Raw genomic sequence first — 144,179 nt, 5'->3', positions numbered from 1 at the left:
ACTGCGCTGCTATCAATCTATCAAATCAACGCCAAGACTCCATGGAGAAGAGGAAGCCGGGGGACATGCACAGCAGGTGAACAAGCTCAAGTAAGTAAAATGGGGGCCCGTGACAGCAGGATGTTTTTTCACCTTAATGCATAGGATGCATTAAGGTGAAAAAACACAAACCTTAACAACCCCTTTAAGTCAGGGTTATTCTTGGCTGGCTGCTCTGCTGTAAATAAGTACTCCTCATTATTTACTACCTGAGCATCTGATTGGCTACCCACAGCCTTTTATTTTTGGCTGATAATGAGAATATATCTCTTTGACTACTGTAGTCAAAGTGATATATCAGATCTAAACAATAATAAAAGACTGCAGGCAGCCAATCAGAGGCTCAGGCTGTGAGTGGAGGAACCCTTTTGCATTTTGACAGCCACAGCACGTAAGCAACAGCAGAGAAGTCCCTGGGCCCCCATTCCTAGGTGCTAAAAGTTCACAGGTTAGGGGGCACAGGTTACTTTCCCTGGGTGCTGACAACCCACGCTACGCCACTGTGTCAACCACTCCTATTTTGTTTCACAGATGCATGTATTGTATAAGTTCTGAGACTAGATACTCATTGTGAGTAACAGTCTATTCTTTCATTGCCGTCTAATTCACATACAAACGTGTATTTTAGTTTATTGTAAAACAATAAAAACGATTGAGAAAGAAAATAACAGTATATGGTTGACAACATCAGAATGTGCTTTAAAAATGCAAGATCCAATTCATGCTATCTGGTTTGTCGGACTTCCAACATGCCTGTAATATATTTTGTAAAATACAAATTATGTGCAAAATATAACATAGCATGGCTGACATTTCAGTTTTATTTTTATATCTTGACACATTGATAAAATTACATGTAAAAGGTCAGGTTTGATTGCTTGAAAGACTGGAAAGGTAGCTACCTCATCATTATTACAGACGTTTATACATTTAGATCATTAAGTCTCTAGAGATACACTCAGCTACTAAAAATTGTAGAGACATTTTGGAAAATGTTTCCACAACATATTATTAGAAAAGAGCAGATAGCAGCAGATGTGTCAGATCTGTTATTTTGTAGAATTGACAATAATGCCTTGTGTTGTTCGAACTCATCCATGAAGTCAATAGTGACGGAATTTAGGTGGGCTGGTCAATTGCCAATTTTGGTCAATGATGGTTGTAAATTTCCTTCATGGTTGTAAATTTCAATTACTGCAGATGGGAGTCTGTCATTTATTGGAAGGAGTGTACAGATCAGTGAAAAGTCATTGTGATTGACATAGAATACCTTGTAATGCCCCGTTGACATGATCGGAAATTCCGACAGCAAAACTCCGATGTGAGCTTTTGAACAGAAATTCCGACCGTGTGTATGCTCCATCGGACTTTTGCTGTCGAAATTTCCACCAAGATTGAAAGCTGATTCTCAAATTTTTCGACGGAGAATCCGATCTTCTGTAGCAATTTCGACAAGCGAAATTCCGACGCATGCTCGGAAACATTGAACTTAATTTTCTCGGCTCGTCGTAGTGTTGTACGTCTGTATGTTGTTCTTGACGGACGAAAGTTCAGAGAACTTTTGTGTGACCATGTGTATGCAAGCCAAGCTTAAGTGGAATTCTGTCGTAAAAACCATCCAAAGTTTTTCCGACAGAAAATCCGATCGTGTGTACAGGGCCGGCCTTAGGTGTTCAGGCGCCCTGTGCGACCTAATCCTGTGGCCCACCCCCATCTTCACCCCTCGCCCCCTGGCCACCTAAACATACACAAAGAGGAAAAAAAATATTTGTAACAAATAATTTGTTTTAATTTAACTTTACATTACACATCACCCTGCACCCCTTTTACATTACACAGAACCAGCGCCTCTGGACCCCTTTGCATTACACAGCCCCCTGCTCCCCTTTACATTACACAACACCCTGCACCCCTTTACATTACACAGCACCTGTGCCTCTGGACCCCTTTACATTACACAGCCCCCTGCATCTCTGGACCCCTTTACATTACACAGCACCCTGCACCCCTTTTACATTACACAGAACCAGCACCTCTGGACCCCTTTGCATTACACAGCCCCCTGCATCTCTGGACCCCTTTACATTACACAGCACCCTGCACCCCTTTACATTACACAGCACCCTGTGCCTCTGGACCCCTTTACATTACACAGCACCCTGCGCCCCCCCTTAGTACGCCTCTGGATGGCCGCACAGCACCCCTGTTGCCCATGGCTCCCTGTGCGGCCGCACAGCTCGCACACCCCAAAGGCCGGCCCTTCGTGTGTATGCAGCATTCCAAAAGGGGGTAAGCTTTTGTGGGGAGGAGCCGCCATGGGGCCCCAGAAGAGGATGATCAGGGCCACTCTGTGCAACACGAACTGCACAGTGGAGGTAAGTATGATATGTTTGTTATTTGAAAAAAAACCACAGCTTTAGTACCACTTTAAGGCTATTCGTTCAGCATTTTTAATACTTATCCACATTATATCTGGGTTAAGTATATGTTTTTTTTTTTGCGTGGAACCATACAAGAGATCACTTCTTGTATCTTTAATTTTAACAGCAAATAAACACATGCTATTACATTTCTGTCTTTGATAGTTGTTTACTTTCCAAGAATTGCAAAATGTTGATCTTTCTCCTACTATTCCCAGTGGTATTAAACCTATAGCTGGTGTTTCTTAAAGGGGTTGCAGGGGCATCGTTAGGCCCGGGCTAGGGGGGCTGGAGCCCTGAATGTGACCCCGAAAAGCCCCGAGTCTCAAAAAGGCACCATACAATATTTAGCCCCGAACGCCGCCGAGCAGGGAGCGATCTGATCTGCCGAGTGTGGCCGAATCACAGGTCCCGCCTTCCGGAGCCTGCTGAACATATGATGGACGTCTACTTACCATTTTAGAGATAGATCTTCTCCGCCGCTTCCGGGTATGGTCTTCGGGACTGGGCGTTCCAATTTGATTGACAGGCTTCCGACAGTCACATACATCGCGTCACGAGTAGACGAAAGAAGCCGAACGTAAGTGCGGCTCTATACGGCGCCTGCGCACAGACGTTCGGCTACTTTCGGAAAATCGTGACGCGCTGTATGCGACCGTCGGAAGCCTGTCGGAAGCCTGTCAATCAAATAGGAACGCTTGGTCCCGAAGCCCATACCCGGAAGCGGCGGAGAACATCTCTCTCTAAAACGGTAAGTACTGCTTCGATTTAAAAAAAAACACCCGATTCTGCTTCCCAAAATGAGCCTCAATCTAATGTTAAAAATTGAGTTTTTGGGTGAACCTCCACTTTAAGTAAAATGTGACCAACAGCAGGGCAGTTTTTTGAGCAGAATAAAAATAAGAAAGGCTTAGACAAAAGGCATTTTTCTCTTGCACTCCAGCAAAAAACTTTGTATGGGAAGGTTTTTACTGGAGACAGTGAGGTGGGTGTTGGAGAAGGCTGCTTTGAGTTCCAAGGTTTCACTACGGGGAAAGGAAGACAGCCTATGGTAGCCTATAGTATTGGCAAACAGAAATATAAAACTTGGTCTTGTGCTAAAATCACACCTATTAGGACAGTCCTCATAAGAAGTCCAAAAAAGTCACAGTAAAGGCATAACAGCAGTGGATAAGGCACATATTTTGAATCTTCCAATAGTTCATGGGTCAAAGACAAGCTGTGAGAACAACCCAGATTACAAGGATAACTTTCCAGAAATTTGAGGCAATGTTGAATTGTAAGTCTTGTTAACTTGCTGCACATTTTCACTGGCAAGTTGTACACTTGCAGAGCACTTGTGGTGGGGTGACTATTGCTCAACATAACTGAACCAGAACTTGCAGAATGTTTGCAAAGAAAGTTGATCTAAAGTCATGCAATGTGGACTTACTGCATAGGTGTTTGCAGCCTATTGCATTAGGGTGTGCACCCCAAAGCTCAAACACACACATATATATATGTATATATATATATATGTATATATATATATATATATATATATATATATATATATATATATATATATATACACTTTTACTATTACTTAACATTTAATTATTTTACCATATTTTTTACAATATTATTTTTAATTTCTACTACATTTTATGGGAGTGTATATAAGGGTATCAGGTTTTTGGTCCCCAAACCAAAAAACCAGGGGGCAGGGGCAATAAGACTATTACGGTACATGTAAGTAAGTAGAATCTAATGTAGAAACACATACGGTATATATAAAGAAAATTAAATAGGGTTTTAATGAATACAAAATCAATAAAACACACAAAATCATGTACAATTTAAAAGCATAGTGACAAACCATACATATCACCAGTATAATGGTCCCCAAAGGGGGAAAATCACAGTGAGATTAAGGGTCACAAGGAGCATCTAAACTAGCTTCACGGTCTAATGCCGCTTCGTCAGGGGAATCTCTGAAATGTTATTGACAATTGATTAATAACTATACATTTAACAAGATAAAGGTACAGTCACATATAACAATGATAAGAATATATGCTTGGGGATGGGACAAGGCTGCTTACGTAAAGGACCCGCTGGTATCGAGCGCCAGGTGTCACCAGAAAAGGCCCCCTGCGGCGACCAATGGGGGTGGGGAAATAAATGAACATATAAAATTAAAATTGGTTGATATATATAGCCAATGAAATTAAGGTGAATTGGGAGTTCAAGGACAAGTGCTATATATATAAATAAACCCTATTTAATTTTCTTTATATATATGTGTTCCTACATTTGATTCTACTTACTTACCTGTACCCTAATAGTCCTATTGCCCCTGCCCCTTGGCTTTTTGGTTTGGGGACTGAAAACCTGATACCCTTATATCTAAATCTTCAGGATGATGGTACTATAACTTATAGTAAAATATCATACTTATATCTCTGTAGAGGCTACACTCTAATTTTACATTTTAAGGGAGGGTTTGCAGAGCAAACAGCTGAGACAAAGTGAGACTACCAAATTTGTGGGCATTTAGAGAGTAGCTTTATTTTGCATCTCTCAGACAGCACACTGGCTGCAGGGCAAGCTAGAAGCTCCAGGGCATACTGTGAAAGCCCTGGCCAATGATCAAGAAACAAGAAAGACGGTCAAACACATTGACCATCTAGGCTCTGAGGAAAATGGTATGCCCTTGAAACACATAAGCCATTTGGGGTACTATCTGATCCCCTCAACATCAGGTTCTGTCTTCGGGTGTCAAGGGATGCAGTCCGATTGACAAGCCTTTTTTCATGCTCGTTTGTGAGTATAAATATTGCTTTTATGTTTTTAAAGCGGAGCTCCACCCTCCACCTCCACTCCCGCTCATCGGAACCCTCCCCCCCTCCGGTGTCACATTTGACACCTTTCAAGGGGGAGGGTGGTGCAGATACCTGTCTAAAGACAGGTATTTGCACCCACTTCCGGCCACACAGTCTGCGGGTAGACTGCGGGCAGGACGTCAGATCCCGTCCCCCCCGTTGTGTTCTGGGAACCGGGCAGTGAAGCGCTTCACTTCTTGGGATGGCGGTAGGGGCAGCAGAGTGACGAGCGATCGCTCGTCCTCTGCTGCGGACGGCACTGGACTCCAGGACAGGTAAGTGTCCTAATATTAAAAGTCAGCAGCTGCAGTATTTGTAGCTGCTGGCTTTTAATAATTTTTTTTTCAGGGGACATCCGCTCTAAGAAAATATTTTACCGTTGGTAATGCACAAGGTTGGCGCGCTCTCCTTTTTTCCTTTTTATTAATCCTTTTTTAACATAATTCTCAAAGCTAAGTACTAAACCCAAAACATATAGATGTTTTTTAACTTCTTGACACCATGAATATTAGCATTCATCGCCATAAAAATTTTCTACGATTCTTTAATAACCATCTACTGTGTCACTCAACAATGTTCAGTTAATGTGTGTAAGTATGCATGGCACAGGACATTATTGTATTTCTGGTATAATGAGTTCAAGACATTTTACATGCCTTCTTACACCTCCTTTTGTATCATAATTGAGTGAATCTCCCCTTTCATTCAGCTTAATAGTGCATTCACTTGGATCAAACTACATGGTATACATTCTCTAATTGACCCCACAGCTCATACAGGTAAGTTGAACGCGAATTGAAGTAATTACAAATCTTAAAGCTCACCCCCCCGGTGCCCACGTCATTGAATTTTATTGACAGCTAATGGCTGCGCTGCTATCAATCTATCCAATCAGGACATGAGACGCCGGCCGGAGCTGGTGTGCTCATTCTCGTTGTGGGAATTTCAAGTCTCAAGTAAGTATAAGCACATTCGTTTTTTCAGCTTAATGCATATAATGCATTAAGATGAAAACCGGTGAGGGTTTACAACCCCTTTAAAATTTCAAATGAGCTTTTAATAGTCTTACACGTAATACTAATATAAACGATTTACTTTTAATCAGGGCATTTTTTCAGCTGGAACTGAGTTTCTTCACTTTAGACTCAGGATCTCTGCCTACCACTATCATATGTAAACACAGAAGTCACTTGCAGTAGAGGTACTAGAGCCAGCTGGGTGCTTCAGCTTAATACAGCAACAAAAGTAAGATATGTGGACGACGGTGGAGCTTTTAAGGAAAGGGGGGCTGCATGGAGAGGTCAGAGCTGAAGATGGGTGAAAGTGAGATGTGGATGGGGGATGCAGAATTAGGCAGCTGTGGAAGAAGGCTGAACTCTGCACTCTCTTTGTAGTGCACCCCTAAACTCTGCACTCTGTATATAATGCACTCCTAGTGTTTAATGCCCTTTAAGACCCTTCCACTGTTAGTGAAATGTAACCACTCTATTAACCCAGGGTATGTGTGTGAGGGGGTTTTAAGGGGATTATGATTAAGTTCCTGCACCTATTTCCTTAGAAAAAAAGCCCTGCTTTTAATCTTTGAATATAGTCTCCTTGTTGCCTGTGAATGTATTTGTAAGGGTAAAGTTATTTTATTTTAGTAAAGTTTCTGTAAGATTGTGTTCACTGCACTGTGTACCATGTAGTGGAGTAATGGTTACTAATCATTCTGTCTAGCTGACAACACTCTTAGTCATTTCTCCAATTGAAACTACAGGTTGGAATGACATAACTTACTTTCAGCTGACAGATGAGTTTCTTATTGGACTTTTAAGACTTGCTCAATCTAGTCTGACATTCCAAGAGCTAAAGTCACATAATGGGTCTGAGATGTCTGAACTGAAAGATTAAATACAACTTTTATTAAGTCTTTCATAAAAGTGGGAGGCTCGATAAAGTTATTTTCTTGAGGAAAGTTACTTCCAGATTGTTAGGCCTCATGCACACTGGACATTTTTTTACGTTTTTACCTCAGCTGTTTTTGGCAGTAGATGTTTTTTTCTACAGTCATTAAACTCTCCATCATGTTATCCTATGTGTCCATGCACATATAGGCTGTTATCAGCTGTTTTGTACAGAGGTGTTTATGAGCAGTAAAAAAACGAACAAAAAAATAGTTCTTCTGAGAGACGTTTTTCAGCTGTAAAAACGCTCTAACGCTGATAAACGCTGATAAACGTTGTTAAACACAGATAAATGCTCACAAAATTAGTTTTTTAACGTCTTTGATCCATTGAATTTTTTTTATTATTTTCTTCAAAATTAAAAACGCAAAAAACGCAAAAAATGCTAATAAACGCTAAAAAACGCTATTGCAAAAACTTTGAAAAAAGTTCAAAAACTCACTGCAAAGCTACTGGTGTTTTTATAACGTTATTTTAACGTCCAGTGAGCATGAGGCATTTGGCTTGGTTGAAGTTTAAAGCAGAACAGTTTAAAGCAAAAAATCATTATTCCCATGAGGTGTATGCCACCTCCAGGGTTACTGCCTTTTCTTTATTATTTAGTTTACAATTTCATTGGTGATGTATAATACAGCACCGGCTATTTTTTCATGCCTACTGTGGCTACAAGAGTTATAGCTCTCATACTTTCCTTACTGCACATAAAGTTGTGGCTATCCACATTTAGTCACTTTCGTTGCTGAATGGTCTTCAGGTTGTTCTTTGTGTTCTGATCTGTACCCTGCATATGTTTCCTTTTACCGACCCTTCTCTCTCATGACCTGACTTTGGATCCAGCTCTGTACTGCCGTCTACTAATTCCTGACCTTGGCTTCATCCACAACCTGGATTCTGCTTATGATTTGATTCTGTGCTGCCCACTACTTGCTGACATTGGCTTTCTCTGTGATGCTGCTATTGTCTGTGATTTTGCTCCATGCTATCACCTGGTGCCTGGTCAGGAATAATCCAAGTATCAGCTGCAGTCATCTAAGTGTACTTCTGCCACCTGTCATGCAGTGTCACTAGTTCACTCTACCATCCTGCACATGGGTCTAGTCAGTCTTCCCCTTCAACCCCTGCTGGTTCTCCTCTTGGTTTTGCTGATCACTCGGCTGACACTACTGGCTGCACACTTGGCTAAATGTATTTGGCCATAAAGCCTCTATTTGCAACAAATACCAAGAGATTTCTTACAAATTGGTGACCAGATGGTTTCAGACTCCAGTAGCCCTAGCTAAACTTTTTCCACATAGTAGCCCACTCTGTTGGCGCTTTAGCACTCAATGTATTTTGGGACTGCCTTGTCTTGCACCCATTCTGGCACTCAGTCCTAGAGATCATCCAACAAGTGAAGCCGTCTTACTTCACCTTACTTCTATGTGACATAAATGGTACAGTATTAAAAAAATTGCTAGTAATCCACCTCCTGAACACTGCCAAGGCTTGTACCCAGTGCTGAATATATAAGGGGAAAAAAAGGGGCAGCTGCCATGGGCCCCTTTGCCAGAGGGACCCCACAGACTTCCTGTATAAAATAAATTATGATAAAATTTGTTTTATTATTAAAAAATTAACAAAGTGTGAATGAGTGTTAGTATACAGAACAGAAGCAAAGAAAGGGATGAGGCCTTCTGGCAGATGAATAAAAAAATAGTGCTGCGCTGTAGGGATAGGAAATAATAATATAAATCTCATAAAAACATCTGGCAGATGTTTTACATTTAAGCTTCTCATATTATTTTACTATTCAAGATGTTTGTTTTGACATGACTGTGTCATGGAATGTGTTGTCTTGTTTACGAGAGACAAGTGGGTGGGACAAGGGAAAAGTAAAAAAAAAAATTATAAAGTGCCAGACAACAGCCCCCGAGAAACTTGAGAGAGAATCTCACTCGCTGCTTGATCCTGATTAGGTAAAGTGGCGAACCTGACACTCTGCGATCTCAAATAGGGTAAAACTTTGTTGGCAAGTTTTACCCAAAGTTACAGGTTTGGTTGAATTTGGGACAGGTGTGGTCCTAGATCAGATTATAGCATAGTAATGGCATAGCCATGTATGACATAGCAGAGTGTCGGATGAAATCAGCAGTGTAGAGGACCTTCCTTATGTGTCTTGTACCAAGTGTAGTAGTGAAGTAGACTCCTAACCAGTGTTTTTTTTTTGTCCCGAATCCTTAAACCAGACTTCTCACAAGTTATTTTCCGTTTCCTGAATAAATTCTTATACACAACCTCATGTGCGGCTGTCAACGCTGTCCACTCAGCAAAAAGAGAGAGAACTTGCCATAATACTCAAAAAGATTTTACAAAAATGTACCTATGCTCGATGAAGCTCGATCTCTCATCTCTGGAACACCATATATTGTCAACTCTCTCTCTGCGGACTCGCAAACACGTGGCGTAAACTCTAATCCTTAGGAATAAATGTATATTATTTTCTCAGTCCTCAGTCTCAGGCCCCATACACACCATAGAATCTATCCGCAGATAAATCCCATCAAATGGGTTTCTGCGGATAGATCCTATGGTGTGTACACTCCGTCGGATATCTATCCGCAGATAAATCTCCCCTGGAATGGATTTCCAGCAGATAAATATTTGTCGACATGCACAGAATATCTATCTGCTGGAATCCATTCCAACGGATGGATCCGCTCGTCTGTACAGACTTACCGGATCCATCCGTCCAAAGGGATTCCCCGCACGCGCCGTAATGAATAGACGCATGCGTGGAATTCCTTATATGACAGTGTCGCGCCCGTCGCCGCGTCATAATAGCGGCGACGGCGCGACACGTCATCGGCAGAGGATTTCAGCGCGGATTTCAATGCGATGGTGTGTACACGCCATCGCATTGAAATCCTCTGAAATCTTAGAGAGGATTTATCCGCGGATACGGTCCGCTGAACCGTATCTGCGGATAAATTCTATCGTGTGTATGGGGCCTCAGTCCTTCAGAGGGAAGGCCATTGGCAATTCCTTCCCATCAGATCGACATTAAACATTGTTCAATCATTGAGATGGTGTAGACCATTTAAGCACACCATCTCCATCTCAACCTCTAGTTTTATTACATGATGAAGGGCTGGCTGATACCTTTTCCAGAAGTTAATGTAGCTCTTAGAATATTTTATTTAAGCAGATGGTCACTAGCTGTCCGGGAGAAAGGTCATTCAGCAAATTGGCACTGATAATGAATTATCTGAGAACCACGATAACCCATGAAAGACCAAGTGCTCTGTACATACTGGCTGTCGAGACTAGTGTCCTCAAGATGATACAGTTTGATGAGTTAGGTAAAGATTTGCAGATGCTAAGTGCAGGAAGAAATACTTTTTGTAAATTTTGCAGTGTGATGCATAACAGTAATGTATGGCTTGCCAGTTCCAATTACCTGTGTAATGTGTATTCTTATAGTCAATAACATTTTGAAAAAAATAAAATGTCAGACAAGTGTCTTCTTTGAAACCTAACTTATACAGTTTTGGAACAAATGTGGTTCATTATTCATTTAATTTCCCTTTTTTATTTGTATTGTAATTTAATTTCTATGTTGAGGGGCCCCCTGAACTTGAAAAGCCCAGGGCCCCCTAAGGTCTAAATCCAGCACTGCTTGTATCTCCAGCTTCTGGAAACATACTTGCCACCCACCTTAAAGCATTGGTTTTCCAGAGTGAATGAGATCCAAGAAATGGAAGGCCTCACTGCGGCCCTCGGGGACAATAGCTCTGGCTAAACCCTGAAATGGTTTTAATTCAAATGTGCATCCAAATACAAACAAAAACTTTGACTTTTCACTACAGCTTTCGAGTTCTAGGACAGCATCTTGACTGCCATGTAGAACATTTAATTTGAGACCCTGCAATTATTAGATTGCAGGCGAGTGGGGAGGAGGAGAGAGGGTACACCCCTTCCCAGACTTCCTTCATCCCCCCCCTCCGAGCACCCCCCTTTTCTTACACTTAGCCATTCTTTATGTCTATTGGCTCCCACCTCCCCTGACCCATCATTCTCTCTAAGTCCTGAATCTCCCCAAGGACGACCTCCAATACTGGATTAAAAATAAAACTTGGGAGAGGAATCCTGGAAACGTATTACCAACTCATTTTTTTTTTACCCCTAGAGGGAGCATTCATGTTGTTGATTGCCAAATTGCCATACTGTACATGTTGTTTGTGAAGAATATTCCTGTATTTGTAGGATTTTCATTTAGTTGTGACTAAATACCTTTCGGTTTTCATTGTCTCTGCCGTATGCCTTTGTTGCATCTGATGTATATACAATATTTATATACATATATATACAATATTTATATATATTGTGACAGGAAATCAGGTAAATCTGGGGGTGTTGTCACAGACGGGAGATACATTTCTGCCTTGTTTAGAAAATTCACCAATTACTATCAGGTGTCGGCTGAAGAGGTAGCCAGAAAGGTTTAAGGACGTTGGATAGCTTCAGCTGTTCAGAATGAGAAAATTAAGGCCTCTATAAGTTGTCCAGAGGATTACTACTGAATGCTGCATCCTGAGGCTTGTTGAGTTAATGAGTGCAGTGAGCGAAGGAAGACATCTGACTGTTGTTTTCTGCTGGAAGACCAGCAGCGTCTGCCCAGCAGTAGGCTGTGCCAGACTCCATAGGTAGGTTCCTGTGTTGTGAAGGTAGACGGCCCAAGTGGCCAGGGTTTATTTTATGTTTTGTTTATGCTGTTTGGATGCTTGCACTTGTTTCCAGCAATATGGAAGATTAAACCATAACCCTTGTTTTTTCAACCACCCACGGCTGCCTCTCTGTATAATTCAGTGTGTAAATAACCCACTCAGGAGATCACACACCCCCGCTACCGAGCTAACCCCTTACACAATATATATATATATATATATATATATATATATATATACAAAGAAAGGGAGGAGAATTGCACACGGTATATAATGAGTGCCAGCAAACAGGTCTTCCCACCGACCATATATATATATATATATATATATATATATATATATATATATATATACACACAGTATCTCACAAAAGTGAGTACACCCCTCACATTTTTGTAAATATATTATTATTTCTTTTCATGTGGCAACAATTCTTTTTTTTCAAATCCTTAGGGAGTTCTTTGCCATGAGGTGCCATGTTGAACTTCCAGTGACCAGTATAAGAGAGCGATAACACCAAATGTAACACACCTGCTCCAAATTCACACATGAGAGCTTGTAACACTAACAAGTCACATGACACTGGGGAGGGAAAATGGCTAAATGGACCCAATTTGGAAATTTCCACTTAGGGGTAAACCCTTTGTTGCCAGCGGTTTAGACATTATGGGCTGTGTGCAATGCTGTATCTTGACCTAGGCCAACAAGGCCTAGGCAAAAATGCTGCCCCCCTGCATTAAAAAAAAAACCAGCCTCCTCCCAACTCCCGCATAAAAAGAGTCCCCACCGGCTTATGCTACACTTATAGTGTACTTTTTTCACAACCTGCTGATTTGTCTTCGGTCTTTCTATTTTTTTTTTAAAGATATTTTTATTAGGTTTAAGACAAACCAACAAACAGAAAAACATAAAAAAAAAACACCAGACAACCTGGTCATAAACGTTAGGCAATACACTCAAACACAGAAAAATAAACTGACATCGGTGCAAAATATAAAGTAGGCACAGTGGTAGTCTTCGGTCTTTCTCTATAGGAAAATCTTTATGCCAGTTACTCCTGTTTTATTTAGCAAAATGTATTGTAATTAAACATACACAGGTTAAAGATCTTTCAGTCTGTGTTGACATATTTTGGGGTTATTTTTGGCCTGATTGAATCCTAATTCTTTGACTATGAAATTAGTTTATGAATTTTACATGACCACCATCAAATGGAACATTAGTGTTCCCCCTGGGATAAGTGGCACTGACAGCCAAGAGCAGTACCTGTGTGGTCAGATCACCATTGTATGTCCAATAATCCACAAATATGGATTTAGCCAAACTCTATCTGCTGGCCCAATGTGATATCATTTAGAGGTATTTTAGCAGGTGAATATGAGCACTTCCACCACTGGAAGTGTCTTTGTTATCACTTAGCACTGGCATTTGTTCTGACATCAGTTTGAGATGTTTTAGTGATAATTCAGAATCCATTGACAGGTGCACGTGACCTCCTTCTGACTTGCATTTACCTATGCTTCTGTCAGAAACCATGAATCAGAATGAGGCAGAAGTACAGTTAAATCACACTTGTTTAATAATAATAATAATAAAAAGATAAACAGAGTAAGTGTAGTCAAAACATAGCCAGAGTTCAGGAACCGGATCGGCTATTCAGACAAGCCAAAGGTCAGGGAGCCAGAGATGAACGTAGTAGAACAGCAAGCAGGATCAGGAGCCAGAAGGGATGTCATCCAAGCAAAGTCTTCAACAGGAACGCAGGAGAAAGTCTCTGTGATGTTGACCAAGGCGAAGTCAGAGAGCAAGTGAACTGGAAGGCTTTAGTAGGCAGGACTGACGAGCCGGATCATCATCAGGTAAGTCACTGTGGAGAGATAGGAGCTGGCAATTAGCCAACAGCCAGCTCAGAGAAGGAAGGGCTGAGCACATCCCTAACAGCTTCATGCAGTTTGCATTCCAATAGACTGGAGGTGGAGCTGTAAGAGGAAAAGGTAGGGCCTAAAGAGCAAGGGGTGTGGTTTATAGATGACAGGAGGGGTGTGGCCTTGACATAAAGGGGTGTGCCATATTTAAATTAGGGGGTGCACAGATTTAAGTCCCATACACACCATCAGATTTTCTGCAGATTTTTGTCTTCGGATTTACCAAAACCATTAAATTTTAGGTCAAATCTTAAGAGTTAAACGCTTGTTAAACAGATGTCCTCGGAATGTTTGCACAAGTTGTCCTTTCTGCTTTCATTGTTTTTACAGGTGTTCTGGTCAGCTGTATAAGTATTAGTCAAACATAGCTTGACCTTTTGATATGTATGACCTATGGCATGTATGATACAATAGTGCCATCTAGAGGTTAAATTGCACAATGTTTACATCCGTGTAATTGTTAGAAAAAGGATACGCCCATGTGGGATTGGCTACCTATTCTTTCTAAATAAAAAGCCAACACCAGATATTGAAAGGAGGACTCTATGAGGACCTAATGCCAAGGAAGATCTCTGACAATAGAAGAAACTTCACCTGAAAATGCTTTTATCTGATCTCCTGCAACCGCTTATACAGTAAGCCTGCGTCCTCCTTGTCTGCTGAGTTTGCAAAGCCACAATAACCTCAGCTATGTAACTTATTTCATGTTTTTTCATTAGGAAGTGTGTAGCATTTTGCTTTTTGTATGTAATTGTAGTAGTTTTGTATGTATGTATAGCATTTTCATTTAGTAAAGCACATTAATACACTGCAGAGAATTTGTTCTAAGCTTCCTTGCTTCATTGCAACGTGCCCTTACTAGACACCAAGAAAAACAATTGGGAGCTCGCTTGGGATTTGTGCTAAAGTTCAACTGAAGCAGATCTGTTTTCTATGGTGTCTGCTGTTGCTTGTTCTGAGGAAAAATGTTACTTACCCTGTTTAGGAAAACTAAGGCTTTAGAGGTTTTTGGTGTCTAGGAGGAGAAGGCATGCACCCTGCCTACCTGGGCCAGAGACAGTCAGTAGATGTCTGTTACAGACAGAAATGTTTCTCCTTTAAACAGAGCTTGGGGTGATGGAGTTTCGGATTTTTGCTCAGATTTTAGTTTAGCAAGGTCCCAGGCCTCTTTAGTCTAATGAGAACCTCCAGAGCCAGGAACTGCTGGCATCCTTCTGTATAGAGTGGGTTGCAATGCATAGTGGGTGTGATGTAAGGTAGATTCATGGGCGCCAGACACTACTTGAATGCAAAGAGATTTATTTTCTCTTGAACAGAGCTGTGGGAGAGAGGGTTTAGGTAGTTGCAATGTCAATTGGCAAACTCAGACTTCTACAGGTAGACAGCCATACAGGGAAAAGCACCCAGCATGGCACCACATCTGAATGTGTAGGAACAGTTCCTAACACGAATTGTAACAAACTCCTTTACTTTTATACAATCACTTCTTGTAGATTCTCAGCCCACTGAGCTCCCAGTCTCTCTCACTAGACTTGCTGATTCACTGCAACTGAATCCCGTGAGCTCTTCCAATCTTCTTACTTTAGTATCTGCCTCAAACGTTACCCCTGCTTCCCTGCTGGGTCCCTGGCTTGGCACTCCAGATACTCCTAAAGCATCACCCCATGGCTGGGTCCCTGGCTTGGCACCTGCAGAAGTTTCCAGATTTTTCACCGTCTCTGGTTGATGAGAATACTGCTCTGATACTTGCTTCAGCTATTCACTGAGGTCCATGTTAACAAGGTGGATGGTACCTTAGTGGCGACAGCTTGCCCTCTACCTTCAAACACGACAGGTTCTCTGGCCGGCAGAACCGTCACTTCTGGTTGGGCTGCAAGCCGCAATTCCAATCCTACGCTGCTTTTTTGTTTCTGCATAGGCCCTCAGATAACCAAGCAGCCAGATGTGCCCGGCATAGGTCCAAACTCCGGCCTAGTATCCCGGGGAGCACAACAAACGTCCACCCAGACAGCCATTCAGGTGGCACAGCACCCTGATCACCTGACTCCACCTAAATATATAGGTTCTCCTAGCAGGCCAAGGGGCCAACAAAAAAACATATACTCCTAATCTCAAGACACCCCATATACTCCTAATCTGTCCTTGCATCACCCTTGTCTTATCCAATGTCACCAGGTACCCGGCCACTTAGCGGCAGAAGAGAGAAGTGCAGCAATCCCAGGCTTAGGGTGAAATAAATTGATCCCTAACAATTGGCCAACTATACCTGGCAGGTACATTTAGGAATTCAGGGTGCGACATTAGTCTTAAAAGGGAGAGATGCGGGCAGTTGCTGTGCTTGGTTTGTACTTCCTGCATGCTCTACATATTGAATATGAAAAGAGGAAAAAAGCAGACTTAGAAAGAGACTTACTGAGGGAACAGCTTGAAGTAGCAACCAAGTGTTTGTTAGACACTGTAGGAAAAGAAAGGGATTTAGAAAGTAGAGCACTCAAAGTCAAACCTGCAGTGGCAAAGCTAAAGATTTGAATGAACAGTGTGCAGCCCCCATGATTAAGTCTAATGATGTCCTAACAAAGGTTGGGGCAAACTGAAGCAATGGCACGTACAGCTTTTCATCGCGACTCCGGTCAATCACAGTGCCGAAGCTGCGATACCTGAAAGTAACCTCCGGGAGAGATGTCGGCCTCCAGAGCGGCGTACGAGGACAGCTGCAAGGCTTTTCGATCCGCCGTAAGTAATACATAATGAGCTAGTATGCTATTTTCGGGGCAGCGTGGGCTCAACGCTTGGGGAACGCTTGGGGAAAGTGCAGGGACCCCACATGCAGCTGGGGCCCCTGGGCAGTGCCCAGGTGTGTCCTCTCATTAAGACAGCCCTGGCCATATGGGATTAGGCAGACCAGAAGAGGAAATAAGAGCATGAGGAAGATGAGGATGATTTCCTGATTACTGCTGAATTGAAGCAGACTTTCATCTGAGCATTTCCTTATGACCAGGAGGACAATGGACTTTATATAAAAAAACAAAAGATGATCATTGTAACCACACCTATCAGTAAATAGGCTGTCTCAACCCTCTAACTGCTGAATCTGCTTGTTCTGTTGAAAAACAATATGCTTACTAGCCAGTTCACCAGGTGAAAATAAAGCAAAGGAAGCATTAAAAGGAAAACCAATGCAGCCATCACATATAAGGCCTTGTACACACGGTCGGACCAAACCGATGAGAATGAACTGAAGTTCAGTTTCATCGGACCAAACCGACCGTGTGTATAGGCCATTGGTCTGTTTTACTTCGGTCCAAAATTTTAAAACATGCTTCAAAACCGAACCGATGGACCGCTGCCCCATCGGACCAAACCGATGGTTAGTACAGAAAAGCATCGGTTCAAAACCTGCGCATGCTCAGAATCAAGTCAACGCATGCTTGGAAGCATTGAACTTCGTTTTATTCAGCACGTCGTGTGTTTAACGTCACCGCGTTCTGACCCGATTCGATTTTGGACTGACGGTGTGTACACATATCAGGCCGTACGGCCACTTCAGAGGTGAACTGATGAAAACGGTCCGACGGGCCAGTCTCATCGGTTTGGTCCGACCGTGTGTACAAGGCCTAAGAATTGGTAAGCTGCAATATAATAAATGTTTGCTTTAGGGTTTAATACCACTTTAACAATTTTTTACACAGCACAATTCATAAACAAAATGCATGAAATATTGCTTTCAAATAGGCTAAAATAAAACATCTAAATATACTGAAGCCATTAATAAAACACGAAGACCCAACAATGCAATACGTTGTTGGAAACAATGAATGCAAGGTTATAAGTGTCTGCTTTACAAGGTTTTCATAAACATGATACAGGGATGTATTCTTCAATGCAAATAAGTACTATAGTGAATAACTGTATAATGTTCTGTATAATTAAATAAGCCTTTCCAATTATAAATTGCTTGTAACCAATACAACGCTCCTCCACTAAATTCCCTTTGTCATGACTTTCAGCCTCCTCCATACATACTTTAATCACTCCCAAGTTTCAGGCTTCTTTTCCATGCTGTGAATGTTTTTGTTGCATCCATCCAAGTACAATTTGCTTGCGTGCCATAAATAAAGTTTCTTGTAGACAGATCTTAGCGTATTTATTCCACCTCTAAATCTTGACTAGTCCCAAAAGGCATACTTCCAAGGTGAGGGGAACACTTCCTCCCATCACCTCCGATAGTATATCCAGGACCTGCCTCCAATATCTATTAACACTCAGACTCAGACAAGACCACATTACATGCTCAAAATCAGCCCGTGGGAGGTGACATCTTGCACAGTCCGCATTTGGTACTCGCCCCATCAGACTTAATTTATACGGTGTAAGGTAGACCTGGTGTATTATATAAAACTGTATCAATCTATTATTACTTGCAGGTGAGACTGTCAAATGTGATTTACACGCTTCCCTCCAAATCTCATCTGTCATAGATGTACATATTGTTTGCCACATCCTCTTGTCCTGGAGCAGATTCTCCCGTATCTTAGCCTGCATCAAGTATGTGTACAGCTTAGATACTAATCCCTTTGGTCCCTGTGTTCTCAATATCGATTCCCTATATTATATTGTGCCTTTAAATAATCAAATAAACATATGCTCCCAGTTTGGTATACCTGTTCCAGAGTTGCTATTCCTTTTTGCTTCCAAAATATACTATCCTCAAATGCATACAATTCTTCAAACAAGGGGTTATCCCACATAGATAGTTCCGCCGGAATATCCCTAAAGCCCGTACATTTTTTAACCTCCCCATACTGATCGTGCCAGTAAAAACATAGGGATTTTGACCCTTGGTATATGTGTACGCTTTACCTCTAGTGCTACCAAAAACTTCTCAACCTGTAATATATTTAACAAATACTTCTCTACTCCCAAGCTTTGTTCCTATACAATCCAATTTCGCAGATGTCTCATTTGTTCTGCCAAGTAATACAAATGAACATCTGGCAGCGCCAACCCTGCCACTTCCTTTGGGTGCTGTAATGTTGTAAGTTTTACTTTACATCTACCTTTAGCCCATATAAATTTTATAAATTGTGAGTTACATTTTTTAGAGAGATTTTTAGGCACTGCCACTGGGGAGTGTGAGAAGATATACATACACTTTGGAAGTAGAATCATTTTAATTAAGTTTATTATTCCCACCACTGACAAAGGTAATTTACTTCAGATCCTCAATTTAACATTAATATACTCCATCAGTGGGTATACGTTGCCCGCCAATGCAGCCTGGGGTTGTCTTGTATATGGATCCCCAAATACTTAAATGAATCCACTATTTTGAGTGGGGTGTCCGTCATCCCATCCTCTTCCAACTCCTGATGCAATGGCATAAGAAAGGATTTTTGCCAATTAATCTTGAGTCCGGAATACTGGCCAAACAAATCTATTATACTCATAGTCTTCCTCAGAGTACCATGTGTATCTCGCATTTACAATATAACATCGTCTGCATACAGTCCAAGCTGTTCTATACTATCTCCCATCTCTATGCCCAAATATTCTTCTGACTGCCGGAATCTTAAAGCCAATGACTCAATGGTAATAGCAAATAAGAGAGGAGATAACGGACACCCCTGCCTCATACCTCTAAATAAGTTAATTGACGGGGTCAGTATGCCATTAATCAAAAACTTAGATCGCGGGGCTGCATATAATATTTTTACCCACTGCTTGAATCTATTTCCGAACCCAAACTTTCCTAGTGTTGCCTGCAGAAATCTCCACTCTACAGAGTCAAAGGCCCTGGTTGTGCCAAGAGATGCCAAAGCCCCTGTCTCTGGGATATACTCCTCCATCTGTACTACCAGTTGTGTTCTGCGAATATTTATCGATGTTGATTTACCGGTTATAAACCCTGTCTGATTTTCCTGTACTATAGAAGTTATTACAGTATTTCATCTTTTGGCCAGTACCCTGGCAAAAATTTTATAGTCGCAGTTCAGCAAGGATATTGGTCTATATGAGGTGCATTCACATGGGTCGTTATCTGTTTTTAACAATAAATTTACCGTTGCTTCATACATTGAATACGGGAGTTCCCCTCTATCAAAAGCCTCTCTATATACCTTAGTTAATATTGGGGCTATCAGGTCTACATACCGGCTATACACCTCCAAAGGTAGACCATCTGGACCTGGGGATTTACCATTTGCCAATGAACTAATCGCTTCCTTTACTTCTTCCTCAGTAATCTCCTCATCCATTAATTTTCGCATTTTCTCTTGTTAATTTTGGGTATTCTACTTCCTCCAAGTACCCCACTATATTTTCCTCTGTACATGTTAATGAAGTGGCATACATTCTAACATAGTATTCTTGGAAGCATTTCAAAATTTCATCCAGCGTACACACTAAAGATCCCTGTCCGTTTTGTATCTTAGAGATAACCGACTGTTGTTTGGCTTTAAATGCCAATGTCTACTAGCCTGGTTCCCCTGTTCAAAACATTTCTGTTTTGCAAAAAACTGTTTCCGTTTCGCTTTTATTTCTATTTGGCTTTTATATAACCTGAGTAGGCTATCCCATTTTGCCTGATTTTCACTCGAGGGGTTAGATATAAACACTTCCTCTGCTTTTATACACTGCTTACCCAATTCCTCCTCCCCTTGCCTACTAATACATTTAACATGTGATATAGTTGATTTCAGGACCCCCCGTAAATATGCCTTAAATGCATCCCATACATTACCATCCATTACATAGGTCTTGTGTGCCTCAATAAAAATATTTAATTGTTCTGGAAAACGATCATTGGGCCCAATCTGTGCTAGCCAATATATGTGCATTTTCCAAGTTGGACGATTACCCCTAGGGACAATATTTAGTCCAAACATTAATGGGGAGTAGTCGGATACCCCCAGAGGAAGGTATCCAACTGATTGTACCAATGGTTGAACTTTATCAAGTCTGGAGTCGCCACTCACATGCGGTGCATCGGGTGCAGAGAGCCCAGGCTGGATCACACAGAGCTCTGCTACTCACATCTGACCGTGACTGCGGAAGCCACGCCTCCGAGGCTACAGCATGAAAACACACCTTTCTATGAATTTGCAGCTGGTTATAAATCAAGTTTTATAGAAAAAAAATTCAAAGTCCTATAAAAACTGTTACATAACCAAAATTGTATGTATAGCCATTTTTACTTTTTATTTTTCTGCTGTCTCTGTTCCACTGGGGAGATTTTCTTTAATCAAAAAAATAGGAAACAAGCAGGGAAATGACAAGTAGTTGAAAGGAGGACTAAACCATGGTATTTATTGGCTGAATAAATCTTTAATGGTACAAAAATCTAATAATGGACAAAACCCAAATTTATTAGACAGGGGCAATGTAAACCACCCCCTGGACACCATAAAATTGGTTAAAATAAAGACAAGGTTGTCACTTTTAAAATGGACACACAGGATGCCACTGCAATGGTGCAAGGTGGCCGCACTACACACTGAACATAAACACCTCCGTATATCAAGGCCTTGATGGTCTGTGGGTGAGTGATTAAGACACAAAGCAATACTTGTCACTTGTGAGGCTTATTGTAAGCTAATTGTGTCATACATCCCCTTTTGACAGAGACCAAATCATGGACAGTGTCTGTCTTATATAGAGGGAAGCATGTTGCACTGCTGAACAATACATTTGCCAAGGGCAGTAATAGGATACTTGTATTAATGCACTATTTAGCCGCAGTTGTGGAGGTACCCCGTCCACATGGACAAATTGGTCTTTTTTGCTTGACATTGTCAGTAGTCCGAGATCTATATTTTATGCTCTTTTTTGTAGATTTTCTTTAACTCCATGTCCTGGGAATTTAATAGGAAATGAGAGTTCTTCCAAAGGTGAGAGTAATCCCCTCTAATACTAGCCATACATGGCTAAAATGTAATCATCATCAATTTAAAAATATAAAGTGAGCCTGACAGAAAATTCTTGGCCTGTCATTGACTGCAGCCCAATGGCTGGCAGAAAACAAAACTATATATGAAATAGAAACGACACACATATGAGAAGTGAAGAGCGCTGCGCACCCCGATATAATAGAGCATTGAAGTTTTTCTCCGGGTGGGGTTTTTATGCAGCGTAAATTTCAACAAGTACAGAAATATATATTAAAACTATATATTTGCCCAGAAAACAAAGCCAGCTGGGAAGATTCCTCCATCCACGCTATTTAGCTTTGATGGGGGTGATTTCTCTCATTTGACCTTTCACGGGCTGAACTAAAGAAATCTACACGTGTATGGCTAGCCTTAAACAATTGTCTACTAATTATTTGTCTCAATTAGGTGAATTAGCCTTACCTCTTGCTTTGGTGACAACAATAACATTTTGGATTCTTCTTCATTTTCTTTCTTACTTACAATAGTCAATAGGAATAACAGAGGAGGAATTACCCCAGCTGGGGAATTAATGTCAATAAAAAGAAAATTTCTTGACAGTTACCTACCACAATTTTCCTTTTCTGCTGGGCTCCATGGCGGAACAGCTGGGCAAGGCCCTGACCTAACTCATAAATATGAGCCCACCTACAGCCTTGGCGTTTTCTGTAACTAATCCTACCAAGCATTGTGCTCCCATGGAGCTCATCAGGAAATGAAAAATTGCAGTAACAATCTGTGCATCAATTTACCATTTTCCCTGGCAGCTCCATGTCAGCACAGTTGGGAATTAGCTAGCCACACAAGGGAGGATAATGCTTAACCAATTTAATTTTGAATGGAATCAGAAGTCAGAAAAGCCCTGCCAAAATCACCAGTAGCTAGAGTCGGCTATATGCAATAATGTCAGATTTTTTCTGGAGATAACCAGACTGCTTTCACCCATGAAGTTGAGACACCTCTGGTGGAATGTGCTGTGGCCCCTCAGGCGCAGGCAAACCTCTTGATCTGTAAGCCAAGGGGACGATCCTCACCAACAATGAGGCGCTGGACTCTACTAGAAGCCTTCAGGCCTTTCTGTGCTCTTTTCGGAATGATGAAGAGATGATCTGATTTCCTGAGACCAGCTGTTGCATCCACATAGGCCTTCAGAGTATGCCTGATGTCCAGCGAACTTACTTCCTGAGAATTTTCCATGAGGAACATAGGCAGCAAAATTTCCTGGTTTTGTGGAACCTGGAGGCCACCTTGGTTACAAATCCAAGTATTGGTCTAAGCACCACTCTATCTGGAAAAATTTGAGAAAGGGCTCGGCTCAAGGCTGCCAACGCTGATATGTATCTGAATGTAGTTCCCAGGAAGCAGCCTCTCACAGTCAGCTCACCTTTTGCATGGTACAAAAATGCTGCAGCCTCCTCAGACATGTGACCTGTCCCAGGAGGTTGTGGGCCTGGGCCAAGCTGACGTAACTTTCCTAGATGAGAATTGTGGAAGTAGGAGGGGGTACCTGTCACAAAAAGATGGCCTCTCCCAGAATAAAAGAACACTTAATTTGTTGGGTGGGGGAAGTGGGGAGGGGAGAGGGATGAGCGTTACTTTAATTTTTAAGTGAAGGTCCGTTATAATAGTAAGATATATTAGTGATAAATGGATGCAATGATCAATTCAATGATTTAATTATAAAATGTGTTCGTTTTTAATATAGGTGTGCGCACAGGGTGTTCCCGGTGTACCTGGGCACATCCTAATCACCCCATGCAGTGAAGCTTCCCGTTCACTCTCTGCAGTGCTGCAAGCTTCCCTCCTCTCCTCTCAGGATTGGGGAAGGGGCTGGTAAATGTTTCATTAACCGGCGCCTTCCTTTTCTGAATGAACACAGAGCGTGATCTGTACTGATCACTTCTGTCTTCATTCTTATCTAAAACATAGTAAACAATGTTTACTGCAGGCTGTAGAGAAAGGGAATGGAAAATCTCTGTCCTCAGTTTCTGTCTCAAAAGTAAGACTTTAGGGGTCTGTTTAGACCCTTGGGGCCAGATCCACAAAGATCTGCCTATCTTTAGGCAGGCGTAGCGTATCTCAGATACACTACGCCGCCATAACTTAGAGCGTACTTTCCGTATCCAGAAAGAATTTGCGCCGTAAGTTACGGCGGCATAGTGTAAATGTGTCGGCGTAAGGGCGCGCAATTCAAATGACTAAGATGTGGGCGTGTTTTATGTTAATTCAACTTGACCCCACGTAAATTACGTTTTTTTTAACGGCACATGCGCCGTCCGTGGGGGTATCACAGTGCGCATGCTCGAAATCACGTTGCAAATAGTCGATGCTTTCGACGTGAACGTAATTTGCGCAAAGCCCTATTCGCGAACGTTTTGCGCAAACGACAGAAAATTTGACGCTGTCCTGACGTCCATACTTAACATTGCGTACGCCTCATAGACCCAGGGGTAACGTTACACCGAAAATAGCCTTACGTAAACGACGTAAAAAAATGCGCCGGGCGGACGTACGTTTGAGGATCGGCGTATCTAGCTAATTTGCATACTCTACGCGGAAATCAACTGAAGCGCTACCTAGCGGCCTGCGTAAATATGCACCTAAGATCCGACGGCGTACTAAGACGTACGTCAGTCGGATCGAGCCCACATTCAGTCGTATCTTGTTTTGTGGATACAAAACAAAGACACGACGGGGCATCGTAGAACTTACGCGGCGTATCAATAGATACGCCAGCGTAAGTTCTTTGTGGATCTGGCCCTTGATGTTTTAGCAAAGCCCCTCAACAGGGCTCCAAAAAATGTTTCTTTAATTAATAAAAACATTGTAAAAAATTATTTAATAATAATAAAAATAAAAATCTACTGACACTGTCCATCCACTGCTCTGCTGACACCAATCTTTACTCTAATGCCACTGTCCACTGATCTGCTAATATACATGCATGTGTGTTTGTGCTCTGGACTGCACACCCTAATGCGATAGGCTGCGCACACCAATGGTTTTTAATGTATTATAAAAAGACAAAACTTTTCATATATATACAATAATACTCCTAGTGCATTATACAGAGTTCCAATATTGTCATTTATGCTAAAGGCTTTAAGTCTCTTTGTAAGGAAATAAAATGTTGTGTTAATCCACCTCTTTAATTCATCCAACGGTTTGTGGTGTGCATCAGTGGCAGTGAACCACTATTGCAATTTAATGGCAACAATGATAGCATGCACAAGTACAATATCAGAGCAACAAAACTAGTCTTCATGTTAGGGGAAGAGCGGGATTGCACTACTTATCCTATTATCATTGTTGTCTGTGTGCAATAGCGGCATACTTGTATACACAATACAATACATTACAGACTGCTAGCTTTCATAATTGTTAAATCAAATTGATCATTGGATACAGGATACACTCCCTTTTACAGTAAATACAAAGATTTTCAGCACACTTACCTTTTCTCTGGTGTCTTCTGTCTGGTCTCATGAAGATTGAGGTCCTTCTCCCCTTCTTTTTGCTGGTGGTTGGCCTCATTGGCGCAGAGAGTAGTGCCGATCGTCTCGCAATTAGTATGGAGCACATAATTACAAAAACAAATATTTATAATGATGTCCTGTTCTTGTTTCTATATTGAAATTACCATTTACTTGAAGTGCAAAAGATTAGTCCTCAACTCCAATTATTCTATTTTCAGAAACATACAGTGTTTATAGTGAAAATCAATATTTAGACAAGAGTTCATTTATAATGAAGCCATAAAAATATTCAGCTTAAGAATCTGTTTAGTGCTATTGTATACCCACTCACCACTTTATTACAGTCGGATTGCTGTGGCATAATGTATATTTTGAAATAAATGATAGCATGCTGAACTTAGTATCAGAGGACTGGGATTCTGAAAGCCAGGCACTTAATGCACAACCATAATTTGTAAATACAATTATCTAGAGGAAACGTAGATTCAGCTCACTGCGAGCTATTTGACAAGAGACATCAAACGCTTTGCTCAGGTCCATCACTATCTAATTCCATATAATTCCACATATCAAAACACACACTCTACAGAACCCAGAGGGCTACAGCCAATGTTCAGGTTCAAATTACACTAGAAAGCTAATGCAACATACATTTCAGCAAAATAACTACGGCAAGGGAATCACAGAGTTCAAATCTCAGCTATATCCTAGGGAAGAGTTGATGCAGCAAGTTCAGAGGTCTGGATATAAAGGTTGATTTTATATCTTGCCGTAAAGAATCTTTTCTATTATGTGCAACTAGCAACCTATAATACTCCTGCTGGAACTACCCATACAAATATGTATTACTACTCCATATTCTACACATTAAAGTAGTAGCAAAGCATCAAATAGAAGTAAGATAATACACCTTTTTCTGTTGTGTTATGGTAAGCACTTGCATAAGGACAAAATAAATAAAAAAATTAACATTATGGTAAAATATGATTTTTGTAGGTTACACAGAACATAATAAACAAAAGTCGAATTAAACCCTAAACCAAAAATATATTATTTTGAAGCTTACCAATCATTAGATGTAGTGGCTTTTTTTTAGTTTTCTTTTTTTTTGGGGGGGCTTTTTCTTCTCTGTTTTTACCTGATGATCTGGCCAGTAACACACCTCCTGTATTATACAGACACCACTCTGGATCAATGGACACAGGGGGGCAGACTTGGACAGCAGCATTGTCAACCTGGGGGGAGGGGGTGTTAAAAGTACTAGCAGATTTAAATACAGATTTAAATACAATAACAAATTGAAGCTGACCTCCAGTTAATACTTTATAATCAATTACAGCTGTTTACATAAAACATAAAAATAAAAGCTGATCATTTTAAGCACTCCTACCAGTGTTAAATGAGACCCTTTTTGTTGAAAAACAACAGACTTGTAGCCAGATTCAGGTAGAGTTACGCCGGCGTATCAGTAGATACGCCGTCGTAACTCTGAATCTGCGCCGTCGTATATTTAAGTGTATTCTCAAATTGAGATACACTTAAATCTAGCTAAGATACGACCGCCGGCGCCGTCGTATCTTAGCTGTCTATTTACGCCGGTCGCTAGGGGCGTGTACGCTGATTTACGCCTAGAATGCGTAAATCAGCGAGATACGCCTATTCACGAACGTACTCTTGCCCGTCGCAGTAAAGATACACCGTTTACGTAAGGCGTTTTCAGGTCTAAAGATATTCCACCAAAAAGATGGCACAGCCAATCTTAAGTATGGACGTCGGAACCGCGTCGAATTTTAATTTTTTTACGTGGTTTGCGTAAGTCGTCTGTGAATGGGGCTGGCGGTAATTTACGTACACGTCGAAAGCAATGAGTCTTTGCGGCGTAAGTTGGAGCATGCGCACTGGGTTACGTCCACAGACGGCGCATGCGCCGTTCGTTAAAATTTTTATTTACAAGGGGGCATGCTTTATTTACATAAAACACGCTCACCTCTTCACAATTTGAATTAGGCACGCTTACGCAGGCACATTTACGCTACGCCGCCGTAACTTAGGACGCAATTGCTTTGTGAATACAGCACTTGCCTCTCTAACTTACGGCGGCGTATCGTATATGAGCTACGCCTGCCTAACGTTAGGCACGTCTACGTGAATCCAGCTATTGAACATCAGTTAAAATTGAAGAAATAAAGACTAAAAAAGGAAATGAATACAGCCATCACAAAAATTGGTAGGCTGCATTATAATAAATGTTTGCTTTTTGGGTATAATACTGCTTTAACCACTTCACCTCTCTGGAAGATTTACCCCCCTTCACGACCAGGCAATTTTTCGTGATACAGCACTGCGTTACTTTAACTGATAATTGCGCGGTCATGCAACGCTGTACCCAAATAAAATTCATGGCCTTTTTTTCCTACAAATATAGCTTTATTTTGGTGGTATTTGATCACTGCTGCGGTTTTATTTTTTTTGCTCTCTAAACAAAAAAAGACTGACAATTTTAAAAGAAAAACAATATTTCTTACTTTCTGCTTTTTTAAAAAAATTGAATTTCTTCATACATTTAGGCCAATATGTATTCTGCTACATATTTTTGGTAAACAAAATCCCAATAAGTGCATATTGATTAGACATATGCACACTGAAATATTTCATTTCGGAATTTCGTATTCGTCCAAAAAATAAATTTATTTAGTTACTCCCGAAATTCGTTTTTATTTATTTTGTTTTGTTAAAAAATGCATTCGTCTGAAAATCCAAATTAATTAAGGTCGAATCTGTCATTGAAGGCTCATGGTGTCTATCGAATGTTCTAAGAAGATTCGACAAAGCAGCTAAACTGTATAACGCCCCAATCATACATTTCCGGTCGAATGTTCCGCCCACAAGCTATGGTAGAATTCTAATGTTGTATGACTAGTCATAATTATGTTTATGGGCAGAGCATTTGACCATAATTGTCAGTTTGTGGCGACCGTATGTTTTTAGCTGCTTCGTCGAATCTTCATGTCTGTATAATGTCGAAGCTTTTCTCTCTCTGTCGAATAATCTTGAACTAATAGAGTTAGGTTAGGCACATTCGACTGCATGTTCGATAGACACAGATCGCTATTGTCACCGTCATGTTGAATCCTCTATCGATATCGAACTGCTGTCGCAACTAAAGGAAAATAAATAATTTTTTATGTCGAATCTTTCGGATTTCGGATTCTGTACATTCGTTATCGTTTGTCAAAACAAACGCGAAATCCCTGAAATTCGGACGAAAATGCATCCAGACGAAAACAAATGCACATGTCTAATATTGAATGGTTTGTGCAAAAGTTATAGGGCCAAATCCTCAGCCAGGCGGCGTAACTTAACTTTCAGCAGTTAAGTTACACTGACTTAAAGTTTTTACCTAAGTGCCTGATCCACAAAGCACTTACGTAAAAATTTCAAGCCGTGTAAGTTAAGTGCCGCCGTCGTAAGGCGTTCCTCCTCTCCGGGGGGCGTTTACAATTTAAATGAGGCGCGCTCCCACGCCGGCCGTACTGCGCATGCGTGTGACGTCATTTTCCCGACGTGCATCGCGCGAACGTAATTGACGCCGGGCGGCTTTGTGGATTGCGACGGGACACTAAAGTTGCGACGGGTGAAAAAAAGACGCGCTGGGAAAACAAATAATTAAACAAAAAAATGACAGCGTCGCTCAGCATGCATTCCTGAGAGGGAGAACTCCATGCCAATTTTCAAAGAAAAAACCGGCATGGGTTCCCCCCCCCAGGAGCATACCAGGCCTTTGGGTCTGTTATGGGTTGTAAGGAGACCCCCCCTCCGCCGAAAAATCGACGTAGGGGGTCCCCCTACAATCCATACCAGACCCGTATCCAAAGCACGCTACCCGGCCGGCCAGGAAGGGAGTGGGGACGAGCGAGCGCCCCCCCCCCCCTCCTGAGCCGTGCCAGGCCGCGTGCCCTCAACATGGGGGGGTTGGGTGCTCTGGGGCAGGGGGGCGCACTGCGGGCCCCCCCACCCCAGAGCACCCTGTCCCCATGTTGATGAGGACAGGACCTCTTCCCGACAACCCTTGCCGTTGGTTGTCGGGGTCTGCGGGAGGGGGCTTATCGGAATCTGGGAGTCCCCTTTAATAAGGGGGCCCCCAGATACCGGCCCCCCACCCTAAGTGAATGGATATGGGGTACATCGTACCCCTATCCATTCACCTGGAGGCAAAAAGTTAAAGGTAGTAAACACACAACACAAGGCTTTTTAAAATAATTTATTATTCTGCTCCGGATGCCCCCCCTGTCTTCGTTATTAGCTCAATTTCCAGGGGGGGCTTCTTCTTCCACTCTCCGGGGGTCTTCTCCGCTCTCCGGGGGGGGGGTTTCTTCTTTCGCTCTCCGAGGGGGGCTTCTCCGGACTCCGGGGGGCTTCTTCCATCTTCTCCCCTCTTCCGCTGTTGACTCGGCGAACCCCGGTTCTTCTGGAGATGTCCGGTGCCTTCTTCTTCAGCGCTGGCTGCCTGCTATCTGTGTGTGTTAGCTCAATTAGTAACAGGCAGCCAGCGCGGTCTTCTGTGACATCATCTTCTTCTCTTCTGTTCTTCCGATCTTGCCTCGTCGCCTGTTGTCGCTGTAATGATGGAAGCGCGCCTTGCATCACATTTATATAGGCATCACCGTCCCATCATGCTCCGGCAGGTACCCACGTGGTGGGTGCACGTGGGTAGGCACCCACCACGTGGGTACCTGCCGGAGCATGCGCCCCCCTGCCCCAGAGCACCCAACCCCCCCATGTTGAGATGAGGGCTTTTTTTTCTGCCGGGACTTGCCGGAATACAGTTCCGCCACCTCAGGCAGCCCTCTCCTCTGCAGTCTGTCACATAAAACAGAAGCCGGTAGAGGAAGTTTTCTATACCATTTACTTATTCCACCAGCTTCTGTATACTAGGCATCCAGAGAATGTGCTCCAGTTAACAGCTGACTGATCGGTGCCCGCAACTATCTGCATTAATGGGGGGATTTCAGAGGCAGCTATCCATTTGGGGCCCGGAATTTCGGAGGCTCTAAAGTGCTATTCAGGTGGGAAAGAGCCTCCACTGGAAGTCAGCACACAGGGAGTTAACACTTCCAGAGAACAGCTCATAAAACAGGAAGTGGTGCTAGAGGTGTGTGGAGGAGTATGGGTTTTGCACCTGTGAAGATGAGCTGGGAGTCTGCTGGGAGCTGTTAAGAATACAGTGAGGACTTTTGAAATTCGGGGGGCGCAAACTGTGTGTGCTTTTGCTTTGACTTATTTTTGTGCTGAAGACAAGCAGACTTTTATTTGATGCTGAAGCTAAGCGGACTTTTGTGTTATAGTTTCCCTGTGTGCTGAGCAAAGCCTTATTTTGGTTTGTCTGTGAATAAAAGCCTCCCCCCCAAACGGTTTATGCACTTAATCCCGCTGAGCTATAGCCCCCAAACTTTACAATATATATATATATATATATATATATATATATACAGTATATATATATATGTGATTCGGCACACAGGTGCCACCCTGTAGCAGTAAAGCTGCTATAGGGTGGTCCGAAGGCGGTTAAAACACAATTTTGTTCCACTTATGAATTCTTAATCATAATACTGGGAGTAGTAGAGGTGATTATTTAAAACTGGAGAAAAGAAAATGTGAAAATTAATTTGGAGATAATCAACATTGCAGCCAATTAGAATTGTTGTTTTATATTTTTACAAAATGAAACAATAACCTGACCTATTGCCCATTTTTTTTTCAACAGATTTAATGATAACACCATTATGCACTTTAGCGACAGGATTAATCAGCTCCATTATGACCAGAGGATATGTTAATACAAAATCTCTGTGAACTAAATACAATTGCTAGGTAAAATATAACAGCGTTTCGAAAGCAGTTCAAGAGCAACCGTAGTTGCATGCTAAAGAAAAATCCCTGCTGCGGCTAAGATGCAGGATTGGCTCTGAGAAATGGCTCATAAACAAATTCCACTGTTTACCACTAGTAATAAATGAACTGGCCTGTGCTTAAAGTGATACTAACGTTTTTTTTTTTTTTTAAATACCAAACATGTCATACTTACCTCCACTGTGCAGCTCGTTTTGCACAGAGAGGCCCTGAACATCCTTTTCTGGGGTCCCTCCGTGGTTCACACGGCTCCTCCTTACATTAGATAATCCCCTAGGAGAATCGCTCTCCCGAGGGGGTTGCCTTGCGGACACACTCCTGAGTCATTCATTCGGCGTACATGGATGCCGAGTGTATGACTCGCCCCACCCCCCGACGCCCGCGTCATTGAATTTGAATGACAGCAGCGGAACCCAATGGCTGTGCTGCTATATATCTATCCAATCAAAGCCAGGACTCCATGGAGAGGAGGGCGGTGGGGACGCGCCAAGGAGATGAAAGGGGCTCAGGTAAGTAAAATGAGGGGGCTGCATTCAGGTGAAAAACATGAGCCTTTACAACCCCTTTAATTTATGTGAGGATTCACAAACCCAGTCTGAAATCTGTAAAAACTGAACATAGTGCCCAAAGTCTATGAAAGTCTTGTATTCTTTCTTAGGCCTGCAAACTTTTGGTAAAAAGGGCAATGGTATACTGCCATGGAGGCTATGCACCTATATATATATATATACATATACTGTATATATATATATATATATATTTTTTAAGTATAGCTCATTGGGGAGAAAGTCATTTATTGCAGCTTAACCACTTCCCGCCCGGCCTATAGCCGATTTACGTCCGGGAAGTGGTTATGAAATCCTGACAGGACGTTCTAGAACGTCCTGCAGGATTTCATGCCGCGCGCGCCCGTGGGGGCGCGCATCGCGACGATCGGTGATGCAGGGTGTGAGTCTGACACCCTGCATCTCCGATCTCGGTAAAGAGCCTCCAGCGGAGACTCTTTACCACGTGATCAGCCGTGTCCAATCACGGCTGATCACGATGTAAACAGGAAGAGCCGTTGATGGCTCTTCCTCACTCGCGTCTGACAGACGCGAGTAGAGGAGAGCCGATCGGCAGATCTCCTGACAGGGGGGGTTCGCGCTGATTGTTTACCAGCGCAGCCCCCCCTCGGATCGCCACACTGGACCACCAGGGATGCCCACCCTGGAGCACCAGGATCGGCAAAAAAAAAAAAAAGCCTGCAAAAAAAAAAAAAAGTCTAAAAAAAAAAAACATTAAAAAAAAGATGCCAGTCAGTGCCCACAAATGGGCACTGACTGGCAACCTGGCAAAAATCAGTGCTGCCACCCCAGTGTCCATCAGCGCCACCCCAGTGTCCATCAGTGCCACCCCACAGTGCCCATCCATGCCCAGTGCCCACCTATCAGTGCCCATCTGTGCCACCCATAAGTATCCATCAGTGCCACCCATAAGTGCCGCCCATGAGTGCCCATCTGTGCCGCCTATGAGTGCCCAGTGCCGCCCATGAGTGCCCATCAGTGCCGCCTATGTGTGCCCATCAGTGCCGCCTATGTGTGCCCATCAGTGCCGCCTATGTGTGCCCATCAGTGCCGCCTATGTGTGCCCATCAGTGTCGCATACCAGCGCCGCCAATCAGTGCCACCTCATCTGTGCCCATCAGTACTACCTCATCGATGTCCATCAGTGCCATCTCATCGGTGCCCATTAGTGCCGCCATATCAGTGCCCGTAATTGAAAGAGAAAACTTATTTACAAAAAAATTAACAGAAAAAAATAAAAACGTAATTTTTTTTTCAAATTTTCAGCCTTTTTTTAGTTGTTGCGCAAAAAAAAAAAATCGCAGAGGTGATCAAATACCACCAAAAGAAAGCTCTATTTGTGGGGAAAAAAGGACGCCAATTTTGTTTGGGTACAGTGTAGCATGACCGCGCAATTGCCATTCAAAGTGCGACAGTGCTGAAAGCTGAAAATTGGCTTGGGCGGGAAGCTGCGTAAGTGCCTGGTATGGAAGTGGTTAAAGAACAACATAAAATAAAACAATAAGACAAAAATATGAAAATTCCTATAAATAATATGCTTGGGAGATGCCCCAAAATGCCAGCATATGAGGTGGTACAGTTAAAGGATTAGCCAAAGTGACATTTACTTCACCAAAAGAAAAAACCTGCCAACATGTTTGATCACGTTGCTCACTGGCTGCAAATGACAGCTCTTGAGCCCCACAGAGAAAAGTAAACAAAGGGGAGGACGGGGGTGATTTAAGATTTTTAAAATTGTATTATTTATTTTATTTAAATAAAAATGTATTTAAAAAAATGACACTGTATCTTTACTTTCATTTTTTTAAATCTTTTTTATTGCTACCAATAGGAATGAACAACATCCCTTGTGATAGTACGGGCTGTGAAAGGGCCTATTTATGGTGAAAACTGGGGTGAAAACCTTCCGGTTTCTGATGTCACATAATGGGAGGAACAACATCAGTTCCTCTCACTGTGTCTCAGGAACCAGATGCTGCAGGGCGCATCCTGCCTGGGACCCCCTTTCCGCTGCCTGTAAAAGTAATTTACCGGGAATTGCCAGCCCTAAAATGAGTAGGGGAACGAGATAGAGAGCAAATTAAGGTCTCATATGGGTTTGGTTGGACCTCACACTTTTTTTCATATTTTTTTTGCATGAGGTTACCCCTTAAAAGCCATACCAGACCCTAAGGGTCTGAAATGGAATTGGGGGGCCCTATGCATTATTTTATTCTTTGGGTGGTGCTTGACATCCATACCAGACCCTCATCTTGGACAAGGGTCTGGCATTCATTTTTAGAGGGAATCCCATAGTGCTTTTTGTGTGGGTTCCCCCATTCATTTTTATACAAGACCTTCATCTAGGCTAAGGATCTGGTATAGATTAAGGGAACCCCATTTCCAGCAGCCAGGAACTGTCATTTACAAGCAATTTAAACAGTATTTTTCTTTGTAAATGTCAGTTTTCTTGTATTAGCCTGTATCCATTGTACAGGTAGGTCATAGGCAAGTTAGGGCTTCCCTCAAACATCGACATGTTGCACTTTAAAATTGCTGCTCTCTGCCAAACTTAAGCCTTGTACACGCAATGAGAATATCGGATGAATGATTTTGCATGCTAGTCTCATATCAAAAATGAAGGAGTTACTAAAATTGCGAAAATTTTCGTATGACAGAATACAACTTCAGTAATGTAATGTGTTGTATTGTAATTTCCAAGCAGGCATGGTCTTGGTTTTCCATTTTTTTTGGACGAAAACTGTACTGATTAAACAAAAATCGTACAATCTGGTATCATATGAGAATTGTTTTTGGTTGACCCTTCAGGTAATTTCACATGAATTGTTGTGATACTGTACTAATCAGATTATCGTACGAACACTTTGTAATCTGTATTTTTCATCCGATTTTCTGATCATCTGCTTTGGTACATATCCCCAAGAGCAGTACCCAGCTCTCTATGTCATTTGTTTGACAATCCCTTGCCTATTAGCCTAGAAATTGGCTATTGCTGATTCCTAAGATTCTGCTCCTGTTGACTTCAATTGTGTTTATACTTGGCACCCACATTCTGTAAAGTTCTCCAAGCCACCCTGAACCAAGCCCAGGTTCATCTGGCTCATTACTATTTACCACCCTTGGTCATATGGGTTATTCTTGCATTGATATTCTTGTGGAGGCTTCCACTAACCTGTGCCATGTGCTGAGGCCTCTCCAATAACCAACTACACCAACAATGACATCACAGTTAAACCAAACACCAGAACAATGAGAAGGTTAGACAACCAAAAAATCAGTTAACTCAAACTCAACCATACATAACAAGTTGCATACATTGATAACAGTAACACATCTTAGCAGAACTTGAAAGATGACATTTCATTTTGTCCATCTAAACTACTGCTTGTCAAAAGGACTAATTGTCAGATAGGAAGTAGCATTTTATAAGCTAGGCATATTTTAAAATGATAAGTGCTCTGGAAAAATAGGCTCAGTACTGGGTCAGGATATCTAGATAAAATAAAATGGTTATCAATGCAACCTTATCAACACAGCAATTTTATGAGAATCAGTGCTCTTGAAAATCTTTGCATGATAGAATTGCTTAGTGGGATCTGGTCCTTGAGTATTTATAGCCGATAACATATGGCAGGTGGACTATTTCATGACACATTTGAGTAGTACGTCATCCCTGTTTTAATTTCTTTAAAGCGTGAAGCAGAAAAACATGTCTTTATTGGCATTCACTTTAATTCCACACATGCTATGATTTTGTCGTTTGTGCTTTTCTTACAAGACAAACTGTTTTACAGGTTTCATGTCAATTAATTTTTCATATGGTGAAAAGTGTTAGGGACATTTTTAGCAAGGTAAATAATAGCACTGAAATGCATAGCACATGACAATCTCCGTCTTCGGTTTAATGAGATACATGCAGGAAAAGTCACTGCAAGCCTTTCTCGAGCAGGAAAGTATCCCCATGGAAACAGCTATTTCTTCTAAATCCAATATTCTTTCAGACACGCACATTCCTGGCAGATTTGTTAGCATGTTATGCCTGTTTTGATTCTGTTTCAAATTGCATTAATGTTTATTAAGCTTTCTGGTACCAAAATTCTACCAAATAGTAAAAAGATTTACATCACAATTCCAGCATAATGCTAGCTAATTCTTTTAATTTTTAAGCCACCATACTTGCTATATTTTCTTGTTGTGTGCAAATGAACTCTCTATAATACTCTATCTAGATAACCTAACTTTTGGTAATGTGATATTTCCCCATATTTTGCAAATACATTTATGATCAATATTAAAATGTAGCAATATTTCCCCAAAACATAATTAGGAGCATAAGCCTAGAGACGGGCAACTAAAATGGTGAAAGGTTTGTGGGATAAAACATATCAGGAGGACTTCAGAAACTTAGTATGTCGGAAAGAGGGGAAAGAGAAGACATAATTGAAAACTTTAAATACATCAAGGGGGTTCAGGAGGGCAGTATTTTACTATGCAGGTAAGATCAAGAGCACAGGGACTTGACCTTAAACTTGCAGGAGGAAAATTCAAAACTAATCTTATACAGTAGTATTTTACTGAAAGAGTAGTTGATGCTTGGAACAGACTTCCGGCAGAAGTAGTAAGTGTGACAACAGTAAGTGAATTTAAAGCGGGGGTTCACCCTATTAATAAAAAAAAAAAAAATGTTTTTTCTTCTAGCATAACATGAGGCATAGTAGCGCGAGCTACAGTATGCCTGTCTTTATTTTTTTAGTCCGGTACTCACAGTGTAATCGTAGCGACAAGATTCCGACCCCCCTCGGGGAATGGGCGTTCCTATGGAGAGGCAGCATGATTGATGGCCGGCTCTGGCACGTCACGCTTCTCCGGAAATACCCGAAATAGGACTTGGCGCTTCACGGCGCCTGCGCATAGTCTGTGCGCAGGCGCCGTATAGCGCCGTGAAGAGCCGAGACCTGTTCCGGCTGTCTTCGGGGAGCGTGACGTGCCAGAGCCGGCCGTCAATCACCTTCCCTCTCCATAGGAACGCCCATTCCCCGCGGGGAGTCGAAATCTTGTGTCTACGATTACACTGTGAGTACGGGACTAAAAAAATTAAGACAGGCATACTGTAGCTCGCGCTACTCTGCCGAATTTTATGCTAAAAACATGTTAATAAGGGTGAACCACCGCTTTAAACATACTTGGGGCAAGCATAGATCTACCCTCAAAATAACTCAACACACAGCCATTAATGTCTAAACCGCTGGCAACAAAAGAGAGTACACCCCTAAGTGAAAAATGTCCAAATTGGGCCTAAAGTGTCAATATTTTGTGCGGCCACCATTATTTTCCAGCACTGCCTTAAACCTTTTGGGCCAGAGCTTCACAGGTTGCCACTGGTGTCCTCTTCCACTCCTCCTTGATGACATCACAGAGCTGGTGGATGTTAGAGACCTTTGCTCCTCCACCTTACATTTGAGGATGCCCCACATATGCTCAATAGGGTTTAGGTCTGGAGACATGCTTGGCCAGTCCATCACCTTTACCCTCAACTTCTTTAGCAAGGCAGGGGTTGTCTTGGAGGTGTGTTTGGGGTCATTATCATGATGGAATACTGTCCTACGGCCCAGTCTCCAAAGGGAGGGGATCATGCTCTGCTTCAGTATGTCACAATACATGTTGGCATTCATGGTTCCCTCAATGAACTGTAGCACCCCAGTGCTGGCAGCACTCATGCAGCCCCATACCATGACACTCCCACTACCATGCTTGACTGTAGGCAAGACACACTTGTCTTTGTACGTCTCACCTGGTTGCTGCCACACACGCTTGACACCATCTGAACCAAATACGTTTTTCTTGGTCTCATCAGACCACAGGACATGGTTCCAGTAATCAATATCCTTAGTCTGCTTGTCTTCAGCAAACCGCTTTCTTGTGCATCAACTTTAGAAGAGGCTTCCTTCTGGAACAACAGCCATACAGACCAATTTAATGCAGTGTGCAGCGTATGTGCAGGCCAGTCAAGTTCCTCCACCCCAAACTCGCTCATCCATTTTTTTATGGACCTTGCTTTGTGTACTGGTCCAAATCATTTGGTGGAGGGGGATTATGGTGTGGGGTTGTTTTTCAAGGACTGGGCTTGGCCCCTTAATTCCAGTAAAGGGAACTCTTGAGGTGTCAGCATACCAAGACATTTTGGACAATTTCATGCTTCCAACTTTGTGGGAACAGTTTGGGGATGGCCCCTTCCTGTTCCAACATGACTGTGCACCAATTCACAAAGCAAGGTCCTTAAAGTGGAGTTTCCATCCCAAAATTTGTTTTTCATTATTGTGCTTTTTTTACTCATCTGGAGATGCCTGTTGCTATGCGGTCCCACGAAATATGCCTTTGGAATCACCTAGGATTCTGACATCATCTCCCTCTAATGCTCCTGTGAAATGTGTGTCATCATTTCTCAAGTTGCAGTGTGCAACCCAATTATCACTCCCCATCCAAGACTTCCAGGAAGTAAGTGCCCACAAGCAAAATGACAATGGTGTGGACATAGTTGTATAAACTATCTATTTTGAATAACTATGCGGAGCGGCGGCAGATTGTAAAATAGTAAGTGGCCGGATTTATTTTATAAAAATGCATGATGAAAGGACATACATTAAAAAAATGCTAATTGTGGTTGGAACCCCGCTTTAAAGACATGGATGAGTGAGTTTGGGGTGGAGGAACTTCACCGGCCTGCACAGAGTCATGACCTCAAACCGATGGAACGCCTTTGGATGAATTAGAGCAGAGACTGCGAGCTAGGTCTTCTCGTCCACATCAGTGCCTGACCTCACAAATGCGCTTCTGGTAAAATGGTCAAACATTCCCATAGACACACTCCTAAAGATTGTGGACAGCCTTCCCAGAAAAGTTAAAGCTGTTATAGCTGGCAAGGATGGGCCAACTTAATATTGAACACTAAACCTTGTGGACAGCCTACCCAGAAAAGTTAAAGCTGTTATAGCTTGTAAGGGTGGGCCAACTTAATATTGAACACTACAGACTAATAGCTGGATTCAGGTACGGTGGCGCATAGTTGCGGCGGCGTAGCGTATCGTATTTACACTACGCCGCCGTAAGTTTGCAAGGCAAGTACTGTATTCACAAAGTACTTGCCTGCTAAGTTACGGCGGCGTAGCATAAATGCAGCGGGCGTAAGCGTGCCTAATTCAAATTCGGCTGAGGGGGCGTGTTTTATGTTAATATGGGTTGACCTGACGTGATTGACGTTTTTTAGGGACGGCGTATGCGCCGTCCGTGTACATATCCCAGTGTGCATTGCGGCTAAGTATGCTGCACGGACCTATTGGTTTCGACGTGGACGTAAATTACGTCCAGTCCTATTTACAGACGACTTACACAAATGACGTAAAATTTTCACATTTCGACGCGGGAACGACGGCCATACTTAACATTACTAGTCCAGCTATTTGATTGAATAACTATACGCCTGAAAATGCCTTACGTAAATGGCGTATCTGTACTGCGTCGGCCGGGCGTACGTTTGTGAATCGGCGTATCTAGTGATTTACATATTCTACGCCGACCGCAATGGAAGCGCCACCTAGCGGCCAGCCTAAAAATTACACTTTAAGATACGACGGTGTAAGACACTTACGCCGCTCGTATCTTAGCCTATCTTAAGCGTATCTGGTTACCAGAATACGCTTAAATTTGCATCGGCGCAGATTCAGACTTAGGCTGGCGTATCTACTGATACGCCAGCCTAAGTCTTTCTGAATCTGCCTATATGACTGGGATGCCATTAAATTTCATGTGCGTGTAAAGACAGCTGTCACAATATTTTTGGTAATATAGTGTATATATCAGAAAAAAGGGGCAGACTCGATGGACCTCTGGGTCTTTTTTCTTCCCCCGCTCTTCTGTGTTTTTATGTTTCTATGTAAATCAAAGAACTGCAACGATTACAAATTTTTCCAACTAAGATATATTTTTTACACTAAACTTATAAATGCTGATTTGTGATCATTAACTAGCACTGTTCTAAACATTTGAAGAACATATTAAAAAGAAAAATACTAAATTGTGTTCCAATCTAACATTGTTTTTCTGGTATGCATGCAGTAGTGTAAATGAGCAAATGGATAAAGAACTAATTTTGGGGTTGATTGCAAAGTGAACAACTCTCTTTAATCAAAGTACATTTTCATTTAGCTTAGTAAATAAGATAAAGCTATGTGGAAAGAATAGCCAATCATAAAAAAGGAAATAAAAGAAAAAGGATATTTGCTCACACATGATTGGATGATTGAAGCCAGCAATGATTAACCTTATTTACTAAGCTAAGTGAACATTTACTTTGCAAAGTAAACATACTTGATTTGTTTAATAAATCAACACCAATGTCTTGCCGATAAGCGACCTTGTATAGGAATTTCCCAGTTTCCCACAGGACTATTTAGAGTGCATTTCTAATATATTTCTTTGTTTTTACTTTTAAGGAGAGTAGTGAAGGATTTGAACCCATGTGTAGTTACTACTGCTATCTGTGCCTATGTTTGGGAGATTCATCCTCTCTAACTGTCCTGATGACCATTATCACTGAGACAGAAAGTGACAAGAAATGCAATTTTTTTAATATATACAGTGGATATAAAAAGTCTACATGCCCCTGTTAAAATGTCAGGTTTCTGTGATGTAAAAAAAATTAGACAAAGGTAAATCATTTCAGAACTTTTTTCCTCCTTTATTGTGACCTATAAACTATACAACTCAGTTGAACAACAAACTGAAACATTTTAGGTAGAGGGAAGTAAAAACTAAAATAATATGGTTGCATAAGTGTGCACACCCTTAAACTAATACTTTGTTGAAGCACCTTTTGATTTTATTACAGCACTCAGTCTCTTTAGGTATGAGTCTATCAGCATGATACATCTTGACTTGGCAACATTCGCCCACTCTTCTTTTGCAAAAACACTTCAAATCTGTCGGATTGCAATCATATTCAGGTCTGGGCTTTGGCAGGGCCATATCAAAACTTTAATCTTCTTCTGGTGAAGCCATTCCTTTCTTGATTTGGATGTATGCTTTGGGTCATTGTCATGCTGAAAGTAGTTCCTCTTCATGTTTAGCTTTCTAGCAGAAGCCTGAAGGTTTTGTGCCAATATTGACTGGTATTTTGAACTGTTCAAAATTCTCTCTACCTTGACTAAGGCCCCTGTTTCAGCTGAAGAAAAACAGCCCCAAAGCATGATGCTGCCACCACCATGCTTCACTGTGGGTATGGTGTTCTTTTGGTGATATTCAGTGTTGTTTTTGCGCCAAACATATCTTTTGGAATTATGGCCAAAAAGTTCCACCTTGGTTTCATTAGACTATAACATATTTTCCCACATGCTTTTAGGAGACTTCAGATGTATTTTTTCCAAATCTATCCATGCTTGGATGTTTTTGTTTGTAAGAAAAGGCTTCCGTCTTGCCACTCTACCCCATAGCCCAGACATATGAAGAATATGGGGTCACATGTACCACACAGCCAGTAGCTGCCAGATATTCCTGTAGCTCCTTTAACCTCTTTACTACCACCCGCCGTCAATTGATGGCGGCACGATAATGCTCTCGTTCTGAGAGGACGTCATATGACGTCCTCGCCTTGCCGAGCCACCAGGGGGCGCGCGCGCACCCACCACGTTACTGGGAACCTGATGCGTGTGCCCAGCGGCTGCCGTGTCCGCCGGGCACCCGCGATTGCCCAGTAACTGAGCAGGAACGTGGATCTCTGTGTGTAAACACAGAGATCCACATCCTGTCAGGGAGAGGAGACCGATGCTGTGTCCCTTTTACATAGGGACACAGATTGGTCACCTCCCCCAGTCAGTCCTCTCCCCCTACAGTTAGAATCACTCACTAGGGTACACATTTAACCCCTTGATTGCCCCCTAGTGTTAACCCCTTCTCTGCCAGTCACATTTACACAGTAATCAGTGCATAATTATAGCACTGTTCGCTGTATAAATGTGAATGGTTCCAAAATAGTGTCAAAAGTGTCCGGTGTGTCCGCCGCAATATTGCAATCACGATAAAAATCACTGATCGCTGTCATTACTAGTAGAAAAAAAATGCTATAAATCTATACCCTATTTTGTAGCCGCTATAACTTTTGGGCAAACCAATCAATATACGCTTATTGCAATTTGTCTTACCAAAAATAAGTAGAAGAATACGTATCGGCCAAAACTAAGGAAATTTATTTTTTTATATATATTTTTGGGGATATTTATTAGAGCAAAAAGTAAAAAATATTGCTTTTTTTCAAAATTGTCGCACTTCTTTTGTTTATAGCGAAAAAAATAAAAACCGCAGAGGTAATCAAATACCACCAAAAGAAATCTCTATTTGTGGGGAAAAAATTATTACAATTTCATTTGGGTAAAGTGTTGCATGACCGCGCAATTGTCATTCAAATTGTAACAGCGCTGAAAGCTGAAAAAGAGCTTGGGCAGGAAGGGGGTGAAAATTCCCAGTATTGAGGTGGTTAATGTTGCTGTAGGCCTCTTGGCAGCCTCCCTGACCAGTTTTCTTCTCCTCTTTTCATCAATTTTGGAGGGACATCCAGTTATTGGTAATGTCACTGTTCCATATTCTCTCCACTTGATGATGACTGTCTTCATTGTGTTCCATGGTATATCTAATGCCTTGGAAATTCTTTTGTACCCTTCTCCTGACTGCTACCTTTTAACACTGAGATCCCTTTAGCAATGAGATCCCCCTTTGGAAGCTCTCTGTGGACTATGGCTTTTGCTGTAGGATGCGACTAAGAAAATGTCAAGAAAGACCTACTAGAACAGTTGAACTTTATTTGGGGTTAATCAGAGACACTTTAAATGATTGCAGGTGTGTACTGACTCCTATTTAACATACGTTTCATTGTGATTGATTAAGTCTGAACACCCCCAGTTATAAGAGGGTGTGCACACCTATGCAACCACATTTTTTTATTATTTTTACTTCCCACTCCTAAAAGATTTCAGTTTGTTTTTCAATTGAGTTGTACAGTTTAAAGGTCTAATTTTTTTACATCACAGAAACCTGACATTTTAACAGGTGTGTGTAGACTTTTTATATCCACTGTAGTTTCATTCACAGTGTTAGGTTTGTTTACCCACATGGTTAGTTTAGGCTTTATGCCTGATTTATAGGAGACTCCCAGCTCTAAACAACCTACTAAACAACCTATTCTTATTAATTTTAGTCCTGAATGGAATGTTACATTTACTTTTGGTTTTACATTATTGAATATTGACACTGTAAACTACATGTAAATTAACAAAAAGTAATATGTTACAATTAGAGATTAAGAAAGTAAGAAATTAAAGCAATTAATAGCTGGAATTTTAATTATATTTCCAACGCAATTAGAAAAACGTGTGGTATTTCCAAGCTATTGTATTGGGAACCCTATCATTTTATGTGTATAACCATTATAAAAAAAAAAACAATTATGAAAATAAAGCCCACCAGAACATTGAGCCGTATCTCAAAATAGATTGAGAATTAGTTTACTACCAGTTCTTCAAACTGAAACCATATAAGAAATTAAATGAATGTAAATGGTGTATACGATTTTATATAATAAGCAAATCAATAGCAAACATTCACATTAAGTCAATAGGTATTTTTTTCTAAAAGAAATAATTCTAACTCACGATCAATAGTTAATATAAATAATAACACAAACATAAAAAGCCAAAATTATTATGACAAACTCAAATTAAACCTAAAAGGAAATTGAAGTAGCAGCCATATAACTGGCTTATTAATATATTAATACATGAATTCAATTGTTTTCATTCTGCTCAATAGCATGCTATTATAATTTCATTTAATAAATATTGTCGTACTGTATACAAAATAGGTAATTATTCCAGAACTGAACATAAACTAACCTACAAAAAGTAATGTGTAGTGTTTTGTATGGATATTTTTCTTTATTTATCTAAAAAAATGTTTTTATTATTTACAAAACCCTTGTTTACAAAGTTTAGGGGAGTTGCAGTAGAACATGTTGACTTTGCTTAACCACTTGCTTACCGGGCACATATACCCCCCTCCTGCCCAGGTGAAATTTCAGCTTCCGGCACTGCGTCGCTTTAACTGACAATTGCGCTGTCGTGCGACATGGCTCCCAAACAAAATTGGCGTCCTTTTTTCCCCACAAATAGAGCTTTCTTTTGGTGGTATTTGATCGCCTGTGCGGTTTTTATTTTTTGCGCTTTAAACAAAAAAGAGCGACAATTTTGAAAAAAAATACAATATTTTTTACTTGCTGCTATAATAAATATCCCAGTTTTAAAAAAAAAAACACATTTTTTTTCTCAGTTTAGGGCGATACGTATTCTTCTACATATTTTTGGTAAAAAAAAAAAAAATCGCAATAAGCGACTGGTTTGCGCAAAAGTTATAGCGCCTACAATATAGGGGACAGAATTATTATTTTTTTATTTTATTTTTTTTACTAGAAATGGCGGTCGATCTGCGATTTTTATTGCGACTGCGACGTTATGGCGGACACATCGGACACTTTTGAAACATTTTTGGCGCCATTCACATTTATACTGCGATCAGTGCTATAAATATGCACTAATTACTGTATAAATGTGACTGGCAGGGAAGGGGTTAACACTAGGGGGTGAGGAAGGGGTTAAATGTGTATACTGCTTAGTGTTCTAACTGTGGGGGAGGGGGGGTGACTGGGGGGGTGACCGATCTATGTCCCTATGTACAAGGGACACAGATCGGTCTCCTCTCCAGAGACAGCACCGCTGTCTCTGTGTGAGCCGGCAATGAGAAATGATCTCATGTGTTTACATATGAGATCATCTCTCATTGGCCGCACAGATCGCATCGCAAACAGCCACTCTGATTGGCCGTTCGCGGCGATCTGTGATTGGCTGTGTCCAAGTGACACGGCCAACACAGACTTTCCCCGCAGCGCGCTCTGGAGCGCGCGCGGGGAACGCCCAAAGGGGCGGCCGTCAATTGACGGCCTGTTGGATATTCAGATCCGCGCTGAAGCCGTCATTCGGCTATAGCGCGGGTCTGAAGTGGTTAAGCTGGCCATACATGAATCAAAATTCCCTGCTGAACCGGCCAAATTCAAATCTATATATGGGAATTGTGGTTGTACAGAAGTCGATCCACCCATCGACATCTATACCACCACCCTGTTGGATTTTCCCCATTTAACCAGTGTCTCAGGCTACAGATTGCAGCACTGATCAGTGTAATCTGGCAGCAGGGAAGTCTCTCCACTGTAAGAATACATTAGCTCAGTGGAAGGATTCCCCAATCCATACATTCGAGGTAGATGGAGGAATGGGGTCAGTTTTTTTCATTAAATCTGCTGGTGGAATGAAAAACCTGGCTAATTTATATAGGCAGTTCTAATGAATGAGATGAAGTTGTGTTAAAGAGGTTGTAAACCTCGGGACAAAAAATCCCCCACAAAAAACAAACCCTGCAAGACAAAGGCATAATGAGCTAGTTTGCATCGCACACTAGCTCATTATGAAATACTTACCTTAGAATGATGCCCTGGATCAAGTAAAATAACTCACTATAAATAATATAGCATAAAACTATAAACATAAAATCAATTGCCAAATAAATGGAAAATATCCAAACAGTGTAAAAACATCATAATCATTTTGAATTAGACACATACTAGAGTCCTGGGTGATAATGTTGACAAAATATAAAGAGGGGTGAATACAGTGATGAGGTCCCTCTACCACTTTTGTGCGAAATAGAAGAATAAAGTGGGTGTATTTTTCTTTCTTGTGCAGTGACACCTAAGTAGAGGGTGGCCGCTCACCTTACAGCTAGATGGTATAATCTATCTTGCTGTGAACTTCTACGGATGGATACCAGCGAATTCCGCTAGTAGGCCCTTTTCTCCTGATAATTCATACCAGGATAGGTGGCAAAATTACTTCTGGTGTGCCTGTCTGTCTCAACGCGTAGCCTCATGCCCACACGTCACTTCACCTGATGAAGTCATGTGGGCTAGATGCTACGCGTTGGGACAGACAGACACACCGGAAGTGACGTCAACATATGAGCTTGCCGATCATGGATTTTATGTTTTTTTATGCTGCATGTTTATGTACCACAGCTGTTAGCTGAATAAAGCACCACTTGTTTTACAATATTACACTATCTGGAATTTCTATTCTTCTATATTTTGTACGTGTAAGCCAAGGTGGGACACCAAGAATATACATTTGTTTCAAAGAAGTATATCAAACACACTTATCCCGGTGGGAATTACCTATCAGGTGAGAAAGGCCCCCTGGTGCAATTCACTGTTATCCATCCATAGAAGTTCACAGCAAGACTGATAATACCATCCAGGACCTCCAATATTTTCTTCTTGTGCTGTTATCTTACAGCTGTAAGGTGAGCGGTCACCCTGCACAAGAAAAAAAAAGACTCACACTTGATTCTTCTATTTTGCACAAAAGTGGTAGAGAGATCTCATTACTGTATTCACCCTCTTTATATTTTGTCAGCATTATCACCCAACACTCTAGTATATGTCTAATTCAATATTATTATGATGTTATTACACTATTTGTCTGTTCTTTGCCACAACTCCAAAAACTGCTTTGTCCCCTCTGACACACCTTGTTAGGTAATGAGATGCTGAAAACATTTATGAGCTCAAGTATTGGTATGCTACCCACAACTATATTAATATATAGGAACTATTCACCAGACTACTTACCGTAGTTGTCAATAAAGTATGTATATTATAACAAGGAAAAATCAATGGCAATACATAAAAATCAGTGAACAGGTATATCAGTTTGTTTGATGCAATAAACAAACGGACATGAATGCTAGGCTATAATATGGCAATCAATATAGATCACTATGGTATTAAACAAAATTAACCTAGTTTAAGCAGCACTGGTAAAGAACATTATAAACAATGAATAGCATAAACTGTGAGGAAAAGTCTTGCAGTACCCATCTGCAACAAATGATCAAAAAGTGTCCCAGAATGTACTCTGTGTGTATCCTCCAAGTGTAAGTATAGGTATATTTTATGAAAAGGGAACCCCTGGGAGGCAATTGTACAGTATCTGGCAGCTGAATTGCAAAACTTCAGCTGGCTAACAATGGGGCCCAATCTGTACAGTGATGCACTTTTGATTGTTGTTCCTTTAAGGCTAAATGCAGTAATCAGCTTTAGAGCTATAGGCAAAAAAAGCAGTCTCCTCTGGTAATGAACTACTAAACAGTGGTGCACTTTGTAAAGCCAAAACCACTCACCAGTCCTTGTACCCAGGGAACTTGTCCTGGACACTCCGCTGACTCGGGTCTTCAGAACCCCAAACCCTTGTGTCTCAGTCCTTCAGTCAGTGGCTCAGTCCCAGCATTTCATTCCTCACCTGTTTAATTCCCAGACCTCTGGTCCTCAGTAACTGTCTCTGCACCCACAGCAACAGGTCTGTACCGCTCCAATCCCTGCACTGCAATTCTTTCTCTGTGTCTCAAATCCCAGAAAAACTCTATGCTTTCCCCTCCTATCACTACAAGTGTGGTAACTGTTCATTGTTGACTGATAATGAGTAAGCTAAGCTCTATAGGCATTGAAAAGTCAATCTGTAAGTGGATAGAAAAAAGTTGCATCCAGAGAGTAATGATGAAAGTAGAATTGTAGGCAAAACTTTTTTCATTTTAGAGTAAGAAAGGGTTGTAACATGACAGATTTTTTTTGCCATCGGTAGATTTACCTTTACTTCCTGTCACATAACCAAAACAGGAAGTGAACGGATACCCGGCAATCCTTAGAACTACCCCCCCCCCCATCCCCACCTCATTGGAAGTTTTTGGGCTTGTCATTTGCTTTCACTTTTAATGATAATGGTAAACAGGACAAATCAGGTGAATCTCCCTAATGGGCGTGCAGACAGAAATAACAACCCAGGAGGTGTTCCAATGCTTCTCTAAAACTAAAATAAAGTTTTGCCTTTAGTTATACTTTAACAATTTGTACTTTGGATGGGCTAAAGTTGTGATGTACCCCAAGGTCCAATTTTGAAACAATTCATTTTATATCACTTATATAAATATATATGTAATATAACATTTTAAATGAACAATTATTGTATTTGCCATGTACCATAGGGTTCAGTTTTAGGTGTGTTACTTTTGAACCTATGTAAAAAGAAAAAAAGTTTGAGATTAAAAGTACAATTTCTGTATTTGCAGATGCTAACAAGGTATGTAGTAGAATACCACCTCTTTGATCTTCTGACTGTCTTTAATTGACCAACATGAAGAGGATACTGTATCCCACTGATAAGAGGACCTCCGCTCTTCTCTACTCTAAACTGAGGAAGGTCAAAATGCTTCTGCACAAACATCAATTGGTCGATATTTGTATTGTCTACTTATCGCACAGAATGGACTTCCTTTTCTTATCTTGGCCTATATTGTCTCCTGTATGCTCTAGGGTCACATCCCTATCACATTCTCCGCACATGGTGCTGGAAATTAAATTAATGGCTCCTACATGAGCCAATATACAAAAATAGAATTGCCCAAGATTTTGATACCTAATGACATGGTAGACACCTCACCTTTCACTTTATGAGAGTTGCATGAATGCGTAATTCACAGCATGCTCATCAGGCTAGGGACAAAGGAACAGAAACTTCTCTCAACTAAAATTGATACCCTGCTTTCGGATTTCCAACAGTTGAAATGGGCTCACAAGGAATCACAGGTTCAACAGGTAGCTGAATGGCTTTTAGAACTGAGAAGCAGTTCCGAGAAAGCTAAGGCAAAGCTGTTCTGCTGCAGAAGGGCTTTCTACAAATTCAGCAAAAGAAAATGTAAAATCCTCGCCAATGCCCTACGCTCCACTAAGGTGAAAAACGTAATTTCTCAAATTGTGATTAAAGATGACAAATTGTTCAGAACATCCCCTGCTATCGCTCAGGCTTTCCAAGACTATTACTTGACCCTATATGACCTAGGCGCACAACCCTCTGCACAACCGCAAGATCATAGACAGCTTGACAGTACTTAGCATCCTCAGAATTGCCAGAATTAATATCAGCGTTGTGTTGCAATTAGACCAACCGATTTTGACTGATGAATTCTTAGGTGCCTTGAAATCCATGAAACCGGGGAAGGCCCTGGGCCCAGACCCTTGTCCTACTATAAGATGTTCTCTATATTGTTAGCGCCCAGGTTTGTGGCAGCCTACAACTTGTTGAAAGGTGGTCATGCTATTTCTGATGTAACACTTCAAGCGCATATGACAGTATTCCCTAAGGAGGGGGAAAGACCCTGACCAGCTATCGGCCTATCTCATTACTCAATGTCGCCCTGAACATTTTCCTGAAAATCTTGGCCACCAGGCTATTTCCTTATGTCCCTTCTCTTATGCATCCTAATCAATCTGGCTTCACTCCAGACATAGAAGGACATGAAAACACATAACGAATGTTGAATGCAATGCATCACTTGCCTCTGGTACTTGTATCTGCAGATGCAGGAAAAGCATTTGATAGAGTAGCCTGGACTTTTCTTCAGGCTACCCTGGAACATATTGGCTTTGGGGAAGGAATAAGAGCTTTGAAATTATGGCAACCTGTCACATTTTAAAATTCATAATACTTAATCAGAGGCAATAGGTGTGGGTTTCATTCCTATGACACAAAGCCAATTAAACTACAACTTTCATTTTAAATGTACGAACTTTCACATCCACTACCTGGGGACAAACTTTCCCTGTAACTTTCACAGGATTTTCCAGCTTAATTTCCCACCCCTACCCTAAAATTAAACACATGATTTGGTCAAACCAACATTCTAAAACTGAACATGATACCAAGACTCATTTTTCTATTTCAAATGCTACAAATTAAGTTTCCACAGTGTTTTTTATGAGACTTACGTGCTAGATTTCAAAATGTTATGTAGCCCGGCAAGCTGGCAAGAATCCACAAGTAATCGCTTGCCCGCGGCACGTCGTAAACTAATTATGTAAAGAGAAATTAATAAAAATAAAAAAAAAGCATTTTTGCTTGCACATGAATGATGAATGTCAACAGAGCTTCACCTCATTCTTTAATGCACAGTGCAACTTCCCTTGCAAAGTGAACAGTCTCTTTGCATTTAGCAAATCAACCTTAGAGATAATCTTGCCCTTATACAAAGCAATAGTAAGACCCATCTTGAAAATGCAGTTCAGCTTTGGACATCCATTCACATGAATGATGTTGTAGAACTATAAGGAATGCAGAGAAGGGCAACTAAAACAAATAAAGGTCATGGGGACCTTAGCTATGGGGGAACATTATTTGAATTAAATGTAATGAAGAAGAGATTAAGGTGGAATTGAGTTCCATAATTATAAATGGTACATTGAGTAAAAAGTTGTTTGCTTTAAGGTTACTGCAAAGTTAACCAGATTCTCTGTGGCTGAGTCAAGGAGGGTTCCCCTTTCTATACAGAAAAGGTTACTTCGAAAAAAGGGCTGTATTCATTTCTAAATGTAAAAAATATAAACAGCAACTGTACTAATATTTTTAATAAATGACATTATTATTATTATTGACCAAGGCGGCGACAAGCAAAACCCTAGACATTACCGAGCGAGTGTAACAAATGCTACAACGTGATTGGCAAATGACTCTATGATTGATGGCGGAGGAATTGGACATTAGCAAGGTCATGGTATGCCTCATTGTCTGCAAAGATTTGGGTAAGCAAAAGATCTGATCTCGGTTTGTGCCACCCAAGCTGACAAGTCTGCTTGGGTGGTCAAGAGAAAGCAAAATGAATGGAAACCTCTGGAGATTTGTTTTACCGATGGGAAGGAAGCAATTGAGGATAAGCCAGGTTCAGGTTGGCCGGCGACAAGCAGAACCCCAGACATTACCAAGCAAGAGTGACAAATGCTAGAACGAGATTGGCAAATGCCTCAAACACACGGGCCAGAATCTCGTCAGGAAAAAACATTGTTTTTCCTGATGAGATTCTTGGCAAGAATCTCTTGCCACCCGAGTGTACGCACAGTCCTTTCAAAAGAACCGTGGTTCTTTTGAAAGGCAAGAACGCAGTGACGTCATCGCATACGACGAGCATGCACACATTCGATGCCGTCACTCCCATCTTGCTTCACCCTACCTATGCCGTGGAAGCTACCGCGCACGCGTCAAAGTCATTTCGAGCATGCGCGGGTTTCCACGGTGACAGGTAAGTATACACATTCTCGGGTTTCTTGTCTGGACAAGAATCTCAACGAGAAAATAGAGAGCAGGATCTCTATTTTTCTCGTCGAGATTCTGGCCAGATTTCCAGGTGAGAAACCTGAAAGCCTCGTACACACGCTCGATTTACTTGGCAAGAAAGCTCTGCTAGCAGTTTTCTTGCTGGTTCTTGCTGAGAAAACCAAATGGCAATCGATGGAATGTCGTTCACCGTCTTCCCCATGACCCAAAAAGAGTCATCTGCAAAAGTCCAAGGTCAAGAAAATGACTATGATTAAGCACCAGCAATAGTGGTGTGAAACACTTCAGCCGTCATACATTTTATTCAGATTTTTGTATGGACTTTGTCACAATAAAGATATTTGTTTGGAGTGCGGCCATCCGGAAAATGTTTGCTCATATGTGTCTTGCATACTGAGCCAGCAGTTTCCAGAAGCTTTGTGAACGTTGCCAAAAGTGTGTTGTGAAGGATGGTGATTATTTTAAAGGCCAATAAAGGTAATTTGTTTGTATGTTCTGTTTTGTTTGTTTTCAGATACAAGTCACCAAACTTTTTAGACCCACCTAGTACTGTATATGTTCAGAAAAAAAAGTATAGTGTATTTTCAGTAAGGACATATTTTATCATGGTTTACCCTAAAGAAATATTGTTACCTTGCCCAAGTGTCAATATCTTGGCAAAAAATCAGGCTTAACAATTGTCTGCCTACAACCTGAGTACTGTTACTTGGGAAAAGGCCACATGCTTGACCATTTTCAGAAACACCAGGTATTGTTAGCGCCTATGATGAAGGAAGGAGCAGTGGAAGAGTGCTATAAGAGGATAGGTGGCAGTGACTCTTTAAATTCCTTTTTATATAATATTAAATGTAGAGATCTGTAAACTAGCTGCTAGATACAGAGTAGATTAGCCACTATAATGACTCAACTTTGAGAAAGCATTGTTTCAATCAGTCAGCTGGCCAAATGACTTGGATTGTATACAGTAAAGCACAACCACTGCGTAGCACTGTGAATCAAGAAGTAGAGTAAGGATGGGCCGAACACCCCGCAGTTCAGTTTGCACCAGAACATCTCGAACATGCAAAAAATTCTAGCGAACATGCAAACCCTATTAAAGTCTATGTGACTTGAAAATGGAAAAGTCCTAATTTTAAAGGCTTATATGCAAGTTATTGCCATAAAAATACTGCCCCAAGGGACACGTATCAACGCAAAAAATAGATTTTAAAACGATTGTTGAAGGGTTAACAATGTTTCTTCAGGCTTTGCTCTGTAAATTTCCATGTTATCCCTCATATTCCTATTATTAAAATTGATTTAGAATGTGTGTTCTTGCTAAAATATTTTTAGACTAATAGATTAGAGTGGCTGTAAATGGCTATTGTTTAAGAACATTTAAGAACACTCTGGCATGACATTTCAATATATGACTTTCTCATTTAAAATATGATAAAACTGCATATTGTGTGGCGATAAACTCCTTTTCCTGGAATTACCCTCCTCTTTCTTGTAAACAAAACCCTGAATGTATTGTAATACAGCCTATTTCTATATTTTATAAAACAAGGAACAATGTTCCCAGTACCTTGGTGAGAGATATCCAGCTGTTCAGTATGGTCCCCTACAGGCTGGTGGTAGCGGTGGGATTGCAAGATTATCTAAGGTGAGTGAATTGTACCTGATTTTTGGCGCATTCTATCACCTCAGCTCTGGTTAGTTTGCAATAAAAGGTAATAAGTAGGTTGGCTAAAAGGAGCCAGGATTCATTTGGTACGGATCGGAGATCTGTTATAGATTTTTTAGCACAGATCAGATATTTGTAAGACTTGTTAACGGATCAAGTCGCTGACCTGTTAACGGGTCAGGTCAGTTAAAAAAATTTGGTTGCACTCTGCATTAAGACTTATTAACATAACAGGTTAAGTCGGGTTGACCATTGCAGGAGGTTGCACCAGGTGCCGCGTTTGGTATGTGGCTGATGGCTGGATAGTTCCCAATATAACTGTACATATTGCTTGTGTTATATGCTGCATGCTTAAAGTCATTTTAAGATTTGTATATATGTATGATATTCAAATGGGCTCCTAAAATTGTAAATATGCTCCTTCAGTTTATGGAGAAAACTTTAGGGGTTATGTGAGCAGAGTGTCATCCACAAATTATTATAATGTGGACACTTGGGTTTCAAATTTGGCGGACTGGACGCTGGCTATGGGGAGTCATGATTGTTTTCTCCAGGAGGGGTCAAATGAGGAGTTCCATATGAACATGATAAAGGGTTTATGTTTTGGTGACAAAACTGCTTTTTCATCTTTTGGACCCGATCCTGGATGGAATATGACATACACGAGAGGAGGTTTAAACTGGTTGGTTGTTTCTCCTTGGTGGAAATCTATGCCTCCACCAGAGGATACTAACAAGGGAAAGGAGAAAAATGGTACAAAGGAAGGTAGAGTGAGTGCATAGCCACCACCCAGCCCACAGGTTGAGAGAACGGTTTTGCCTTTTTCTCATACTAATCCCTTTTGTACTCCATCACTAGTATATCTTAATGGATATAGTCAGATTTATCCTAGTCTAAAGGGGTGGGGGGTCTAGACCTCCCAGACATACGACTGTACTATAGGGCCATAGTACTCCAACGTATTCTAAACTGGCGCTTTTATACCCGTTCCAAACTGTGGGTCTCTCTGGAGAAAAGTCTGGTGGGCTGTAACCTATTGTTTGCCCCTTCGCAGCATCAGTTTCTATACTGACTACCCATATCTTACGTGTATGGGACCGCGCTAATGCCTTGTATTCTTTGGTTCCCCCCGGATCCCCGCTGACACTAATATAAGGCTTCCTGTGGTTCCCTCCTGGGGATTGCATGGCCTTTTTTGGATCTTGGGTAGACAATGGTAATCTTAGTTGTGGCAAGTTCTTAGAGAATGGTAGTCTGATCTCCCTGTAGACCCTCAGAGATAGATTTGGATGCTTCCCTATAGACTGGTGGCAATATAAACAGTTACAACATTTTTTCGCGGCCCATTGAGGTTCTATTAGGGCGCTCTCTACTCTAACTCCGTATGAGTGGCTGTTCATTGAAAAGGAGCCTACACCTCATATGATCTCTGAACTCTACAAGCTTCTGGGCTCTGCCCTCACTATGCTAAAGCTGGTCTTTATCCGGGAGTGGGAGCGTGACTTGGAGTTGGATTTCTCAGTTGAACAAATAGCACATATGTTTAAACTCACACATACTAGCTCCAAAGAATCCAAGACACAGGAGACTACCTATAAACTGTTGATACGCTGGTACCGGGTACCTGCAGCCCGGTCACGTATTTACCCCTCAGTCACTGATCATTGCTGGCGCAAATGCAGTCAGAGAGGCACACTCCTTCACCTTTAGTGGAAATGCCCTGCGTTTCGTCCATTCTAGTTAGACATCAAAACTCAGATAAAGGATGCTCTAGGGGTTAATTTCCCGATGTCCTCGGCTCGCTTCCTCCTGCACGTCCCTGCCTTCCCATTGAGCCACTACAAGAAAAGTGCGTTTCCACACCACCAGAATTCTGCTAATCGACTTATACCTATCTACTGGAAATGTCCACAGTTGCCCACTAGAGATGAGTGATTTACGAAAGTGCATGAGATTAAGGGGCTGAGGAGTGGTTGATGACGTGTAATGATAGACGCAAGCATTTTACTAGTATTTGGGCATCTTGGCAGAAGTACTCCGCGGATCCTGACACAGTGCCGTCCAGCCTGGAGGTTGCATTTTTGGAGTTGGCAGACTATCGCTGAGAGTACTTACTTGAACTGTAATGCTAATACCCGAACCCAATCTTTACACCTCTTTCCAATGTTTTAGTTTTCCTATGATCCAGATCATTGTGGGTGAATAGATTATATTATTTTCTAATTTATTTTTATTTTATATGATGTGTTTTTCTTTAAGTTCTTGTTCTCGTTGTGCATTGTATGTAGCACTGGGTGAAATACCTGAGCTATAATTTCATGATATTAGCGGGGTTTCCGGCTTGGGGGGTCCTGGGATGGGCCTGGGCGGCTGTGCCCCTGGATGGAGGTATGATGGAGGTCTCGTTGCCCCTCTTCTCCGGTAGTGGAGCTAGTGGGGTCCCCTGTGGCCAATTCACAGCGGGACATCTTGAGACCCTCAGCGTAGGTCTCGTGTTTTATACAGTCAGAATGCTTGCCCAGGGTAATCCCTGAGGTCACAGAAATGTTGCTTTATATTTTCCCTTATTTTCCTGGTTTCCCTTCCCCCTTTATACCCAATGTTTTTGTCGATGCACTAACCTCTGTTATCTTGTTCGCAAACCCTCATAATTAGGGCATTGTTGGCTACGCTGTAATTTCTGTGTTACAAATAAAGATTACATAAAAAATAAATAACAAATCTGGCTGTAATATAGTATCCTATGGTAATGTTTCCTTACTGATTAGACTAATTATATTCAGTGTAGTGCTTATGAATTTAAAATTCTATTTAAACACAAATAAACTTTATTTACATCTGTGCTAATGACATTTCACTAGAATGTTAATGCTGGATAAAACTATTTATGATTATATTTATAGTATTGGGTTACCATTTTAAAGCTAAGCAATATTATATTCGATTTTTTAATATCAATTTTATGTTAATTAAAGATGTTTCAGTAACAGCAAATGAGTAAAAAAAAAAAAAAAACAATCTTATTTATATTGTCCCCAAACAACTGCCAATTTTGTTACACGGATAGAGTGAACTGCATTGTTGAATTTCTCTTGCAATAGATGCAAGTTGTTTTTTATCATTAAAGTAAAACTCTGGGCAAATATAAAAATATTTCTTACTCCAGCTTATTTAACATACTGTTTAATTTCAGCCTAGCTACAGCCAATCAACATTTTATTGACTTACAGTACCCCACGTTCATACCTATGCATTTGTTAGTGAGTTTTGAAGTTTTCAGAAACACACTACAGTCCATTTAACATGATTTCCTATGGTACGAGTTCACATCTGTGCGTTTCGCGGTGCTGTGTTTTTTGGAAAGGGTTTTTTTCCCTACTGCAGTTTGCATTTTGCATGTAATAGACTTTAATGGAGCTGCACCAGAAACGCACATGGTGCATTTTTGATGTGATTTTTTTTTATATGTTTTGTGGTTCTTATTTTACCACTGTATATAGCTGGTTGCTAAGCAGGGGGCCGCCACGTCCTTGAAAACCGATGAGTCATCAGCTGTCAGCGGGGTTACCTGCTGAAAACTAAATGTAAAAAAATGAACAATAAGAAATGTCAATTATTTCTTCTTCTTCTCATCCTTCTGTATTGATACTCTGTGAAAATTTCAATTAAAACTATTTAAAAAAAAATTGTATTATTGCAAAAAATACGGTGTGGGGTTCCCACCAAGTCCATACCAGGCCCTTCAGGTCTAGAATTGATTTGGAGGGAAGCCCCCCACACCAACATAAAAAAAATAAATGGTGTGGGGTCCCCCAAGATTCATACCAGACCCTTAGTCGAGCATGCTGCCCAGCAGGTCAGGAAAGGGAGGGAATGTGAGAGCACCCCCCTCCTGAACAATACCAGACCACATGCCCTCAATATGGGGGGAAGGTGCAAGGCCCCCCTATGTAAATGGGTATCGGGTACATCGTACCCCTAACCATTCACCAAAAAAGTAGTGAAATGTAATAAAAACACAAGTGACGATATTTGACAATTCCTTTATTAATAGCTCTGTCTTCTCTAGCCGTCTCTTTTCACCGTCTCCTCCTTCCTGCTGTCTCTTCCTGCCATCTTCTCCTCGAGCCGCTCGAGGAGAAGGCGGCGGGAAGAAATGGTGGGAAGGAGAAGAAGGTGGGAAGGAGGAGACGGTGGGAAGAGACGGCTAGAGAAGACAGAGCTATTAACCTCTTCAATACAGAGCATTTTCACCCCCAGACCAATTTTTTATTTTCAGCGCTGTCACACTTTGAATGAAAATTGCGCGGTCATGCAACACTGTACCTTTTTTTTTTGCGCTATAAACAAAAGAAGAGCGACAATTTTGAAAAAAACACAATATTTTTTACTTTTTGATTTAATAAATATCACAATTCTTTTTAAAAGAAAAACAATCTTTTTCCTCATTTTAGACCGATACATATTCTACATATGTTTGGTAAAAAAATTACAATAATCGTTTATTGATTGGTTTGCGCAAATGTTATAGCATCTACAAAATAAGGGAGATAGAAAATAGATTTATGGCATTTTTATTTATTCGTATTTTTTTACTAGAAATGACGGCGATCTGCGATTTTTATTGTGACTTTGACATTGCGACGGACACATCGGACACTTTTGATATGTTTTTGGGACCATTCACATTTATACAGCGATTAGTGCTATAAAACTGCACTGATTACTGTGTAAATGTGACTGGCAGGGAAGGGGTTAACACTAGGGAGCGATCAAGGGGTTAATATGTTCCCTAGTGATTCTAACTGTAGGGGGAGGGGACTCACAAGGGGAGGAGACCGATGTGTGTTCCTCTGTATTGGGAACACACATCGGTCTTCTCTCATCTGACAGGACATGGATCCGTGTGTTTACACACACAGATCCATGGCCCTGCCGTGATTGCGGGCAATCTTGGGTGCCCGGCGGACATCGCGGCCGCTGGGCACACGCACTGGGTCCCGAGTGATGCAGCGGTGTGCGCACGCCCCCTAGCCGCCCGGGAAGCCCAGGACGTCAATGACTCAGCTAGGGAAGTGGTTAATAAAGGAATTGTCAAAAACTGGCTTTTTTTTTTATTACATTTCACTGCCTTTTTGGTGAATAGGTAGGGGTACGATGTACCCGACGCCCATTCGCATAGGGGGGCCAGGATCTGGGAGCCCCCTTCTTTAAGGGTGCTTACAGATTCTGATAAGCCCCCGTCTGCAGACCCCTTGTCCTCACCAACATGGGGGGCAAGGTGCTTTGGGGTGGAGGTCGTAGAGCTAAAGACAGCTAATGAATCATCGGTTGCTAAGGACGTGGCGGCCGGCTTCCCGGCTCCCTCCTTAGCAACCAGCTATATACAGTGGGCCAGATTCAGAAACAAGATACGACGGCGTATCTCCTGATACGCCGTCGTATCTCTGAGTGCGGGAGGTCGTATCTATGCGCCTGATTCAGAGAATCAGTTACGCATAGATATCCCTAAGATCCGACAGGTGTAAGTGTCTTACACCGTCGTGTTAGGCTGCATTTTCAGGCTAGCCGCTAGGTGGCGCTTCCGTATGTTTACGTGAGGAATATGCTAATTAGGTAGATACGGCGATTCAGAAACGTACGTTCAGCCGGCGCAATTTTTTACGTCGTTTACGTTAGGCTTTTTTCCGCGTATAGTTACCCCTGCTATATGAGGCGTAGCTAATGTTAAGTATGGCCGTCGTTCCCGCGCCGAGTTTTGAAATTTTACGTTGTTTGCGTAAGTCGTTCGCGAATAGGGCTGTACGTCATTTACGTCGAATCCAATACGTCCTTGCGGTGTACTTTAGAGCAATGCACACTGGGATATTTTACGGACGGCTCATGCGCCTTTCAAGAAAAACGTCAAAAACACGGGGTCGAGTAAAATTTTAATAAAACACGCCCCCAACATCCCCATTTGAATTAGGCGGGCTTACGCCGCCACACATACGTTACACCGCCGTAACTAAGGGCGTAAGTTCTTTCTGAATACAGAACTTGCGCCCAAAGTTACAGCGGCATAACGGAGATACGTTACACCAGCAGAAAGATCCGCTGATCTTTCTGAATCTGGCCCAGTGTGTTTTACAGTGTGTTTAAAGAGAAAAAATGTAAAATGCAAAATGCATGAAAAAATAAATGGTTTAAAAATGCACTAAAAAACTTGCCTGAAAAATGCATCAAGCGCAGTCGCATAGATGTGAACCTAGACTTAGTGAGAATAAACACTTCTGTCAGGCTTTGATTGGCAATTTTGTGGAGATTGCACACCACTCCTGTCTTTATGACAACAAGACAAGAAATGGATGAAGCAGTTGTCCCTGGCACAAGAAAACACAGATTATTATTATTATTATACAGGTTTTAGATAGCGCCAACAGTTTGCGCCGCGCTTAACAAAATTAAGGCAGACACAGATAATGACAATTTGAAAGTAACATAGGATCTTATCCCCCCCCCCCCCCCCAAAAAAAAAAAATTGTTGCAGTCCGTGTCTCCACTGTAGATATTTTTTCTCACTTTTCTCACTGTCTAAACAGGAATATAGGGTAATTCTCCCCAATGGGAACACAGACCACAAACAAAAACCTGAGTTTCTATCCTTTTCCCATTCTATTCAAACTAAAAAAAAGATATCATTGCCCTAAAACTTTCTCTTCATGGATTTTCCTATAATACCTGCACTCTAGAAGTCAAACTGAGAATTAGAACTATAAATAGTTAGAGTATTTACTAGCATAATAGATTGTACTCAGTAGTCAGCACTGGTATGATTATATTTAAAATATACATAAAAAGTCAGGTTCTTGGTTGACCTACACTACCTTTATTCACAAGTCAATATCCCAAATGTAAACTTTATGTAGCTTTTACCTTGCTAACATTTCTTAAACCAAACATTAAAGGCAAATAGACTGTGCAATTTTCAAATGCAGTTGTACCCTGCAAATGCAGTTGTGCCAGAGTTTAGCAAATGAGGCAAAGCTTCACTTTGCAAAAAATACTCAAAATTGCCTTTTTGCTTGCACATGATTGTATGATGGAAGTCAGCAGAGCTTCCTCTCATTTATTAAGCTCTGAAGCAGCTGCACTTTTCATTTATGTTGATCTTTCCAACAATGACTAGTCTATGTAACTATATGGACATTGGGGGTTATTTACTAAAGGCAAATCCACTTTGCACTACAAGTGCAAACTACAAGTGCAAAGTGCACTTGGAAGTGCAGTCGCTGTAGATCTGAGAGGACATGCAAGGAAAATAAAAAACAGCATTTTAGCTTGCACATGATTGGATATCAAAATCAGCACAGCTTGCCCCTCATTTCAGATCTACCCCTCAGATTTATAGCGACTGCACTTCCAAGTGCACTTTCAGTGCAATTTCAAGTGCACTTTGCACTTGTAGTTTGCACTTGCAGTGCAAAGTGGATTTGACATTTCGTAAATAACCCCCATTGTCTTTTGCAAGTGTTAGTTAAACAACAAAAAAACATGTAGATGCATTTGGTCATGGACCTTTGAACATTTCGGTGCACATAAATGCAATAAAGTAAAATAGAGTGCTGCCTTTTTTGTGGGTATATAACCAGGCATACATACGTGTGTGCATAAGTTAAAGTGACTATAAAGCTAAATTTTTTTTTAAATAACAAACATGTCATACTTACCTCCACTGTGCAGCTTGTTTTGCACAGAGTGGCCCCGATCCTTGACTTCTGGGGTCCCCCGGCGGCTCTCGCGGCTCCTCCACGCATCAGATAACCCCCTAGGAGGAGCGCTCTCCCGGAGGGTTACCTTGCGGGCATGCTCCAGAGTCCAGAATTTGCGTCCATAGACACAAAACCTGGACTCGCCCCCCCCCCCCCCCGGCGCCCGCGTCATTGGATTTGATTGACAGCAGCGGGAGCCAATGGCTGCGCTGCTATCAATCTATCCAAGCAAGAGCCGGGACCCCGTGGAGAGAGGTACAGCTTGTCCCCACTGAGGGAAATACGGAGCTCAGGTAAGTAAAACAGGGGGGGGGCCTAGGAGGCCAGTCACTGCCAGGTGTTTTTTCATAGGATGCATTAAGGTGAAAAAACACAAGGGTTTACAACCTCTTTAATTGTGTCTTTGGTGCAGTATTCATAGCAGTTAAGGACGAGCTCCCAGTTTGGTCCAAACACAGATTGAACTTTGTTATTTCAGGTATTTATCCAAATGCCAGTTTTATAGCATGTTCAGCAAAAGTCGTACTTCATATTTAGTAGCAGGGTTTTCTCCGGCTACCATATGTGACAGCTTAATTTAACCGCTGTCAGGGTTGTTAGGAAGCTTTGGGTGTTTGCACCTGCCACATCCTTAGCAACTTTTGACATTATCCAGTCCCATTCATTTTCTGAGCGGGAATTTAATGGCAAGTAACAAAGTGGCCAGGATAGTATAAAAAAAATTGTGTGGTTTCCCACCATAAATCATACCAGGGCCTTCAGATGTAAGAATCTGCATTTTTTGCTAGAAAATTACTTAGAACTCCCATAAATATAGATTTTCTGAAAAGATTTATGTCATATAATTTGTGCAGCGGTTTATCAAATGCAAATTTTCGGGGGATAAAAACACTTTGATGACTTTTATTGCACACAAACACAATACAAAAACACAGTTTTTTGTAAGGTTTAAAAGATGATGTTATGCCAAGTAAATAGATACCTAACAAGTCATGCATTATAATTGTGTATGTGTACCTAAAAATCTCCATAGGTGATGGTTTAAAAGTCTTTACAGGTTACCAATTTAGAGTTGTACAGGAGATCTGGCATTAGAATTATTTCTCTCACACTGACATTATTATTATACAGGATGTACCGTATTTATCGCGGTATAACGCGCTCCCGCGTATACCGCGCACCCCTAAAGTTGCCCCGAATCCTGTGAAAAAAAAGTTTTTTTTGTACTTACAGTTTTGGTGTCTTGCGCGGCGTCCATCGGCGGCCTCGTCGGGTCTGGCGTCCGTCTGCGGCTTCGGGTGTCCTCTTCGTCGGGTACGGGTCCTTCTGTGGCTTCCGGGGGTCCTCTTCGTCGGGTTCGGGGTCCGTCTGCGGCTTCGCGTGTCCTCTTCGTCGGGTCCGGCGTCCTTCTGCGGCGTCCTCGCGGCGTCCTCGCGTCCTCCCCGCTCGTTTCCCGTGCCGAGTTTGAATACTGCGCCGACATATACCGAGCGCAGTACACTCATGTATCGTCGGGCAGGCTCGGCAACTCTCGCGCTGACGTCCTGTACGCTCAGGACGTCAGCGCGAGAAGCGCCGAGACTGCCCGAAGATACACGAGTGTACTGCGCTCGGTATATGCCGGCGCAGTATTCAAACTCGCGGCGGGAAAGCGGGTATCGGCGTATACCGCGCACCCACGATTTTGCCCTGATTTTCAGGGCAAAATAGTGCGCGGTATACGCCTATAAATACGGTATATAGCGCCAACAGTTTGCACAGCACTTTACAACATTATGGCAGACAGTACAGTTACAATACAATTATAATACAGGAGGAATCAAAGGGCCATGCTTGTTAGTGCTTACAATGTAGAAGGGAGGGTCAAGTGAAACAAAAGGTAATAACTGTGGGGGATGAACTGATGGAGAAAATGAAAATACAGTTGTTAGGTATGAGTAGGATAGGCTTCCCTGAAGAGGAGGGTTTTCAGGGATCATCTAAAAGCTAATAGAGTAGGAGATAATCAGACAGGTTGAGGTAAGGAGTTCCATAGGATTGGAGAGGCTCTGGAAATGTCCTGGAGGTAAGCAAAAGGAGGAGGTGACGAGGGAGATAGAGAGCAGAAGGTCTTGAGAGGAACGAAGAGAACGATTAGGTTGGTATTTTGAGACAAGGCTAGGCTAAATTGTGGATGACTTTGTAAGCTGTTGTTAGTATTTTTAATTTAATTTGTTGGGTGATCGGGAGCCAGTGGAGTGATTGACAGAGAGACGTAGCAGACACAGAGCGATTGGTAAGGTGGATTAGTCTGGCAGCAGCATTCATGATGGATTGAAGAGGGAATAGCCTATGTAAGGGTAAGCTAATGAGTAGGGAGTTGCAGTAGTTGAGGCGAAAAATTACCAGGGAGTGAATTAAGAGCTCTGTTGGGTAATTGGTTGGAAAGGGGCGTATTTTGGAGATATTGCGGAGGTTAAGGCGGCAAGTAATTGGAAGTGGGGCTTAAAGGAGAGTTCAGAGTCCGGGACTACACCTAGGACCTTGGCATGTGGGGATGGGCTGATAGTTGTGCCATTGATTTTGACAAGGAAATCAGGGGAAGGGGCTTGGGGTGGAGGACAAATTGTAAGTTCGGTTTTGGATAGATTGAGTTTGAGGAAGTGGGGTGACATTCAGACTGATATATCTGTTAGTAAATTAGTAATATGTGAGGAGATGAAGGGAGTTCTTGACCGATTCGAGTTCTGTGTGAAGAATAGCTGGTTGTTATCCTTAAAGTGGATGTAAACCCTCACATATACCCAGTGAAGTGAACAGCCTCAGGTGATAAACAGGGATGAAGCAAATCTCGCTACATAATTTTTACATGTTTTTCTGCTGTCTTCAACTTTATATACTGTTTAGAAAGTGCACATGTTAGTGCAGGAGATTTTCTCTTCCTGGTTAAGCACTGCAGTGAAGCCTGGGCATACAGTCAAGACAGCTGATTGGAGGAAAGGCACACACCTCAGGCCTCGTACACACGACCGGTTTTCTCGGCAAGAACCAGCAAGAAAACTGCTGGCAGAGCTTTTTTGCAGAGAAAACCAGTCGTGTGTACGAGGCTTTCAGGCTTCTCGTCAGTAAATCTGGCCAGAATCTCGACCAGAAAAATAGAGAACCTGCGCTATATTTTCTCGTCGAGATTCTTGTCGGCCTGTTTCCCAGACAAGTGTGTATACTTACCTGTCGCCGTGGAAACCTGCGCATGCTCGAAATTACTTTGACGCATGCACGGTAGCTTCCACGGCATAGGTAGGGTGAAGGAAGATGGCGGTGACGGCATCGAATGTGACAAGCACATGCTCGTCGTACGCGATGATGTCACCGCGTTCTTGCCTTTCAAGAGAACCGCGGTTCTTTTTAAAAAGTCAGCGTGTACACTCGGGCGACAAGAGATTCTTGCCAAGAATCTCGTTGGGAAAAACAACGTTTTTTTCCTGACGAAATTCTTGCCCGTGTGTACAAGACCTCATAAGTAGAGACTTTCAGCACTATTTGTTGAATAGTTCAGGGCTCTGCTAATCTATTTACAGCATCCTCCCCAACTCTGGCTGTGTTTATCACATGTGACAGAGAATTTGTCAGGAGGCAGGAGAAAGCTACGGGACATAGTGCTTTAAAGAGAGATAAGAAAACACTGCAGATATATGTGCCCAGCTAAAATTTCATGAACCGGATGGCATGATTGACAAGGGACATTTTTTTTTTTTTTTTAAGGAATTGTCAAAAACCAGTGTAAGATCTTTATTCACGGGGTGTGGCCGGATGTAGGAGCGCGGAGAGTGAGTGAGGCAGAGTGAGGCAGAGATGTGAGAAGCGGAGAGGTGTGTGCCTGACCTCCCACGGATCTCCCCCCCCCATTGGGTCATGCTGGGAGTGCTGATTAAACAGCTTAAAATCCCCGTTGCTGGAGTCTGCTGCCTGCTGATCGCATCCTGGCTGTAAACCTTATCAGCACTTACAAGAGGCGGTTACCTGCTATCGGATCGGGAGCGTTTTGTGTCCTGTGGGGGCTCTTGTTTGCCTGTCCGCCCCGTCCGTCCCGACTGGGGAGCTTCTGGAGCCGGGGAGAGAGCGGAGGAGACCCGGGGGTGGAGGCTTAACTGCAGCAGGCGAGCGGAGCACGCGATTGGAGGACGCCGGTCAGCTGACCAGCCCATGTGATCGGCCCTGTCAGTCCCGGCGTGGAGCGGCGCTCTCAGGCCTTGGGAAGCACGGGACATAGCCAGGGGGTTCCCCCCACTCTCCTATGCTGAGCCGGGTCGGTGAGGAGGATTCAGCCACTCTCCACATGAATGAACTGAAGCCCTGCAGCGCTGCCTAAAGGAGGAGAAGCTGGGGAAAAAACCTCACCACTAAGCCTCATAAAGCTGCACAAAAGTGAGTAAAATCCTTTATAACAGTGGCAATAGAATACATGATGCCTTGAACTGAGCCGAGCTATGGTATACTGTTTGGACTGATCATAGGCCAAATGAATTAATAGTGCTGTAATGTGCTGGGCTGCGCTGTGCATTGAGAACATGGACTGATTATATGCCTAATGAATCTAATTATCCAGTGAAGTAAAGTGAAGTAGGAGTATGTACATTGCACATTGCATCGAGGACAACTGAGACTTCTGTACTTTACATCTGTGAAGTAGGGACTATTGATTGCTACCATCATTTACTACCCATGGTCCCTGATGTACATCTGGGGTTATATCCTGCCTCCAGATTTGTTGTCCAAACAATTGCTAGCACCTAAATACGGCACTATTGACTTGTCCCCTGCTAATTATGGGCTCCACATGAGCTGGGGAGCTTTTGATTCTGATCCTGAGATAGAGCCTCAGTAGAGCCTTAACAGAGGACAGAAAAGAAAAGGAAGACCTCCCTTTTTTTTTTTTTTTTTTTTTTTTTTTTGCTTTGCTCGCTCCAGGCAGTTTTGGCCTGCTCTGATTATAAAGGATAAAAGGATAAAGAGGACACACTGGTTTCAAACGAATCGATGGTGACTATACTGCGCTGTGCTGTGCATTGATGTATGGACTGACTATAGGCCTAAATGAACAAATTGAGCATTAGTGGTTAACTCATTATCTTCCTCTAAACAGAAGTTTTTTTTTTTTTTTTTTTTTTTATATTTTTTTTTTTTTTTGTCCATACAATGTCAGGACCGCAAGCATTGAGGTCAGCAAAAGACAAGGTTGGGGTAGCTGCTGCAGCAGCAGCCAAATCAGAAAAATGTGTTCCTTCAACAGAGCAAACCCCAAATAAAAATGGCTCAATTCCCCAGGCCTTTGCCAAAATAAACGCAGATAGACGAAGCCAAGGCCAAACAGCGGCAGTGGAAGCAAGTAAAACCTCTACTAAAAAGAATACAGCTACCACAGTTATGGACCCAAAAGTAATTCCCAGGCCAGAAGATGTCCCCACAATAAAAGACGTATTCTTAGCGGTGAATGAATGCAAAAAGGCGCTAGGTGAACTGTGCGATCAAATGAAAGGCGTTAAGGAGGAATTGGTCTCAGTAAGACAGGAACTGCGGAAAACTAACGAAAGGATATCAGAGGCGGAGGGGAGGATTTCACAAATGGAGGACGAAATGCACCCCCTCAAACAAGATGTTAAACACATGAGGTCCCAAGTGGATATATTAGAAGACAAAATGGACGAAATGGAAAATAGATTCCGGAGGGATAATGTCAGGCTAGTGGGGCTACCGGAGAGGTGTGAGGGGGCTAGACCAATAGAATTTTTGGAAAACTGGTTTGTAAAATTATTTGGTAAAGAAAGCTTCTCACAAATATTTACAATAGAAAGAGCGCATAGAGTCCCCTTTAAGCCCCCCCCGCCGGAGGGCGCCCAAGATCAATGCTATTAAAATTTTTAAACTACCGTGATAAAGAGGCCCTATTGAGAAAGAGTAGAGAAATGGGAGAGGTTTTTTTTGAAGGCTCTAAAGTCTCATTTTATCCTGATTTTTCCCCCCAATTACAGAAAAGGAGGGCGGGCTTTCTGGAGATCAAACGGAAAATGCAGAAAGCTAAAGTTTCATACGCTTTATTATACCCGGCGCGGCTACGGGTGGTTGCGCTGGGAAAGACATTATTTTTTGATAAACCTGAAGATGCAGCATTATGGATGGAATCGCAATTAAAGGAAGGAGAGGGGAGTCAGGAGTAAGGGGATTAATCTGTAACTTGTAAAGATGGGGGGGGAGGGGGTGGGGGGAAGGGTGCACATTTAAATGAATGAGAGGAATCGGTCAAGAGTCGTACAGAGAAGGGAGAGATGTGAAGGGTGTTGGGAGGGAGGGATGGGGAGTGGGGCGGGGGGGGGGGGGATGAATGAGGGTGTGTCAAGAGAGGTTAGGATGATGTGGGTAACGGCCATAGGAAGCCCCCTAGGGGAACACCTGGGTAGGTGCAGAGGGAGGGCGGAGGGAGGGAGGGGTGGGGGTGGGGGTGGGAGGGAGGGCGGGAGGGGAAAGGAAGATAAGTACACGATACACAGGGAAAGAATGCTCACTGTAATAAGTAAAATGTATGTAAAACACGAATTAAAGAAGAGTATAGAAACTAGCGATAATGCACAAAGGAATGTGAAAGGGGGAAAATGGCAAAGTAATGCACTAGGGGTACAAATCCTATATGGGAAAGTAAAGTTTGAAGATATACGGGAATAATACTAAATAACACATATATTTTTGGGGGATGTTGGATCACAAGTTCTAATAGATACAGTAAATTAGTAGATACTACTCACACAAAAAAAATTTTTTTTTTGGTAAAGAATAGTTATATAAATTATGATTTGGGAGGGGCATTCCCGACCCTTTATGGTATATCCTAGGCTACTGTATGTAAAGTAAAATGTTAAAATTGAGCTCATGGAACGTTAGGGGCCTGGGAACTGCAGCTAAAAGGGCGGCAGTCTTTACCACGTTGGAAAAGCACGGGATAGGGCTGATCTGTCTGCAGGAAACCCATTTAATGAAACATACAAGTTATTTATTACAGAGTAAAAAATACCCTACCCAGTACCACTCAGTGCACTCCACATATTCTAGAGGAGTGAGTATTTTAGTGAGAGCTGGGGTTGGATTTTCCTGCAGACAGATCAGCATAGATGAGTATGGTCGATTTATTTTTTTGCACTGTATAATAGATAACAAAATGTATATAATAGCGAATATGTATGTCCCCCCACCCTTTAAGATTGATATTATGCTCAGATTAAACGAATTTATATTGGGTAAGGAAGAGATACCGGTGTTGGTGTTAGGAGACTTTAATGAGGTCCTGGACCTAGGGGTCGATAGATTTCCTGCACCATTTGCCCCAGACCTCTTGAAGATTAGCCGCCTGGGTCAATTTATGGAAGAAGTGGGGTTGATAGATTTATGGAGAGTGAGGAATCCGGGGATTCAACAATATTCTTGTTACTCAAGTACGCATTCTACACTCTCCAGGATTGATATGGCCCTGGGTAATCAGTTAGCATTTCAGACTGTGGGAAAAGTGATATATCTGCCAAGAGGAGTGTCTGACCACTCTCCTATGGTTTTAACCTTAAATCGAGACAGACAAAAAACTCAGAGGGAATGGAAAATTAATGCACACTGGTTCGAGTTAATAAAGAAGTCGGAAGAAGTTCTGCCTAAACTGAAGGAATTTGTAGAGATTAATGAAGGTACCACGGGCACTGGGATACTATGGGACACCCTGAAGGCGTACCTTCGAGGTGTCCTGATCCAGCAGATAGCAAAATTTAATAAAAAATCAAGAGAGGTGGAGGAGAAATCCCGTAGAGAGGTTTTAGAGGCAGAAAGTGACTACGTGAGGGACCCAACGCCGAAGGGGAGGAAAATATGGCTTGAAAAACAACAAGCATATAAGTCGGTAATTACAGGGGAAGTAGAGATTAGACGACTTTTTCTGCGACAATCGTCATTTGCAGACGGGGAGGGGGTTGGAAGGATGCTAGCACAGGTAGTAAAGTCTAACTCCTCTCCCTCCGACGTTCGGTCCATCAGACTAATAACGGGCGCAATAACCTCGGACACCTCAGAGATAGTGCAGACTTTCTGGACATTCTATCAAAAACTATACTCTACACAAAAGGGGGGAATGGAGAAAGAAATGGAGGACTTCCTGGAGAGACTAGAAATCCCGCTTATAACACAACTAGAAAGGGAAGAACTAGAAACCCCAATAACACTTGGGGAGATACAAGTGGCAGTAGCAGGTATGGCGAATCAGAAGTCGCCAGGACCAGATGGGCTCCCAGTGGAAATATACAAATATTATGGAGATATATTGTTACCGGAGCTCTTAAAAACATTAAATGGAGCAACTATAGAAGGTAAACTTCCTGTCTCAATGTTGGAAGCAACTGTTATAATTATACCAAAAGATGGGAAAGATCCCTTGGACCCTGGGGCATACAGACCTATATCCCTTTTGTGCTCTGACGCTAAAATTATAGCAAAGATCCTGGCAACAAGGCTTAATAGGGTTATGTCAAAAATAATCCACCCAGACCAGACGGGATTTATAGCCAATAGATCCACTAGCATGAACATCAGGAGGACATTTCTAAACCTACAAACCCCAACAGAGAATGAGGGAGCAAGGGCCATACTGTCATTGGATGTGACCAAAGCCTTTGACAGCGTAGAATGGGGGTATATATGGAGGGTGCTGGATAAATTTGGGTTCGGCCCGACATTTTCGGGGTGGATAAAAATGCTTTATAACAACCCTAGTGCTAAGTTAAAGATAAATAATGAATTCTCAAAAAAAAATTTCCTCGAGAGGGGGACGAGACAGGGGTGTCCCTTGTCACCCCTGCTCTTCGCCCTAGCGATGGAACCCTTGGCAATTGCTATCCGGTCAAACATCGAGATATCCGGATTCCAGAGAAGGACGGGAGAAGAAAAAATCGCGCTTTATGCAGACGACATCCTGCTCTTCCTGGGAGACACGGAAAAATCTCTGTCAAAAGCAATGAGCCTGGTGGAGGAGTTCGGGAGCTTTTCGGGACTAGAAATAAACTGGGGGAAATCCGAGTTACTGCCGGTAGACCCACTTGGAGAAACGGCAATACGAGGATTACCACAGTTAACAGTGGTAGATACAATGAGATATCTGGGGGTATCGGTGACGAAAAATCCCAATCAATACATCAATAATAATAATACATCTCATCCCCTTACTCGCTAAGTTCAAACAAAAAATCTACATTTGGAAACGTCTTCATTTGTCAGTGGCGGGTAGATGTAGTTTAATCAAAATGATTTGGCAACCACAACTCTTATATGTAATGCACAATTCCCCAGTATGGATTTGTAAAAAATGGTTCAATAAAATCGAATCCCTCTTTAGGGAGCTAATCTGGAAAGGGGGACAGGCCAGGATACGTCTTCGCACACTGCAACTCCCGGTGGGAGAGGGAGGACTGGCAGTACCCCAACCCGAGATTTATTATTTTTCTGCACAACTGCAACAATTGGGGGGAGGTAATATTCCAGGAGGAGGTACCCCCAACGGGATGATAATGATGAATGGGGTCTCTCATGACACTATTTTTGAAGCACTAGAGGCTGATTCCTTTATCCATAGAAACCCCACAATAAAGATGATAACCAAAATATGGAAATCGGTTAAAAAGCTGATGGGCTATAGCGGGTTCTCTGAATTCTCCCCATTGTGGAATAATAATAAATTGAAGGAAATCCTTCAGATAGGTAAGGTCAGAGCATGGGAAATAAATGGTATTAAAAGGTTGAAACAACTGTATAAAGAGGATAAATATAGAAAATTTCAGGATTTAAGAGAGGAATTTAAGATACCTCAATATTCATTTTTTACGTATATACAGATGGGACATGCCCTTGAAGCCCAATTTAGGACACAAACCCTAATGTGGTGTGAAATGCCCCTTTTCCAAAATCTAGGTAAGGAAGGACCAACCAAGGGACTTATCTCTGAACTATATAAACAGATAGGTAAAAAGGCTAATACGGGCCTGCATCTCCTAAAAATAAAAGAGAAATGGGAGGAGGATCTGGGGGAAGTGACACAGGATCAATGGCGGAGGATATTGGAGATGGGGCCGAAAGTTTCGGTCTCACCCCCACAAAGGGTCTCCCATTTGATGCTGGTGAATCGGGCTTATTATACACCTAAACGCCTGTTTAACTTCGGAAGAAGAACAGACGACAAATGCCCTAGATGCCAGGGGACTGGAGACCTGGTACACATGGTGTGGCGATGCCCAAAGTTGTTTCGCTATTGGGAAGGGGTGATAAATGTCATAGGGGAGACATTTGGTGTACCTTTGGAGGCGGAAGCCACACTATGTGTACTAGGATATAGAAGGGAACGGAGGGAGAAGAAAACCACCACAGCTGTATTACTGAGATGCCTGTTCCAAGCCAGGAAATTAATAATGTCAAGATGGCAGGCGATAACACCTCCTACAACAAGAGAATGGATTGGAGCAGTAAATGATACGATAAGTAAAGAGAGAGCAGTTTATACAAAAAGAGGTAATCTTAGGGAGTTTGAGGAGATGTGGAGACCTTGGCTGGAAGAGAAGGACTTGCCCCTCTAGTGGGAAAGAAATACAACTGGGATGAGGCAGAAATAAAAATAACACCCAAAAAAAAATAAAGGCATATAGGCGGCAAGCTAGGAAAACCGGGGCTGGCCTTGAAACCTCAATAGGGGTGAGAGGAAAAGAGAGGGAAGGTCCAGACATATTAATTTAAGGGCAAAGATATTAGGTATTAACACCGCGAACAGGAATAAGAATAGTCCACCTGATTGAATGAGGTGATCTGAGCATTCTATCTCTTTCTTTTTTCTGTTTTCCTTTTTTTTTCTTTTTTTTTTTTTTTTTTTTCTCCTCTCCCTTTTCCTGCCTTCTACATAAATAAGATATTTAATGTGTGTACTTAACTTTTATATCACCTGTGTTTTATACTGAGAGTAAGTCACATATAAGGAATGATGTCGATTCCTGGAACTTTTTTTAAATGATTGAATGTGTATAAGAAAAAATAAAATAAAGAATGAAATTTAAAAAAAAAAAAGATCTTTATTCACATTTTACAGGACACACCACTTCCCTCCATCAGTACAGACCCCCCTTCAGTACAAACCACCCCATCCTCCATCAGTACAGACCCCCCCTCAGTACAAACCACCCCCTCCTCCATCAGTACAAATCCCCCCTCAGTACAAACTAGATATGTGCATTCCCGTTCGTACGAATGTCATTTTCGTACGAAAATGTTCATTTTCGTACCCGCAGAATAATGTGTACATACGAAAAAATTAAAGCACCAAAATACGAAAACGACGGGATTACGAATGAGCCGCATAACGAACAACCGCAAATACGAACGAACGATCCGACGAAAATACGACAAAACGAAAACGGCAAAAGAACGAAAAGAACATCTATAGCAAAAGATTTGCATTCTGTATTTTGTTTGAATCCTTTTTCTGTTCGTATGTTCATATGACATCTATAACAAAAGATTTGCATTCTGTATTTTGAATTCCTTTTTTCTGTTCGTAATTTGGTTTCAAAATACAGAATGCAAATCTTTTGTTATAGATGTCATATGAACATACGCACAGAAAAAGGATTAAAAAAAAATACAGAATGCAAATCTTTTGTTATAGATGTCATTTTCGTTTTTTTGAATGGGCAGTGAGTGTAGTTAGTGAAGCAGCTTCTCTTTTGTGCTGAGTAGTACAGTAAAGCCAAATAAACTTTTCTGTGGATTTTCGTCTGAAGGGAGATCAGTTGGCCAGACTTTTGAACCTGGAACCCAAAAATGGTTTTCTGATGGAGTTTAAAAATGAACGAACGTTGGGAAAAACTATCGTTTTTATGTTTGTTGTTTAAAAAGTCTGACCAAGTGTATGGGGCTTAACAATAGTTAATATGGATGAGCCGCGTGTTGAAAGTGCCGCGAATCCCGCGATATATTTACGAAAGTACAAAATGACGAAAATTCACGAAAATTATTGTCTAACAAGTAACGAACATGAATTAAACAGAACAACGAACCATCCCGCATGTACGAAAATAAAACGGTAACCAAAATACGAAACGATCCGAATACGAAAAAATCGCGTCGTACGAAAAACAAATGGGAACGAAAAGGAAAACGGGCGTCTTGCAAAAAACGAACGGAAACGAACCTACGGAACGATACGAAACGGAACAAAATAATACAATTTTTTTTTCTGTGCACATGTCTAGTACAAACCACCCCCATCCTCCATCAGCACAGACCCCCCCAGGACAAACCACTTCCCTCCATCAGTACAGGTCCCAAGGACAAAGCAACATCCTCCATCAGTAAAGACCCCCCCAAGAAAAACCACCCCCTCCATTTAATAAAGCTGTGTCCAGCAGCAAAAACCAACCTCATCATTAAGTCCCCCCCACCTGTCACAACACCGTGGAGGACATCCCCCCTTCGCAAGCTGACACCCCAGCCCGTTACTGCATCAGCCCGGGCGGCTCAGGTACATGGAACACCCGGGCAGCAGCAGGAGAGGAGAGGACAACAGCACTGGAGGTGTTAAGACTGAAAAAAAAGAAACTGCCAAAGGGAACCAAGGCTTTGCCACCCTCAGGATGGTGTCACCCCTTTAGTGGGTGGCACCCGGGTGTGGACCACACACCCCACACCCCCCTAGCGACGCCACTGGGTCAGCTGAACAGCTAGGCAACCAGCATTCACTGGATCTCTCTCTCTATTTAATTTATGACATTTCATTTTTGTATAATGAAAGTCTCTACTTTTATAAAATCATGGAATGAGTAGTTAGGATCCACCTGCTTTTTGTAGACAATCAAACAGAATATTAATTTTGTCCAAGGCTTCAAAATTCATCATTCAAAAGCCACAATGCCCTTGATTGCAATCAGAGTGCCATATTTTTTCTACTAGTGCTGACATTCAGTTTTCTTTTTTTATGAAATAATTTGGAGTGCTAACCTTTTTGATGTGTGCCTATAAAATCTCATAATCGTGTTTTATTTAATTTTATTGTTTTACCTGTTACTACTACCAATGTACTGCTTGGAGAACATGTGTAAACCCTTAGGAATATGCTGAATATCTATTTGAAAAGCTTAAAGCTGATTTTATTTTCATCCAAGCCATATTGTTTAACAAACAGCACAAGCTTTTACATTGCTACGCCTTTCTTAAAGGCTATCTTCACCTTTTATAAAGTGAATGCTCATCATTGTGTGCATAACGGAAACAAAGTGTGTATGTGTTTTGCCATTCATTGTTAATTGCGCCCCAATGCACATATACAGTTGCTTTGTTTTGAAAAATAAAGTAGGATCTACCTTTTTATACACTGAGGTGCATTTACAGCCCATTCAAAATGAATCAGTTTCCTAATGCAATGCACCTCAAACACTAAAATGCAACCATTGAAATGCACAATGTTGTGGTGTGACTGGGCTCAAAAGTTTTTTGCTCAAGCTGGAAGCTCACGTGATCTCCTACAATGTAGCTTAACTGTTAAATTACTTCAAAGAGTTTGGGACATTTGTATGTGACTAGCTTGTAATGCACATTTCCATTTTTATTTTTACTATTTGTGGTAATATTTGGATGCTTTATTCATTGATATCTTTATTATCCGAACTAGTTTGACTTACCATATTTGCCTGTGTAAAAGGCAACCAGGCGTATAAGACGACCCCCTAATTTTACAGTTTCTTTAAGATTTTTTGCCTGTACTCACCGTATAAGACGACCCCCCTTCCGAGGCTTCCGACGTTTCATATTTTTTCCTTCTGGAGCCATATTCTTCTTCATTCTTGATGGAGCTGGAGCCAATCACAACGAGAAATGTATTCTATTAATGGATACAAAGCCTGCTTGGATTGGCAGAGGCTGTAACATCATCAGCCCACACCTCTCTGACTCTCAAAGCAAATCCGAGCAGGCTACTCTATGTAGCCTGCTTGTATTGGCAGAAGTTGTTACTCCAATCCGAGCCGGCTCTGTATTCATTTGAATACATCGCTCAGCGGGATTGACTAAGCGGTATATACTGTATGTAGCTGAAGCTACATACAGTATTACCGCACACCCAGCAGGCATCCGAGCAGCTGACCTGGCGTATAAGACAACCCATGCTTTTTGGCCATTTTTTTTTGTGTAAAAGGTAGTCTTATACGCCAGCAAATACAGTAATACTTTTTGTTTGTTTACTGATTTACTATGCCATTTTTAGTTTGTAAATTTTTTCATAGAAATTAACCACTTGCTTACTGGGCACATAAACCCCCTTCGTGCCCAGGCGAAATTTCAGCTTCCGTCACTGCGTCACTTTAACTGACATTTGCGCGGTCGTGCGACGTGGCTCCCAAACAAAATTGACGTCCTTTTTCCCCCACAAATAGAGCTTTATTTTGGTGGTATTTGATCACCTCTGCGGTTTTTATTTTTTGCGCTATAAACAAAAAAATAGCGACAATTTAAAAAAATATATATATATTTTTTTTACTTGTTGGTATAATAAATATCCCAATTTAAAAAAAACAAAAAACAATTCTTTTTCTCAGTTAAGGCCGATACGTATTTTTCGACGTATTTTTGTAAAAAAAAAAAAAATCGCAATAAACGACTGGTTTGCGCAAAAGTTATAGCGCCTACAAAATAGGGGACAGAATTATGATTTTTTTTTATTATTTTTTTTTTTACTAGTAATGGCGGCGATCTGCTATTTTTATTGGGACTGCGATATTGCGATGGACGTATCGGACACTTTTGACACAAATTTGGGACCATTCACATTTATACAGTAATCAGTGCTATAAAAATGAACTAATTACTGTATAAATGTGACTGGCAGTGAAGGGGTTAACACTAGGGGGTGAGGAAGCTCCACGTCCCTGCTGTGTTCCCGACGATCGCGTGTACCCGGCGGACATCGCGGCCGCCAAGTACACGCATCGGCTTCCCAGCCATGCGCCGGGACAGTGTTTACCCGCTGCGCGCCCCCCAGAGGCGCGCGCGGGTAATGCACTTTAAATGACGTCCAAAGACGTCCAGTTGGCACCTGAGAGCCGCGCTGTTGACGTCTTTTGTCAATATCGTGGGTCTCAAGTGGTTAAAGAGTGTTTTATTTTTAGTTAATTTTAAATTTCCGAATTTTCTATTTTCGGATTTTCTTATTTCCAAATCTTCAAATTTTTTATTTTTTTATTTTCTGAATTTCTAAATTTTCGATGTTTTTAATTTTCAAATTTCAGAAAAAATTTGTTAAAGCGGATCTCCGCCGGAAAAAAAATATTAAAAGCCAGCAGCTACAAATACTGCAGCTGCTAACTTTTAATATTAGGGCACTTACCTGTCCTGGAGTCCAGCAACGTCGGCAGCAGAGGATGAGCGATCGCTCGTCACTCTTCTGCCCCACCGCCATCCTCGGTGAGGGAATCAGGAAGTGAAGTGCTCCGGCTTCACTGCCCGATTCCCTACGGCGCATGCGCAAGTCGTGCAGCGCCATCCTCACTGGTCTCTATTGTGTTCTGGGGACCTGAGTGTTTCCAAGAACACAACGGGCGGGGGCGGGAAGTGACGTACTCCCCGCAGAGTCCCCGGAAGTGCGTGCCAGCGTGGAATGTAAGCTCAGATCTGGATAAACAGCGGAAGCTGTGAAACGCGTCACCTGACTGGTCCTAACGTCACTTCCGGTTCAGGGACCTTCTCAAGCTTGCGTTCCATGCTGGTACGCACTTCAGTTTCCGGGCATCTTTGAGATCGTACGGCGTCCAGCTAAGCCATCAGGCTGGTTAGAGAGGCTGCTCTGCAGTTCCATCTTCCTGTATTTTTGCTAGAACATCACTGGGACATCGCTCCTCATTTTACCCTGAACCGCACAGTGACTATGGACTCCATACTCCATACAATCTCATCTACTATTCATATCTGCCTGATTCTCACTTTCATTATATGAGTAGCCATTTGGCTTTTTTAACCTTTGAATAAATTGTTTAACACATGCTGCACTTAGTCTGGCACGCCTTGTCTCTCTTTTACTGGCGTTGAGGCATGATGATCACAGGTGATGATGATCACCTGTGCCCTCTGGTGACACTAAGGGCTCATTTACACTTGCTTCGGTTTCAACACACATTAACAGCTAGTTTACACTTGCTTCAAAACAAGGTTTGTCAAAGCTCTGGTCACTAAATAAAATGGTTAGCTTACAGTCCTGTTCACACCTTGCTTTTGCTTTGCTTCGGCTTTTCTTTAAAAATTATACCCCATGTCGCTTCAGTTGTGCTTCAAATCATCAAGCATTCTGCAACTGTGGGGGGGGGGGGGCAGCGGATGCAGGTATGTTGTAGATGCAGGATGGCATTACTGGAGCTACATAGGCTGGAAGCAGAAAACTGGAGCAGAGTCACACAGGCCAGGTCATACACTGAGGATCAGTCTATCAGTCTATTGTAAACAGCAGGCAGAGTTCAAGCTGGGTTTGGCAAAAGGAAATCAGGCAGACAGGCAGCAATAATCAGGGTCAAGGCAAGCCAAAGGTCAGGACTGGAGACAGCAGTGTGGTCAGAAAGCCAGGTCAAATACTGGATCAGATACAGGAACAGGATCAGAACACAGGGTAAAGCTGCAAATCAGACAGCACTACACAAGAGCTGCTGCTGTCTTTATATAGGCCATTTGGTGCCAGCATTAGTGGCTAACGTGAGTGCGGATTTTTGTGCATGCGCATGCGCGGTGGCCTGTTAGCGCAAATGTGCTTTTGCCTGTTAGCAATCATGTGCGTTTTCCTGTTAGCGTTAATATTTCCGTGCATGCGCATTGGCTTTAGCCTATGCCTGGCAAGACAGGCACCTGCTAATGCACGTCTGCACATGCCATGTCCCTGACAGTCAGTAAAGGTTTACATCTAGTTTAACATACCTTTCAGTGCCTACGAGTCCTATGCTAATCTCTCTCTATGCACTTTATCAGCAGCACTCATTATTTCTTCCCTATCACAGCTAAAGCACATTGTCAATATGAGTGCTGTGACCTCACCCATTAACCACTTGCCTATTAGGCACTTTTACCCCCTTCCTGCCCAGGCCAATTTTCAGCTTTCAGCACTGCCACACTTTGAATGACAATTACGCAGTCATGCTACACTGTACCCATATTAGATTTTTATCATTTTTTTTTCACATAAACAGAGCTTTCTTTTGGTGGTATTTAATCACCACTGGGTTTTTTATTTTTTATAAACAAACAAAAGAAGATAACAAATTCGGAAATAAATATGTTTTTTCATAGTTATAAAATTTTGCAAACAGGTAATTTTCCTCCTTCACTGATGTGCGCTGATGAGGCTGCATTGATGGGCACTGATAGTCTGCACTGATGGGCATTGATGAGGTGGCACTGATGGGCATTGATAGGCTAAAGAGATGGGCACTGGTGGACACTGATGAGGAGGCACTGATAGGCGGCACTGATGGGCACTGATCAATGGCACTGATGGGCACTGATGGGCACTGATAGGTGGCATTGATAGACACTGATAGGTGGCATTGAGGGGCACTGATAGGCACTGGTAGGCAGCACTGATAGGTGACACTGATGATGAGGCAGTGATGGGCACTGATTAGCAGCACTGGTGGGCACTGATTGGCAGCACTGGTGGGCACTGATTGACAGCACTTTTGGGCACTGAATGATTATCAGGACACTGATAATCAGTGCCCTGATTATCAGTGTATATGTCCCTTTCACACAAGCCGGTTATAAGCTCTCCTCTGCTCCCCTCATGCTGTCAGTGTAAGAAAAGGAATGCCGATAACTGGATTGTGTTTACATTGTGATCATCTGTCATTGGGCACAGCTGATCACGTGGTAAAGGGCCATTGTGATTGGCCTTTAAAAACCGATCTGTGTCTTAATCACAGAGTGCACCACCCACATGCCACAGGGGGCGCATGAGCAGAGCGATCGTGGTAGGATGTCTATTGGCACCCTCCCGGGAATGTAGCGATCTTTTGACTATAATGCGTGCAGGAAGAGGGTAATAGTGAGGTGACGCCTTATCCAAATACCCTACTATTGGTGCTTCTATGCCAGCTGTTCTAAATGAAAAAGCTAGACAGTGCATTGTTGTTACAAAGAATTCAGCCTGGTAAATTCTTGCATTTGTTTACATACCTTGAATGCACAGGATTTGGCTTGAACCCATGATAGTAGTGAACCTAAACCTCATCCCTCGTCTTATGCAGTATAGAAATTTTTTGTACCAACACATAAAAGCCCGAGGCCAAAGAATTTGTGTCAGTCCCTGTAACCCCCCCCCCCCCCCCCGAGTCCTGCTTTTGGATATATTTCCAAGTTTCTAGAGTTGATGAGACAAGGCTGAAAAAAAGTAAAACTTTAAAGCAAATTGTAAAAGTTTTGTTCATTCATCTTACAGTAGTTTTGCAATAATTTGTATGACAAATACTGTTGGGAGTATATCTAAGATTCAGCAGGGCCAGGGTGAGTAATATATTATAGTGTGTAGGTTGATGACATCATCATGGCTATGACAAACCATCAAAACAAAAAAGTTCTGCAGAGCATAGTAAAAAAAATAGTGAAATATTAGTTTCCAGTAGCACAAAAGAAAGAAAAAAAAAAAAAAGGACTACTGACCCACATTAGAAAAACGGATTCAAAGAATACATGGTCAGCAAAAAAGTAACACGGCTTACTGTACATTATTTATAGAGAATATTCCACAAATCTTGTGTTTAGATCATATGTTCTTAAAGAAAAAAATGTTTAGCTGTATAGTCAGAAAAATATATTTGAAAATGCTACATCATTCATACAGTGTTTTACAGCTCTCTAGAGCTCTCCAGAGGGTCATATTGCATTCCGGAACACTAAAGAGTTTGGTTGTTGAATTGTAGACTGAATTATCAGATGAAATACCAGACAATATGTGTTTTATCTTCTGTAGTGTACAAATAGATTAGGTTGCATTTAACATTGCCTGCAACAGAGCCTACTCTGCTAAAACACAGTGGTTTTTTTTTCAAGCTTGCTTTTACCATTTATATTTGTTGTGTGTAAGAAAGCATGAAATAGAAAGATAACCCTGAAATTGCTAAACATATACATGGGAATTACTTTGTCCAGCATCGTTCCACAAAATAAGTAATTAGGCGCCTTGTTTACCTTCTTGTGACTAACAAATAATTCTGTGGAATGAGCTGTCATGCTAAAAGAACTGGTTGTCGCTACTTTTTATTCTCAGGACTGTTGTGATGATATAGTCCAAAAATGTGCTCACACGGTACATAACTTCAAATTTGTTCTCGCTTTATTCCCTTCCTTATTTATCTATTTATTTACCTTACCTTATCCCAGTGCACTTGTATATACCCAAATATGGGAACTGGGTTATGCACTATTTTGGTCTACTTTTTGGCACTTATTAACTTGGCTAAATAGGTCCCCGGCCATTTATACCTCTGCATGTAGGTTAAATTAATCTAGTTGTATGTATCTCACCATGGATATCATTTGCAGACATATACACCTTACCTTATTATCTTTTATTTTAATAATTTACAGATGCTTGTCTGGCTGCCGGGTTCTCCAAACGCTCTAATATCTGCACATCTTCTGACCTAGTGGACCTGACTACCACTGATTAGTGTCTTGGCAGCTTGTTCCTCTCACCAGTAGGACCCCTGGTTTGCGTTTTGGTACACTTGACTCAGTAATTAGCAGAATTGGTGAGCACACAGTAATCTCTCTTTTTTAATGATATAAATATGTAATGTGCTATGTTATATTATATGTTGTGTATTAACGGCGTATTTTTTATGTCATACACAGACTACACTATTCAAAAGAAAAGTTGCAAGGCCCTGACGAAGCACATCTGTGCGAAACTTGTTGGCTTCCTGCATACTGTCATATACCCTGCTTTTGTAACTACTTTGGTCCATGTTAATCGTTGGAAATTGTTTTTAACAATTATTATTACATTTTGATATATTTTCATAAAACAATCTGTGTTTAGTGTGTTTGCCTTTTTATAGCATTAGACACCACTCACATAAAAAATCCTCATATTTGGGGGAGTTTCTCTCCCAAATTGTTCTTTTTTCTTTTTATTATAACTTCAAATTCATCTTGTTCCATAAAGATTTCTTGTATTTTATTTTCCACATCTATAATTACAATAATCTCCGATGCACACATCCCATCTGTTTCATGGGCTTTTTTTTTTATCAGTCTCTGAGCCAAATATAGCATTTCTTATAACTAAACTGTAATGTTACAGATCAGTGGTTGCATATACACGTACATAAAACAAATGTTTTTTAACCAGGTAAATTATGTAAGTTGATTTCGCTTAAAGGGTGAAAAAGATACAATGCTTGGCTACCTGTTTTTGTGGAAGAGTATCTAATAACATGCATGCGTACATATGTAAAAGGTTTGGAACATTATCAAAGCAGAAGACATCTTAAAATAGGGAATTATAGATGAAAATATTATAAATATTTAAATTCCAGTCCAATAATCCATAAAAAAGAACTGGCAACTCTTTATTGTGATGGGTCCTTACACATAACTTGTCAGCTAACTGAACGAAAAACTGTATGGCAAAATTGCATATTGTAATTACTTTACAACGGAAGGTAATCGCCCAATTGTGAATGCTATTAGTGGAGCTTCAGATAGTCTGGAAAGGTTAGAAATGTTGTAAGGTTGTTATTGTGTTTTGTATCACTCTTAGGCCGCGTACATATGGTCGATCCATCCGATGAGAATGGTCCGACGGACCGTTTTCATCGGTTCACCGCTGAAGCAGACCGATGGTCTGATGTGCGTACACACCATCAGTTCAAAACCCGATCGAGTCAGAACGTGGTGACGTAAAACACACGACGTGCTGAAAAAAAAGAAGTTCCATGCTTCCAAGCATGCGTCGACTTGATTCTGAGCATGCGCGGGTTTTGAACCGATGCTTTTGTGTACTAACCATCGGTTTTGACCGATGATCAGCCGTCCATCGGTTCGATTTTAAAGCAAGTCCTATAATTTTTGTCCGAAGGACAACAGACCGATGGGTCGTACACACAGTCGGTTTGGACCGATGAAACTGGACTTCAGGCCGTTTTCATCGGTTTGGACCGACCGTGTGTACGCGGCCTCAAAGGCCAATTGAACCTTCCATTTTATAAACATGTTCGTATCATACCTCCCAACTGTCCCTGATTTCGAGGGACTGTCCCTGATTTGGAACAAAGCCCCTCTGTCCCTCTTTCCTCCTCATTTTGTGCTAAACCTTTCATCCAATTTCTAAATTGCTGCAATTGTACATTTCACAAGCCAATATAAAGGAATAGTAGTGATAAAAAAATAAATAAAATAGTTGTGGGTTGAAAATAATTGTTTTTTTTCTGTATCGTTTTCTCTTTCAATACATTTTTATTGAAAAATGTAAGTAAAACCATTTATGTAATTGCCAAAGAAATATTGGACAGCTGCTGAGAATGTAAACACATCTAATGCCCTGTACACACGATCGGTTTGTCTGATGAAAACGAACCGATGGATCTGATGAAGCTGACTTTCATCAGTCTTGCTTACACACCATCAGTTAAAAATCCGATCGTGTCCAACTCGGTGACGTAAAATACAATGACGTGCTGTGAAAAATGAAGTTCAATGCCTCAGAGCATGCAGCGACTTGATCCTGAGCATGCAATGGATTTCCCCACAGACGATCGTTTTTTTCTATCGGTTTTTTAACCATACGAAAATTTTAAAACAGGTTTTATTTTTTTTCACCGATGGGAAAAAAACTGATGAGGCCCACACACGATCGGTTCGTCCATCGGTCCGTTTTCATCAGACGAACCGATCGTGTGTACGGGGCATAACAGTTTAAATAGCACAGTAATAAAAGAAAAACGTATCGCCTGCAAGTTAGAGTAGGTATCAACGAGGTATCAAATTTGTTGCAGGCCGTGAGTTGATTTTTTTCTACAATGAGGTATAGCTTTACGTGGACAGTGATGGATGTGCATATTGTATTCACATGGGGAAAATCTTGGAAAATGTATTTTGCTTATCCAGCAGGATACTGGTCAGTTTCTTATTATTAAAGAAAGAACCCGTCTATGCCATTTTTGCCCAGTCTCTTTCTTATTGTTGAATCATGAACACTGATCTTACCTGAGGCAAGTGAGGCCTGCAGTTCTTTAGATGTTGTTCTGGGTTTCTAATATGACCTCCTGGATGAGTCGTCGTCATGCTCTTGGAGTAATCTTTGTAGGCCGGCCACTCCTGGGAAGGATCACCACCGTTCCAAGTTATCTCCATTTGTGAATAATGTCTCTCCCTGAGGTTCACTGGAGTTCCAAAGCCTTAGAAATAGATTTGAAACCCTTCCTAGACCGATACATGTAGATCACTTTATTTATAATCTGTTCTTAAAAAAAAATGTTTTAGTCATAGTACATCACATAAGAAATGGGTATCCCTAGAAGAGAACATGAGTAAAATGGAGCTAGGTCAGATTATTTGGATCCCGAAAAAATATAGAGATCTTCCTAAGGTATCTGCTCCAATTACAATAGAAACATTAAAGATATGGGATAAAGTAATTAAGGAGATGAAAGGACAATATAATAGCCCATTGATGCCCTTAATGGGAAATGATTATTTCCCACCGGGGAAAAATAATAAACTCTACCTAAAGTGGACTCACTCGGATAGACTGAGGCTAGGGGATATCTTAAAGGGGAATAGGCTATGCCAATTAGAAGAACTACGAGAGAAATATGGAATATCACAATGGGATAGCTGGAGATATATGCAGCTCCAACATTTCACTGAATCCCTTCCAAAGCCGTTGCAAGGTGTTGAAAGATTAAACCCCTGGGAGAGACTGATAGATCAAGGAGGGGTGAATAGAAAAGGGATGATTTCTAAAATCTACAGTACAGGTTGCTGATATCCTCTAATGAGGAGGGGTCAACACATCCTCTGGAAAAATGGGAGACTGAACTAAAACAAAAAGTTCCAGAGAGGCTGAAGATGAGGGTTATGGACTATGTACACTCCACCTCAAAGGATACAAAGGTGAAAGAAATGAACTATAAATTATTGACCAAATGGTACTATGTCCCCACTAAAATGCATAAAATAAATTGTGATACATCGTCCCTGTGTTGGAGGGAATGTGGGGAAGAAGGAAATCATACTCATATCTGGTGGCAATGTAGATTTATTCAAACATATTGGGTGGAGGTACTAGGCCTAATAAAACAGATAGAAGGGAAGGAGATAGGACTGGATCCCTGGAAATGTTTATTTCATGCTATGGAAGGTCAGAGGAAAGAATATAGAGCATCCCTCACCCCATTTCTCTTAAATGCAGCAAAAGCATTAATCCCGAGAAAATGGAGAATTAAGGACCCGCCAAAGATAAAAGAATGGCTTAGAGAGGTAGACAAAATGAGAGTAATGGAGGAGTTAATAAGCTATCAAGAAGAGGCAGAAATAAAATTACAAGAAATCTGGGGGAAATGGACAGACTTTAAGCAGTCCCAGATTTATTTGAAGATCATGGGGAGAGAAGAAAGTTTGCAGGATGGTACCTAGAAAGGGATCTTTTTTCTTTCTCCACCCCCCCCCTTTTTTTTCCCTTTCACATAATATGAAGTGATAGGGGGGACAGAAGGTCCACCATCTCACTTCCTTAAAAACAATGACACATTTATGGACACGACAAGAGACACCTGGGTGTATATATATATATATATATATATATATATATATATATATATATATATATATATATAAAGGAATGAGTTGGGTACAGGGAGGGGAGCAGATACAGACTATATGGAAGTACCTGAAAAAACCCTCTATCCCTGCTCCTTCCTTTTCAATTTTTTTAAATTTTTTCACTTTTCACTCCCCCTTTTTTTTTTTGGTGTTTTGAGGGGCTCACTAGGGGGGGGGAGAGGAGATGGTAATATGCCCCTAGTTTAAAGGACATCATTATAGAGGCAGTATCGTAAGGTTGGACCTAGCCCTGTACCCGCACAAATGTTTTTTGTAATGTGGTAATATGTAGTCTGTATGTGTCATTGTTATATGTATGAAGAACTTGTGAATTTTATAATGATTTTTTTTAAATGTCTTTAAAGAAAGTATGTAAAGTTTTTTTATTTTATGTGAAAACAATAAAAATAATTTAAACTTAATTTTTTTTAGCTTGTGGCATGGTGTGTGGCTTTTTGTGATCTGTTAGTGTGCTTCACTTTGTCAGACAGCTTCTATTTATGTGATTTCTTGATTCAACAGGTCTGGCAGTAATCAGACCTAGGTGTGGCTAGTGAAACTTAACTTAGCTTTCCAAAAATTGTAGTTAATAGTTAATCACAGTTCATTCATGATTCAGCATTAGAGGGGGCAATTACTTTTTCCCATAGAGCCAGGCAGGTTTGAACAGCTTTGTTACCTTAAAAAAAGAAATAACTGCATCTTGGATTTACTCAGGTTATCTTTGTGCACTATTAAAATTAGTTTGATGATCTGAATCATTTAAGTGTGATGCCTCGTACACACAACCCTTTTTTCTCGGCAGGAAAAAAAGCAACGTTTTTCCAGACGTGATTCCTCTCCAGCCTGACTTGCATACACGCGTTCATGCAAAAAAACCTCCAACCAAAGCGCGGTGACATACAACACGTACGACGGGACTATAAAGGGGAAGTTCCTTTCAAATGGCGCCACCCTCTGGGCTTCTTTTGGGCTGCATACTTGATTCTGAGCATGCATGTTTTTTTTCCCCTCGGAAAAGCATACACGTGACTGTTTTTCGCGACGAGAAAAAAACTGACGGGAAACACGACGAGAATATAGAGAGCTGGTTTCATTTTTTTGCAGGCAGTTTTTTCATCGAGAAAACTGCTATGGAGCATACACACGACCGGTTTTCACGACCAATATAAAAAATGGCAGTTTTATTGTCATGAAAAGCAGTCATGTGTACAAGGCATGGGAAATGTGCAAAAAAATGTAAAATAAATCAGGAAAGGGGCAAATACTTTTTCATAGCACTGTATATATACAGTGACTGGTAGAGACGGGTAGTCACCAGGTGTTTCACACAAAGGAAGAAATACAAAGGGAACTGGAAACGTTTTAATACAAGTACATGGTACAACAGATACATATGAGGAATATGACATGTTGGTGTAATAACCACTTTAAGAATCTTTACTCAATAAAAAGATTCACTTCAACAATCCAGCAATGGGAAAAGCATATTCTTGTTTATTTCATCTGCACATAATTAGGTAGTGAAAGTGAACACTGCTACAATTTATTGAGTGAAGATGTTTAACTCCTTTATTAAATCAGCTAAAATGTCTTAATACAGATCTGCATTTGCCGGTGACAATTCTGCATTCCACAGAATTCTTTTTTTTTTATTATGTTGGGATACAGTATAAACTGATACAAATTAAAACACACAGGACAAAGGCCTTATATAGCATCAAATTTGCCTAATCCTCCCACTTTGTTATTTTCCTGACACATAACATTTTACACAGTTGGCGTTTCCCACTATGAAAAAAAATATATATACATATAGATGTATGCTGTTTTTTTTTTTTTTTTTTTTTTTACAGAATATCATATAAAACTTTTTTTACAAACATTGCTGCCAATTTGATCAAGGCATACTGTAAATGAAGAAAATTGTTTAGATAAAAACATTACTAAGCAAAGTGTAAATTGGTATGGGCATTGGGGTAAATATATATTTTTTACAGTAGATATCTCATTCCTCAAATAAGATATGCATCTTATGTGAGAAAGAGTCAGTTTAACCGAACAGAGAATACATAACTTGGAAGGCACTGTACATTCGTTTAGTTGGGGCATGAGAGCTAATTTTTGCATAATAAAAATAAATTGAGGACTTTAAGGACTATTTAAAAGGGAGGTTCACCCTAAAAACCACTTTCTCTAATTACACTGGCCCCCCACATTACAATACGATTATGCCTGTTATGTTTTTTTTGATGCTGTACATACCTTCGTACAGCTATTCACCCGTGGCTTCGGGGTTGCGAGTCCCGCGGGAGTGGGCGTTCCTCACATGCTGGTGATTGACGTTTTGACAAAAAAACAGCTCCCCCCGTCGCGTAAGCCACGTCACGATTGGCGAAAGGAGCCGAACGGCGATGCGCAGGAGCAGTATAGTGCCGACACGCCGTTCGGCTCCTTTCGCCAGTCGTGACGCAGCTTACGCGACAGGGGGAGCTGGTTTTTTGACAAAACGTCAATCACCAGCATGTGAGGAACGCCCACTCCCGCGGGACTCGCAACCCCGAAGCCACGGGTGAATAGCTGTACGAAGGTATGTATAGCATCAAAAAAAACATAACAGGCATAATCGTATTGTAATGTGGGGGGCCAGTGTAATTAGAGAAAGTGGTTTTTAGGGTGAACCTCCCCTTTAAGACTATTGGAATTCCCTGAACAGGGTGCAAGTTTCTTCAATATCAAAATAAGGCTAAAGCCTCATACACACGAGCGGTTTTCCCAGCGGGAAAACTGCCAGGAGAGCATTTGGCCGGGAATCCCGGCCATGTGTATGCTCCCTAGCAGTTTTCCCGACAGGAAAACTGCCCGGGAAAAATAGAGAACCTTCTCTCTATTTTCCCATCGGGATTCTCAGCAGAGTGTTTCCTGCCCAGAAAACCGGACGTCTGTATGCTTACCTGTCCGAGGTAAACCCATGCATGCTCGATAAGACTTTGACGCATGCGCGGTAGCATACAAGGTTAGTGTGGGGTGTAGCAAGACGGCGGCGACGGCATCGAATGTGACGAGCGCCGGCTCGTCGTAGTCGATGATGTCACAGCGTTCTTGCCATTCAAAAGAATGGCAGTTCTTTTGAGTGGCCGTCTGTATGCATGGCTTTGCAAGGCAAGCTTGCCAGGAATCCTGACAGGAAAACCGATGTTTTATTTCCTGACGGGATTCCTGGCCGTGTGTAAAGGGCTTTAGAAAGCAAAACGGTACTTACAGTATATTTTATCCCACTAAGTTGCAGGTGTTTGATAAAAGCAACGTTTCTTCATTATCTCCTGGGAAGCCAGTCACTGGCTAGATGCTAGAGAGCACTCTGGCAATCGGGGATCCCCTGATCACAACTAAAACTCACACATATGCACATGGAAGCTTTACATAATTGCTTACAGTGGCTACTATATGAAGAAACACCTGACCCTGTAAGTACATCTAATTTCCTTTTGTTTAAATTGCTGGAGAATGAACTGTATGTGGAATCACAATGATACTATCCAAATTAGAAGCCTTTTAAGCTATTCAAAACTATTGTAAGAAAACTCCTACCTCTCTGTAGATACAAAATAGGAGAAAATAAAGCAACCCCTTGGGAAACATGTACAACAGAAACGGGCTTTGATTTCAAAGTTCCTGTGGAAAAATGTATTTTATGTTAGAAAACTAAAACTGTTGCTCTTAAACCATTGTGGTTGAACCCCTGGCTTTGAAAAATGATCTGCCTTAGTAGAGGGTGCTAAATGGGCAAAATATGGGATGAAGTATGTTCATCATCTATACACTGACAATAGTTTTTAGCGGTACTAGCACAGGAATGAAAAATCCCCTTGTCTTGGTGCTATAATTACGTCTAGCAGCAAAATGTAGCTGTAGAACAACATGGTCTACAGGAAGTGACCCGAATAAATACTAAAACTGAATATTTTATCCACTTGCTGCAGCATATTCAATTATTCTCTAGATACTATACTGCCCTTAGTCAGGATAAAGTACCTGTACCAGGCCAGCTTTGTCATATGATGCCTGGAATGAAGCCCTAAACACTTACTTTGGTACAGTTATAGCCTCTCTGGGCAAGATGATACAATTACATTACTGTCATCAGTATACTATATATCTCATAAACTGTTTAAAATAGGGAAAATGACATTTACCTAAATGGTTTTGTGAGTGCCCTAATGATCATTCATAAGACCATTCTGTTTGGAGGTGCCTGATTTCATAGCTGGTAGCCAGTGGCGGCTGGTGCTCAAATTTTTTGGGGGGGCGCAAACGAAAAAAAAAAAAAAACAATTGCAGCCTCACTGGGCCCATCAATTATCACCACTGTGCCATGCCATCAAACGCAACCACTGTGCCATGCCATCAAACGCAACCACTGTGCCATGCCATCAAACGCAACCACTGTGCCATGCCATCAAACGCAACCACTGTGCCATCAAAACGCAACCACTGTGCCATAAAATGCAGTCACTGTGCCATGCCATCAAACACAGCCACTATGCCATCAATTGTCACCACTATGCCATGCCATCAATTGTCACCACTGTGCCATCAATTGTCACCACTGTGCCATCAATTGTCACCACTGTGCCATGCCATCAATTGTTACCACTGTGCCACCAATTGTCACCACTGTGCCACCAATTGTCACCACTGTGCCCATCAATTGTCACCACTGTGCCCATCAATTGTCACTGTCCAGACATCCATCCACCTCAGAGCCTTATTGTATATGAAACCTGCTGGGACTTGTAGTTCTCCATCTTCTCATGGAGAAGATGGAGATTGGAGAACTACAAGTCCCAGCAGATTATACATACAATATGGCTCTGAGGTGGATGGGTGTGGATTGCATGCACCTATCAATCCCGGGGGGGGGGGGGTGTGCAGGATCGGATAACAGTGTTATCTGATCCTGCCCCCCCCCGGGGATTGATAGGTGCATGCAATCCACACACCCATCCACCCCAGAGCCTTATTGTATGTATAATCTGCTGGGACTTGTAGTTCTCCAATCTCCATCTTCTCCATGAGAAGATGGAGAACTACAAGTCCCAGCAGTCTAACTACAATAACAGGCTCCAATCGGGATGGGGATCAAGTAGTGCAGGATTGGCTTGATCGCCCCCAAAGTCATCAGCCGTGACGTGACACAACAACCCAGGCAGGCATCCATCGGCTTACCGTTCCGCTCGGGCTGTATGAAATGATGTGCGCTCCCGCGTGACGTCACTTCCGCTTTTCGTCTAAAAGACGAATGGCCGGAAGTAACAATGCTCCCGCCTCCCAGTGCCAATAGAAGCACTGTCAGGGGGACGGGAAGCTCATCAGCGCTTTGCAATGCGCTCGATAGGCGGGGATTGAAAAGCCGCATATGAAGCACCATGTATGCAATCTAAAGATTGCATTGACACGGCGCTTCATAGGGCAATGGTGGCCGGCGCTCAAACATGTTTTAAATAAAGGAAAAAAATTTTTTTTTTTCAAGTTTCTTAAAGGGGCAACTGAAAAAAAAAAAAAAAAAAAATATATATATATATATATATATATATATATATATATATATATATATTTTTGTGCCTACAGGAGGGGGGGCGGCGCCCGGGCACCCCCTATGGGCGGGCCGCCACTGGCTACTAGCTTCTCTCAGTTGTAATCCTCCTGTACGTTTGCTGGGCATAATTCAGCATCAAGATTCATACAATAAAACCTTTAAGGTTGCTATATTTTTGTGCTAAAAAAACCTGATAGCACTTGAATAGATACAGATTGTGCATTACGCTAATCTGCCCGGCTGTCTCCCATTCTGCCCCATCTCTATCTAATCTCTATCTAATGAATACATTTTACTTTCTCAAAATGCCGGTACTACTGTTTGTATCACTTGCTCTTCCTTTTCAGATTGCAAGCTCCCATGAGCAGGCCCCTCCTATTTCCCTTCTTGTCTTGAATTATATTGTAACTGTACTATCTCACTTTTGTAAACCAATGCACAAACTGTTGGTGCTATATAAATCCTGTTTAACCTCTTGACGACCGCGCCATAGCCGGAAGACGGCTACAGCGCAGTCGATAGTGTCTGTGCTCGCCGGGTTCATGGAACCGGCACAACACGGATCACGGTAAAGGACCAATGAAAGCCTTTAATGAGGGAGCGATCACAATGTAAACAAACAGGGGTCACGGCGAGGTCCATCCCTCTTATCTCCTCACACCGATACAGTGAGTTTTTTGGAGAACTACAGTGCCAAGAAGTGCCACACAGTGCCAATCTGTGATACTAAAGTACCAATCTGTGCCCCTAAAGTACCAATCAGTGCCCCTAAAGTACCAATCAGTGCCACTACAGTACCCAGCAGTGCCACTACAGTACCCAGCAGTGCCACCAGTGCCACTACAGCACCCAGCAGTGCCATCAGTGCCACTTTAGTACCCATCAGTGCCACTAGTGTCCATCAGTGCCACTACAAGGCTCATCAGTGCCACTACAAGGCTCATCAGTGCCACTACAAGTCTCATCAGTGCCACATCGGTGCCACCAGTGCCCATCAGTGCCACTTCAGTGCCCATCGGTGCCACCAGTGCCACCTCTGCCACTTCAGTGCCCATCAGTGCCACCAGTTTTCCATCAGTGCTACATCGGTGCCACCAGTGCCCATCGGTACAACATCAGCGCCACTATAGTGCTCATCTACACCACTACAGCGCTCATCAGAGCCACTAGAGTGCCCAATAGTGCCCATAAGTGAGTGCTCATCAGTGCCACCACATCAGTGGATCCTCATCAGTGCCCATCAGCACCGCCTTATCAGTGCATATCAGTGCCACATAAGCAGTGCAGCCTCAGTGTGGTGCATTAGTGTACATCAGTGCACCCTCATCCCTTCCCATCAGTGCACCCTCACCCGTTCCCATAAGTGCACCGTCATCCGTTCCCATCAGTGCACCCTCATATATTCTTATCAGTGCACCCTCATCCGTTCCCAGCAGTGCACCCTCATCAGCACCCAGCAGTGCACCCTCATCAGTACCCAGCAGTGCACCCTCATCAGTATCCAGCAGTGCAGCCTCATTAGACCAGCCTCATCAACACCCATCCATGCAGCCATATCTGTTCCAGTTTCCCTACCACAGTTTGTCACCACAGCCCACAGTCACCAGTATGGCAAAAAACAATGTTTCTGATGAGGAGGCATACCAACAGCTTTGCTTGACCGATGAGAGCAGCGGGGAGCTCTCTGAGTCTGATTCAGAATATGAACCTGTTGTAAACAGTGGGTGTTCTACAGATTTAGAGGAAGAGCAAAGTGTGCCCATAAAACAAAGACGTTCGTCAACCAGCAGCTCAGTGCCATCCACCAGAAATTAAGTGGCATCAACCAGCAGCTCAGTGCCATCCACCAGAAATTAAGTGGCATCAACCAGCAGCTCAGTGCCATCCACCAGTAGCACAGTGCCATCCAGAAGAAATGAAGTACCACTGCAGCAAAGGCCAAGAACTAGCAGGGTGTCATCTCAGCCCCAAAGGGTTAGGACCCATGCCAGCCTTCCCTATGCCCTTGAAAACCCTCTGTGGCTTCCCCTCAATTCAGGAGCAGCAAACATTCCCCCTTTCACCGCCCAGCCAGGTGTTCCGCTGAGAATTTTGCCCCTATTGATTTTTTTTTATTTAGTTTTCACCCAAGACCTATTATCCTCCATCGTGGCCCAGTGCAACCTCTATGCACAACAATTTATAACAAACAACCCTTATTCAAGTTACGCCCATCCCTATGAGTGGAGAGCATTGACAGTGGAGGAATTTAAATTATTTTTAGGCCTAACGTTCAACATGGGGCTCACAAAAAAAAATTAAACATTCTCATACTTCTCCACTAAACCCATCCACCACATGTCAATCTTTTCATCCACTATGTCCAGATCAAGATACCTGATGATAATGCGTTTCCTCCATTACAATGACAACACCCAGTGCCCTCTCCGAAATGACCCATCACATGACAAATTATTTAAAATTCGGCCACTTCTAAATTTTACTCACTTACCTCATCCTTCGATTTTGCTTTTAAATGTCCTGTTCTTCTGTCTGTAACTCCACACCGTAATGCAAGGCTTTCTCCCTGGTGTGGAGAAAGTCTCTTGAGGGGGGAGGGGGCGAGCAGGAGGGTCAGGACACTCTCTACTTTGCAGATAGAGGAAGGAGCTGTGTGTTAGTGGGTGTCCTGACACTCCTGCTCGCCCCCTCCCCCCTCAAGAGGCTTTCTCCACACCAAGGAGAAAGCCTTGCATTACTGTGTGGAGTTACAGACAGAAGAACAGGAAGTGAGTATTTCTTAGAAGAAATAAGGACATTTAACCACTTAAAGCGGAGGTTCACCCCAAAAAAAATTTTTTTTAACATTACATTCAGCCGAGTTGTCCTAATGACAATCGGCTGTTTTTTTCAATTTTATCCCCGTACATACTGTATTTTCCCTGCCGCTTCCGGGTATGTCTTCTGCAGGACTGGGTGTTCCTAATTGATTGACAGGCTTCCGACCGTCGCATACTGTGCGTCACGAGTTGCTGAACGTCGGTGCGCAGGCGCCGTATAGTGCCGACTCGCAGTCTAGCTTCTTTCGGCAACTTGTGACGCGATGTGTGCGACGATCGAAAGCCTGTCAATCAAATAGGAACGCCCAGTTTAAGGACCGCTCATTTTTTTAAAGATGGATATCTCGGTAACGGCTGCAGCCGCTGCCACAACCAAGATATCCATCTTTTCAGTGAGCGGTCCTGTCAACGATAACCGCTGTCTCCATCACGGATTCGCCGTGAGATCACCGTTTTCGGCGGCGGGAGAGGGCCCCCCTCCCGCCGCTCTCATGCGCCCTCCGCCGCTTACCGGAGCCCTCGGCAGCGGCGGAGGCGATCGGGTCCTCTCCCCTCCTCGGCTGGGATACGAGTGAGGGCAAGATGGCCCTCACCCGTCCCCATAGCATAGCAGGACAGAAGCGATGTCAAAACGTCACTTCCGCCCATGCTTCTTAAAGCAATATTTTCTTGTTGTTATTTGTTCAAATGAAATTTTTTTTATCTTTTTTGCATTTTAGTCTAAATATGAGATCTGAGGTCTTTTTGGCCCCAGATCTCATATTTAAGAGGACCTGTCATGCTTTTTTCTATTACAAGGGATGTTTACATTCCTTGTAATAGGAATAAAATTGATCCATTTTTTTTTGTGTGTAAAAATTAATAAAATAAATAAAAATAAATAAGAAAACAAACAAAAACATTTTTAAATCGCCCCGTCCCGATGGGCTTGCGCGCAGAATCAAACGCATACGTGAGTAGCGCCCGCATATGAAACGGTGTTCAAACCACACATCGTTAGAGTGAGAGCAATAATTCTAGCCTTAGACCTCCTCTGTAGCTCAAAAGATGCAACCCATAGAATTTTTTAAACGTCGCTTATGGAGATTTTTAAGGGTAAAAGTTTGACGCCATTCCACGAGCGGGCGCAATTTTGAAGCATGACATGTTGGGTATCATTTTACTCGGCGCAATATTATCTTTCAAAATATATAAAAAAAATTGGGCTAACTTTACTGTTGTCTTATTTTTTATTACAAAAAAGTGTTTTTTTTTTCAAAAAAAGTGTGCTTGTAAGACTGCTGCGCAAATACGGTGTGACAAAAAGTATTGCAATGACTGCCATTTTATTCCCTAGGGTGTTAGAAAAAAAAATATTTAATGTTTGGGGGTTTTAAGTAATTTTCTAGCAAAACATTTTTTTTAATTTTGTAAATGCCAAATCTGAAAAACAGGCTTGGTCCTTAAGTGGTTAAAAGCAAACTCCTTCAGAAGATTTTGTAAATGTGATGAATAGGGAATAAGGATTTTTTCTAAAGTTAACATGGAAGATTAAAACATAATGCAAACACAAAAATGGAAAAGGGGAAAATACTTGGCAATAAACATAAAAAGGCTGCCAGGAGATTGGAATATTGAGAAGGATTACTGAAACCCTTGACACCTAGGGGAAAAAGAGGATGCAAAATCGGAAGATAAGACTTTTCTAGTATAGGTTAGAAAATTACACGGGTTATCATCATGTGCTTTGGGCAATGAAGACACTTTCAGACATTTTTATGCATGGCGCCTTTAATATTATCAAGTCAAACATTTGGATGATTATTCTATAGCCTGCTTAACATAAAACATAAAAATGTGTTTCTGTGATATCCTTAGTACAGGACTGTTTTGTGGTTACAGTATCAAGTATCTGAGGTGCACTAACGCAGATATTATGATATTATGTTTAAGGTATGATACTCAAGTGCAATCAGTTATAAAAAAAAAGCAGGATAATGAGATTTTAAAGCCAAAAATTAAACAAACAAAAAAAAAAGAAACAAAAACAAAATGAACTTCCCACCCAAATAAGTAAATACATTTAGGTAAGTATATGCACTGACAAAGCTAAATATAAAACATGTTTCTGTAATTACAGTAAGTAAATTACTGCAGTTGAGTCATCACAGTCTCAGACTCTAGGCCAGGGGTGCCCGACCAGTGGCCCGGGGGCCACATTTGGCCCATGGAGCCCTCTGATGTGGCCCGCGACCTCCTGCTCTGGGATGGAATAGAATAGAATACCATAGTTGGCAACATTGCAAAAAAAAAAAATTCAGGACACTTTTTTTGCATGTAGGCGGAGCCATGCTACAGTTAGGGGGCGGGGTCTATATTTGTAGGCGTGACATAGCCCAACAGCAAAGTGCGCCACTGTGAAAAATGAGTGTGGTTTATGTGAAATTGTGGGCGTGGCTTAAATGGGCGTGGCTCTGTGTAATAATAGTCCAATGTCATGCAAAACGTTCCACCATCCACAATGATTCCTTAGTGTGTAATAATAATTGAAAGTCCAATGTCATGCAAAATGATCCACCATCCACAATAATTCCTTAGTGTGCAAGTGCTCCAATCACAGTGACCCTGTTTACCCCAGCCTCTCACCTTGACTGGCTTTTTAAATCCCACAATGGCAGCGGCTCCTGAATGTCATTTACCGTAACCTCTACCGTGAATGGATGGCTCTCAGTAGCAAAATAAGAAAAGAGGGGGCTCCATAGTGTATTAACATTTTCACAATGTTTAATAAAAAGGGTAGATGCACTTACACTTAAGACGAACACAACAAGGCTTATAACACTTGACAATAACACTGGCACTTCTGCTCTTGGCCGCGAGCGGAGATGACGTCACCACTGGCTCTCCTCCCTGTTCCTCCCTTACATGTTACGTGGCTGCACACACCACTTAATCATAGGGTATAGAGCCATGGTGTACCTGGGTGACTTATATGCTGCCGTGCCGTCATGGCAACGAATAACACAATGACAACAGGCGTAGCAAACTCCTTTTCGAACATAAACATCTTTAGGATAGCGTCATGCTATACCATATAATAACGACATCTTAAAAATATGTATAATTATATAAAATATGGGTTAAAACGACCAGACACTCCATCTGGCGGTCAAACTCCATAATGCATCCTAGACCATTTAACCCCCTGAGCGGTATTTCCGAGTCTGGCTCGGGGTGGAATTTCAGGACAAAAAGCGGTAACCCCAAGCCAGACTCGGGACTGCCTTGCAGTGCCCACAGGCACAAGTTACTTACCTTGTCCCTGGATCCTGCGATGCCTCCCCACTGTGTGATCGAGCGGTGTCCTCCTCGCTCGATTCACAGTGCCGAGTGCTGCCGAGCTCCGTTCCCTGCGACGTTACGACGCATGGGGGCGGAGATCGGCGCCAAATTTAAAAAAGTAAATAAAAACAATACATACAGTATACTGTAATCTTATAGACCTAGTGGTCTGCCCAATGTCCTACATGAACTTTTATATAATAAAAACTGTTCTTTCTGCCTGGAAATTGGAGATTGTCCATAGCAACCAAAAAGCTTTGGCCAATTATGGCTCAGGGGGTTTAGTACACGCCCCAAACTATAAAAGGCTGCCTGCAGGTCGGCCTTGTGGAGGGTGTTGCGGTGGTTAAAAGAGAGAAGACAGAGAGAGAGAGAGTGTCATTTTTTGTAGGTAGATAGAGCAGGCAGGCAGGCAGGCTAGTCAGTTAAAGTTACAGTGTGTAGAGGATATATATGCATCCCAGGTGTTGTATATATATGTATACACTGTATAGTTTAGCTAGATCAGCTCTTCCTAATTTACTGGCAGGCAGGTGATTGTGCTAGCTGCAGTATTCTCACGTGCTGTACTGCCCGTGTCCTCTGCAGATTGCACCCAAAGCTACTTGGTGTGTACTGCCCGTGTCCTCTGCAGTTTGCACCTAAAGCTACGTGGTGTATACTGCCCGTGTCCTTTGCAGTTTGCACCTAAAGCTACTTGGTGTGTACTTCCCGTGTCCTCTGCAGTTTGCACCTAAAGCTACTTGGTGTGTACTGCCCGTGTCCTCTGCAGTTTGCACCTAAAGCTACGTGGTGTGTACTGCCCGTGTCCTTTGCAGTTTGCACCTAAAGCTACTTGGTGTGTACTGCCCGTGTCCTCTGCAGATTGCACCTAAAGCTACGTAGTGTGTACTGCCCATGTCCTCTGCAGTTTGCACTTAAAGCTACGTAGTGTGTACTGCCTGTGTCCTCTGCAGTGTGCACCTAAAGCTACGTGGTGTGTGTACTGCCCGTGTCCTCTGCAGTGTGCACCTAAAGTTACTTGGTGTGTACTGCCTGTGTCCTCTGCAGATTGCACCTAAAGCTACGTAGTGTGTACTGCCCATGTCCTCTGCAGTTTGCACTTAAAGCTACGTAGTGTGTACTGCCTGTGTCCTCTGCAGTGTGCACCTAAAGCTACGTGGTGTGTGTACTGCCCGTGTCCTCTGCAGTGTGCACCTAAAGCTCCGTGGTGTGTGTACTGTCTGTGTCTGTGCTTTTTTTCTCAATAATTTTCATCCATATTGCAGGGAACAGACATTACATTAAAGCCGCAAGCAGTTTTAAATTACTTTTTTCTTATAGTAATCTCATTTTGTGCAGGGAAAATTCTAAACATGTGCCACTTCACAGGCATACTATAGACACCCAGCAGGTATGATTTTTAAAGGAATTTTTCATTTTTTTTTTCACTTTAAGCATCATTAAAATCACTGCTCCAGAAAAAACAACCGTTTTTAAAACTTTTTTCCATTGATTTATGTTCCCTGGGGCAAGACCCGGGTTCTCAAAGATTTTTTACGACAATAACTTGCATATTAGGCTTTAAAATGAGCACTTTTGAATTTGAACATTCGAGTCCCATAGACGTCAATGGGGTTCTAAATGTTCGCGGGAACGGTCCGACCGTTCGAAGGTTCTGGTGCGAACCGAACGGGGGGGGGGGGTGTTTGGCTCATCCCTATTGTAGACAGATCCCAGTGTGGGAGACAGAAGGGCTCACCCATGGGTCAGAGGAGCCCCAGCTAGGAGCCAAGACACAGAAGGTCTCACTAGAGTTAGCACCTTTTATTCAAGCCAAACCCGAACATTTTAGTGGCCTGGGACACCTTTGGGTACCCTCAAGGAGAGCAGTAATGCGGTGTGCAAAGTGTGCCGCAGCGAGCAGTGGGTGTGGCCAAATTGTTCTTGCTGACATCATCGGCCTGCCCCACAGTGATGCCGAACCTGCCCCCAGATAGCCGCCTACAGCTCCCGGATGGCAACAGATTTGTGTGTGACTATCTTGGTTACATGGGGAGCCACAGCCTGGTCTTAGTAATGTGTCTGGGTTTCAGTCCGCCTGAAAACTGGACACATGGTTCAAAACCTGGACTGTCCGGGTGAATGGCAACCCTAGGAGCTTCCCTTTTTGAGTGGAACTCTGCTCTAAGCAGCTACAGCAACAGGTTTATTTTCCTTTTGTGTTTGAACCATAGGAAAAGGCTGCTATGGACAGCTTGGTCTGCATGTAAATGTGGAGAAAATTATTAGTAAAGGCATGTAAAAAAAAAAAAAAAAGAATAAGGCCTTGTTCATACATAGTCTGGTCTGAATAAAGTGTCCGGGTTTCAGGCAGTCTGAAACCTGAATGCATGATTCCAAACACGAACTGTCCGGATGAATCCTGGACAGGTGGCAACCCTAGGTTTCTCCCAGGGCTCAGAGGTGCCCTAGCCAGCAGCTAGGATACAGTCTCATTCCAGGAGTCAGGTGGGCTCCTATCTGGGTGTCAGGAGAACCCCTATCAAGAAGTCGGGATAAAGCTGTGCAGCAGGGTGCTGTGAATAAAGGCTAAGAGAGACAAGTGAACTAGGAATGCTTGACAACACAGTCAAAGAGACTAAGTATTTTCATTTGTACATATTCAGATGGAAGAACCCCTGCATGGGCAACTGATGTCTATGTGAACTTTCATGTTATTTAATAAAGTGGGCTGCAATCAATGCACTTAAATGCAGTTTTGAATGGCACAACTCATTGAAAAAGCACCTACTACATGAGGTTAATCTCCCTAATACCATTTCTTCTTCTGTGTGTACAATTTGCTCTTAAAAATAGATACAGTATTGCCACATTGTTAACCACCATGTGTGTTCTACTGCTATGGGGCAGGTTATGTTTTTAGCTGTACTAGTTTTTTTTTTTATGGGCTACTAGGATGCCAATGCTATCTGAACTCTGTACACATTTTATGTATTTCTCACCCACAATGTCTGCAGCATTAATTATATCTTTATCTGGGATAACTCCATTAAAACTATACCAGAATTTGTACAATATTGAAATATTAAGAAGTATTGTCAAAGATTTTTTAACTATACTTCTTTTATGGATCACAGAAGTGCTGCACTCCTGTGACCCATTTTCAGCTGTCAGCAGGCTTTAGTTGGCTATCTGCTGATGGCACAGACCAGGCTCTGAAAGGATAAAAAAGGGGCGGGATCATTTAAAAATAAAAAAAACAGGGGAAATGGGGTAGAGATTGTGTTAGGGGACAGACGTGAGAGAAAGAGTAGAAAGGATCCTGCAGGGCAGAGTCGATAGGTCACAGAAAAGTGATCATCCTCAGGAGGCAGGTCATTGCACCATTTACAGCCATCGCAGAGGAGGACAAAGCGGGCCCCCCTCCACATAAACGGGCATTACTTTGCCCTGTGGTGCTGTGGAACAGACTGAGAGAATTTTTAACCCACACATTGCTGCCATTGTACTCAAGCCTGTTGTTGGCATCCAGTTGCTAGAGTCAAGAACAGTTTACAGTACAGTCCTATATTTTTAGGCGCAGACACTATAATCCATCCAGTTCTGCAGGCTAATCTCCTTACTACCTTTATCAACACTGCCTGCAGGATACCAGGATTCACCTCTTTGCTGTCCCACTAGGCAGGAATTTTACACACATCCCACTTCTTACTTGAGCCATCCAAGGAAGAAATTAATTGAGGGCCAGCCAGAATCTGCTTACCCTTTTATTCCTTCCAAATCAATTTCTGTTACCATCTGACAATCTTAAAGTAAAACTTCACCTTAATCTGACATCACAGTGACTGTCACGTACCTCTCGTACAACCCCGGCTCAAGGGCCACTGGTGTTGCGACAGTGGCAGCGAGAGTGAGGTGAGGTAAGAGTGCCTGCAAGATCTTCTGTTGGTTTGCAGAAGTGGGCTGGTTGGCAAAAGCAGCAGATGGCAACAGGAACAGCAGATGTAGGCACACAGAAGATGGAGGACCAGCGTCCCCAGGCACTATGCAGAGCAGGACAGACAAGCCAGGTTAGCAACAGAGGATCAGATATGAGCATAAATAGCAGGGAATGGTCAAGATGCAGGCAGAGGTTGGGAACAGGATATCAGGCAGATGGAAGATATAACAAAGTCTTTAAAGCGGAGGTTCACCCTATATACCATTACATTCAGCATACTTCTGACATGTACAGATAATGTAGATTATTGACGTGCTTGATAAAAACGTCCCCCTGGCAGATAAGGCGCGTCACAAGTTTCCGAAAATAGCTGAACTGGGAGTCGGCTCTATACGGCGCTATACGGCGCCTGCGCACAGACTAGGAGCCATGTAGAGCTGACTGCGCAGGCGCCGTATAGAGCCGACTTCCAGTTCGGCTATTTTCGGAACTCGCAACGCGTCTTTTCTGCCGGGGGGAAGTTTTTATCAAGCACGTCAATCATCTGGGCTAAGTCCCAGGTGACATTGCGCCTGTCAGGGAATTCCCGTAAGACGATTTGCACATAGACGCGCGCAAGCGCATAGTCTTTGCCATAGAACGGCTCACAGATGCGCGCATGCGCGCCAGAGCTCGCAATTGCGGGCATGCATGCGCACAGATACGAGCCTAATTCAGTTTGGCGCCAGACAGCCTATTTAAAGGGTGTCTGGGCTCTTGTGCCCTTGCTGACTGATCTTCAGCTTGTTTCTGTAATCCTGCTTGATCCTGTATGTTTTCCCAATATTCTGACCCGGCTCCGTTCCTGACTCTGGCTCTGTCTACGATTCGGTACCTCACTGCCCGCTTGCTGACGAACCTGGCTATCCCTGAGACCTTGCTCCTGTCTATGCCCCTGGTCGCTGTTAAACCCTCGGTTACCTGCCTGGCTTTCACCTGTTCATGCGCAACTCATCACGGACTACTCCAGGCCGCTGAACCCCGCCAAGCTGTTCTCCTGGGACCCCCGGCTCCAGGCACTCGTGTCCCTCCTGTCCTTCGGCTTCCTCTGTTTCACCTTCAGCGGAGCCAGGACAGGAGATATAAGAGAGGCCGACCTCATCAATTCAGTCTCCCATCCGATCCCTGACAGCGCCGCTGCATAGGAACGCCTACTCCCGCGGGAGTGAGAACCCGGAAGCCGGGTTGAAAAGAACAATAATACGGTATGTACAGCGGGAAAAAAAACAAAAACAGTATACTGTACATGTCGGAAGTATGCTGAATGTAATGGTATATACATGTTTTTAGGATGAACCTCCGCTTTAAGGCAAGCCAAGGTCAGGATAGCTGGACAGAAAGTGTGGTTAGGATGAGCCGGGTCAAACACAGGAATCAAGCACAGATCACAGGAACAGGTATACGGGTAAAGCAGCAGATCAAACAGCACTGCAATAGTGCAGCTGCTGCCCCTATATAGGCCATTTGGCGCCGGCATCAATGGCGATCACATACACGAATGCGCATATGCATTCATATTTTCTTGCATGTGCATATGTGTTAGCCTATCCCCGGCAGAAAGGGCACCTGCATATCTGCCTCCGCCTAGGAGCTTCGGCTTTGCTATGGTCAACACGTCCCTGACGGTGTCTCCTCATCTTACCAATGCTTAATAAAGGGGAACGCCATTTGCCATTTTACCATCCAACTCAGTGTTCTTCAAAGAGACTACATCTCTATTATGCATCAACATAGGGGCCCTAACTATCCGTCAGAAGAGTTCTATATGTGCTTGGGGTGTCTGCTAAAAAGTTATCTAAATTTCTGAGAGTTAAATCCTGACTCTTCCATGTGTCTCTAATAGGGGCACAGGGTGAATGAGAACCCCACTATGATCTGTGCTAGTCAGATTCAATGCTGTATATATGTATATAATGTGTTCTGTCTCATGCTGTTTTTACTATTTGCTGTGATGGTTTGGGGTGTGACTATATTCTATTGTCTATTGTGGCTGTCTGCCTCAACTATTATGGAATGTGTACGCGTCTTATGCTGTGAAGAAAGAGTGGAAAGATGGAGGGGGGATTCCTCCAGCAGCCCCCTGTTTACTGATGAGAAGTTTGAACACACCTGACCTGTGTGTCCACTGTCATTGGACAGTTTAACCCACCCTGTTTTCCAAGGATGAGAGGGAAGTGTTTTGAAGTGAGATATCTGTTGTGTTCATGTGTGAAAATAAAGCAGTTTGTTTTTGCCACTCTACACGGAGGCTGGAGAGTCTTGGATGGTGCTGGTTCTGGATAGAGGAAACATTGATGGTGGATCTAGTTCTGTTTGAGGACAGAGGATTTATCATAGCCTTTTTTGCCGCTTCTGTGACACTAATACAAGTTTATCTCAAAGATATCACACTCCAGCTCAGTGCTAGTGTTTCCTACTTATATTAAAACAGTTGCCTTTAACAAAGCTGGAAAAGAAGCAATTCTTTCAGCCAGTTCAGTAAAAGTTGAAAAGGACTATATATTATGTAAAGCCTCGGCTGCTAAAAAAAAGGTTTTTAATTATCAAATTCTGACTTTACAAGAAAAAGTTGAGACGGGAGAAAGAAATAAGACTGCAAGGTTTTTCTTAGCATACAGTATAATTCTATGCATCATGCTATTTAATATATCATATTAATGTAAAACAATATATATTTCTTGCAGGCTCCTTAGTTATGTAATATTCTTCCTGGGAAGCCAAAACTAGTATTCAGAAAACCTAGGTATATAAGAAATATATTGCTCCTAGCCATTTGAAAAGTTGTAAAGGTCATTTCGGTAACCCAAATACGTTGCTCGGCCTTAAAGACTATTTTTGTTGTAAAGGTACATACAGTGGGGATCGAAAGTTTGGGCACCCCAGCTAAAAATTTGTATTAATGTGCATAATGAAGCCAAGGAAAGATGGAAAAATCTCCAAAAGGCATAAAATTACAGATAATACATTCTTATAATATGTAAAAAAAAAGTTAAATTTTATTTCCATCATTTACACTTTCAAAATGACAGAAAACAAAAAAATGGTGTCTGCAAAAGTTTGGGCACCCTACAGAATTTATAGTATGCACTGCCTCCTTTGCAGATCTGAGAGCTGCCAGTTTCATGGATTGTTCTCAATCATCGTCTAAGACCTTGTACACACGGTCGGACAAAACCGATGAGAATGGTCCGACGGACCGTTTTCATCGGTTCACCGCTGAAGTGGCCTGATAGTCTGATGTGCGTACACACCATCGTTCCAAAAACCGATCGGGTCAGAACGCGGTGACGTCAAACACACGACGTGCTGAATAAAACGAAGTTCAATGCTTCCAAGCATGCACCAACTTGATTCTGAGCATGCACAGGTTTTGAACCGATGCTTTTCTGTACTAACCATCGGTTCGGTTTTGAAGCATGTTTTAAAATTTTGGACCGAAGGAAAACAGACCGATGGGCTATACACACGGTCGGTTTGGACCGATGAAACTGAACCTCGGTCCATTCGCATCGGTTTTGCCGACCGTGTGTACGGGGCCTAAGAAAACCAGGTGATGTCAATCTCAAAGTTTTCAAATGCCCAGACTCATCTGACCTTGCTCCAACAATCAGCACCGTGGGTTCTTCTAAGCAGTTGTCTAGAAAACTGAAACTGAAAATAGTTGAAGCTCACAAAGCTGGAGAAGAAGATAGCAAAGCGTTTTCAGATGTCAATATTCTCTGTTCGGAATGTAATTAAGAAATGGCAGTCATCAGGAACAGTGGAAGTTAAAGCAAGATCTGGAAGACCAAGAAAAATATCAGACAGAACAGCTCGCAGGATTGTGAGAAAAGCAATTCAAAACCCACGTTTGACTGCACGATCCCTCCAGAAAGATCTGGCAGACACTGGAGTTGTGGTACACTATTCCACTATAAAGAGATACTTGTACAAATATGGTCTTCATGGAAGAGTCATCAGAAGAAAACCTCTTCTATGTCCTCACCACAAAAATCAGCGTTTGAACTTTGCAAATGAACATATAGACAAGCCTGATGCATTTTGGAAAAAAATTCTGTGGACCGATGAGGTTAAAATATAACTTTTTGGGATTTAAAAAATATGCTGCATTTGTGTTAATGGGATGAAAAAGTGCTGCTGCATTGGTGTTAGTGGAAGGAAAGACATTTTTCTGCATTGATATCAGGGGAAAATGTTACTGCATTGGTGTTAGCAGGTGAAGGGGAGGGGGGGTGGTTCCTGCTGTTTTTACTTCAGTGGAAAGAAAAATGCTTCTGTGTTGGTGTCAGTGGGAAGAAAAAAAGCTGCTGCATCAGAGGTGTCAGTCCGAAGAAGACTGCTTTGGCATCTGCACCAGGGGTATGAAGGAGGGGAGTTTAGAGGCTGTGATGATGGGCTCTCTGAGGGTCCATTGAACTGAAGAGGACCTGAGTAGCTTTGGGGAAGGAGGGGAGCTGATAGGCTCATAAGGATGTAGGGTAGCTTAGATAATCTTTGGGGGAGCTATGAGTTGCTCTCTTCCCCATCTGTGTCCTCGCTAATCAGTTTTAAGTGCAACGCCCACCTTGGAATAAAAAAAAAAAAAAAAAAGTGCAGCGCTAAATATTATTTAAGTGAATGAAAAAATACGGTAAATACTCAAATTCAGTGAAAAATCAATGAAATTGAAAAAAAGGGGGAGAACACACCACCAAGTGGTATGACAAGTGAAACACAGAAGGTGATAACCATGCGGTAACCTGGAGAACCACTGGGAGGTGGAATCTCTCTAAGTTACTATATAATTGGAACGCACCGTGATGAGTGATGTGACACACATGTGTAACAAAAAATTAATGATAATTTGAACCCCAAATGAAGTCCATATAAAATATACGTGTTAATCCAAAATATAAGTATGACAGTCCAATATCAGACTGGCATATACAATCCAAAAAAGTGAGGTTGGTCAGGAGTTCTTTGTGGAGAAAAACCAGACAACAGAAAAATGGAAGATGATATGATCTTCTCAGGTGTGGAAATCAGGTATTCTTGGTAAATAGTGGGGACCTCATCAGCAATCCATACTGGTATCCAGATAAATAAATATAAGGATGGGTACTCTTACCAGAATATGTGGACATACACGTCAGCGACGGTATGTCAAACAGGCATGCACGAACTCCTAGGCAGCAGTGATGTCAGTAGAAAAGCCGTTTGATGTGCCAACCTTTGATCCACCAGAGCGGGTTCGATCCAATGACAGGAGACAACTCATGCAGGAGAGGTTCTCAGATGAAGATGTATAATGTGCAGGCCAAACGTGGAATCATGTAAGGGAAAACGTAACTCACATAGTGCAGTTAATCCCAAAACAAGCCTTTATTAGGCATAAAAAAGTAAGCCAAAATAAACAGAAAACTGGATAAAAAATATATGTATAAAATAGATAAAAAAGTACAAGCCCGTGAAAGACGAGTACAAGTGATCACAAGTATAAAAATGGCGTAATGAGCGAGTAGCGTATGAGCTATGTACCCGACATGTTTCGAGCAGCAGAACTCTTCAACTGGGGCCATGTGATATGTCACATGACAAATAGGGGCAAGAAGAAGAGCGGCCCACCTTCACTCCTTAACCACTCTGGCGGTATTCCCGAGTCTGGCTCTGGGTGGAAATCCAATACCATAAGCGGTATCCCCGAGCCAGACTTGGGATTGCATCGCAGTGTTCAGGCGGAGATTACTTACCTTGGCCCCTGGATCCTGCGATGTCTTCCCGCTGTGTGATCGAGCTTTCTCCTCGCTCGATTAACACAGTGCCCGTTTACCACCGAGCTCCGTTCCCTGCGACGTTATGACGCACGGGGCGGAGTTTGGCACCAAATAAAAAAAAAAAAAAAACACAGTACACATACAGTATACTATAATCTTACAGATTACAATACTGTATGAAATAAATACACACCCCCTTTGTCCCTAGTGGTCTGCCCAGTGTCCTGCATGCACTTTTATATTATAAAAACTGTTCTTTCTGCCTGTAAACTGGAGATTGTCCATAGCAACCAAAAAGTGTCCCTTTATGTCAAAAGTGGTTTTAGACTAGCTAGAAAACAGCGATAATAAATCAGAATCACTTGCAGAATTGAGCGATAGTGATATGTGGGGAAATTCGTCATCAAACACTGAAAGTAATAATTTTTATTATTATTATATTATTTATATTTATTTATTATATTATAATTTATGATTTTGTGTTTCAAACTTTATCATACCCGGGATGTCTACTAGACTCTTGTTTGGACAGATTTAAGTGAGTTATTCCTAAGAATTACAGGCCTACAATATAAAACGCCAAATTTCCATGCAAAATAATGGTACCGCTTTCAGCACCTAAAATAAATGCAGCCCCACTTTTGTATATAAATGCAGTCCCACTTTTGTATATAAATGCATAAAATGTTCCCACTGTGTGGACGGGAGATTAATCATCTAGTATATCTGGATTGTCACAAACTTGTTTGCCTATTTGCACATTATAGCATTGTGTTTGCACATGATTATATGCTATTTGTACTCATTTTGTGATATTTAGTATGATTGCTATTTGTTCATTATTATATTTTATAGTTATATTTAGATTGGTGGGTTGTTTTTATATTTAAGTTGATACCCACATAGCCAGAGTCTTTATAAATAGTTCTTTACTATTTATTCTTGGGATAAGATTCATTATTGCCATCTAGTGGTGGTCAATAGCACCGCAAAAGTACATGACTCCTATTTTCTCTGCTGCTATAATTTTACTGGTTTGAAAGTTTCTTTTGTCAGATTTTTTTTTTTATCCTTTGTGATTCATCCAATATTTCTATTGGCGTGATCATCAGTATTTATATAATCATAATGATTTTACATTTTCATAGTTTTAAAGCTTAGCTTTGAATAACTATTGTGTATTTAGTTACAGGTATCAAGATTTTTTTTTACTTATAAGTTTTTTTTAATGTTTTTGTCATGAGTATTGTCAGGTAATTTTAGAGTAATATAGAGTTAATTAGCACCCAGCTAAATGACCCAGAACACCATATGTATGTGTACATAGCATGGTCTGAATACTTTGCTGCAGACAACGACGTGACCAGATTTTGGGCTGCTTTGTAAGGGTTGGATGATTGTTCATCAGTAGATGGGATAGGAAAGGATGGAGAGAGGATGAGTCCTGCTTCTAGCAGGTATTTGCCTGTTGTTACCATATATCATCTTGGCCACATGCTTCTTTCAAATTTGTATCTATCAGTGCAGTGGCTTCTGTTAAATTCTTTCTAAAAACAAACTAAAGGTTACAGCATCTGTAACTTTTTTTATATGTATGATATATATATATATATATATATATATATATATATATATATATATATATATATATATATACAGGGCTTTTTTTCAGCAGGAATGCGGGGGAACCCCGTTCCGGCACCTCCCGAACTGAATGTATGTAATGGAAAGAGGTTCTGGGGGTGCTGGAGAGTCTATTGATGCTGGCTGCTGGGGGATCTATTGTTGCTAGTTGCTAGAGAGGATCTATTTTACAAAGGTAAAGAGTCTATTGTTGCTGGGGAGTTTTTCTGTTGCTCGTGGGGGAGCTATTGCTGCTGGGGGGTCATTCATTGCTAGGAGGGATGCACTGTTGAGGGAGGGGTCTTTGTTGCTGGCTGCTGGAGGGTCTGTTGATGCTGGCTACTGGGGAATCTATTGTTGCTGGAGGGGATCAATTTTTGAAGGGGAGTCTATTGTTGCTGGTGGGGGATCTATTGTTGCTGTGGGTCTTATGTTGCAGGAGGTCAATGATTGCTGGGAGAGATCTGCTGGCTATTGGAGGGTCTATTGATGCTGGCTACTGGGGAATCTATTTTTGCTGGAGGGGATCTATTTTTGCAGGGGGGATCTATTGTTGCTGGTGGGGGATATATTGATGCTGGGGTTGGGTTTTATGTTGCAGGGGGTCAATCATTGCTGGGAGGGATCTGCTGGTTGCTGGAGGATCTATTGTCGCTGGGGTGTCCATTGTTTCTAGATCTATTTTACTGCCTTTCTTGTTATCATTAACACATTCCATACAAAATTATTAGCACCACAAAATGATACTTGTTTCTGTATTCTCTAAAAGGGGTGGTACTGGGAGGTGGGTAAAGGGTGGAACCAAGGAACGGTGCTCGGAGGTGGGTAGGGGGTGGAGTCAAGGGTGACTTGGAAGGGAGGAGTTCCTGCACCTATTCTCTGATAAAAAAATCCCTGTGTATATATATATATATATATATATATATATATATATATATATATATATATATATATAAATGTAGAAATATGGTTAGATTTTATTAAGGTACAACATTTAGCAACTTATTACTACACTTAGAGGTGCCTCTCTTCTCTTTTATACCCTGTAAAAAATATGCTTTGATATACAAGTGCTTTGGATTACAAGCATGTTTCTGGAACAAATTATGCTCGCAAACCAAGGTTTTACTGTATATATATATATATATATATATATATATATATATAGGGTTATTTACGAAAGGCAAATTTACTTTGCACTACAAGTGCAAAATACAAGTGTAAATTGCACTTGAAAGTGCACTGAAAGTGCACTTGGAAGTGCAGTCGCTGTAGATCTGAGGGGGACATGCAAGGAAAATAAAAAACAGCATTTTAGCTTGCACATGATTGGATGATAAAATCAGCAGAGCATCCCCTCATTTCAGATCTTCCCCTCAGATTTACAGCGACTGCACTTTCAGTGCACTTTCAAGTGCAATTTGCACCTGTAGTTTGCACTTGTAGTCCAAAGTGGATTTGCCTTTTGTAAATAACCCCCATAGTCTTTACCAACTTAAAATATGTCCAGCAAAGTATATACAGTATAGTATCATATTATAGTCAAGCTGACCTTATGCTTATTGGTTGCTATGATAATCAAACTATATCCATTATCATTGCTCTTTGTAAGGGTTTATTCACTAATTATGAATGATAAAATATATAGTTGTTCAAGTTGAAAAAAGACAGATGTCCATAAATCTCTGTCCCAAAGTTCTCACTGCTCCTGGAGCCTTGGCCCCCGATAAAGGGAAAGCAAAATCTCCTGTGCCAAATGTAGCTAATTTATTTCATACAGGAAAAAAATATATTTTCTGACCCTATAAGTAGGGTGACCAGCCATCCCCGGTTTCTGGGGGCATTCCCCGGATTGAGGACACTGTCCTCGGACCAAGTCTGTCCCTGGTTTTGTCCCCGGATTGGATTTGAACAGGGGCTGGGACAATTTCAAAGACAGTCAGTCCAGAATAAAAAAAAAAAAAAACAGAATTACACAACCCCGCTCCTGTGTATTTTTTTCCATTATCTGTGCCCCTTTCTGATGATCATGTGCTGGTCAGAACGGGGGGATTGTTTCTTCAGTTTCAGTTGCATGCCCATTCAGCTCCGCTCGCATGTTCTTCTGCCTTGGCTCAAGTTCCAAGCCAAGCCGCCTGCCTGCTTATCTCCGTGCCTTCCTTACCCAGTAGTAGCTGGGGCCCAGAGAGTAAGACTTGACAGGCTGTAAGGCGGGCGGCAACAGGCAAAGAGGGGCTGATTACCGCCATTACTAGTAAAAAAAAAATATGTCCCCGGATTTAATTTTAAAAATCTAGTCACCTTACCCATAAGGGCTGTTGGATCAATCCCCTGAACTAACATTTTTCTCTTTTTACCCTTTAGTAATTATACATTTAGATATTATTAGTTTCAAGATAAGTATCTAGTCAATTTTTAAATTACATGGTTACTCCTTGATTAACCAATTACTTCCTGTTAGGGGTGCAACGGATCAAAAAACTCACGGATCGGATCGATCCTCGGATCAGGAGTCACGGATCGGATCATTTTCGGATCAGCAAAAAAAAAAAAAAAAAAAAGGGTCCGTTTTTTCATTGGTCCAAAAAAAAAATTATATATATATTTTTTTTTTTGGACCAATGAAAAAAACGGAACTTTTTTTTTTTTTTTTTTTTGCTGATCCGAAAAAAGAGCACAATAGCAATTCACAGGGGTGGATTAAAGAGGAAGCAGGTGAGGCTGTTTGGGACTTAAAGTACAATCTTGATGTTTTTACAGCAAAAAAAAAAAAAAAAATATATATATATATATATATATTTTTTTTTTGCTGTAAAAACATCAAGATTGTACTTTAAGTCCCAAACAGCCTCACCTGCTTCCTCTTTAATCCACCCCTGTGAATTGCTATTGTGCTCTTTTTTCCCCCTTTCCCCCCCCTCCTCTCACACCAGTGCTTCACTGCTAACATTCCCATTCAGCTTGCTAGAGCCCAGTGCACAGCGTGACACGCCTCCCCGGGGAGGCGTGTCACGCTGGGCTCTGGCAAGCAGACTGGCCGCCGCTCCGGAGCTAGGCCGAAGCCGGGGACTTTCCTAGGCCTAGGCTCCGGAGCGCTCCGCGGATCGCGGGGTGTGCCGATCCGAACGGGGTGGCCCGTTCGGATCACGGATCGGTGACGATCCGTTACACCCCTACTTCCTGTTGTCCATAAAAATGCATATCTCTGCATAAAATGTTGTTTAGTGCTGACAAAGTCTTAAAGAGGAGTTCTGACTGTAGGAAAAAATATTAAAAAGTCAGCAGCTACAAATACTGTAGCTGCTGACTTTTAATATATGGACACTTCCCTGTTCAGGGAGCCCACGATATCGATACCCCAGCCAATTTTTGGATTGACTCCCAGGTGCTGCCGCCGCCGTTCCTAGTAAGTGAAAACGGCAGCACAGCCGGTTCCCTACTGCTGTCATGTACCTGGTGGTGGAGCCCAGTATGCAGGGAGCGGCCTCTTGTATACCTCTGACTCAGAAACCCCTGGTAGAGCAGACAGGGTATATAAAGTGCAAAGGGGCACAAGTGCCTGATAAGGTAGCTGATGTAGAGGGCTGGCCTGGTCTTTGGATGCCTTGGGAGGAACCTGGAACAGTCTGTAGGCAGAAGGGAGGTGTTCTGTAGTTCCGTGGGAGCTGGAACAGTATGCAGGCAGGAGACTGGACACAGCAGACAGCAGGGAGGTGTTCTGTAGTCCAGAAGTCAGATAGGTGGAGACAGGCCAGCAGATCAGGTAGCGAAACGGGATCCAAAAGAATGGTCAAAGTCCAAGCCGGGTCAGTATCGGGCGGGCAGTAATAAGGCCAGGGGAGAAGCAGAAGCAGAGTCTAGTCTAGCCAGGATCAGAGGCGGGCAGCAATCAGGAATAGTCAGGGATGAACCGAGTCAGATACGGATCAGGAACCAAAGTAACGGATAGTAGAAGTCTCAGGAAACGCTGTAGACTGGACAGCAAGGCAGCAAAGGTCACACCCCTTTAAATGGAACATCTTGCCGCCAAACGCTGTCACAAGGTGCGCGCATGCGCTCCCACGTGGTGAAGCGCTCCTGCGCCCACGTGCCGCCATTCGTGCTATTGCGCATGCACGTGTGCCGAACGGCTCTTCCACACACAGGCAATCTTCTAACATCCAAATTGCTGGGATGGTCCTGGTGCGCCTTTCCTGACAACGGCACATGCCCAAATCCCACTGCACTTTTTAACTGGCCCAGCAGGGGAGGAAGGAGAAGGCGGGCCAAGCTTCAGAGGGATGGCACCGCGACTCCATCTCCCAGAAGTGGGGAAGGGTACCTGTCAAAACACTTTTGGGTGGAACTCCGCTTTAAGTAATGTCTAAGTTGAGGCCAGATTTCTTCCAAAGTATAAAAATCATACTTTTGAAGCTAATTTGTTTTTGTCCATGTTTCCTCCTTTAAAAAAATCAAAATCCTTAAATCTAACTTTTGTAGATATGCTAAGTCTTGGGGACATAGGGCCAGATTCACAAAAAAGATACGACGGCGTATCTCCTGATACGCCGTCGTATCTCTGTTTCTAACTATGCGACTGATTCATAGAATCAGTTACGCATAGATAGGCAGAAGATCCGACAGGTATAATGGACTTACACTGTCGGATCTTAGGATGCAGTACCGTGGCCGCCGCTGGGGGGAGTTTGCGTCGTAAACCAGTGTCGGGTATGCAAACTAGGAGTTACGGCGATCCACAAAGCTTTTTCTCGTCGTTACGTCGTCGCGAGTGTTAGATTTCCGTTGCAAAGATAGTGCACCTTTAACATGGTGTAAAGGTACTCCACCATGTTAAAGTATGCCTGTTTTTTTCCGCGTCGCTTTTGAATTATTTTTACATTTTTTAATTTTCCCGGCGTAACTCTTTTTTCACGTCGCGATTCACAAAACGTTGGCACGTTGTAATTTCGCGCAAAGCACGTCAGGAAATTTGCGATGGGAGCATGCGCAGTACGTCCGGGGCGGGAGCGCACCTAATTTAAATGGTACCCGCCCCATTTGAATTGGGCCGCCTTGCGCCGGACCTGTTTACGATACACCGCCGCAAATTTCCAGGTAAGTGCTTTGTGGATCGGGCACTAAATCGGAAAAATTGCGGCGGTGTAACGTAAACCGGTTACGTAAAATTGCGCCCGCTCTACGTAATTCTGGCCCATAGCTTTTTGTCTCAATTAATCCCTAAGATCATTTAACCTGAATGATAGATGGAATTTAGAGTCCCACAGAGGGTTTAATTCATTTAAGCAGATCACATGCAATATTTTGGTGTCCGGACACATTTTCCTTTATATCGATCCTGAAACTGTCAATTCATTATGCCGTATTGCAGTATTTACTGCAAAATACTGAAAATGTAAATGTAATGTAATGTAAATGTAAATACATTACGTTACAAATAAAAAGTGATAAAGTTTTAAATAAGATTTTACCAGACAAATCTTAGGTTGTCTTTAGGGGAACACAACCACTAAGAAATAAGTTGGCACTGAATGTTCTGGATCCACCTGAGATCCAGTCTATGTTTCTGTCAGGGCTGGTGTTTTTTTTTAAATGCGGCCGTTGCAATACTTGTGCAGTTAACAAAGGAACTCCTAAAAGGATCACTAGTTTCTGCTCTAGCCGTACGTCCATTAGTTACCCTATTGAGTCATTCATCACATGCTCGACTATGGGGGTCATTTACCTTCTTCAATGCCCATGTGGGCTACAGTATGTGGGGAGGACAAAGCGGGCCCTGCACATACGTCTGAATGAGCATCTGACGAATATTTTTAATGGTTTTCCGAACCATTCGGTTTCAAAACACTATTTGTTGGTACATAGTAAAGACCCTACGGGTACCACATTTGTAGGGATTGATAAATTTCGGGCCCACTGGCGAGGTAATGATCTGGTCAGGAGTATCTCAAGGTCAGAAATTATGTGGATCCATACGCTAAGAAGTTACGAACCACATGGACTCAACATAGAAGTTGATGTCAATTGTTTTTTAGATAATTCTTAAACTGTCATATATTATTTATATATATATTTTTTCAGTTATGCATCTGTACTTTTTATTTGTAATTACTGTTTTTCACAAATTTCTTTTCCTCTTTGGGGTTATGCTTTGGACTAACTCCTCTCGATACTCTCAGTTTTTAATGAGAGTTTATTAGTTAATGTGTATTATATTTTTCATTATTTATTTTTTACACTGTCACTGTTTGCCCCATTATGGGTTTAGAGTGAAGCTACTGAGAAAATGCACACATCACTTTTTTCTGCTAAGGTCTGGAATAAGGTAGCCAGTTCATATGAATATGTATTCAATTTAATTTGTTTATATACATTTATTGCTATGTTGATGCCTATGTATGATATTTTTATGGGTGCGTATCTTTATGCTTCCATATTAATTATTACGTTTTAAGCTATGCCACTCACTAAGCTTAATCAATGGGCTTGTGTCATAATAATTTTTATATGTAAACTTTTATTGTGTCGTTCTTTTCTGGCGACGGCAAGCCTGCTTCTAAATCTACACCCCGTCTGGGCTTTCTAATCTGAGTCCCCTCTGGTGTCTTTTTAAACGTTATGGCTCATATTGTGCTCTAAGTCATTCATGCTTTTTAAGCATTTTGATTAGAGCTTTAGCCTTGTATTACATTGTTTTCCGCGTTCACCTTAAATTATATGCATTAAAGTTTTTTCTGTGTTGTCCGCGCTTTTAGTGCATTTCCTATTAGCCTGTATTTGCAGCAGCATTCGATTCAATGAGTGAATGCCTTTGCCCTTACGGCTTCCCTGGTGTAAGATGGCGGGCTTGCATCCGTCCAGAATCCAGATTCGACACACCCCTCCGCCCTCCATTTGTGTACTTAACGCGGTGACGCGGTACGCATCCTCATCCCCGTGACCAAGTCTTCCTGAAGACGAAACGTTGGGAGGCTGACGTGCTGACGTCACCGCGTTCGAGGACGTACCTCATTTGTTTGCCGGCCGGCTGCTTGATTTTATTACTTGGCCATCTGATCCCTGTTTTGGAAAACGCGCTTGGAACGCTATACTGCTGACAGCTGCATCACACTGCTTCCATGTTTGATTGATCCCTAGATGGTCGTTAAGTTCTGGTAAGGGTCAGTGTGTTCCTATGGTGGTGGTCTCCTATCTCACTTCACATCGTTTGTCAAGTACTCACAGGGAAAAGTAAGAGTGTTTATGTCCTTTGCCATATGATTTTGCACTATTTGCTTTTTCCTCTTTTTCTCATGTTATGCTGTGACTAAATGACGTTGGAGCTTCTTGGCTGAAGTATATCTGGTCTGGACCACTCATTGGTTACTACCTTTTGCCCAGCTTGATCCTTCTGGATCTACACTTCTGGTAAGGGTCAGCTTGAACTTCGATTAATTCGAACATTGTCCCAGCAACATTAACAGATTTGGATTTATTTTTATTGGACATTTTCTATTTTACTGATTTTGGTGTGTTCACATCACTGTGGGACTACACATATTATTGATCTTATGGTTATCATACCCATAAGGCTTATAGCGCAACTCCTTCTTTTTATCAAATGTAAATACTGCATAAAAAGGTGTTAGACTCAATTCACAGGAGGAAATAAATAATTAAATGCATGCAGTAATTAAATAATGGTCCAGGTATGCAGTATTTAAGGAATGAAAGGATAAGAAGCACATTTTGTGTAGTCTCTTCCTTTTTGGATCAGTTTTCTCAACAGTAATGCATAGAAACCTAAATATGGAAATGGTTGGGGTTGATTTACTTAAAGTATAATTAAGGAAAACTTTTTTTTAGTTTTGGATAGAGTGGAGGTGAATTAGAACACCTGTCAGGTTTTTACTGCTGTATGTGCCCTCATTAGTGAGATTCACCCCCTCTATTTGTCCTGTTTACCATTATCAAAAGTGAAAAAAAGGAAAATACAACATTTTGGGTTGTCCCTAGGAAAAATAATAGGGGGAAATCTTCCAATGGGGACACACAGGGCAAAAAAAATATAACCGTCCCTTAGCCTATCCAAAATTAAAAAAACAAAAAACTTTTTGCATATAGTTTTACTTTAACCACTTCCCTACCACGTCATTGTGAAATGACGGCGGCAGGAACCCCTCCTCGATCCAGGAGGACGTCATATGACGTCCTGGGCTTTGCGGGTGGATATCTGAATGATGCCTGCAGCTAGAGGCATCATTCAGATATCCTTCTCTTGTGCCGGCGATTCTGCACAACGTAAGAACGATCATAGCGGCGGTTCCACCGCTAGATCGTTCTTACAGGCGGCGGGAGGGGACATCCCCCCCCTCCCGCCGCCATCCGGTGCTTCTCCGGGCTCTCCCGTGCCATCGGGGGCCCGGAGAACGAATCGTCCGGCGCTGGCAGGAAGCATAGAGATGACTGGTGACCAGATGGTCACCAGTCATCTCTATGACCGTCGGAGGACCCGGGCGCGATGTGATGACGTCACGCCCGGGTCCCCGTAAGTAAACAAAGCCGCAATTGCGGCTGCTAAGCAAGCATGAGATCGGTGAATTTTTTTTCACCGATTTCATGCTTTCCAGCCTGGAGGAGAGATGTGGGGTCTTATTGACCCTGCATCTCTCCATAAAGAGGACCTGTCACACACATTCCTATTACAAGGGATGTTTACATTCCTTGTAATAGGAATAAAAGTTATAATAAAAAAAATAAAATAAAAAAAAAAAAGTGTAAAAAAAGAAATAAATATGTAAAAAAATAAATAAATAAAAAATATTTTTTTTAACGCCCCTGTCCCCAGTAGCTCGCGCGCAGAAGCGAACGCACACGCAAGTCCCGCCGACATATGTAAACGCCGTTTAAACCACATATGTGAGGTATCGCCGCGTGCGTTAGAGTGCCAGCAACAATTCTAGCACTAGATCTCCTCTGTTAATCTAAACTGGTAACCTGTAAAAAATTTCAAAGCGTTGCCTATGGAGATTTTTAAGTACCGAAGTTTGGCGCAATTCCATGAGTGTGCGCAATTTTAAAGCGTGACATGTTAGGTATCTATTTACTCGGTGTAACATCATATTTCATATTTTACAAAAAAATTGGTCTAACTTTACTGTTTTGTTATTTTTTTAATTCATGAAACAATTTTTTTCCAAAAAAAAGGCGTTTGAAAAATTATTGCGCAAATAGCGTGCAAGATAAAACGTTTCAATGACCATCGTTTTATTCCCTAGGGTGTCTGATAAAAAAACATATATAATGTTTGGGGGTTCTGCGTAATTTTCTAGCAAAAATATTATGATTTGTACAGAAAGAAGTGCCAGAATAGGCCTGGTATGGATGGGTGTATAACTGCCCTGTATGGAAGTGGTTAAAGGGGTTGTAAAGGTAATTTATTTACTTGTTTTAAATAACAAGCATGTTATACTTACCTCCACTGTGCAGCTTGTTTTGCACATAGTGGCCCCGAACCTGGTCTTCTGGGGTCCCTCGGTGGCTGTCTCAGCTCCTCCCTGCAAGAACTAACCCCCTTCATGCGAGTTTTCTCCCATGGGGGTTAGTTCTTGCAGGCTCGCTCCCATGATACAGCCGACTTTCTTTCATCCTCGAACTTAGTTTCCCAGCAGACACTGTGTTCAGTGTTTTGCCAATCACAAACCTTTTTTTTTCATCCTCGGAAAAGTACACTGGTCCTCAGGTACACTGACTCGAGTATAAGCCGAGGGGGGTATTTTCAGCCCTAAAAAAAGGGCTGAAACACTCGGCTTATATTCGAGTATATACGGAATATATACCGTATTTTCCGGCGTATAAGACGACTGGGCGTATAAGACGACCCCCTAATTTTCAAGGAAAAATGTTGGTTTTGGGATATACTCACTGTATAAGACTACCCCCTTCTTACTAGTCTTTCTGGAAGCTGAGGGGTAGCCAGAACCGCTGACAGAAACAGGCTTTTTCAAATCTCACTGTGCCATTACATTACATGCCCCGACTGTGCCATCACTTGCCCCACTGTGCCATCACTTGCCCCCACTTGCCCCTCACTGTGCCATCACTTGCCCCTCACTGTGCTATCACTTGCCCCCTCTCTGTGCCATCACTTGCCCCCTCTCTGTGCCACCACTTGCCCCCTCTCTGTGCCACCACTTGCCCCCTCTCTGTGCCTGAGCTTGCCCCCACTGTGCCTGAACTTGCCCCCCAGTGCAATCACTGCAAACAGTGCCATCACTCACTTTTTTTCTGAATAGGCGGTGCGGTGACAGTCTCCGTGCTGCGAGCGTCAATGATTTAAAAGACGCGCCTTCTCCTCAGACTGTCCTGTGTTAGGCGGAACACAACATTTCCCAGTAGCGCCTCTGTTCTGTGTTCCGCTTATCACAGACGTCTTCTCATCTCGTCCGAGGATGAGAAGGCATCTGTGATAGGAGGAGCACAGAACAGGCGCTGCTGGGAAAATTTGTGTTCCACCTATCACAGAACACTCTGAGGAGAAGGAGCGTCTTTTAAATCATTGATGCTCTCGCAGCACGGAGACCATACCCGGCGTATAAGACGACCCCCGACTTTGGATGCATTTTTTTGCATCCAGAAAGTCGTCTTATACACCGGAAAATACGGTACATGATTCAGGACTTCTGCCTGCAGGGGGCGCTCGTGCATCGCCAGCGTGCTGCATCTGGTGTGAAAATTCACAGCAAAAGACAATCTGCGGGTGTCGGGCACTCGATGATCTCTGGCACCCGCCGATCGCTGGTTAACTACACATAACAAGGATCTGCCTATATAAACAAGACAGATATGACAGGGGCGAAGTCTGGATTCTGTGTTCCTGGAAAGCAGGGACTAGAATCCATGTCTTCCCCTAGAAAAAGCAGCACACATAGTAAACACAAACACTGGCTAGGTAGACATTAACCCTTTGATCGTCCTAGTTGTTTAACCCCTTCCCACCCAGATGGTGCATATTTTTAGCACTGATCACTGTATTAGAGTCACTGGTTCCTACAAAGTGTCAAAAGTGTCAGTAAGTATCCGATTGGCCGCCACAATATTTCAGTTCTATACTTTAATGTAAAATAATTTAATTAATTGGTACTGATACTAATGTTACATTCTCTGTAATCTACACAATGTTATAGATGCATGCCGAGCTGCCTTGAAGAAGCAGAAGTCTGCGAAAAGTATCGGCTTCTCTGCATACACAATCATCTGAATTCTGTGCATTAACCTCCTTAGCAGTATTCCCGAGTCAGGCTCGGGGTGAATTTTACATATCAAAAGTGGTATCCACGAGCCAGACTCGGGATCACATTGCAGGATACAGGGAGAGTTACTTACCTTGTCCCTAGATCCTGCGATGTGTCCCCGCTGTGTGTGCGAGCTCCTCCTCTGTGTCTCCTCGCTCGATTCACAGTGCCGAGTGCCGAGCTCCGTTCCCTGCGACGTTGCGACACACAGGGACGGAGTTTGGCGCCAAATTAAAAAAGTGAAACACATTATATACATACTGTAACGGAAGGACCCATGGGACCCAGAAGCTCCCCGATGCTTATGTGTAGATCACTCTGTGTCTCTAATAGGGGCACAGGGTGAATGAGAACCCCACTATGGTCTGGGCTAGTCAGATTTAATATTGTATATATTGTGTATATCGTGTGTTGGATGTAGTGTACTATAAAGCTTGCTGTGATTGCATTCTATTGTCTTTTGTGGTAATTATGTCTGCTACTGTGAAATGTGTATTGAATCCAGACTAACTTCTGAGGATCTGTCATTGTGGCTTGTGCTAATTGACACTGTATTGTGTGAAGGTCTATTGATGATAAATGTGTATTGTGAGTTAACAGACAGCCTAAAGGTCAGGTGTCTGAAATATCAGCTGTAGTTAATTAGCTCATGTAAATTATGTCAGAGCTGGAGCCAGAATGTCTAATGAAAGATGGGTATTGAGGCTAATTAGGAACCATTGTCTGATGTTGTGGGTGGAGTTGGGTCATTGTTCATTTTGGTTACTGCAGGATCCTTACTGTATATAAGAGCCTAATTTTCTCGATAAAGGGTCTATTCGTGTGGAACTTCAAACAGAGCTGTGTGTTTCGTGTGTGTTTCTGCCTAACTGTGAAGTTAGTAGCTGTCTTGGGTTCAGGAATGGAATATCTTAAACGGCTTTAACCCCTATCCCATTTGGGGTTCCGTTACAAATACAGTATACTGTAATATTACAGATTACAGTACTGTATCAAATAATTACACATACTCTTTGTCCCCAGTGGTCTGTCCAGTGACCTGTATGCAGTTTTACATTATAAAAACTGTTCTTTCTGCCTGGAAACTGGAGATTGTCCATAGCAACCAAAAAGTGTCCCTTTACATCAAAAGTGCTTTTAGACCAGCTAGAAAACAGCGATAATAAATTAGAATCACTTGCAGAATTGAGCGATAGCGATTTGTGGGGAAATTCATCATCAAACAATAAAAGTAATGACAGCGACAATTCTGCAACTGAGCAAATCTCAGTGTTTTTTATTTGATTACAATTAATTTATTATAATTAAATTATTATTTGTTATAATTATTTATAGTTATTTATTATATTATAATTCATGATTTTGTGTTTCAAACTTTATCATACCCGGAAAGTCTACTAGACTCTTGTTTGGACAGATATAAGTGAGTTATTCCTAAGAATTACAGGCCTACATTATAAAACGCCAAATTTCCATGCAAAATAATTGTACCGCTTTCAGCACCTAAAACCAGAAAGAATCATACCGCCAGGGAGGTTAAAGGGGTTGTAAAGGATTTTTTTTTTTTTTTCATAATAAGCATCCTTTACCTGCAGACATTTCTCTTTTCACTTCCTCATTGTTAGTTTTTGCTCAGAAGTTGCTCTATTTCTTCTCTGTTCTGTTCACTTCCTGCTTGTCTGATTTTACTGACCAACGCGACGGGAGGGTTTACTGCGGTGGTCAGTAACGTGCTCGCCCCCTCCTGGGAACTACATCTGTGCGGCAGGACGCTCTCTACATGTTAGAGACTTCAAGGAGGTGTGAATTACTGGGTGTGCCGCAGTTCATACTGGGAAATGTAGTTCTTACATGAACGAACGATGCAAACCAAGAAGTGAATGAGAAAACAGAAACTAGAACGCCGGAGGTGATATAGATGAAGGAATTTAATAGGTATTTACTCGTTTTTTAACAGAATCATTACACTATTCTGTCTGTCTACCTTGCAGACATTAATTTTAGGCAAAACATTTTTTTTCCTTTACAACTCCTTTAAGTATCAATTATGGTCAACAATAATATGACCAAATGTTATTAGTGGATTGTGATTTTAATCTAGAATTTTGTAATAAATCTTTAACTTTATTAAAATCTTTGTGTTTGTGCTTACCTCGGTGACAGACATAAACACACCTGTTAAAATCCCATCACCCTTAAAGGAAGCGGTGTCTCTCTCCAATTCTCTTGATAATCAGGGATGTGGATGTGTTGGTCTGTCTCTAGAAATCATCATACAACAAACTATATATATATATATATATATATATATATATATATATATATATATATATATATAGCATTACCCCCGGAGGAGCTGCTGGATTTTTGTGCGGCATATTACCTCATAGCTCCTCCAAAATTCCTAGGGGTGAATGTTGCATATTGCATTAAGTAGAAGTAAAGGAATGTCCATGACAGGTGCTCTTTGCAGTGCTCTTTATTAGCCAGCCGGGTAATAACAGTAAACTTATGGTGAGGAAAGTAAAGTTGAAGAAGAATGGAGAATAGCAGATTCAGGCGTGATAATAGGAAACAGTCCTGCTCCCAAACGTAACCCTTCTATGCGCCACTCCCGCCGGAGTGGGCTTAGCGTACCTGGACAGGCCTCTCGCACTGACCTGGCAGCCGGAGTATCACTCGGACAATTGTAGGATAAAGTCTCTGCCACAGACCCTCCTTAGTGAACTTGAACTTGAGGAAAAGTCTCTGCCACAGACTCCCCTTGTGAGCCTCAGAAAGACACCTCTGCCACAGGTCCTCTGTGGATTGAATTCTTGGAGATATCCCTCTTTAGATGAGTTACGCCTGGATCTCCTTCAACTTGTCGCCCAGGTACCGACTGACAGGTGGTTAATCCCTCAGTGTCCGGCTACCTCGATCCCCGGTGGTTTGTCCAGGCCCTTTTGAACCGCCAGCCTCTCAATGGCGCTCCTCAGACTGACTCCCCATCAAACGGCAGTATATCTTGGGATTCTCAAAGGTGGGAACCCAGTCACTCACTGGGTCCCCGTCGCTGTTCAGATGCTCTGGGCCAGCATGGTACCAGAACCAGGAACACCGCGTGGCACGCACGCCCCGGCCAGGTAGGCCATAGCCCCAGGGTGCTGTGGTGTGGCCACACTGGATTAAGAAGACCCAGACCAAATGGCATCTGCCTCATAAATACCCCTCCCCAGCATGAACAGCGAGGACAAACCCTCCTGATTGGCTGCTGGGAAAGAGCACCTAAACCTTGACTACACTGCTGCCACCTGCAGCACCGGGGCTGGAATAACACCCCAGTACAACAGAATAAGCCCACAGCACAGCCAAGCTGAGACAGAGACCCTGTTTTGCATTTAACAATCTGGATCAGAGTTTACCTACACTCTGATCTACCCTTAAATTTAACTAGCACCAGTACTATAAAGTACATAGGCGCTACACATATACTGTATATACAGTCCTATAAGTCGCTGATTGCTGCCATTACTAGCAGAAAAATAAACAATAAATATAACCCATAGTTTGAAGATGCTTTAACTTACACCAATCAATATACGCTTTTTGGGATTTTTTTTTTTACTAATAACATGTAGCAGAATACATATTGGCCTACATTTATGAAGACATGTTTTATAGCAGAACGTAAGAAATATTGTTTATTATTTTTTTTATTTTTTTGTCGTTCTTTTTTTGTTTATAGCACAAAAAAAAAAAAGCTGAGCTAATAGACAGCTCTATTTGTGGGACAAATGACATAATTTTTTTTGTTACGACCTCGCAGTTTTCAGTAACACAGTGCCGTATTTGTTTCAGGTTGCCCTAAAAAATTTGAGAAGGTCTGGCACAGACTCAGAAAATACAGCTGATGACCAAGAGTCCATAGACTGAATCCACTTGCTCCTGATAAGGTTTAGCCTGAGATATATGTGGATTTACTACTCTGCAGCAACTCATGTTTTATTTGGTCAGGTATAAATTCCAATTATGAGTTCATGTTCTCCTGACACATCATCCTTAAGGTAAAGAGGGGACAGGAATCTCCTTAACTTCCATTGATCCTTGCATTGCATTTATACAAGAACAATTGAGCGAAGTGTATGGAATGTTGTTGTTTTGTTATTAGATATGACAACAGTTAGTAATGTTATGTTTTATGTGCTTGCTAGCCAGGGAATGCCCAAAGGCTATGTGTTGTATCTATATACTTTAACCTCCCTGGCGGTATGATTCTGTCTGGAATTACGTACCAAAAGTGGTACAATTATTTTGCAAGGAAATTTGGCGTTTTATACTGTAGGCCTGCAATTCTTAGGAATAACTCATTTAAATCTGACCAAACAAGAGTCTAGTAGACATCCCGGGTATGAATTTTTTTTAAAAACAAAATTATAAATTATAATATAATAAATAATTATAAATAATTATAACAAATAATAATATAATTATAATAAAAATTATTCAATAATGTAATCAACTCAAAATCACTGGCCCAGATTCAGGTAGAATCGCGCAATATTTGCGTGGGCAAAGAGCAAAAAATTTTCTCTGCGCCCACGCAAATATTGCGCTTTGCCCGCGATTCACGGAGCAATTGCTCCGTAAATTGCGCGGGCGATATGTTAATCAGCCGTGCGTAAGGCTGCCTAATGTAAATGATCCCGCCGGGGGCGGGAATCATTTAAATTAGGCGCGCTCCCGCGCCGAGCGAACAGCGCATGCTCCGTCGGGAAACTTTCCCGACGTGCATTGCGGCAAATGACGTCGCAAGGACGTCATTTGCTTCTAAGTGAACGTGAATGGCGTCCAGCGCCATTCACGGTTCACTTACGTAAACGACGTAAAATTTGAACGTCGCGAGCGGGAAGCGCAGCTATACTTTAGCATTGGTTGCGCCTGCTATTAGCAGGAGCAGCCTTATGCTAAAGTGGCCGTACGGAAGCTCCGTACCTTGCGTGCGCAGGGCCCACGCAACTTTTGTGAATCGGTGGTAGTATGCAATTTGCATACTATACGCCGATCACAAAGGCCGCGCCCCCTAGCAGCCAACGCAAGAATGCAGCCTGGGATGTGAAGGCATAAGGAGGCTTATGTCTGTCACATCCTAGGCTGCAGTCGGTGTAACGAGGTTCCTGAATCAGGAGCACTCGTTACACCGGAGCAAGTAAGCCCTTGCGCCGCGCAACCTATGGTTGCGCGGGCGCAAGTGCTTCTTGAATCTGGGCCACTGAAATTTTCTAAGTTGCAGAATTGTCGCTGTCATTACTTTTATTTTTTTATGACGAATTTCCCCACAAATCGCTATCGCACAATTCTGCAAGTGATTATAATTTATTATTGCTGTTTTCTAGCTGCTCTAAAACCATTTTTGACATAAAGGGACACTTTTGGTTGCTATGGACAATTTACAGTTTGCAGTCAGAAAGAACCGTTTTTATTATATAAAAGAACATGTAGGGCACTGGGCAGACCACTAGGGACAAGGGGGGGTGTGTATTTTTTACATACAGTACTGTAATCTATAAGATTACAGTATACTGTATGTAATGTGTTTGTTGACTTTTTTGAATTTGGCGCCGTTCTCCGCCCCCGTGCGTCGTAACGTCGCAGGGAATGGAGATCGGCGGCACACGGGGACACTGTGAATCGAGCGAGGTCCCGCTCGCTCACACAGCGGGGATGCATCGCAGGATCCAGGGACAAGTTGAGTAACTTGTCTGTGGGTGCTGCGAAAGGTAAGCCGCGTCGCTGCACACTCTGCACATCTACCCCGAGCGTGACTCGGGGATACCGATCTTAGCATAGAAAACAACCCCGAGTCACGCTCGGGGAAATCGCTAAGGGGGTTAAAGGGGTTGTAAAGGAATTTTTTTTTTCTTCATAATAAGCATCCTTTACCTGCAGACATTCCTCTTTTCACTTCCTCATTGTTTGTTTATGCTCAGAAGTTGCTCTATTTCTTCTCTGTTCTGTTCACTTCCTGCTTGTCTGATTTTACTGACCACCGTGAAGGGAGGCTTTACTGCGGTGGTCAGTAACCTGCTCACCCCCTCCTGGGAACTACATCTGTGTGGCAGGACACTCTCTACGTGTTAGAGACTTCAAGGAGTGAGAATTACTGGGCGTGCCACAGTTCATACTGGGAAATGTAGTTCTTACATGAACGAGCGATGCAAACCAGGAAGTGAATGAGAGAACAGAAACTAGAACTCCGGAGGTGATATAGATGAAGGAATTTAATAGGTATTTAATCGTTTTTTAACAGAATCATTACACTATTCTGTCTGTCTACCTTGCAGACATTAATTTTAGGCAAAAAAATGTTTTCCTTTACAACTCCTTTAATTATTTAATGAAATTAAATAAAAAACTAAATAAAAAAGGAACGCAGTGCCGTATAGCAAAAAACTGTCCTGGTCATGAAGGCGGGTAAATCTTCTGGAGGTCAAGTGGTTCAAGCAGTAAATACTGCTCTGTGAATGGAGCCCAGTATCTTGCTATACGTCATAACAACAATTATATGCACATCTTGCACAAAAAAAAAAAAACAGGAAGGTTTTTCAAGCAGACAATTGCTATATAATTTTTATTTCAGTGCAATAAGGAGGGAAAGCATGTATAGAAGTTCTACTGGTCCGGTGTTGTGTTTTACCTCTGCTACCACTGGTCCATGATGTAATGGTAAAAGGAAAACACTTAGGCAACATGAATACTGCACATCTTTATTCAGATTGACTTTTCATAATGTTCTAATAAAAAAAAAGGCTGCAGTGTAATTTAGCACTAAGAAAAAAAAAACAAAAAAAAACCCAACCAGGTCACATATTCTGAGGGAAAAAAAAGATAAAACGAGTAGGGAACTTGGAGGAGTCATTAATTCCTGAAGCTGCTGATGTAGGTCATTGACAGCCTCCTGATCACTGAGGTGAGACAACCTAGTTTGACAGCACAAAAATATCACTTGGTACTGCAGGCTGATAGAGATTGTGATGGTGCATTGGGCTGAGGTGTCGAGCTGTGTGCTAGGTGAGGCGTGATAGCACTTCTGATTTCTTCAGCAACATAAGGTCATTAGGATGCAGAGACTGTTATTATACTTGCTTATTTTTCTCTTCTCTATAATGGAGCTGTGTCTATTCCGATGCAGTTCTTGAAAAGGTATAGACAGGGCAGGATTTTGGAGTGCACAGATTGCACTTGAAGCTGGGAATGCAAATTTACATAGATGCATTATCTTGAAAATGTGTTTGTCATAAACATGTTCCTTAGGAGACACTTGATCAGCTATGTACAGGCTGCTATATATCAGCACTCCAATAAAAAGCATGTGCGCAGAACACTGGCTTATTGCATTTTCTAAAAGCATTCAGAGCGTGGTAAACATTTCAGGGCTTTGAAACCTATTGGCAACACTTTTATTCTGCAGAGAGAACAAAATATATTCTGTGCAGTCAAATATAAAGTTAGTCTATTTTATTCTCAGTACTACTGTGTATGCAACCCTGTTTATCGTATTCCAACGTGCAAAAGAGAAATTGTACATAACAGGTCATCGGGTGAAAAGAAATAACTTATTTTTTTTCAGCTGGGGACAATATTAAAATACTTTCCTAGTCTAATGGGATTCAGAAAAACAATGAGGATATAAAGGGTCTGACTGTATGATGTACCATGCATATATCCTACTGTATACAGTACAAGCTATTTATGCAATGATCTCTACAGCACACTATACACGCTGAAAAAAGCATGAGCGACCTTTTGTAAACACTACTATTACTTCTTCTCTCTGTTATTACTTTTACAGAAAAAGTAATGAGCCATTCCTTTGTTCTTTTTCCTAGAGACAATGTAGAATAATTTGAATATGGAATGCGGACCTCAAAGTTTACAGACCCAAAAGGTTGGCCTAAATATGTGCAAAGGTTGCCAAGGGACCTTCCTCACTTCGTGGCCTAAAGCCCCTACCTATTATTAAAGCGCTGGGCCCTTTTGATCATATCTGGAGCAGTAAAGATAGATGACAGAAGCAGACAGAGAAAGTTACAGAAGCGGTTATCAGAAAACAGGGAAATAATGCCAGGATTATATAAATAGCACACACACAATTTAAGAGGCAGACTTGTCCAACTACCATGGATAGAGGAAAGAGTTAATGGTCTTTGTGAGCATTGATGTGTAAAGTAAAAATCTAGCCAGGCCACTGACTTTCACATATTCCCAACAACCTGTAAGTTAGCGTTAAAACAAGCCCTCACTGACCTTTGTAGCTGCAAATGCTGTGGAGCAATTCATCCTCAAATTAACAGGGGAATCAATAAGGCTGGGTTCACACATATGTGAATTGGATGTAGGTTTCCCCACATTCAATTCACATGACAGGCGAATGTGCCGGGCGCTCAATGGAGCCAGTTCACACAGGTCAGAAGTGGCCACGGTCCACATACACAAAGGGTCCTGTTTGGCATTGGGTCCTTTTCAGGTGCAAAATCAGGCAAAAATTTTGACCTGATTTGCACCTGAACCAGTGAACAGGGACGCACTGGAGCCCAGGCACAAATCGCAGCTGCATATGTGTGAACCAGGCCAAAGTTGTTCAACTGAGGTCTCAGCACTCCCTTCTCTCCCTATTTTATTGTGCATCACTCAGAATTTACATGAGTAATTAAATGGCTGGAAGATTGTTGAATCACCTCTAACTGGGTGAGCAGGATGAACTTGATTAAATGAAATTAAAATTACCTTATACTGTAAGTTTGAGAATCAGTTACCCCACAGTGCTTGCAGCTACAAAGGTCAGTGATAACCTGGTCACAGTAATGCTTTAAAAAATCACTATTCTGTTTAACTGTTCACCCCAAGTGTCAAATAACAGTTTGGTCTAGAAAAACAATCAGTTTAGCCTGTCTTCCCTGGCATCTATGAATGCTCTTATACCATGACAATTTCACTTAATACCAGTGACTGCCTTCTACTGGATTGGATATCTCTTATTTCTCCAGGCAAACTGATAGACATACATTTTGGCAATTCAATGGAAAATACAGAAAGGTCCTTATAATTCTGAAATGAAGGAAAAAAGTCACAAACATCTGGATTGCAATGGGTTTGCTGTCATTATCATCTCCTAAGCCTTTAACCAACACTGATTAAAGTTGTAATTTCTTACAGCGTTTGTTATGCTATGCTGTAAATGCTTTTGCATTGCACTGGAGTACAAACAAGCCTTAAAAATTGAGATTTAATGCAGTATAAATAAGTGTATTGATAACCCCTCTTCTCATCCCCTGCAATTTTAGAAATATGCAATAATAATAGCATCCTCTTAGAGAACAAAATCTCTGTCCATTTCAACATCTAGTTATGGATTTTATTTTTTCAGCTGTGTTACCAGAGATGAATCACAGTCTAAAATGTAATTCCTTTAATCTCCAGGAAAAAGTACTGTGTGTAGTAAGAGATCTGTTTATTTATGAGAAGTGGTCAAAGTGTGATGTTATTACAAGGTAGGCCTTTTATCTGCAAGCTATGCATTTCATTTACAGTGTTTCTTTTATTTTTATAAAATGCAGTCAATAAATACAAACTTTGGCTGCTATTTGATCTGATTTGTTTTTAAGGACAACTATATTTTAAATTTATTGGGGTCACAAAGCAGTACTGAATGCCAGTATAACAAGACTTTATACACAACTTTGTCCAATAAAGCTCTATTGGTAAAGGTGCAAGCATTCTTGAGCATCCAAAAGTTAGTGTGGAGTGATTTAAGAGCATTGCACTGGCTTCCTGGTGTAACACACTGTGGTGTTCACTAGGTGACACACGCACAAATGTTATTTTAACCATTTCACTGCCCTTTGTGGACATTTTCTGCTTACACGTTAACCCCCAAATATTATATATTTTCAGAAAGCAGACCCCATGGAGAATAAAGTGGTGGTAGTTCCAATGTTTATGTCACACGTTACTACTGTAGTGTAATCGTTTTTCAAATGCAAATTTTCTGTACAAAATACACGTATGTTAATTTTGGTGCCCAGAGATGCAATATCTTACCCAATTATTTTGAAAAATGTAAAAGATAAGGTTGTGCCAAGCAAATAGATACCCGAAATGTCAAGCCTTAAAGTGGAGGTCCGGCTTAAAAAAAATAATTAAAAGTCAGCAGCTACAAACACCGTAGCAGCTGACTTTTAAAAAGAACACTTACCTGTACAGGTGCGATGTCAGCAGCCGAAGCCGAGCAATCGCTCGGGTCTCGGCTGCCCCGCCGCCTTCCTCATTGAGGGAATCAGGAAGTGAACCAGGAGGCAGCGTGAGGAGGAGAAGACCACCGCGGACAAGGAAGTGGAAGATTAGGAGATCTGCCTAGTAACAGCCACTTCTGGAAAGTATAAATAAAAAAAATCAAATTTTTTGTAACCTTTTTGGTTATATATTTTTTTTAGGGTGGACCTCCGCTTTAACTTTGTTTCTTTTTGGTACCAGTGAAACATAAATTACTTTCACAAAAAAAGCCAACAGTCAGCTTGTACGGTACACACACATTTTATATATGTATACATAAATACTGTATATACAGTATCTCACAAAAGTGAGTACACTCCTCAAATTATTGTAAATATTTTATTATATCTTTTCATGCGACAACACTGAAGAAATGACACTTTGCTACAATGTAAAGTAGTGTACAGCTTGTATAACAGTGTAAATTTGCTGTCCCTTCAAAATAACTCAACACACAGCCATTAACCACTTAAGGACCAGGCCTATTTTCAAACTTGTTGGTTACAGGTTAAAACCATTTTTTTTTGCTAAAAAATTACTTTGAACCCCCAATCATTATATATATATTTATATATATATATATATATATATATATATATATATATATATATATATATATATATATATATATATATATATATATATACACACAGGGCTTTTTTTCTCAGAGAATAGGTACAGGAACTCTCCCCTTCCGAGTCACCCCTTGTCTCTGCCCCCTACCCACGTCTGAGCATCGTTCCTTAGTTGAAGCCCCTCCCCACCTTCCAGTACCATCCCATTTAGAGAATACAGAACCAATTTTGTGGTGCTAAGTAATTTGCATGGAATTTGTTCAAGAAAGACAGTAAAATAGATTACCTGTAGTCAGCAACAATGGACCCCCCAGAAACAATAGACCCACCAGCAGCAATAGACCCCTCCCCCAACAGGAGATACCTCCCAGAAATGTTTGACCCACCCTTCAGCAACAACAGATCCTCCACCAGCAACAATAGAACGCCCCCCCCTGCAAAACTAAAGTAGATCCCCTCCAGCAACAATAGATTCCCCAGCAACCGGCATCAATAGAACCTCCATCACAACCTCAGCACCCCTTGCCATTGCATACATTCAGTGCTGGAGGTGCCGGAACTGCGTTCCTCCACATTCCTGGTGAAAGCAGATAAAAAGGAAAGAAGTTAACTTAGTCTTTGCATTGTGTTTCTGTGTGTGCCACACTAAGCATAGACAACAGAAATAGGAGAAGAGAACTGTCTGAGGACTTGAGAACCAAAATTGTGGAAAAATATCAACAATCTCAAGGTTACAAGTTAATCTCCAGAGATCTAGATTTGCCTTTGTTCACAGTGCGCAACATTATCAAGAAGTTAGCAACCTATGGCACTGTAGCTAATATTTCTGGGTGTGGACGGAAACTATCCGTCAACATTTAAATGAAATTAAACGCTATGGCAGGAGACCCAGGAGGACCCCACTGCTGACACAGAGACATAAAAAAGCAAGACTACAGTTTGCCAAAATGTACTTGAGTAAGCCAAAATCCTTCTGGGAAAACATCTTGTGGACAGATGAGACCAAGATAGAGCTTTTTGGTAAAAAATTCTACTGTTTACAGAAAACTGAATGAGGCCTTACAAAGAAAAGAACACGGTACCTACAGTAAAATATGGTGGAGGTTCAATGATGTTTTGGGGTTGTTTTGCTGTCTCTGGCACTGGGTGCCATGAATGTGTGCAAGGCATTATGAAATCTGAGGATTATCAAAGGATATTGGGTGACATTGTAAAGCCCAGTGTCAGAAAGCTGGGTTTGCATCTGAGATCTTGGGTCTTCCAGCAGGACAATGACCCCAAATATACGTCAAAATGCACCCAGAAATGGATGGCAACAAAGCAATGGAGAGTTCTAAAGTGGCCAGCAATGAGTCCAGATCTAAATCCCATTGAACACCTGTGGAGAGATCTTAAAATTGCTGTTGGTAAAAGGGGCCCTTCCAATAAGAGAGACCTGGAGCAATTTGGAAAGGAAGAGTGGTCCAAAATTCTGGGTGAGAGGTGTAAGAAGCTTATGGATGGGTTTAGGAAGCGACTGATTTCAGTTATTTTTTTCAAAGGGTGTGCAACCAAATATTAAGTTGCCAGGTGCCAAGAATTTTGACCAGCCAATTTTTGGAGTTTTGTGTGACATTATGTCCAATTTGCTTTTTTTCCTCCTTTTTTTTGTTTTGTTCCAATACACACAAAGGGAATAAACATGTGTATAGCAAAACATGTGTTCCTGCAATACTTTTCTGTGAGAAATACTTGATTTTCTGGAAAAATTTCTGGGGTTCCAACAATTTCGGCCATGACTGTATATATATATATATATATATATATATATATATATATATATATGTTTTTTTTAAGACATCCTAGAGAATAAAATGATGGTTGTTGCAATACTTTATGCCACAACGTATTTGCGCAGCGGTCTTACAAACGCAATTGTTTGGGAAAAAATATACTTTTTTGAAAAAAGATAAATAAAAAAACAGTAAAGTTAGCCCAATTTTTTTATATTGTGAAAGATAATGTTATGCCGAGTAACTTGATACCCAAAATGTCATACTTCAAAATTGTGCCGCCCTTGAAATCTCCATGGGCAAAGTTTAAAAATGTCTACAAGTTACCAAATTTGAGTTACAGAGGAGGTCTTTTTCTATAATTATTGCTCTTGCTCTAACGATCGTGGTAATACCTCACGTGTGGTTTTAACACCGTTTAAATATGCGGGCGTGACTTACATATGCGTTTGCTTAAAATCGTAAAATCATAAAATCTTATTTATTTTACTTTTTATTTTTACATTGTCCCTTTTAAAAAAAAAATCACAAAAAAGTATCACTTTTATTCCTATTACATGGAATGTAAACATCCCTTGTAATAGAAAAAAAGCATGACAGGACCTTTTTAATGTTAGATCTGGGGTCAAAAAGACCTCACATTTACACTTAAATGCAATAATAAAAAAACATGTCCCTTTAAGGCCATTTGGCAGAAGTGACGTTTGACGTGGCTTCCGTCATCTAATGTCATTGAGTCGAGTGGGGGCCATCATTCCCTTACTTGACTTAGTGCCTCTGAGGGGAAAGGATCATCTCCGCCACCATCGACGGCTCTGGTAAGCAGCGAAGATGGCCGTAACGCGGCAGGAGGGGGGGGTGGTCACCTCTTCCACCGCCAATAAAAGTGATCTTGCAGCAAATCCGCTGCAGAGACCACTTTTATCTTAAAGTAGGCCACTCGCCGTTTCAGACAATACCGGGGTTCTGGCAGCTATCTGCTGTCATAACAACGGTATTCAACGTCAAAGTACCGATGTATAACAAGGGCGACCGGTCCGGAAGTGTTTAATGTCTAAACTGCTGCCAACAAAACCCTTAAATGAAAATGTCCAAATTGGGCACAATTAGCCATTTTCCCTGCCTGTGTCATGTAACTCGTTAGTGTTACAAGGTCTCAGGTGTGAATGGGGAGCAGGTGTGTTAAATTTGGTGCCATCGCTCTCACTCTATCATACTGGTCACTGGAAGTTCAACATGCCACCTCATGGCAAAGAAAAAAAGAATAGTTGCTCTAGTTAAAGATGACCTCGGCTATAAGATTTCCAAGACCCTTAAACTGAGCTGCAGCACAGTGACCAAGACCATTCAGCGGTTTAACAGGACAGGTTCCACTCAGGACAGGCCTCGAAATGGCCGACCAAAGAAGTTGAGTGCACGTGCTCAGCGTCATATCCAGATGTTGTCTTTGGGAAATAGACGTATGAATGCTGCTGGAATTGCTGCAGAGGTTAAAGGGTGGGGGGTCAGCCTGTCAGTGCTCAGACCATATGCCACACACTGGATCAAATTGGTCTGCATGTCATCCCAGAAGGAAGCCTCTTCTAAAGATGATGCACAAAAAAGCCTGCAAACAGTTTGCTGAAGACAAGCCGACTAAGGACATGGATTACTGGAATCATATCCTGTGGTCTGATGAGACCAAGATAAACGTATTTGGTTCAGATGGCGTCAAGTGTGTGTTGCAGCAACAAGGCGAAGAGTACAAAGACAAGTGTGTCTTGCCTACAGTCAAGCATGGTGGTGGGAGTGTCATGGTCTGGGGCTGCATGAGTGCTGTTGGCACTGGGGAGCTAGAGTTCATTGAGGGAACCATGAATACCAACATGTACCGTGACATACTGAAGCAGAGAATGATCCCCTCCCTTGGGAGACTGGTAGGTGGAGGAGCGCAAGGTCTCTAACATCCACCAGCTCCGTGATGTCATCATGGAGGAGTGGAAAAGGACTCCATTGGCAACCAGTGATGCTCTGGTGAACTCCATGCCCAAGAGGGTTATAAGGTAGTGCTGGAAAATAATGGTGGCCACACAAAATATTGACACGTTGGGCCCAATTTGGACATTTTCACTTAGGGGTGTACCCACTTTTGTTGCCAGCGGTTTAGACCTTAATGGCTGTATGTTGAGTTATTTTGAGGGGACAGCAAATGTACACTGTTATACAAGCTGTACACTCACTACTTTAAATTGGACCAAAGTTTAATTTCTTCAGTGTCGTCACATGAAAATAAATAATAACATATTTACAAAAATGTGAGGGGTGTACTTACTTTTGTGAGATACTGTATGTAGTGAGAGAAAGAGTTAGTATATTGCCAAAACTTGTATTTTTCTATTTTGGGAGGGAGTAAAGCTCTGTTGAGATTTCCCCTTGCTTTTTGTCCTGGTGACAACTTTTTTTTTTTACCAGACAGGAAGTCAGGGAAAATCTGCAATTGGATAAACAGGCCACAACATAAAGCTGGCAGGGGTTCTAGCATTTCCCTACTTATCCTAAAAAGCATTTCTGTCTGTGTTGCTGTTGGGGAGTTGGTTTCCCAAGATCAGTACATGGGTTTGTTTAATAAAACTGGAGAGTGCAAAATCTGGTCCATAGAAACCAGCTTCCAGGTTTTATTGTCAAAGCTTAATTAAACAAGTTGAAGTGAGAAGCTGAATGGCTACCATATACAGCTCCACCAGATTCTGAGTGAACCCGTTTTAGTAAATCCCCCTCTTAGTATATGAAATAGATAAGAGTACCTACAGATATACAATATTAGAAAAATAGAAAATAAAAACGGTTAAATATACAAAACTGGACCATTAGTGTCACATGCAATCTAGCGATCAACTTGATCAAGTGTTTGCTAAAATTGCAGTAGGGAGAAATGGAAACCAAGCTCAATTTAAACTGGATGCAGATGCAATATAAATGTTTGTGTATATGGTGGAGAGCTATTTGATGCAAAAGTCTTTGGCATTTGACTTGAAAAATGCATCAAGCATTAATCAGTAGACAAAAAAAATTCAGTTTGTTAAATGTCTTAGTGCTGGCCATCTTATCTTGTCTGAAATAAAGAACTAGTACTATTAGCAGTAATTTTATTTTAATAGCCCTATTATCAAACAAAAAAGATACATATGACTCATGCTATTGGGCTTGCTGCTGGAGGTGTGGTGACAACTTACTATTAAATATCCAATCCAATATTTAAAGCATTTAGATTGTGCAGTGCATCCAATGTAGACTTGGGGGCATGTCCATGATGGTGGCATTAGTAGACACTTGAAAAGGGAGCTCTGCCACCTATAAGTAATTAATAGCCTTCTGCTAACAGTTAGGCCCTGAATTAGGGGCTGGGCCTTAAGTCTATAAAAGTTCTTCTCTGAGGTAAAATCTTCACTCGCTGTTGGAAGAGCAGAAAGAAGAGTTGCTGCCTGTTATCTGCGTTCATCATGGACACTGAATTCCTTGTCTCCAAGGTCAGGGAACTCCTTGAGAAGGGTTTGGCGGATTGGCTTCTACCCCTGCTTTCTGCTGCTTCTTCCCCCTTCGTCTGTGGTACCTCAGGATGCGATCCCAGAAACCAGACCTCTTTCTCTGCAGGTGAGGAGACGTACCTGGTTGCCATTGCGGTTCAGCCTCACTCCCGCTGGTGCGGAAAAACATGGTGGGACATCCACTTCTGTAAAAGCCACTGGGCTACCTACTGGTGGGAACACGGCCCTGCTCAGGTTTCTCCTCAGGAGCAACCCCCATCCCCCCGCTCTCCGCCGCTCCCAGTGCCCCAGGGTCACTGCACACACAGAGGTGACAGGCTCCTTTCCTCCTGCCGTTGCTCAGTACTCCCTGATTTTGAAACATGAGTTCATTGATTTGTTCTGCCTGCTACCCCCAGATAAGGAGATGGTCGACAATACTAGGTTATTGAATATGGAGTTTAAATTGCTAAATTTAAAACCTAATAGGGTGGGACTTTAAATGAGGCTGTGGCCATCCGGCACGTAAGCCTCCATCCCCAGCAACATGAAATAGGGAAAATAAGTTGTTGGGACTTTAATTGAAACAGAACACTAGGGCAGAGTGAATCAATCAATATGATAAAAAAATATTTATTTATTAATGGCATGCTAGGGCACAATGCAATGTATCATATAGCATTCTAATAGTAACATAAACAAACATAATAACACATGATGAACAATGAAACCAGCAATGTGACCCAGAATGACATATGACCATGATAAATAGTAAAATACAATTGATGATTCAGACAAAATCAAGCCCATAGTAGTAAGCCTCTTCACTGTGACATGACAGCTATATTGTATGTTCGTATGCTCAACGTGTTTCGTGGAATATCTCCACTCATCAGGAGCAGCTAGGGACTGGGGTAACCTACAGTAAATGATATTTGATAATGAGAAACAAATTAATGGTAATTAATTAGAAAGGGAAGAGAGGGAACACTACACAGTGGTTCCTAACAATCCTACCTATGGGTATTTGGTAAAACAGTATAAGCAGTAGCAAAACTGATAGAAGGCATTTGGGGGCTGAGAGATCATATCCCCGGGAGCTGAAGTTATTGTTCAGACAGAGAAATCGAAGTAGCTTCCCCATACCTTTGGGAACTGGTTGCAGGGTTTCTGCACCTACGCTGGCATACTCTGTGAACAATTTTTGGAATTGGCCCTTCTTTATTTTGCTACCTTGACCTGATATGGGAGTATTACAAAATTTAAGGGGGTCAATGTTGGTTCAATTATGACACCCTATAATCTATAAATATGACAAAAGGAAAGAAAATATGCACCATGATGACAAAGCTCTTAAGATTTACAAAGTCACAAAGCCCAACAAAGAAAGCAGAGCCTGTTTTCGCTGTAAAAAGACTGGTCACTTAAAAAAGGACTGTTCTATCTGGAAAGCCAAGCAGCGAAAGCTAGAGCTATCCACAAAAGAAAGAGTCAAAGTAACCACAAAGAAAACTGAAGACACATCATGGAGTGGCACCTTTAAAGTAACACAAAATGGCAATCCACGCAGCTTGTGCATAGACTCAAGAGTGACAAGCCACATGACTGGCAATCAGACTTCAGAAGGTAAAGACTAGGGCTTCCTAAACTACATTACACCACAAGGCAGGCACAGTATCCTTGTAAAGAATGTGCTGTATTTTCCAGAACTAGAAGGAACTAGTGAATCCTCGCAAAATGAAAATGGATGATCACCTATACAGGCTCATCACTACAGAACAGCAAGTCAACATAGACTCTAATAACCCACACAGCAAATGTATTCACTTATGGCACAGGCAGCTGGGGCACAGAAGTCCAGAAGCTACTGTATGCAGGACATTATAAAGAAAGGCTTATCAGAAGATTTGTCAATAGCGCCTTGCAAAGTGCTCATGAAATCCAAGTGCTGTATTGAAGCAAAAGCCACACGTGCTCCCCTTCCTTAGGCATCTCAAAGAAAAACTACCCACCCCCTGTAATTCATACACAGTGACATATGTGGTCCAATGAAAACTCCCACATCAGGTGGGAAAAGATATCTACCGATCTTCATTGATGATTATTCTAGGTACACTGTTACTTATCTGATGAAACACAACAATGAAACATCAGTGAAATGTCATGTCTAGCAACAAATTCCAACACAAACCAGCAGGGCCACCATACACCTGTAAGAGGCCCGAGCATCTGGACGTGCCAAGCAAGATGGGAGAAGGCGGGAGCGAGTGTAGGGGAGCTCCGTGTGAGTCGACAGCAGTGTCACTGAGCTTGCATCGGGCTCTTTGCTGCCATCTCTGGCAAATTCCTGTATGTGCACTCCTTGTGTGTGCACAAGAGCTGGGACCAGGAACACCATCTTACAAGTAAGGGATGTTCTACAAGTGAAGGGGGGTGTACACCAGGGGTCAAGTGCTGGGGAAAAAAGTGTGGGAACTCCCACCCAAGATCCACTCCCCCACCAAAAAAAAAAAAAATGATACGCTCATATGCATAATTACTAAACCGCATGTTTTTTTTTTTTTCGATCCGTTGTACCTTAGTAATCCTTTATGTTACTGGCCACTTTCTGTATATGGATTCATCGGGAAGTGTGCGGGTATTCCATCACTTTCTCGATGCCACAATGTATGTCTCCTGGGAACAATGACAAAAGCTCCCAGAAGAAATTGCGGCATCGAGGAAGTGGCGGAATACCCGCACACTACCTGATGAATCCATATACAGGAAGCGACCAGTAACATAAAGGATTACTAAGGTTCGCCTGCCCGTGACAGTGACTCGAGCTGGGCATCGCAGCTTAGTGAAGGAATGGCTCGGGCGGCTCGGCTGCTCTAGTCCTGCAAAAGGAACTGAGTTCCTGCTGTGAAAAAAGTGCAGGAACTCCGTTCCCACACGTTCCCGCAGGACTTGAGCCCTGATGTACACGTGTGTGTTCAATGGGTACATGTGTCTGTGTGTGTGATCAATGGGTATGTGTGTGTGTCTGTGTTCAATGGGTAGATGTCTATGTGTACATGTGTGTCTGTGTACATGTGTCTGTTTGTATGTGTACATGTGTGTGTGTCTGTTTATATGTGTGTGTGTGTGTCTGTGTACTTGTGTCTGTGTCTGTTTGTATGTGTCTGTATGCATGTGTCTGTGTACCTGTGCACATGTGTGTGTGTGTATGTCTGTCTGTGTCTGTGTGTCATATATACATGTGTAGCGCCCCCTTACTTTCAGTATGGGCACTACGCTAAAGTTAATGGGGAATGGGAGAGTTACTTTGCTCCTATTCACAATTTATTTAAATTGGGACCTCTGTCATTCCAGAAATGTCCACTGGGTCAGTCTGTTTTCCAGGGATGTGATACCATCCCTGGCCAGCAGGTGGCACCAGAGGGGTTCTGGCAGAGCAACTTTCCCCAGCAGCCAATTAGAGGACTTTTTCCCTCGCGGGGCATGCTGGGGAGGGGTATATCTGTGACAGGTGTCATGGGCTAAAAAGTCTTTGCGGGGTCGCGGTTCCAGGTGCGGAATCCACCTTCAGGGTGCGTGCATCCATGGACCCCGCTGGCGCGGCCCACCTGGCCAAAATTGCAGGCTACACAGAACCTCATCCGGAGGTAAAAGGGGACTCCAGTGACTTACTGGATTCCCGATCCTATTGAGAAGATCCGTTTGATTGGGGGGTAGGCTTGAGGAGAACCCAGAAGCAGGTTGTCCAACAGGGCTTGAATGAACCAATCGGGGGTCGGGTGACCGGAACACTGACAGGTACGCTTTGCTGTCATCCGGTGACCTATGCAGAAATCTACTGGGAGGATTCGCTCCATTCATTCATTCAGCTCACCTAAAGTAATTGGCCTGTGGCAGAGGCCCTAGAGCCAGGTCTGTGAGAGAGATCTGTTCCTCCCAGAAATCCAAAGTGACACTTCGGCTGCCAGGCTTGTGAGAGGTGTCTGTCCGGGGGCACTTCACCCACTCCAGCTAGAGTGGCGACAAATCGCAAATTGGTACTACTAAGAGCAGGACTGCTCTGTTCATATCCAGGCCTGATACCGCAAGGTTCCCTTCTCTATTCATCAACCTTTTCTTTTCCTAATTGATGTTGATGTTGGCTGTGTTGGCCTGGAAATAAAGCATTGGAAAACCTTTATTCACTGTCTGGACCTTCGCTCACTACTTTGTTTCTACAATTGCACCCCTGGGCCACATCAATGTAACTTAATATGCCGATCCCAACAACAAATCAGCGGTGGGGGTAGCGCTACACATGTGTGGGGGGACTAAGAGCATACAGGTGTGAGGGGGCTAGGGGAGTACAGGTGTGGGGGGGTTGAGTGCGTACATGTGTGGGGGGCTGAATGCGTACAGGTGTGGCGGGGCTGAGTGCATACAGGTGTGAGGGTAAGCTGAGTGCATACAGGTGTGAGGGTGGGCTGGGAGCGTACAGGTGTGAGGGGGGCCTGAGAGCGTACAAGTGTGAGGGGAGGCTGCGAGCATACAGGTGTGGGGGGCTGAGAGCGTACAGGTGTGTGGGGGGCTGAGAGCATACAAGTGTGGCGGGGCTGAGTGCATACAGGTGTGAGGGTGGGCTGAGTGCGTAAAGGTGTGAGGGTGGGCTGGGAGTGTACAGGTGTGAGAGGGGCCTGAGAGCGTACAAGTGTGAGGGGAGGCTGCAAGCATACAGGTGGGGGGGGCTGAGATCGTACAGGTGTGGGGGGGTGAGAGCGTACAGGTGTGGGGGGGTGAGAGCGTACAGGTGTGGGCGGGCTGAGAGCATAAACGTGTGGCGGGGCTGAGAGCTTACAGGTGTGAGGGGGCTGCGAGCATACAGGTGTAAGGAGGGGCTAAAAGTGTACAAGTGTGAGGGGAGTCTGTGAGCGTACAAGTGTGAGGGGAGTCTGTGAGCGTACAGGTGTGTGGGCTGAGAGCATACAAGTGTGAGGGGGATGAGAGCGTACAGGTGTGAGGGGGCTGAGAGCGTACAGGTGTAAGGGGGCTGAGAGCGTACAGGTGTGAGGGGGGCTGAGAGCATACAGGTGTGAGGGGGGCTGAGAGCATACAGGTGTGGGGGAGCTGAGAGCATACGGGTGTGAGGGGGCTGAGAGCGTACAGGTGTGGGGGGTTAAGAGCGTACAGGTGTGAGGGGGCTGAGAACGTACAGGTGTGAGGGGGCTGAGAGCATACAGGTGTGAGGGGGCTGAGAGCATACAGGTGTGAGGGAGATGAAAGCATACAGGTGTGAAGGGCAGGGGCGGACTGACAACTCATGGGGCCCCCGGGCAATAGAAGAGTATGGGGCCCCTCTGGCTTACAGATGGCCACCACGCCAGGAGGTAGTGCAGAGGCGGGCAGCTAAAATCTTGGAATATTCACATTAAAAGCATGTCATTTTCGGACATATCAGGGACAGATCTAAAAAAAACACAGATTTTTACATACTGTCCCTGGTTTTACTGAGCCTGGCAACCCGGATGGGGCCCCCTAGTGGCATGGGGCCCTCGGGCAGTGCCCGAGTGACTCAATGGTCAGTCCGCCCCTGGTGAAGGGACTGAGAGTGTACAGGTGTGAGGGGGGCTGAGAGAGTACAGGTGTGAGGGGGCTGAAAGCGCACGGGTGTGAAGGGACTGAGAGCGTACTGGTGTGAAGGGACTGAGAGCGTACTGGTGTGAGCGGGGCAGAGAGTGTACAGGTGTGAGGGGGCTGAGTGAATGCAGCTGCTGGATTGGGATGTCTCTTTTGGGCAAAATATAATTTCCTACTATTAAACCTTGAAAGCACTAATGACTTATAATACACTGTGCATTTTCATATATGACGTTGTATGAGTGTTAAAAAAAGTGTGTGCACTGAAGGACTTGGCGGGATAGCTAGTGGGCGGATTCGGTTGGATGGCCAGTGGGTGGGCCCTGGGAAATGTTGGTGGTCAGGTCTGGGGGGGCCCAGGCCTCAAGCTGTTTAAGGGGCCCCACAATTTCTGATGGCTGCCCTGTTAACCAGGAATAATACACACCGTCAATGGAGGAGAATACATAAGTGCATACCTCCCAACTTTTTGAGATGGGAATGAGGGACACCTATCAGCAAGAGTATGCAGGCATAGGACACACCCCTTGCCACGCCCCTTAAAGGAGGATTGTACAAAAAACAAGATTGGTTAAACCCACAAGTGATTTTTTTACCACTACTATTCCTTTATATTGGCTTTTAGAATTTACAAACGCAGCATCTTAGCAATCAGATAAAAGGTTTAGCGCTGGGAAACACTTTTTGATAGATAAACTGTGCATTTTATGTACAACTTTATAGATCAGACCAAAATGAGGGACAAATGAGGAGAATGGGGGACAGAGGGACATTTCTCCAAATCAGGGACAGTCCCTCGAAATCAGGGACAGTTGGGAGGTATGTAAGTGGCATAATACCTGAAGAGACAAGGAATAGTACACCAGACACTCCTGAACAAAATGGTGTAGCAGAAAGCCCATCATAGAAACACTGATCCCTGAAAGATGTGAAATGAATATGCAAAGCAAACCCGAAGAAAAGGTGGAGCTCACAATACCTAAATCAAGTTCCCCAGCAGATCCTGCTAAACTGCCTGAAGTCAGAAGATCCACTCGTATCGCAAAGGGGATACCACCCTGCAAGCTGTCATACACTGTCAAAACACACAGCATACTTGCACCAACATCCTAGAAAGACATAGAAAAACTACCAAAACAAGAAGCCAATGTATGGAGAAAGGCAGCAGAAGAAGAATTAAAGTCACTTCAAGAAAATGAAACCTGGACACTCACAGAGCTCTCTCCTAACAACAAAACTATAGGAAGTAAGTGGACTTTCAAAGTAAAGTCAGATGCAGAAAGGAATATCCACAAATACAAAGCCAAACTGGTTGCAAAGGGTTATTCCCAGAAATTCAGTGAAGATTACGATGAAACATTCACTCCCATCATAAAACACTCCACCATCAAAACGCTTGTTAGCATTGCAGCGGGGAAGGGCATTCAAGTCAAACAACTAGACATTAAAAGTGCTTTCCTATATGGATTTATTAACCACGTGCTTACTGGGCACATATACCCCCCTCCTGCCCAGGTGAAATTTCAGCTTTCCGGCACTGCGTCGCTTTAACTGACAATTGCACGGTCGTGCGACGTGGCTCCCAAACCAAATTTTTTCCCCACAAATAGAGCTTTCTTTTGGTGGTATTTGATCACCTCTGCGGTTTTGTATTTTTTGCGCTATAAACAAAAAAGTACGACAATTTTGAAAAAAAATACAATATTTTTTACTTGCTGCTATGATAAATATCACAATTTAAAAAAAAAAAAAAAACATTTTTTCAGTCTAGGCCGATACATATTCTTCGACATATTTTTGGTAAAAAAAAAAAAAATCGCAATAAGCGACTGGTTTGTGCAAAAGTTATAGTGCCTATAAAATAGGGGACAGAATTATTATTATTATTATTTTTTTTTTTACTATTAATGGCGGTGATCTGCGATTTTTATTGGGACTGCGACATTATAGCGGACACATCGGACACTTTTGACACATTTTTTTGCACCATTCACATTTATACTGCGATCAGTGCTATAAATATGCACTAATTACTGTATAAATGTGACTGGCATTGAAGGGGTTAACACTAGGGGGTGAGGAAGTGGTTAAATGTGTACCCTGCATAGTGCTCTAACTGTGGGGGAAGGGGGGTGACTGGGGGAGGTGACCGATCTGTGTCCCAATGTACAAGAGACACAGATCAGTCTCCTCTCTCCCTGACAGGACGCTGTCTCTGTGAGAGCCGGCAATGAGAAATGATCTCATATGTTTACATATGAGATCATCTCTCATTGGCCGCACAGATCGCCTACCAAATGGCCACTCCGATTGGCCGTTTACGGCGATCTGTGATTGGCTGTGTCCAAGGGACACGGCCAGCACAGAGTTTCCCCGCTGCGCGCTTGGGAGCGCGCACGGGGAACGAGGAAAGGGTAGACGTCAATTGACGTCCAGTTGGATTTTCAGGTCCGCGCTGTAGCCCTCATTCGGCTATAGCGCGGGCCTCAGGTGGTTAACAAAGATCTCTACATGGAGCAACCACCTGGGTTTAAGCAAGGAGACAACCTTGGGCCAGATTCACAAAGAGATACGACGTTGTATCTACAGATACACCATCGTATCTCTGACTTACACTGATCCTATCTATGCGCCTGATTCACAGAATCAGTTACGCATAGATAGGGCTAGATCCGACAGTGTTACAATGTGTTACACTGTCGGATCTTTTTTTCAATTTAAAAATGGCGCCGGGGGCGTTCCCGCTGATTTACGATAAATAATATGTAAATCAGCGAGATACGTAAATTCACGAACGTACGCGGACCCGTCGCAGTGTTCTTTCGTCGTTTCCGTAGCGGTTTTCCGTCGTATACTTACCCCTTCTTTTATCAGGCGCAGCCAATGTTAAGTATAGCCGGCGTTCACGCGTCGAATTTGAATTTTCCTACGTCGTTTGCGTACGCCGATTCACGAACACGCGCGTCGCAAGTCCCGCTCACGTCGGGAAATGCGCAGGCGCCGTCCGGGGAATTTCCCGGCGTGCATTGCTCCCACTGACGTCACTAGGATGTCAGTGGGAGCAATGCACGCCGGGAAATTCCCCGGACGGCGCCTGCGCATTTAAATCGGCGCGGGAACGCGCCTGATTTAAATAGTACACTCCCCTAGCCGCGGAATTTGAATTCCGCCGGGGGAGTTAGGATCCGCCGTCGCAAGTTTGGAGGTAAGTTGTTTGTGAATTAGCCACTTGCCTCCTAAACTTGCGGGAGCGGACCTTAATTCACGTAGATCGAACGGATCTATAGATCCGCTGCGCTACGTGAATCTGGCCCCTTGTGTGTAAACTTCAGAAGAGCATCTACGGTCTTAAAGCGGAGTTCCACCCAGAAATGGACTTTCCGCTTATCGGATTCCTCCTCCCCTCTGGTGTCACATATGACACCTTTCTGGGGTGAGGGGGGAGCAGATACCCGTCTAATACAGGTATTTGCTCCCACTTCCAGCGAAAGATCGATGAAGTATCCGCGGTGATCTACGCCATGTCTGGCCCCTCCTTTGGAAGACACACAAGTTCCAGAAGACAGCAGGGACCACTCAGAACGCGCAGCACGACTAGCACATGCGCATTAGGGAACCAGGCTGTGAAGACGCAAGGCATCACTTCCTGATTCCCTTACTAAAGATGCC

This window comes from Rana temporaria, chromosome 5, assembly GCF_905171775.1.
Source record: "Rana temporaria chromosome 5, aRanTem1.1, whole genome shotgun sequence".
Classification (NCBI taxonomy): Eukaryota; Metazoa; Chordata; class Amphibia; order Anura; family Ranidae; genus Rana; species Rana temporaria.
The sequence above is the reverse complement of the archived record's forward strand: the minus strand, read 5'-3'. Positions refer to the sequence as shown.